General features: G+C 41.7%; 2 protein-coding genes and 2 long non-coding RNA genes across 7 annotated transcripts; 2 read left to right on the top strand and 2 right to left on the bottom strand.

Annotated features, from left to right (window-relative positions):
* The first annotated feature begins 12763 nt into the window (after positions 1–12763).
* LOC310682557 lies at positions 12764–30268 on the top strand. 2 transcript variants are annotated; one of them, XR_014513990.1, is made up of 3 exons: positions 12764–13041; positions 13394–13550; positions 25122–30268. It is a non-coding gene; the product is annotated as an uncharacterized lncRNA (long non-coding RNA). The 2 variants fall into 2 exon arrangements; XR_014513991.1 differs by lacking the exon at positions 25122–30268 and adding an exon at positions 24328–24581.
* On the bottom strand, positions 22293–23462 carry PEX2 (peroxisomal biogenesis factor 2; the record flags this gene model as incomplete). The annotated part of the gene is made up of 1 exon (XM_083451348.1): positions 22293–23462. The coding sequence occupies one exon, from the start codon at positions 23460–23462 to the stop codon at positions 22545–22547; it is 918 nt and encodes a 305-aa protein (XP_083307474.1). The 3' UTR covers positions 22293–22544.
* KIAA1586 lies at positions 23349–42221 on the bottom strand. 2 transcript variants are annotated; one of them, XM_083451060.1, is made up of 3 exons: positions 41899–42221; positions 30554–32785; positions 23349–23479 (listed from the first exon to the last, which is right to left on the bottom strand). In XM_083451060.1, the coding sequence occupies exon 2, from the start codon at positions 32694–32696 to the stop codon at positions 30564–30566; it is 2133 nt and encodes a 710-aa protein (XP_083307186.1). In that variant the 5' UTR covers positions 32697–32785; positions 41899–42221; the 3' UTR covers positions 23349–23479; positions 30554–30563. The 2 variants fall into 2 exon arrangements, with proteins under 2 accessions (XP_083307186.1, XP_083307187.1); XM_083451061.1 differs by lacking the exon at positions 41899–42221 and adding an exon at positions 32987–39297.
* A 16101-nt stretch (positions 42222–58322) lies between these two features.
* On the top strand, positions 58323–129054 carry LOC310682597. Of its 2 annotated transcripts, none has more exons than XR_014514037.1 (3): positions 58323–58352; positions 125544–125666; positions 129007–129054. It is a non-coding gene; the product is annotated as an uncharacterized lncRNA (long non-coding RNA). The 2 variants fall into 2 exon arrangements; XR_014514038.1 differs by lacking the exon at positions 58323–58352 and adding an exon at positions 124554–124647.
* The last annotated feature ends 5213 nt before the right edge of the window (positions 129055–134267 follow it).

Below are 134267 nucleotides of genomic sequence, written 5' to 3'. Positions count from 1 at the left end.
GTTTAGACCTTAGCAGAACAATCTTGTGTGTGTCTACTGAGAAATTCAATGGGACTACTCACTGGTAAGTATAGGATTGCAGCCTAAATATAATTTAAAATATAAACTGATATTAAAGGAACATCACGGATGACTCCTGTAGCCTTAATCAGTCCCTTCCAAATCATATGTGTCTGATTTGATAGAATGTAACATTAATGCAATATTAGAAAGTTAGGTTTATTTACTAACATTTGGATCCAAGTGGAAGTAAATATAGTTGTGAATTTTGCCCACATCACATAAAACACTGGGTAAGCAAGCTGGGTTTTTGTTTGTTGGTTTCTACTTCTGCTTTAAATATTGAAATTAGTGATTTGTTGTAATACGCCTTGGGGAGAATATAAGGGCACAATAGAATTCTATTCAGAGCCTTGCCTATTATTTTTGAAAGAGACAAGTCTACAAATCTGAGATGGTGTCCCTGAGGATGCAAGAACTGCATCCTTCAAAGCCAAGTGTGTGTCATGACTAGTTCAGAAAGCAGAAGTTCCATTGTCAGTAGCAGAATACTCATCCCTTAAACTATTTCTTCATTGCAGGATGTCCCCTTTCTGTTTTTATAAGCTTTTGATTTCATTGCTTATACAGTGGTGCCCCGCAAGACGAATGCCTCGCAAGACGGAAAACCTGCTAGATGAAAGGGTTTTCCGTTTTTCAATGCGCTTTGCAGGATGAATTTCCCTATGGGCTTGCTTCGCAAGACGAAAATGTCTTGCGATTCTTGAGGGTTTTTTTCGCTCCCCAACCCCTTTTTCTAAGCTGCTAAACCGCTAATAGCCTCTTAGCAGCTAATCCACTAATCCGCTAAACCTTTAATAGCCGCTAAACCGCTAAGCCACTAATAGGGTTGCTTTGCAAGACGAAAAAACCGCTAGACGAAGAGACTCGCGGAACGAATTAATTTCGTCTTGCGAGGCACCACTGTAACACATTTCCTTTACAACAACGGATCCTTACCGTGTTTACTTATATATGGTAAAACATATATATGGATACAAACATAATGTATGTGACTACAAGTAATCAAAGTAATAGTATATCAAAAGTAAATTAATAGTTACCTGACATGCATAGTTAAACTATGTTGATTTCCCTAAATTGGCCTATATTGTCCTTAATTATAATACTTAGAGGGGATGACCCTGTCAGTAGAGCATGAGACATCTCAGAATTGTGGGTTTGAGCCCCACATTGAGCAAAAGATTCCTGCATTGTGAAGGGTTGGACTAGAATCTATATAGAACAAACAGCCCTAAGACCAGAGCAACCTAAACAAATCATACAAAGGCCTGTGAGAAGAAATGTTTCTGAGCAAGGCAATGGAATCCTGTCAACATGGCCTTCTGTGCTTCCATAGTCAACACACACACACACTCCTGCCGATCTCAGCACCCAGACAGGATGGTATGGGAAGAGGTGTTCTATCAAATACCTAAGTTCCAAGTCATTCAGGACTTCATATGTTAATGCCAACGCCTTAAGTAGCATCGGCAGCCAGTAAAATTGGTGTTACATGAGATTGCACAGAAGTTCCAGACAATATTCTAGAGGCTGTATTTTGGGCCAGCCTCCGGGCCCAGACTGTTCAATGACAGTCCCATGTAAACCACCTTGCAGTAATCTAAACAGAAGGTTCCTTTAGAGTATGCAGAACTCAATCCAGGAACAACCATATTTATCAAATCAATCAGAGCAGAAAGTAGGACCTCCTGGCACAAAAGCCACAAAGCGACAATGCTGGATCAAGGAGCACCCCAGACTCTATACATCTTCTTTCACAAGCACCTTGACTCCATCTAAAACAGACCAAATGCCCAGTTCCCAAAACACAAACTGTCCACCAACACTGCCTCCGTCTTATATTCCTCCACAGTACATATAGTATTGAGTTCCCACATGCACGGAAAATGTGTAGTTTTACAGAAAGATAGGAGAAAGCAAAGCCTGCAAGCTGGATAAGGTACGGAAAGAAACCTCTCAGCTGTTCACTACCTTATTCAAGTTAGAAGCTGTCTTCCAAATAGATTTGTGTTATGAGGGGAAATGTACCCTTTTGAAATGGTACAGTGGACAGAGGTATATGCCAGCACCAGTTCCCAGATGTTTTTCCATGTAGACAAAACAGATGTCTCAAATCAGTGCTGCCCTGTCGTAAACATTGGGTCTAGACAAAAGATAACTGACTGGGGAGTCCTAGGGATTATTTTCCCCCTCCCCTCATCTCCAAAGAGCAGGAGCACAGCAAGAAGACTCTTGTGTGATGTTATCATCACAATAGGAAAGTGATGCTGTTAACTATTGGCAGTGTAACTATTGGTATAGCTGAAGTGTTATTGGCAACAATCCCTTAAGTACAGGATGAGAATGCTCAGTGAGGCTTTCCAAGGCAAGACAATTCAGGGCTATTTAGGGGAGGCAAAGAGGGACAGCCTCCTCTCCAACCCCTCCCCCCCAATTCCTGCCTATTGGACTGCATGTAGATGTTTTCTTGAGAGCAACCTATATCCCTGGTTATAAAAAGGTAAAGGACCCCTGACAGTTAAGTCCAGTCGCGAATGACTCGGGGGTTGCGGCGCTCATCTCGCTTTACAGGCTGAGGGAGCCGGCATTTGTCCGCAGACAGTTTTTCCAGGTCATGTGGCCAGCATGACTAAGCTGCTTCTGGCGATACCAGAGCAGCGCACAGAAATGCTGTTTACCTTCCCGCCGGAGCAGTACCTATTTATCTACTTGCACTTTGACGTGCTTTTGAACTGCTAGGTTGGTAGGAGCTAGGACTGAGCAATGGAAGTTCACCCCGTCACAGAGATTTGACCTTCCGATCAGCAAGCACTAGGCTCAGTGATTTACACCACAGCGCCACCCGCGTCCCTATCCCTGGTTATAGTGAGATATAAAAACGCACCTCAGCAAATGTTCTTAAATATTTTGTTGGTTTATTTTATGCATTTATCAGTGCTCTTCAGCCAGAAAGCTTCCCAGAGCAGCTTACACAACGTCAATAACGAAACAGGAGACGGGTTTTTGGGTTTTGTTTTGCAATTAAATCTTGAATATATCCAGTAGTAGCCTTGAACTTTGATATGAATGTTGCGCTTCCTGAAACCTGAAGTGACATTCCTGAACCAACGTTTAAGTCTCCCAAGTGAAACAGACAAACCATAATGTTGTCTTGCTAGATTGTCCACCATAATAATTTCATGAAAGGAGCTTTCATGGTGAGCAGGGGTGAAAGAAGACCTAATTCCATAAGCTCACAACATGCTTTCAGGTCCAAGGGAAAGGCATCTTAGAGAACCACACACTTTCCAAAATAGATGATTTAACATTTTAGGTAAACCGACACTTATTTCCAGCCTGAGAGATGGAAGCAGAAGGCCTTGAGTTCACACTGATTATAGAACGAACTGAGGCTCCCAGGCACATATTGCAAATCACCTTGTTAAAATGATTGCCACATAATTCTGCCACACATTCTCTTATTTGTATCAAGCCCATTAAGTATGTGCATTTATTATAGTTTATCCATTTGCCCACTGATAACCAGCAGGGGTAAGTAGCTCTTGTTCTGTCAATGTCTGATCATCCAAGGAATGGACGGACTTTCAAAACAGTTAAAAGCCTGTTTCATATGTATAGGCTTTCCTCAATACACTCTGGAATGTTGTCTGCAAAATGCACATGTGGGCAAAAATGTTTATCTCCGGCCTCCAATAGTCTGGCACTAAAACAGAAATTTATGTGTACATCAATCAAGGATGCTGTCACTGGAATACTCAAGGGTCATTCAATTGTTTCTTTGGCAAAAGTTTTGCCTCTATGCGTTCAAAAAACAAAATTAAGTTAAAATGCAAGTTAGTTAATTGTACATTACATTTGGGGGGGGGGGGGCAATGCCAATGGAACCATTGGTCTCTCACAGCTTTTCCTTACAGTAGTCATGTGGAAAATGAACATAGGTTCCAGTGTAATAACATCTGGGAAGTGGGCAGCAAAGACAGATTACGGAGCATTTTTCAGAAGAGAGAAGCTGAAGGTAATGCCAGCAGGTATGATTTGTGAACAAAACCAGAATCTTTCATACTATGATTGATCATCAAAAAGGAATAAAGCTTGGACAAAATGTTAATAACAAAAGCTGTTTGCGGTTATTACAAAGCAAAACTACATTTCACATTCTAATAAGCATAACGCTCCCAAAACTGAAATAAAGTTGGGATGTGCCTATTTTGGAATGTTCACCAGTTTTAAATGGATGTTATAAAATCCAAGGACTTAAGAATTCATGCCCGGTTGGGGCATGAAGACTAACATGTCCATGCCAACTTTGCTTCAACTAGCATAATAGCCACCATGATGAAATTCCTCAGGGAATAGAAACACATCCAAAATAGTCAGGAATGATGTATACTGAATATAGCAGCTAGATATATAGCATTTCCAGAATAGGAAAGGCTCTTGATAAGTAATGTTACTATATTAATATTTATTTTAATCTATTTATACATTGTAGCTTGCTTTCCTACCATTTCCTCAAAGCTGCTTGTCAGATAAATAAAATTTAAACATTAAACATTAAAATATTAAAGAATGTGAACAATGTGATCACAGGAGATCAGAATCAGAAGAGAGGCTGACAATCACTTACGGGCCAAATGTGTCCTTAAAAGGGAAAATGTTCATGGCCCTCCTGAAAAAGTTGAGTAAATCTGGTGCATTTCTGACATGAGGGTGGGTTGAGGAACCATCACAAAAAAGGCTCTTCCACCAATAGAGTCTCACCTGCCATGGTAGTGGCTCCTAACAAAAATGAAAATCTGGAGCGGTATATACAGGTATCCGTCAGATATCCCAGGACATGTAGGGCTTTAAGGGCTAATTGCAGCACCTTGTCTCAGAAACCAGCTAATAACCAATACAACTATTGCAATACTTGTAGTGGACGAAAACCATTCTGCAGCATTCTGGATTATGAAGTATCCAAACCACCTTCAAGATAACGTAAATTACGTGGTGATTATCAAATCACATTGCAGTGATGTGTAAGTTATCAGTTGCTTATGGTTAGCTTTTCTGAAGACGCTCTCAGTACTTTTGCTGCTCACTGCTAGGAATTCCCACTAGCACCATCTTCAGACAGCAGATCTAAACATTGTCATTATTTTCTATAGTCTGTTTCACCTCATATACACTCAATGCATTTACTATGGCTTTAGTAAAGACGTGAATAAAACATCCAATTAAAATCCGAGGATCATGAAAAAGGTCAAAAAATACGCAGGCTCTTACCTGACAGTCTGATGTGCCATTCACAAGCACACTTGGCAGTATGGGAGCCTGTGGCGCAGTGGGTCAGTGGGTCTGGCTGGTAATCAGAAGGTTGGTGGTTTGAGCCCACCCAAGGCAAGATTCCAGCATTGCAGAGTGTTGGAGTGGATCACCCTTGGGGTATCATCCAACTTTTTATTCTATTATTCTGCTTGTGCCATTCTACGCTGCTCAGGAGCATGTGTGAACGGAACATCACCTGAGCAAGGTAAATCATATCGCCCTCTTCTACCCAACTGTTGCCCAACTATCCAAGCTGTGTGGAATTAGGTTAGGGGGAGCCATCTGCAGCAGATATATGTAAAAGGGGCTTGAGATTCCTTCTTAGCAATTGGCTGCTCTCCTGCAATATCTCCAAGGTCTGGGCATGATAAAGCTTTGATTTATTGCAAGGAGCCTCCAATCAGCCTTTGATTGCCATGATGTCAGAATGTCCACACACAGCATAATGGTTAAGAAGTAAACTGTCAGCACACAGAAATGGCCGTGTGCTGTTGCTAAGAAGAGGCAAATAGAAGTGATGAGAGCTGAGTTTCTGGTGTGTTTTCTGCTTCCTTGGGAGCACTCACTTCTTGGTACCTGGCCTTATTAGGGAATAACCAAACAGTGTTCCATTTAGGAAAGGCTTTCAATATATATGCATTTGTGACTTAGCTGCTAAGGGTATGGAGAAGTGTGGAAGCTGAATATGAAATAAACCTTTCTGAAAAGGTTGGCTAGCTTTTGCTTCTTATTTATTACTTTCATTACATTGCACCTGGAAGTATACTTGGTACTTTACAATAACAACAATGGGGGGGGGGGGAATGTCAGCCTCTGCCCAATTTAGCTTACAGTCTACAAATAAACAAGTAAAGTAATTGGAAAAGAATTAACAACTAAGTATATACTCAAAATATGGAAATCGGAACCAATTCAACTATATTTAATTAAATTGTGGATACAGATTTCAGGTGGAGATTGTACCATCTCAGTTTTCACATGACGTGTCCACATTAAAATGGCAGCAGTCCCATGAAAATCTTAGCATGTTTGGGGGAAAGCCTTTTGCATATCGACATGCACCTACTTTTAAACAAGCAGGTCTGCATATGATAATTGAGTCCCCGTTCAAACATTTTAAACCCTATAGCATAGAAATGGCTGGACAATATTTCGGTATAACAATGTATTGCATTTGGGTTCTATAAACTTTATAGCTGCTTACTATTACTATGTGGGTTGCCCATTTGAGAGGGAAGTCTGCAAACAAGGGGTGCACATTTCTGGTCCTGAAAGTGGTGAGGTGATGCTTCAGACAATTAGACTGAAACACTAAGTAAACACTGAGTATGACTTAGTCAGATGACATCCTCTAAGCAGGCCCATCAAAAACAATGGAGTTGGTCATGATTAAGCCCATTTACTTCAATGGTTTTGCTGAGACTTAGGCCACGCTCACACCACACATTTAAAGGCATTGTGATACCACTTTAAACAGCCATGATTTCCCCTAAAGAATTTTGGGAGCTGTAGTTCATTCAGGGTTAGGAGATCCCTAGTCCCCTCCCAGAGACACAATTCCCAGAGTGGTTTAACCATCAACCACTCTTCACAGGGAACTCTGGTAAAGTGGTGAGATTTAGAATGAAAGAAGAGACACTCACAAACCTCCCACAGCCACCTCAAAAGTAAGATGATTGCATTTAAAAACAAAACAAAACAAACACACTGCACCCCTTCCATTAGAATTTTACAGAATTTTATCATTTTTTAATGAAATTTCTATTCTTATTAATTTAATGAGAATGGTGGATAAAATGCATGAGACTAATGCAGAGTTAACAAAATTCTGCTTACCAGGCTTTACATGACCTGAAGTTTCCAAAACAGGTGCTGAGTGTAGCACCGATAACCTTGTCGCTAGCTAGTGTCCTTCTTTCCACATATTCTCACTGAATGAGGATATCTACAAATAGATTCAGACACTGTAGCACTGTAGCAAAACCTTTCAACATGCTGCTTGTGACATTTGCAAGTAGCAATTGCATACAAAAACTGGATAGGCAAAATTCCATACAAAAGTATGTATATTAGGATAAATTTGCACTAAAATTGTGATAAATTTCCGAGAGGATTTCTCTCTCATACATATCTATCTATCTATCTATCTGAAATGTGCAGAACTGACATTAAGATTAGAAAACTGAGAAACTCAGAAAAAACAAAATCAACAGATTCACCCAACCCCAAGGCAGACATAGTTTGGAACACACAATTGTACCATGGATTCCAGTTTGTGACTACATGTATGTAATGGAGTCACACTGGTTTCAGTGGAAGTAGCAGGCCTGTGTGTACAAATGAGAGGCTGGCATAAGAGTCTGAATGCACATCAGAGTTCTGCACCTACAACATCGCAGGATGATGGTGCATGTTTGGGAGGCAGTCTGGATTACCTTCAGGACACCTTTGCAAGGACCACGGGTACTGCTTAAAATCCATTTTCACTTATTTATCTTCATCTACATATATCCAAAAGCAAAATGTTTTAAAAGAAAACAAACTATGGTTTGGCTATATTTATCTTTTTTACATTGCTCTCTTGATAAATGCCATTTTAAGTGGTTACAAAAAATAAATAAAATAAAATATTTATCTACTGAACGCATAAGCTTTTTGCTGCAAACTGATGAAGAAGCCATAATTAAGAGGAAAGATCAAGTACTTCTGCTCTAAGCAAAAGTAATTTGCAACAGTGAATTAATGAATTTTTTTATTGGTATTCGAAGTGAAGTTTGTTTTGTTTATTGTTTCAGGGGTGTTTATTTATTTATTCTCCCTGATTTTCTCATCCCTTGTGTCTTTTTCCACCTGCCATTTTTCCTTCTTAATAAAGCTGAAAACAAATTTGCTTAAGAGGCAGTACTGTGCTTTTGTGTGCTGCACAAATATAAGATGGGGAACACAAGGTTTGCCTGTAGTGCATGTGAAAAGGATCTAGGGGTCTTAGTAGACCAGAAGCTTAACATGAGTCAACAGGGTGATGCAGCAGCAAAAAAAGGCTCATGCTATTCTAGCCTGCATCAACAAAAGTATAGTGTCCAGATCAAGGGAAATAAGTGCCACTCTATTCTGCCTTGGTCAGGCCACACCTGGAGTCCTGTGTCCAGTTATGGGCACCACAATTTGAAAAGGATTTTGGCGAACTGGAATATATGCGGAGGAGGGCAACGAAGATGATCAAGGATCTGTAAATAAAGCCTTATTAGACAAGGCTGAGGGAACTGAGTTTGTTTAGCCTGAATATGAACAGACTGAGAAATGATAGCCATCTTTAAATATCTAAAGGGTTGTCACATGGAAGATGGAGCAAGCTTGTTTTCTCCTGCTCTGGAGGGTAGGAGCCAAACCAATAACTTCAAGTTACAAGAAAGGAGACGCCAATGAAACACCAGAAGAAGAAGAAGAGTTTGGATTGGATATCCTCCTTTATCACTACCTGAAGGAGTCTCAAAGCAGCTAGCATTCTCCTTTCCCTTCCTGCCCCACAACAAACACTCTGTGAGGTGAGTGGGGCTGAGAGACTTCAGAGAAGTGTGACTAGCCCAAGATCACCCAGCAGCTGCATGTGGAGGAGCGGGGATGCGAACCCAGTTCACCAGATTACGAGTCTACAGCTCTTAACCACTACACCACACTGGAAGAACTTTCTGACAGTAAGAGCTATTTGACAGTGGCACAGACTCCTTCATTGGAGGATTTTAAGCAGATGTTGAGTGGCCATCCGCCATGGATGCTTTAGTTGTGATTCCTGCATTGCAGGGTGTTAGGACTAAATGACCCTTGGGGTGCCTTCCAACTCTACAATCCTATGATGCTACGATTATAGGAAGCACAAAAGGATTGGGAACTAATAGAGGAAAACAATGGAAGCAGGAGCGCTTGTCTGATGGTTAGGAGACCCGGGTAGAATCAAACATTTTAGTGTGGCTGACTGAAGCAGATTTTGTAAGCCAGGATTGCTGATGCTGCATTTCAGAACCAGCACTGCTTATTTATTTTATTTATTATTAGTACTCAAGAGCCTGTCCCCTCCTCCAAATGACTGCAGGGTGTGGGTTTCAGAAACATCGCAATTAAAGTACATTGTGCATAAAACAAAACCGCAAGAACAACCCATGAGTGCCTGTTTTTGTACGTTCCTGTGTCTGCAGCGCTGTAATATGTGCTCTGCAACCTGCCTCTATGTTGCACAAGCTACACCGGCTTGGATAGTTAGATGGAAGGAAACTGATTAAAATGTAAGTTTCCTGTGCCCCTCTTCCCTTAGACCCTCCCCACCCCTGAAAAGCCTCTCTCTAGGAACATTCCTGAACAATGTGGGATGGGGACTGGGGGAGCGGAGAGGGTTACTGCTAGGGGTTGATGAAATTACCCAAATTTGGATGAAGCCCTTTTCTGTGAGTAATGACTCTGCCAGATTTCAGGCAGTTCTCTTCTCTCCCAGCAGCCCTCCAGAGCCCTATCCCACTTTGTTCAGGAGTGCCCATTGCCTCCCCCCAAAGAGAACCCCGTCAGTTTTGATCACTCTCTTAAGGATAAGCTAAGGGGGATGGGGAGGAATTTTTTTAAAAAAGTGTTTTCTTCCTATCACAGATTGCTGGCACTTCTACCACTAGAGGTTAACATATTGCCTGCCTGCTTTTAATAGAAACATTCTTCATGCATTCTAACAAATCACGTATCTCTGAATTCTGCATATAAAGTTGTAATTCCGTCAAGGGCTTGTAATGACATTGATAAATGATGTCACCAAAAACCCCTTGCTTGAAATACAGCTTTAATTATGGACACCTGGGTCCTTATTATTCCTTATATTATTTCTGTCATAGCACTATCTTGTCTTAGTAGCTGGGCCTCCATAGCAATTTGCTTTATCAGCAGCTCAAGTAATGCAGTAGAGCAGCGCAGCCCCTCTCCATGTTAATACACTGTGCTCGGGGTAATATAGATTGGTAGGATTTTTAAAATAATGCAGAACTGCAACAGTAAATATCACGTTTAAGTTATTCTAAGGGTGAAACGACACCTGATGATCCGTGGTGCTGTGCTTTCCCTTTGTGGTTTGTGCTTTGTTTTGTTTTTAAATGCAAAGCAGCCCTATAGTGGAAACAGGGAAGGGGGGCAAAGGGCTGCTTAAAATTTCCCCTTCCTGCCTTTTGCCTGCTCACAATCACTCCCCAAAGGTGCTTTACCACTGGGGCGGGGGGGGGGGGAGCTACACTGTTCCAATAGCCTTTCTTCCTTTCTTCAGAAAGCAGCTGGAGGCTGCAATCAGTTTTGTGCAAACAGAGGGCGGGAGGGAAAGGGCTAAGTAGCTTCTCCCCATGCCCTCCACTCAAGACTACAGCCTTGACCACAGCAGCTTTTCATTTAAAAATAAAATGCAACAGTCACCCAACTGGCATCGGGGGTGCCAACTTCAATAACATATTGAGGGGCCCAAGCAAGCCCCACCCCACATAATTGATCGCAAGATGTGATGCATGCATACCATTTGAATGGCAATGCCCATCAACTTGGAGGGCAACCCCTTCAAATACTTTATTGGGGGAAGTGAAGGGACCTCAGCCCTTAGGAGTTGGTGCCTCTGCTGAGCATTGTCTGCACACTGGCCCTGAATCTGAGACGGTTCAGGGTGCTGCAACAAGCTTCCATTGTGAAAGACCATAAATTACAGAAGCCTTGTGGCTAGCTGCAGCTCACCCAAGGACAGGAAACGTTCAAGTTTGCAATAGCCCTAAGTTCACTTTTCCTAATACTAAAATAAAGATATTCATTCCCCCCAGCACCACTAATCTATAAAGCAGGGAAGAGTGTAGTGGTAGGTCCAGGTTTCCTTCCAGGTAAAGAGGAGTGCGCTAGTCTTGCAAATGGACTGGGCTTGCATGAATCCACCACTTATATCAACCAGCATCTCCTTAATGTTGTGCACATCACAGCCTCCAAACAGGGGAGGGATTTCAGGGATGCCTGCGCCTATCCAGAGTTTAGTTTCCTTGGAGTGAAGGTCAATGGATACTGAGGAGTCTTTAAGATATATGATTTTATTTACACATATATACAACCTGATGGATTGGGTTGACAGTATTAACATGCCACAAATCCTGCCTCCCTATTTGGTTCCCAGAGAGACCCTCAAGCCATAGCACTGGGTTCAGGGCCAGATTTAGGTTTGATGAGGCCGCAAGCTACTGGAGGTAATGGGGCCCTTTATATGTCCAGCTGTTCTTTGTCAACAACAAATTGTCACTGCTTTTAGTGTTGAATATATGCTATATGGTAATTTATGGACCGAGGGACGCGGGTGGCACTGTGGGTAAAAGCCTCAGCGCCTAGGGCTTGCCGATCGAAAGGTCGGCGGTTCGAATCCCCGCAGCGGGGTGCGCTCCCGTTGCTCGGTCCCAGCGCCTGCCAACCTAGCAGTTTGAAAGCACGTCAAAGTACAAGTAAATAGGGACCGCTTACTAGCGGGAAGGTAAACGGCGTTTCCATGTGCGGCTCTGGCTTGCCAGAGCAGTGATGTCACGCTGGCCACGTGACCCGGAAGTGTCTCCGGACAGCGCTGGCCCCCGGCCTCTTGAGTGAGATGGGCGCACAACCCTAGAGTCTGTCAAGACTGGCCCGTATGGGCAGGGGTACCTTTACCTTTTTAATTTATGGACCTAATAGGTATCTAAAACCATTTGCACATAAAAAATAAGTATTTTATCAAAGTAATTGTTGAACTGAAATACAATTAAGGAGAAGTATATTAATATTGAAATAATTATTAAGCTCTAACTTAAAATGATTTTTTATTCATAACAAACTTAATAATGCAAACATTTGGCAATAACAAAAGTTCCTTTAGAAGTGAGCAAACCAGTGGAGCAGGCTAGCAGGCAGGGCCCATTACTTACATCACAGGTGCCTACACAACAAAGCACTGTTGCTGTGTGCAGATTTTTTATTATTATTATCTTATATTTTGGAAGTGTACATCCAGTTTTTTTCTCTTTAATTTTTTTGGGGCCCCACAAGATAATGGGGCCGTAAGCTATAGCTTGTTTAGCTTATACGTAAATGCGGCACTGACTGGGTTCAGCACAGATCAAGACAAGCCTCTATGTCTCCAGCTTCCAGGCCTATTATTCTCCTTGTTGGGATGGATGTGGCATCCAGCCAGTTGAGAAGTGGTGAGAAAATGCCTATCCCAACACCTAAAAGTATGGCAACACACCTTTGCTTAGTGTTGTCACTATGGCAACACATCTCTTCTTAGCTAACCCTTTATGATGCTGATGATAGTGACCAATGCCATTAGCTTACCAAAGGAACTGATTTGACCAGTTCACCAGGTATCCTCTTGCAGGTTCTAACTTCACAGACACAGAATCACAGGCATGGAAGGGACCCATGGAGCTAATTCAGACTGATCCCATCCCACCCCCATAACAAGATTTGTGCAGCTGCTCTGGTTTCAGGGATGGCAGCATCACATACCTGTATTGAGACTCCAGTCAAATGACTTTGATTAAACTAGAGTTGTGTGTGTGCCTGTCTCTCTGAATTCAGTAAGGTTTCCTTCCTGATACATCTGTTCAGCATTGCAGAGTAAATAATTTCTAGGTGCTATTGGAGAAAATGGTAAGAAGAGAATACAGTATTTAACTGTGTATGCAAGAACTTCTGGCTGGCCGATGATTTGCTAATGGGAAATGACAGCTTAAATAGTTTATGAAAACAGCATTCCTCTAAAAGTTGCAGGCAGTAATTTGTATATGTAACGTGAAGGACAGAGGACAGTATTTTAAAGGAACGTTTCACAGGCTTCTTAGAACTATGAGAGCTATTTATTTAAAATTGCTTCAATTTTTTCTTGAAGAAGGAAACAGTTTGGAGATCAAAGTGAGCAGGACTGTTATTTCTGTCACTAAAATTGCAGATTAGGGTCTTTGTCACTGTTGCTCTTTGGGTGGCCATGTGTCCTATTTTACAGAGGACAGCCCTCTGTGTGAAGAGGGCTTGAAGAACTCATCTACTTGAAGTGCTGCCCAGACCAAGCCCATCTCAAAGGCTAAGAACCACAAGACAGGAAAAGTTAGCACCTGAGCAGGCATCTGAATCAACCTGCTCACAGTCTCTTCCCTGCCGCGGTGAGTTGTCATTATTTCTAAATGTGAATCTATACAAGTAGCACACTTATGCAAATATACATCCTCCTTTTTGGTGGTGCAGTTCCTCTTTGGGTGATATTAAATCTTCATTCTCTAGGGCAGGGTGTGGATCTGGTGGCCTTCTAGATTTTGCTGGACTACTACAGCTCCCTGAGCAGTGGTTATTTGGGCTGTGGCTAATGTTTCTAACTCTCCTTGGTCTTAAGGGCAAGCTGTCCTGAGATTCCTCTGCATATAGCATCAGCATCTGAGGAACGTTTGCCTTGAATTAACATCATGATTAATTATTTCTGTCCCATTACCTTTGCGATTTCAAATATTTGTTGGAAGTATGGTTGGTGAGTGAGCCAGAAAGCTGACATGTTATTTGCTTATCAAACCGAGGTACAAACTCAAGGCTAAATATCAATGGGATCGTGAAGGTTCCTATAGACTGTGGATTTATGTCCTTCCTCCAAAAATAGCTTTGAGAAAGCACAATGCTTTTCTGAATACCTCACAAGTTGGGGCTGGCAGGAATGTCAGGTTTCTTCCACATGTCTAGAATGGGCAAGATGCCAGTACCAGTTTCTACACTAGAGGTTACATTGCAGAATTATGCTCCACAGTTTTGTCACCGAAGATTAAAGATCTGGGAATTTGCTTCAGTTTCTGATTTGTTTACGTGCTTAAAGGGTGGATGAGAGGTTGAAGCAAGCTGAGAAAGAACAAGAGACTCCAGCATAGAACAGGGACTCTTGGCTGACCAATCCAGGGACAACTTAAGGAATACTTGAGTTGCTATCTTGGAAGGGCAAAATGCACAGGGAAAGAGTCACTGGTGAGAGGGTGTGTGTGAGAGAGTGTCTCCATGTGAAATGCCCCAGAAATCTCTATTTATTAATTTAGATGGGTGGGTAGATTTTTGTGTGTGTGTAGAAAAACAACCCTGTGAGAACTCCTTAAATTCTATACATGGGTTTTAACCTTCTGCAAGTCTTCAAAATATGTGAAGTCAGTTTGATCAAAGGCATTGGCTGAATTTTTCAAAAAAAGGAGCATGTGTAACTTTAGGGGAGGCTGCAGACAGAAGGTGCATGTGGATCTGTTGTGTGAGGGGAGTCAGAGCGGGCCAGAAGTTGTGCACCAGAGAGTGGCTAGAAGTTGTGCACCACAGAGGTGAGCCTGAATGTGTGCAGAATACTGCTTTATAAGGACCGGGTTGGCAGCCTTGTCTGTGGGCAATTACAGCCTCCTCCAAACATCTGCAAAGCTGTTGCCTGTACACAGCTTAAGTTGTGCTAAGGATGCTCGGGTCACATTCAGGTCAAAGCTGGAATGGGAGTAGAGGAAGAGAAAGAGAGGGGAGCTTCAGAAAGATGGCTAGGCTGGATTCCCATGTGGGTAGGAGGCTTTGTGGGATGTTTGAAAGTGTGCAAGTGCAACATAACTAGAAAAAAATGGGCAGAGTGAGATCACGTGAAATGTCTCGTGATTCTTCTAAAGTTCCCTCTCGCCCCAGGTAGGAATCTGAGGGATGTCAAGCTAAAGCTTTCTTGTGCCTCCAGTAGTTCACTCAACTGCTGGTCTGAACAAATGGAGCTCAATTGCCACTTGCACGCCTGCAGAGACTAAAGGCAGACTTTTTGCCTGACATAAAAAATGGCAGAGCAAGGCCATCAGGTAATTATTCAGCACTGCAATGAATCTGAAGAGATGTTAGGGAAAGTAGATAAATGCATTTAGATAAGGGTAATTAGTAAGATGTTCCAAACTCTGATTCAAAGCAAGCCTTAAAATTACTTAGGGGTTATCCTTGCACTTCTAGGTCACCAGTTCAACTGTATGTGGGGCGGGGGGGGGGCAGGAATGGAAAAGTGCCAGCTGTCACTCTACCATCAGAATAGCTTCCATTCCACATGTTTGCAGGTATTTGCATACAACAAAAGCACATCGCAAAGAATTCAACAGGCAGTTCCTTGCTGTAAAATGTGAGCAATGGTGAAGGACAATCCACCCCCACCAATCTCAACCAGGCTGGATAAAGGGGTTCATCTTGCCAACGTTTAAGCCTCGATTCCTCTTATGCAGTAGCAGTATTTTTTTTAAAAAAAAAAGTTTATGCAATTGTCATCGGACAACGAGAATAATATGAAACAAAGTTGATAGTGAAAATGAACAGCAGTAATAACGAATAACAATCGGAAGACAACAGCCCGTTTTAATTCTGGATGAGACCACATAAAATGCCTGTTGGTAAAAATCCGTCCTTAAAAGAAGTGAGAAGTCCAGAAGCAAAGCATGATGGCAACATGAAGGCAGTTGTTTGTCTGCAAGCAATTGGTATTCAAAGATAGTCTGTTTCTGAACGTGGAAGCTCCTCTTCAGATGGCTAATGGCTAGTGATAGCTTTTTAATCTTCCATAAATTTGTCTAATCCCTTTTTACAGTTCATTGCCATCTTTAAACCTTGTGGCATGGAGTTACATAAAGATGTTACTTATAGATTTATTGAAATACTGACACACCATATACAATAGAACTCCCTTTTGTCAGTTCTGAGCCTACCACCAATACCTTTCAATGGGTCAGCCAGATCTCCAGCATTATATGAGGAGATCTCTCTGTTTCAGATTCATAATTTTATCACTCTCTGTTGTGTCCCTCCTTATTTATCCTTTTTCCATGGTGCAAAATGCACAAAGCCAACAGAAAAGACTAAAAGAGCTAAAGGGAGTAATAAAAATCAAAACATAGGGGAGGGAGGGTCTTGGACGACAACAACAGTAATAGATTAGGGGAAGTATTATGGGCGAGGAAAAGAGAACTTATTTCCAGCTAAAATGGAAACACACACAACCACTAGATTTTTTAAGGGGAGGGAATACATTGCTCTGGATTATTAGTATTATTAATCTGATTAATTAGAAGAATATTATACTATCTCTATTTTATAAAAAGTGACACGTGACCTGCCTCCTTTTCACCAGAAGTTCTGCCCCTTTCCCCAGATGTCTTGACTTTTAATATGAACTTTGTATCACTTGATGTAAAATATGATTTATTTGGGGGGGGGGAGGGAATTGTTTTAGAGTAGCATGTGACCTATGTACATGACATCATCTCATTGCTGCCAATCTGACAGAGCAGTTTTTCAGTCCCCTGACCTAAATGTTTGGGGTGTTACTCCTGTTATGTGAATGTACAGAGTGTTCCTTTGTAGGTGTAGTCCCCGTGACCTCTGGGTTACTGGTTCCACGCTCTTTCTCTGGAATAAAGCTGCGTGCAATTTTTATTTTAGCATTTTGCCAAATGTTCACATTGGTAAAAATGTGTCAGCTTTCAGTGTGTTCTTTATTTTTTATTGATCTCTGTGTGTGGCGTGTGTTTTATAAAAATTGATTTTTGAAACTTCCTGGATGAGGAGCATGGCGTAAGCAAGCAAGCAAATAAATAAAGTACTTTATATGATATGTCATTAGACGCCATATCTGCTGCCTCGTCCCCCATCTTCCTTAATCCCTTCTTGACTGGCTGCTGTTTTGAATCCTAATTGTCCTGCACCAAATTTGCACATTCAATCTCAGTTGGTCTAGTCCTCAAGGCATTCAATAAAGTCACATTTAGGCTAATGAATTTCCATTAACATCTGCAAGTAAAAATTAATGTTTTAAAGTGCAAATTAAATCCAGGCTCTTCTCATAAGGGTATGTTCAGCAGAAATGGCTGTGATCCAGCTGTGCGGACCGTGGAAGAATAAATTTACTCTCAACACACAAAGGAAGTGCAATGGATACTAAGAACAGAGCCTTCAAGGACCAAGCTCTCACTTACCTCCTTGCACACTCAGTTGCTAATTTTCTCAGGATAAGAACACCACCACCTCAACCTATCTTTCAGTTTCATTTCCCTGAATGTCACCTGCACCTTGCACCAGTATGTCAAACCTGTCAAGATGAAGGTCAACAAGGAATCTTCTCTGTGGTGGGAGAGGGATCAATGCAGTACAGTTGCACCTTGGTTTTCAAACAGCTTAGTTCCTGAACGTTTTGGCTCCCGAACACCGTAAAACTGGAAGCAACTGTACCGGTTTGTGAACTATTTTTGGAAGCCGAACTCCTGACAGGGCTTCCGATTGACTGCAGGAGCTTCCTGCAACCAATCAGAATCCACACTTTGGTTTCCGAACGTTTTGGAAGTCAAACGGACTTCCGGAATGGATTCCGTTCGACTTCCAAGGTACGACTGTATCTTTTTCATGCAGGGAAGTATGTATTTGGTCCAGCCCTTCATCATACATAGAAGATTCCTAGTTTGGCAACAATGGGGAATGGCTGTAAGAACTGGTATACACGAAAATCAATGGGTTGTATCCAACTAAGTCATAGAATCATAGAATTTTAATTGGAAAGGACCACAAGAGTAATTGGAAAGAAAACTGAAAATTTTAGTTGGAAAGGACCACAAGAGGCATTTAGTCCGACCTCCTGCAATGGAGATTCTTTTGCCCAACGTGGGGCTTGAATTTAAGAGTCTCATGCTTTACCAACTGAGCATAAGGACTTCCACCCACACAGTGAAACTTCAACTGCCTCTCCTCTCCCTGCATGCCCCTCCCTGCACCCCTCAAAACCTGTTCTGGGATTTCACCCAATCCTCTGGAGCAGACTAGTGGAGGGCATGGGGGCAGGTCCTTGGGTGTAAGAGAGGAAGTTCTGTTGCATAGGTGAAGGTCCTTTCACTTTGCTGCCTACTACCCAAGACACTCACGACACTATCCCTGTACAATTTCACACTCTAGAAAAAGGGTAGCATGTGCAAATCTTGGCAAAAGTCCCTTAGGCTATGGTATAAAAGCATCCAGATTAATATCAACTGGTTGTGTTTCGCCCACTGCACAATTAAGTCACTTTCTGGGGCAGGAGTCAGATGTGGACACAGAACCTTTGTCACCAGGCTGGCTTGGGCTGGCAAAAGCTGTTGTCCAAATCATGTGGAGACAGGGCCGTCTTACCCATTAGGGTTAGTGGTGCCCTGTGCCACGGTGCCCGCCCAACAGGGGGCACCCAGCAGTGGGAGTCCTGGACCGACCGGGAACAGCTGCAAGGGCATGCTGGGTGGTGGCGGTGGCTCTTCCTACGGACAGCCGCACTCTCTCACTTCCTGCCTGGGAGAGGAGGCAGCTGTGGCGGCACACAAAGCTACATGGCACGTTTCTCCCTCCTGCACACCAGTAGTGAGACTGCTGAGGAAGCCCACGCGGCAAGCGGGCCTCAAGCTGCCCAGTACAGGGGGCAGGGAAGGGTGCCGAGAAGGTTGCCCCCTGTCCCTTCTGTCAAGGAAAAAGGTGGAGGAGAGATTCATTCAGAAGGATGTTTTAAGCACAGTGTGTGGACCCCAATGCCTTTGCTTTTCTGCCAGTTATTAACTGCACTCTTTCAACAGGGCAGAGCACAGAGGAAAATGATAGCCTGTATCCCAAAGGAAAGAATGGCAGACTGATTACTTTATGGTTATTTTGAAAAACTGATGAGACAGCAAATGATAGTCAATCCTATTAAAAAGATTAAGCGTACACACACACACACACACACACACACACTCCTTCAAACACTCTATATAGCCTACATTGGGATTGGTTGATATGATTCTACAACTCAAGAAGAGTGGAAATTACAGAACATCTGCAATGAAATTGGTTTTCTGTGGAAAACTGATGAATCACTTACTGCCAATGACTGGAAGGAAAAATACTTGTTTATGCCCTTATGTAATGAATTTTTATGAGGTGAAGTTTGGTGTTTATTAAAGAAAAAAGAAAAAAAAACCACTTTAAACCGCCAGAGATGTAAAATAATAGAATTCCAAATTCAAAGCAATGAATTACTGCAAAGACAATCACAAGTAGAATACTATCTGCTACCAAACACCCAAACAGACCCATTACTCTTATAATGACATTAAAATTTTTCATCCATCCAGTTAAGTGGGGCGGAGGGGGGGGGGATGGCATGAAAGGGGGCAGGCAGAGCAGTTCCAGTTCAAAGCAGAAAACACATCTGCATTCCTATTTTGAGTTCCAGAATGTTTTCTTTTTTCTCCTCCTGGAAAAGGAGATGGGGGGAGGGGGAAGCGAAAGCATTTCTCAAGGATAAAATTACATTTCTCAGCGAGTCTTCAAAGAAACAAATCAAAAGGTCCAAAAGCTTCCTGCAGTCCCAGGAATACAAATTGGAGACAGACTCCTCCCCCATCCTATTTCCCAAAGTTCACACGGACTTCTTCAAAGTCTGGAACCGCATACATTGGTGCATAGGAGACGCTCTTACCCCAAACCTCCACTGAAGTCAATGGGGCTTGGCTGTAGAATAGGCATGGCTACAGGCTGGCCATGTTAGCTGAAATCTACAGATATTTCCTCCTCGTAGCTAAGAAATTGCCTCGCGGTATCAAAACTCTTTTAAGAGTTAAAACAACTGCATTCCCTCTGAAGACAACGGAACAACTTTTAAATAGGAGAGGAAATTAGCTGATGTTCTTGCTTGTGGCTAAGGTGGGGAGACCGTAGCCCTGTGCCAAACTGACTGCTAAACTAATGATTACAACAACTTAATTACCCTCAGTGTGCTTAATATCAACCCCCCATGGATTCCTGTCAGCATGCAAACTGTAACTCTAGCCCTCATTTGGCAATTGCTTTGGGGGAAATTAGCTTGGCTTCAGTTGCGAGGCGTGTGTACAAGTGCAGAGTTCTGAGGCGATAGTTATCTTTCTAATACTCCTTTTTCTTCTTGCACTTTGGAATTATGCTTTTACTTGGTTCCCCCACCCCCACACGGAAAACCACATCGGCGATAACAGCGAGGGAAAGAGCCAGGAGCAATATATCCACTTCCTAGCCTTTCTGCTCCAGTGCACAAGTATCAACCGAGTGGCCGGCAGTTAGCCACTCTCTTCAGAAATATGGCAAGCGTCACTTTGCGGGATTGGCCTGGTACAAAGGAACGCAGGGAGCTGCCTTCTACGGAGCCAAGCCATTGGCGTATCTAGCTCAGGGCATATCTAGCATCACTGCCTGGCATCAGCTCTGACACTCCCAGCCCTTTTTGGAGATGGGACAATACCAGATGCCCATGTCATGAACAGGAAGGAGGAAGAAGAATCCAGTGTGGGGTGTTGCTGTTACTGGGACACACAGCAAGCTGGGGGTGGAGGAGAGGTTTGTATAGAAAGTACTCACAGGGTGATGAAGAATGGTGGTCAGCGTGCAGGACCAGAGTAGTAGGGCCCATGACCAGTCAGAGGGTGCTGTCTCTCCCCAAATACAGAGGGCTGAGGCCTAAGGAGCAGTGGGAGGAATGTTCTAGGAGGCTGAGGCAGGTGAGGGCCCACAGCCCAGCTCGCTAGTCGGCAGGTGGTGCTTGTTAGCTGGAGGAACTGATTCCTCAGCTGGAGGAGGCTGGGAACAGGTGAGGGTCACCTGCCTCATCAAGCCCAGATGCGACAATTGGCAGGCAAACCACAGCTTGGGTGTTCCAAGGAAAGTTCAGTAAAGCCTCTGAACCTATTGGAGGCATAACAGCACTGGGGGATGCAACCACAATAAGGTTTGTGGCTTGGCCCTCAAGTATTTGCAAGTCAAGCCTAATTTGGTTGATTCAATTTATATCCTATGCCCTTTAAAAATGTTTTTTTTTGGGGGGGGGGCTATTGGGTTGTTGTTTTTTATTTTTATTAGGTATTTTGTGGTCTCTTCTTCTTCTGCAATCACTCGTAGCTGAGTAAGATTGTCTTCCATAAACACAGTTTTAACCATGAGTCTTTAAGTGACTGTGGAGGCCAGTTCTGGATCCACACGTCCTTCCACAGTGGGGACATTGGTTTCTGGGTGGGAGTTGGTCACGGTGTAGATTTGCCAAGCATGCCTTCCTCTCAGCATGTTTCTCCCTTGCGTCCTGAGTTCGAGTGTCTTCAAAGCCCATGACACCTTTGGTAAAGGCTGTTCTCCAATTGGAGCGCTTGCAGGCATGATTTTATTTTGTGAACCGTCCTGAGACCCCCGGGTATAGAGTGGTATATAAATAAAATAATAATAATAATTTGCAGGTGCAGTTTTGCCTATGCAATTAAATCATACTCTGAGTAGACTCACTGAAATTAATAAAACTGTTACGTCCTTTTTATTATTATTACTTTTATTAGTCTACTCCCATACCATCCACAGAATACAACCCAGTGTGGTTGAACTGTATATAAAACTGAATGGGTCCAGCACTACTTGAGAAACAATAGTGTAAAATAGCTTCCCACACAGTTTGTGGCAGCTTTTAAGGATGCCATCTCTTCTCTCCTTTTCTTGGCACCCATGTGGTTATATTACATGTAACCTATTACATGTGGCTGTACTTATGTTAAGGTTACCAGGTTTTTTCCAATGAATCCGGAGACACTTTTCAACTTTAATGGATTTTGTGTGGGGACTGATTTGTAAATCCAGGGACTGTCCCCGGGAAACGAGGACGTCTGGGAACCTTATGTATCATAGAATTGCAGAGCTGGAGGGACCATGAGGGTCATCTAGTCCAACCCCCTGCAATGCAGGAATCTTTTGTCCAATGTGGGGCTTCAACCAATGACCCTGAGATTAAGAGGCTCATGCTCTATCAACTGATGCAGTTACCTTAAAAAAAAGGTTTTCTTTGAATGCACTGACTTATGATGATATAAACAAAATGGACAGAGTTTAATCACTATTTTGTTCTTTATTTACAGTTCTATTGAGTTTGCAATTCTTTGAAAATCACAATCTTTTTATAGCTGTTGATCATTTTACAGTTAAGTAACAAAACCTACGAAGTAGCACAGAATAAGAGAATTCCAGTATTACAGAAAGGTTAAAATTACTGTAGGCTAAATTTAACTATCAGGATAGAATAGTCTCATAGAATCCACAAGTTATACATAATTATGGATTTGAGGAAAGCCTAAACAAGCTTAATGTGTATCTACCTCTTTCATTTCTAACTTATACTTTAATGGCTGTAGATCTTGCACCTCAGTGCCACATTTAGGACAAGTAAAATACAAATCAAATAAGTAGTTGCTTTTAATACAATAGTAACAAAAAACATGTGAACAGCCAATGGTGTGAGGCAGAGTGGGCCACTCTCCACACAGAGAACATTCCTTGCAACATGTTGCTGAATTGTTTTCATTTCTGGTACCCCCTGAAATAGGTAGTGACCAAGAAGAGACTTTGAGTTTGAGCTTTTGCATGTTAATAAGTGGTAAAAGAAAAATAAGAAATTCAGCAAACCCATGCCACAAGAGTTCCCTGTTCGTGTATTCAAATCCAATCTGACGGACACTCTGTGGCTGGCAGAACACTGACCTGATTCGTAAAATACGTTCGGTGAGTGTAGCAAACTTTCCCTTCTGAAGAAAAGCGAGGAAGTTCAGCAATTCACAAAACCTGATGAGCCCAAACACTATGTTAATAAAGTACTTTGTCTTCCGGAATGACTCCAATGGACGATTGCTAAATAAACCATAACACCTTTCTTCCAGCCATTTCCCACCGACGGTGCAAATAAGGTACCAATATTTCTGTTGTTTGCTCAACGCCTGGTATTTCTGCATCTGGGATAAGTCGTTCTTGTACTGAATGTTCAGAATAGCTTGCCCCACGGTTGCGTTCTTGGAGTAGACAGTGAATCTCCACAAAAAAAGCCACAAGGAAGCTTTAAGCTCTGGTTCAAAGCGAGCCAACAGTCCAGGTTTAAATCCCTGAAAACAGCGAGTAAACTGGGACCAAACCAGCTGTTCCAATGCTTTGTTCAGTTCGAGGGCATCAAGCTGACTTATTCTGAGCACAGGAGTCACTTTCTTGCCATTGCCATCACCAGATGCCATTGTCAACACGTGGCTTTCTATGATAAAAGAAGAGATTTAAAAATATATATTATTATGATCTACATAATAATTTATTACAATTTATTAGGCTTTAGAGGAAGTATTTCATGTTGATAACAACTTTGTGAGCTAGATCACCCAAGAATTCAAAGCTGGGAAAGTGCAACTTACCCCAAGGTCATTCAATGGCCAGCAGGGGTTTGAAACCTGTGTTTGCTACCCTCTCCTATTAGTTCTCCAAGAACAAACACTGTATATACATACTCAGCGACAGTAATGCTCATATAATTTTCACCCTATACAAACACCAATTATAAAAACACCAATTAACTTTTTTATTTTTAAATATTTTTCTCTCAACTCTCCACTCTTCCCCAGAAAGATAAGTATTTGGTTTTAGGAAAAAGGCAAAAGATTATTCAAAACTCTCTCTCTTTTTAAAAGGCTATTTCATAGATGCAAGTGTTCCCTGAGAAAATCACAGCACTTCCTATGGCTGAAGTTATTATCAAATATGAAAAAATTAAGAGGAAATTCTAAGGGGAGGAATTGTATTGCAGTTAAAATAGTTAACATGCCTTAAATGTGGAAGTTGGGTATATTAAGTAGACATATGGGTAAAATAATGAAGAAATTGTTGCCACATAAGCACTTGCCATACAAAATGATATGGAAGAATAGGAATGAAAAGCATGCATGAGAGAAGGGTAAGCGTATCAAATTAATATACATAACACTGTAGCAGAGACTGTGACAAACTTTAGGTACTTAAATAGAGAACTTTAGCTTCCTTTAAACTAAAACCAACATTCAGACGAAAGCTGCTTCCTTGCAAGCATCAGGTGTTGCTTGTGTTTTTTTGCAGGGAGCATGCAGAGCACTGGCCACCATCAGCCAGCATGACCTGTGTACACACTCCAAGATCCCCTGTAGCACTGAGAGGGACAATGGGGTCATGAAGGGAATATCCTTTTGCAAGTGAGATGGAGGAATGCTTGCTGGAGCTGTTGGGAATCCCAGGGTTTTCTGCAACATACACTGAGGACCAAGGGATCTATGGCAGAAGAATTGCTAGGTTGTATTGTGCTAAACACTGGAATAGATTCTTTGAAATCTGGACAGAGTTCTGCCCTCTACTGATTTCATGATAGTTCAAGCCTGTGTCAGTTGAGGTGGTATATTTATTTTTCATCTGGTGATGGGCAGCTGGTGACCTTGCAATACCTTGGTCTCAAGCTTTCAGCACTGTCTAGAGCAGGCGTCCCCAAACTCGGCCCACCAGATGTTTTGGAGCTACAATTACCATCATCCCTGACCACTGGTCCTGTTAGCTAGAGATGATGGGAGTTGTAGCTCCAAAACACCTGGGGGGCTGAGTTTGGGGATGCCTGGACTAGAGGCTGTACATTTTAGGCAGTTGCCTCCTATTTTTTCCATTCTATACAAGCACAACTTCCTGCTGCCAGCTGGCAATCAGTCTCATTAATTCCCTCGTGGTCTTAAATGGAACGGAACCAGTCAATTGCTTTTATGAAATGTGAAGATGCCTCAGAGATTCAAGACTTCTCCCAGAAATGGTGCTAGGTCCAGATCAGTGTGCTTAACTTATATAAATGTTTGAACTGGTATGATTAATTTTTCTGCTCCAATTATTCAAAGAGCACCATCACTATGCACAGCACGTTAAGTACCAGAGAGGAAGTCCCTGCCTTGAGGAGGTTACAGTCTAAAATCTGACAATGGGGAAACAATGAATCTATTCATGAGGAATTCCCTGGGCTCACTTCAATCTCAGATCAGCAGGCATAGCCAACACAATTTTATCTGCTTGTTTTAATTTTGGACTAGATTGCTATAGATTACTTGGAGAAGGATACAAGGGCAGGAAAAGAAGGTGGAGCTCAAGCAGGGCGAGTTATCCTTAGGCAACCCTTGTCCACTGAACATCCCATAGAGTCCATCTCACTGTAAATGATCTAAACACTGTTATGTGTGTAATACAGCACGCACAATTGAAGCCAACCTTTTTTCTGTGAGAGCATCCAAAGACAAAATCTAATACCCAACATACCAATGTTGTGTGAAGCATGATGGACTCCAAAATACAAGAGTGTATCTGCAGAAACTTACGCAAGTATGGACCCACAACTCACAACATCATGTAACATCAAGACAACTTCATTCCAGTTGCTGTGTGGATCACAAACACAGACTTTTATTTTCAGTCTTGTGATCATAAACGAACATTCTTTCATTTATTCTTTCATACATTCCTCGAGCTCTATAAAGATAGATGTATTGGAATGAAAGCATATATACAAGCGTTGCTGGAAACACAAGGGACCTTTAGCACAACTATAGAGAAGTGCAAGAAACTTGCAGATGAAGTTGATGTAAAACTTAAAACACCTAGAGAAGCAACACAACAGCAAAACTGTGCCGATCAACCCAACCAATCCACAGAAGAGTTCTACCGTTGGTCCATCTATATTCCTTACCTGGATTCGCTTATTACCTGAGATTCTGGGACACTTTTCTGTCACTAGGTTGCACTGCATAACCCATCATGATGAGCTTCACCAATAACCATGAACTAACCTGCTTAGAGTTTGCTAAAACGACTATGATCGCAGGTGTACAGCATTTGGGGGGGGGGAATACTTTAAAACTCATGTCAGTTTCCTTCAGGATCTTTACAAACTAAAACTGTTGGGGATGAATCATTGTGTGAAATATGCAACACAAGTCTTTAAACTACTGAACCATACTAAACAATTCCTTGCTATTTTAATGGCCATCCATACAGCACTTTCCCTTCCAGTTATAACATGCAGTTATGACTGATCCTTTAGCACTCTGTGCAGGGTGAAGAAATGGCGATGTACCACAATGAGTGAAGATCGATCGTCTGGCTTGTGTTTGTGGAGTGACCATGGAGAAAAGTTGAAGACCTATCCCAAGGAGAAATTTATAAAAGAAATGATTGATTGTTTTGGCCAAGACTCTCAGAGGCTCCAGTTTTTGTTTGAACGATGATCCACTTTGTATTATATTTTCCTTTATGTTATAGACAGGCAAGCATTAACAAAAAAATAAAATAAAAATTCTGACTAGTTTCAGACCTTATGTCTGTTGTTCACTACAGCCAAGGCAGATTCTGTGTAAAAGGTGTGAAATTCAGCCTTAGGGGTTTTTAATTTGGTTTAGAATCCTACAGTATTGTTGTTCAAAGGAAAATTTGAAGCTGTGTGTCTTTCTCCTGCCTTAACTCTGTTATTGTTAAATGGACAAATAAAGCAATTTGTTAGCAGTTAGTTTTGAAATGTGTAATCCCAAACAATACAGTACACCACCACAGTTTCTTGTTGCTTCTCTTCAGCACCGTATAATGATGTGTGGGGTTCAGTCATATGAAGATTGATAATATTCCATTCAACAATTCGTAGTTACAAGTCACAGACCTTGCGCCTCCACGTTTATTTCTGCCGACGCCCATGACACAATGGCCGCCAATATATGTGATAAGGCTGCAGATTATTAAAAACGGTATACAGATGTGAAAGTTGTAACGTATCTACATCCCTAATTCAAACAACACATTGCATATTTCTAACACTAACATGCCTTATGGTTACACAATTGCTTTTGCTATAAATATGCTATAGTTTTCTAGGTGTGGCTAATTTTCCATAATACAATGGAGATTCTGTGCAACCTCTCAAAGTAAAGATTATGTAATAAAATAGGTTTTAAAGAGGGAGGGGAAATATAGTAAAAGGGGAATGTGACCAGAGGAAAAAAAGCAACCCATAACTCAATTCTAAGATTTCCTAGAGGAGGCATGATGGAAACATTTTGTCTATGCAGAGATACCTCCCTGGTTCTGTTTATCAAAATTATTTATATAATCTTTAAGTGAGTTGCTACTGTGAAGTATACAAAGACTATATACAATAATCCCACAACTTGTGTGCATTCATCTTCACGTGCATGGCAATTTTCTTAAAAGAAGGGTGCAGAAAAGGGGTGGAGTTCTAGGAAAAACAATTGTGGCAATCCTACCTGCCATTAAACCCAATGAGTTGTGACTACAGTAGAACCTCTACTTACAACCGCCTCCACTTGCAGATGTTCCAAGTTGCGAACACAGCAAACCCGGAAGTAACAGGCGGGTTTGCGCCTGTGCAGAAGTGGCAATCGCCGTTCGTGCCTGCGCAAAAGCAGGCAATCGCTACCCACGCCTGCGCACAATGGTGCCTCTCCCAGCGACCCGTTTCACCATAAGAATGGTCCTCTAGAACGGATTTTGGTTGTGAGTAGAGGTTCCAATCTATACACAATGTTGGCTTTAGGTGCGATCCCTAGAATGTAACCCCCACCTATGTTGCAGGCCTACTGTACTGAATTCTGTTCAAAATGCTTCTAGAAAGGGGGTTGTCTATGTTCCAGGCATCCTCCCAGACAAGATCAGTCACGATAGACAAATTTCTCTTAAAATCAGCTGGTCAACCATCACTAGACCTTTTAACAAGCTGAAGAGTTTTAGTGGCCTTAAAAAAAACCCCACAACACTTATGTAATTGTATTTTTTTTTAACTGTCTTGGAAGCGTTTTGGATGAAAAGTGGCATAAACATGCTTTAAATAAGATAAACAAATTGGCTGGCACTCCAAAGAACGGAGCGTAAGACTTGGAACCTCCCCCCAAATCTGCCCTGTAATACATTCCTTGGCAGGAATGTACATTCCTGGATGAAGCAAGTTTAGAAACTCATTGTCCTAGAACATCTCAGGGCTTAAAGAGGAGATAGCGAAAAGTTAGATACAGTCAGTATATCTCCTCCACTGCCATGGGCTTGAGGCTAAGATAATAGAGAGGCTTGCTTAAGGTCAGCTAGTCCCAGAGAGTTTGTGGCAGAGATGAGATCTGAATCAGCAACTTCCTGACCCACCACTCACACTCTTACAAACAGCACCACACCAATTTTAATTATATTTTGCCCTATGAAGCTGAGAGATATTCTATGAAAGTACAAAGCCTCTAGAAACTCCTTTCCACTGTCTTAGTCAAATCACTGATAACTATAAGGCTCCAAATGGAAACCTTTAAAAATATTATCAGTAACAATGCTCTGTGAAGAGTGTGATCAAGCAAAGAAAATAAGAATTCTTGAGGGGGGAGAAATATTGCCAAATATCAGTGTATATACTTTAAAATAATATTTCAAAGATGACGTGGTCCAGGTTTTAAATGTATTTGAGATGTTTCTGACCAGCTTTTCCTTGTAATGTCACAAGGCTTTTCCTTTCCAAAAGTAAACCGCATGTCATGTTTCCATATCTGTCCAACAGCTCTTTTAAATAACGTAATACATTGCTCATTTTTATTTAACTAAATTCAGGAATCCCTCTTGCAAAACATGCACTGTAAGAAAACAATTTGCTGTATATCACCAATAAAATAGGTATTTCTCCTGATATACTTTAGCATTGCTTACTGAGTATTGTACAAATTATGAATGAATATATTTTATTTAGAAATGCATTATTGACAGAAATCTATCAATAGTAAAGTGGGTATTGTCAAGGGCCTGTCAATATTAATGTAATTATGATTAAGGGGATAACATGGATTTTAGCTTTAATACCAAATAACATCTCCTACATTGCTGCTATCAATATAAGCATTATTATTGACCTGTTCTGAGGCTCAGAACTAGATGTATTACCATTAGGCATATTTGTCAATGCATTCTGCCTACAAAAATTCTACATTTAAATTTACAGGCCTGTAAACTTTGGCAGCAGAAATGTATGAGTTCAAGTAATCTCTAGGGTGTCATTCCCCCCTTCGCCCACTATTCTACTGTAATAAACTAATTTATGCCAATCCAATGTCACTGCCATCTCACTCCCACTCTATCTCATTTTTTAAGCATAATTAGCAGAAAACAAACAGCATTTTCATAATGGAAGGTCACACACATTCTGTTGCTTAATGTATGCTGGCCTTGCATATCTTCAGGATCCAAAGCTTAGGCAGAAAAGGAAAATAATGGGCTAAAACTCCTATTGTAAGAAGTTTGACTACTGAAATCCCTTAATTGTGTTGGCTGTGAATGCAGCAGCTTATTAGTGAACCTCTCAGTAAGTAATATTCCAATTGATTCAAACGTCTTATTATCCAAGTGCCTTAGTTCCCAAGGCCATTTACATCAGTGAGGCATGCTGATAATCTGTTAGGCACTCATCACAGTGTAAAATGCATCTCCAGCTGCCAATCAATACCACATCTCTTGTGGGTTACATTGTCTTGCTGAAACATTTTGTGGGGTCTGGGCACAGTGCTTGGAGGGGTAAGGGAAAGGGCTGTAGTGATAGAGCATCTGCTTTGCATGCAGAAGGTCGCAGCTTCAATTCCCCAACATCTCCAGGTAGCGCTGGGAATGTTCCCTGCCAAAAACCCTGGAAGGTTGCCAGTCAGTGTAGGCAATGGTAAGTTAGATGGACCACTGATAGGACAATATAAGCTAGCTTCCTTTCTTCCTAAGGAGCACAGTTACACAGGGATAGAGAACCTCTGGTCCTCCAAATGCTGGAAGACTTCAGCCAAGCTGGCTACGACTCAGAAATCGGAGTCCACCAACTCAGGAGGTCCACAGGTTTCACATCCCTGGTTTCCATCGTGACCTATTCCTGTGTCAACTCTACTGGCATTAGTTGAAGACTTCATTTTGAAAGCTCTTTAAAAAAACAGGTTATCATAAATTTAGTATATGGAGCGTAACTCTAAAACATTTCCAAGCAAGACCCACCTCTGTAATGAACATTGCTACTGTTTCTGATGACAGAAAGACAAACAAGACTTAAATAAAAAGAGGGAGAGGAAATCTGAAGTGTCGATTTTCCAGCAGAAGTGCATTTTGTGGAATAAGTTGTAAAATGTATGAATTGTTACAGGTGATGAAATTGAACTTAATCATGTCACCAAACTAGAACAAAAGCAGGCCCAGAAAATCACTTGCACTGATGGTTTTCATCAGTGCTTTTTTTTCTTTTCTTTTTTGGAGAAAAAACGATGCCGGTACTCACCATGAAGTTGCTAGAGTAAGTGCCACACTTTTGATACATCCTCCGATGTACCCTCATCTTCTCTAGATCGCTTCCTGCTTTTTGTATCAACTGCATGATGATGTCCTTGTAGCAGCCATGATTCAACATATTTCGTAGGATTGAACTGAGTAAGAGGTGGTCCTACCATCCTGATGAACATCAGAGAAGAAACTGTCCGAATAACCAGAGATGATCTTGATGAAGTTACTGTAAGATTCATCTGAGATAATCCTCTTTCACATTCAGTCGAAGATATTGCAATTGTGCTTAAAGCGTGCATTAGAGGAAGTAATTTGTCCGGGACTTCATTTTCTTCAAGATATTCATGAAAGCCAAGAATTGTTTCCTTTTCATTTAAGCAAAACTTTTGTGCTAGTTTTCTAATTTCAGTTTCACCAAAGGTTAATTGCTTTCCAGGATTTTCTGGCCAATATTTGGAATCTAAGACCTTGGCATATTCAGGCAAATCAGCATCATCTCCTTCAAGTATACACTTTCTAACAGTTTCTTTCAGACTTTCATAGAAAGCAGGTGAACTTATTGTAGGGGTAAGTTTTTCATTTTTGTGGAGCTCACTCCCTTTGAACTTCATAGTCTTCTGACTTTCAAGAGCGATATTATAGTATGGACCAGGATTTTCAATTCGTTCTTCAAAAAGTTGAACTGTGCTCTTTATCTTCCTGTCTGCTGTAAACAAATCAATATTTCGCTCTTGTAAATCCAAGCTTAGATCACTGAGAACTTGGAGAGCATCACACATAAGACCCAAATCGAGAACAAATTCACATGATGTTATTGTCCGTAAAAGACCCTCATAAAGACAGCGATCTGTTTTGCTTCTTCTCCTGTCTTCTTTTGCCTCCTGAAAGTGATAGACCAGTGCTTCATAATCTTGCCAAACTGCGAAAACTGTGCAAAAGCTAGAAGCAACCCAGCGAGTGCTTAAAATTCTTCCAATTTTCAGAAGCTGAAGTTCTAGAGTTGCTGCACATTCCTCTAATTCCCTAGCATTCTCGGGTGAAGCGTGGTAAGTCACATAGAGTTTGTCCATAAAATTCTTAAAGTGATTAACTCCAACCACTTTGTTGACTGTATCACTGACAGACAATTCCAGACGATGGTTAGCACAACGCCAGAAGACAACACTCGGAAATTTTTCTTTTATTAACCTTTTTACACCACCATGTGCGCCAAACAACACTGCAGCACCATCACAAGTGACAGACAATAAATACTCCTTTAAATAATCTTCTGAGATTCCTAGGGACTCAAGATGACTCATTAATGAGCTTAAAATTCCTCTTGCTGTTGTATCTTGTAACTCAATCAAATCTAGGAAAAGACTTACTGGAGTCGAATGTTTGGGAAGAACTACGCGAATACTAACAATCAAAGTTATTTTGTTATTCACTGTTGTCGATTCATCAATAATTAAGGACATTTTGTTCTTAGAGTTCACTATGTTGCTTATTAATGTTTTTCTCATTTCATCTGCAATATGGTTTAAAATATTAATGCAGGCATTTGTAGAGTGAAAGGTATATCCCATGTCTAGGCCATTAAGTTCCTGTAAATTTATTTCATCTTCAAAGTTGTTAAATGCTTGATTTTTTTTTGCAACTTTGTAAGCAGTTCGAAACACTTTTGTTGTGTTTAAGACGACTTTATCTAACTTTTCATTTTTAGACTCAGATTTTATCCTTTCAGCTGCTTTGTGAGCTCCACTTTCCTTGTGTTCGAAAATCTTTTTTCTTAAAGACATTAACTGTTGTTTACGAGACTCTCCAAAATGACTAATTTTACAATTGGCCCACTCTACTGAAATTTTCATTCCCATCCGTTTTTCGACAGGAAGACTTCCGACATCTCGGCACACTTTGCAGCCCAACCTCTTATTGTTGACAAAGAGCCACTCATTTCTCTGACAGAAGTCATTTTTCTGCAATAGTGTCCAACATTCGGGCCAATCTTTGCCTGAACTTCCATCCTCTTGACCACATGTATCTTCGGTGTTAGTTTTGCAATGTTTGAAGGGATCAGAAGTTGATTCAACAATTTCTGCTACTTCTTCAGCCTTCCTTTTTTGACTCAGTGGCACAAAGTAACTACTTAAGGTACTCATTATGAAAAATGATTGCAATGATTTAACTTGGATCACAAGTACAATTGCCTCATGGTGCCTTCTGCAAAGTGGCTATACTGAGCATAGGTCTGAAAAAGAGAGAGAGGCTGGCGTTAGAGGAATTCCAGAGCAAAACTGGGAAAGACAATGGAGGGGGTCCCACAAGGAGGGCTTGCTTTGGCGCTGGCCATGGCACCAACTTCCCTGGCCACACTGCAGGGAATTGGACTAGATGACCACTAGGGTCCCTTAAAGCCAGATGGCCTCCCTCCCTCCCATTCTCATATTACCTGGGACTCTTGCCGCACTGGCTCCGATGACTTTGGCGGCTCCGGCGCCCACCCTGCCACGACCATCGTGAATGCTGCCAGTGAGGCGACCAAGCCGCACATGGCCAACAGCAGAGTGCAGTGCGTTGCAGGGGAAGCACATCACACACTGTGCTGCCTGCTCTTGCGCTCCACAGGGAGCGGGACTCATGCGCTCTGGCAAGCCACGCTGCTGCTGACAGGAAGCAGCAGCTGTTATCGGGCCCAGGAACAGCTCCCAGAGGGCGGCGGCAGCTGGGCCCTGGAGTGGCACTGCCCATGCCATGTCTCCTCATGCGGCCAAGCATCTCCAGGAAAAAGGAAGTGCCGGTATTAAGGATCATTGGGTACCGCCAGAAAAATAAGCACTGGTTTTCATCCAAAACCCAGTTTCTGGCTATAAGACCCGTTACCAACCTAGTGCTCCCCATATGTTGTTGGACTATAACTCTCACAATGTGCTGGCTGCAGCTGATGAGAGTTATAGTCCTACAACATCTGGAGCCTACCAGGTTGGCCTTGACCTTGAACGTGGCCTGAAGGTATACAATGCAACACCCCTGCAGAAGCAGCAGGTTAAATTCTGGTCAGTGGCTGGACAGCAGATTACCTGGGAACCCTGTGTGCTGCAAGTTCCATCACGGAAGAGAGATGTCAATGTAATAAAGATAAGACTATTTATCAACATGATAATTTCTTAGAGTAATTCCTACTGTGCGTGCTATTAAAAGACTTCTCAAAATCATTTGTATTGAGTCCATGCCAAGGAGCCTGAGGAGTATTGAGGAATACAGTTGCATGAGAATTCAGCTGCCAAGTAAGAAGACTTCTATCAAAGCTACAGTGTGCAAGACAAACTCATCGGTCTTTGTTTAAAAGGGACCACATTGGCTGTCTGTAGGCTGCCTCCACTCTACGGGTTTCCAACCCAAACCACAATAGAGAATCTCCTTAGAGATGCATACTGTACAATGTATTTTTCTATCTTCAGTCTCATCAAAGATAGGTACGTTACCTCAACAAAAGCCTCACTAGAAGCCCCGAGTATATTATCTCTTAATCACTGTAAAATTAGTTTGCCATTACTATGCCATTAGCTTAAATAACCTTAGAAAAGATTAATTTCATATTACATTTTAAATTTCTATACTCTTCAATTAAGTGCCTACTATCGTTTGAAAGAATAATAGAGACTTAGGTTCTCTAACCATTCTGCATAGCTAATAATACTTAACGTTTATATAACTTTCCATGTTTGAATCCCTGAAAATGTTAACTGATTATTTTCATGGTATTCCTGTGAGGCATTGAAGAATTATCTCTATTTTACATGTGGAAAAGAGGACTTCAGAACATATTGCATCAAAATTTGGGGAAAAGACTAGAAGGAGAAATCACATGATTTCCATGACTATATTCATTTTCTTAAGTCACATAATCTTTTACTTAGAATTTTAGTCATTTAATTTACGGTTCTTTACTGGATATTGTAAAAAGGATAAATAACTATGGGAAATAGAAGGGAAATATCTAGGTCTGTGAATTTTAGCTACCTTGATAATGAGGACTGGACTGATAATACCCCTTTTAATTTTTCATGAAAATGCATTATGTTGCCTGGAGATAATCAACTTTCTGTACCATGCAAGAAGTATCTTACTATGCTAGACATCATTGATGGCTATGTCCACAATAATGCTTAGGCCGGAAATGGTAGTTTGGCAAAAATACTGGATTTGTAACACATTTCATTTCAGAAGCTATTATCACTGCTACTACTACTGTTACTATTATTTTGCCCAATGGCAGTAGAATTGATACCTGTAAGATCAACAACTCAAGCAGCAAGATCCTGAGCAGGGGTCAGCAACCTTTTTCAGCCGTGGGCCGGTCCACCGTCCCTCAGACCATGTGGTGGGCCAGACTATACTTTGAAAAAAGAAAATGAACGAATTCCTATGCCCCACAAATAACTCAGAAATGCATTTTAAATAAAAGCACACATTTTACTCATGTAAAAACACGCTGATTCCCAGGCCATCTGTGGGTTGGATTTAGAAGGTGATTGGGCCGCATCCAGCCCCCAGGCCTTAGGTTGCCTGCCCCGATCTTGAGTTTTACATAACTTTTATTCTGGCTAAATGTCCTTTCCCGCCTTACCCCACACCATCCTGTTGCTCCAAGAGGAACTGGTAGCTTTGGTATATCAACTCAAATCCTCTCTACTGGGCACAAACTTACTTAAGGCAAATAATTTTTTTGAAATAGGTAACTGTAAGACAGTTGGGTGTCTGTTCTGCCTTTTACCAACAATCTTCATCTCTTCAACCCCTTCTTCTGTTTAACATCTAGCCGGGTGCACCGTTCTGGGAAACATCAAGGGCGGCTCAGTCCTAATAAGGGTATTACATTACTAATAGAAAGATGCACAGATAGTTGATCTAAACCAGGGTTCGGCAAAATTTACCAGCCATGGGCTGGATCGCTCCCACGGAGATCACCTGTGGGCCGGACTGGCATAGCGTGACACCGGATAGCGCATCTGCGCATGTCCGTGGAGCCAGAAATTGCTTCTGCAAATGCCTAGACGCCGAAAATCCCGCCTGCGCAGAAGCGATTTTCGGCATCTGGACATGTGCAGACACGATTTCCAGTATCTGCGCATGCGCAGATGCAATTTCTGGCACCACTTGGCGAGTCCCCACGCCGCGCTGGTTTAGCGCAGCACATGGGGAATTCGTCGAGCGGGCTGCTTGGTTCAGGGGCAGTTCATGGGCCGGTAAAATGGTCCTTGTGGCCCGCATCAGGCCCATGGGCCGCACGTTGCCAACCCCTTATCTAAACAGAAATGGAAAACTCTTTCCTGTACACACACACACACATATATAGTGGAACCTCAAATTTTGAACATAATCCATTCCAGAAGACTGTTCCGACTTCCGAAACGTTCAAGAACTCAATACGGAAGCCTCAATACCATAGGGAAACTCAAAACGGAAGCCGCAAGGCACGTTCAGCTTCCGAAAATTGTTTGAAAACTGGAGGTTACTTCTGGGTTTTTGGCGTTTGAAAGCCGAAACATTTCGACTTCCGTGATGATCAAAAACTGAGGTTCCACTGTATATATCATTGTAATTTATGGGTGTGTATGATACAAGTAACCATTTGACATTCTTGCTCACTGAAACCTCCTGTGTTGGTTTTAAAAAAAATCAATTTTAAGTACATTTTTCTCCCAGAGTTTTGATACACAAACACACAGACTAAACTACTGTTTTCCATGTACTTTTAAGACACAATCAGCCCTCCATTTGCGGGACGGCTGCTAACAGGAAGGTGGAGTCAGTAGTGGCAGGACACAGAGCGGCAGACACAGAAGACAGTAAGAACACACAGTGGCACCTGGGCTGAAGCTAAAGAAGGTTGCACTTCTTATTCCCATAGATCTTCACAGCACTGATCTGCTGTAGTTCTCATTTCAGAACAAAGGCCTGGCCATTTTTAAAGCATCCACCACTGAAACTAGGTTTTATGCGGGCATTTGAAATACATAGTCCAGACTGAATGATTCTAAACAAAGCACTGCTTTTGGCTCAGCTGTATCAAATGGTCGTATTCGTTTTGTTTTAAGGAGGTTTAATAACGTATCTGTGAGACCAAATTTTCATCTTGTGCTTTGGAATGAGTCTCTTAAGGGTGGTTGGAATTCACTTTTCAGATAACTGCTTTCTTCTTATTGCCAAATGTAATTAGTGTGTTATGACAGTATAATACTGACTATGGTTGGTTGTTTTGTTTTTTAAATTCCTAAACATGCCAATGAAGTACTGTTTAATTTATTTCACATTTTTCTCAGTATTCTCATAATTTCCATCTCACTGTCTCTTGGCAGTAAGATGGAGCAGTTTTCTGCTTCCTGCTTAGTTTGTTATCAATAAGAGATTATTGGGGTGGATAAAAAAATAGTTACATTACATAATATTTATTAAATTGTGTTGAATACAAACATTCATAACTTGATTCTTTTTCAAATCTCAGGTCAGACCTGTTTTCAAACATACTACACTAAATCCTGGTGTGTGTTTTTACATAAAAGAAAAAAATAGGGGAAATGTTTTGACTTCAATAGTCGAGCATTAAGAACATGATACAATAAATCATGCACTGTGTTCATACTTTCCTACAATCATAAATATTTATGACTATCAACCAAACGGCAAGGACATTTACTTTTTATCTCATAGAAAAAACACTGTTTTGCCCACTAATTGGAAGCCTGGCCTCTGAAAGTTCTAGATGCTGAGCTACAAGCTCTGCTGAGCCAACTCTACAATGGATTGTGGCCTTGTCTCCAAGTATATGATTTTGCTCCGTGTGCAAGGCAGATATAATTGTGTGGTGCAAATGGCACGTGGGTCTGCATTACCAATTATTTTATATTATGCTCCAAGGTTAGTACACAAGCTTTATTTAGTTGCAATCCAATACGCTGTAACTTGCAGTAGCTCTTGCACAGAACATATATGAATTTTTAAAACCGCATTATTTAAATTGATCCACACGGTAAACTATTTAAAACAAAATATGGGGGACAAAGTGCTTTTCTTAATTTACAACAGAAGTGATCATAACTTAGAACAGAGGGATATTTGAAAGGACTTCCACCATGTTATATACAGAAGTTCTTGAATGAATTATCATGGTATTCAATATGAAGACTTCTGAACATGAATTAACAGGATGCTGAAGTAGCTTTAGATATCTACAGCATTTCTATCTCAGGAAGTCCTGAATTATCACTGATAAATGTCTCAATAAACTTCCAAAGAAGTTCAGAACCTAGTGCACCAAAAGTTAAATCGGAGTCTTCTGCTGTGAAAATCCACACAGATCTCACCAAGCTCAAGAACAAAGGATTTTTTATATATTAAAAAATAGCATTGTGTGTTATATTCTAGTTAGCATCAATGGTAAAATCACACTGTTGTAGAAGAGAGTAACCTGATGTTCCTGGTTCCTTCTATTAGTAATCTCACAAAATTCTGAAGTCTGATTAATCCCCACATAGAAATTTGTCTGCAGAAAGCTAAATGGTAAATGCAGAAGGAATGAGCATTCATTAAACATATTTGCCCCAATCTGGGGGCCTCAGTGTGCACATTGAACTATGTGCTCATTGAGACTTCAGTGATGGAGAATGCTATATAATCCCCCATCCCTTTCTTCACCATTTAAGTTAATGGGAGAGCTCCTGCTGACAGTGAATTCCACGTCCATATCAGCAGACCTGCAACTCCCATGAAATTTACTGCCTCTGAAAACCGCTCTAATATTCCGTTTCCCATATAAACAAACAATCCTATATTCCTAAGCAATCCAAATGAAAATCAGCTTGGAAAGTAACTGATCACAGCAACAAATAATATAAATTGCTTAACCACCATCTTAAAAAAAATAAAATTATGCATGCTTAGATTTGCACAAAATGAGTCAATTTCCATCAATGACAAAATGATAAGAATGATGTGCTTCTCCCCCCAACCCAACCCACTTTTTAATAAGGATAGCAAGGCTTAGAAGGGGGCTTATACGGTGCACTTTTTAGCTCACTCAAATCTTTATCTTAAGGAAATAATTTAAGGGAGGTACCATGGGCTTTGAAAGGAAATTAAAATGTGCCTGCTAATGTAGCATTAATTTCCTTATAGCAATTTTGCTTGGATCAAGTCTGTGCACTGTGCATGCTTTGAATATGTGATTTCAAACTGATATTTCCTTTCTCGCATATGTTACCACATTTAAGAGGTCTGAGATATTCCTTCCAAGGAATACATGACATGTGTGTGTAACATACACACATACGATATGAAAATTGACTCTTTGGGTACCATCAATATTTTTTTTTTTTTAGAGCACATCTTCATAATTGTTTCCACTCCTGTGCCAACGGTTTTAACGCTGCCTTCAAAACCTTGAGTGGTAGTATTCACCACCTTGTTTTTCTCCGTGTTAGCTGAGCTGTGCAGCATGCATAGTAAATTCAGATTTTGAATAAGGTCATTGAAGGAAATAAGGTCAGCAAAGGCAATCTTGCTCCTGGTGGGACTGCTGCTCGCATGTTATTAAAAAGAAAGAAAAAATGGAATCCCACCTGAAAAATTTAATTAATCGTTTCAAAATTCCTCTAACTCTCCTGAACAAGATCCTCCAGATTCACTTTGATTTTGCTTTAGGCAAATTTCAGTGACAAGTCTATTTGAGAGCTCTTCCACAGGACTAATGAATACATGCATAGACAGACAGACAGACAGACAGACACACACACACACACACTTTTCTCTTCCTCCCAACCCCGGATTCATTTGCTGGAAGGAAGTGGGTTGTGAAAGAAGTTCCTCAGATGGCCACACCATTGTTCAACCTACTTGTAGAATATTTGCTACGGCACTCCCAAACTGAAGAGGGCCTGTAAGCAGAATTCACACACACAAGACTTTGTTACGAGGTAACTGTGATTCTGTGTCTATTTTGGTGCCACCTGTAAATGAAAGGAGTGCGAGTGTGTTTGTATGTAGGGCATTGTAATTCTCTGCAGTCTGGTACCTAAAACCTAGATACTGACTTGTATAGTTGTGCAATTTTTTATTCTTGGTATAATTATATAATTGTTAAAAGCACGTTTGTCTTAAGAGATATTATTTAGGTAACTAAACACAACACACCAGATTTGTTCAAATTAACACACCTCTTCGCAAATGATTGAGTATGAATCACTGAATGCACAATAATTTGGGATTTGCAATATGCCAGCTCTGGAATATTAGGGGTATGCAAGGAAGACACCTCAACAAGGTTACCAAAGGGTTTTTTCTCATTCTTTAATGTGTGAAGGAGGAAGCAAAGCCTCTGAAAACAATGTTCACAGGAAAGGATCAATGGCATGGATTTCTCAATGGCACTCCACTGGACTCTTGCATCTTGAACAGCTGTTCAACTTCAAATACAGGCAACAAGTGGGAAGTGCAACTAAATGTTGGGGCAGGGATTGCTCTTTCTCATGACTGGTTGGCTGCTATCCTGCATTCTTCTGGTATGCCCCATTCCATTCCTACCCTCCACCAATTACTTGGGCATACTCAGTGCTCAAGAGGGCTGTTTTGCGGTCATTCCAATGTGTGTGTGTGTGTGTGTGTGTGTTTTTACTTTTGTAGACTTTGGGATCCTTGCAATGCTGCTGCTACTTTCCAGGGCATGGGCAGTGCTGTTCCATCTATGTAAAGACCAACACAACAGATATTTATGTTCACTATTAGTACAGCAGCCCTGGTGCCCTCCAGATGTTGTTGGACTCCCATTATTTCCAACCAGCATGATCAGGAATGATGTGTGTTTCAGCCCAAGACATCTGGATGTCACCAGGCTGGGGAAAGCTGATACACTGTACAGTGGAACCTCGAGTTACAGACGCTTCAGGTTAGACTCCACTAACCCAGAAATAGTATCTCAGGTTAATAACTTTGCTTCACGATGAGAACAGAAATTGTGTGGCGGCGGCGCAAGGCTCCTTTAGCTAAAGTGGTACCTCAGGTTAAGAACGGACCTCCAGAATGAATTAAGTTCTTAACCCAAGGTACCACTGTATATGATGGCAGGTGCTGATTTCTGTGTTTTTCATTCATTTTCACTCATCATTACTTCAGGGACATGAAAAATGTAGGAGCAGAGCTTTGAAACTAACTGTAAATTAGTTTCAATTAGAGGTTTGTGGTTATTCATCAGTTGTTGTTTTAAAGCCACATGTAGCACGGCTAAGTCCCTCCCTCACCCACCCCCTAGGAATCCGTCATAGGAATGTCAGTATGGTACAGTGGTGTTAAGACTACAATTGGCTGGACCCAGGTTCAAAACATCACGCAGCTGCGAAGAAGCTCACTGGGTGACTTTGGATTAGACATTCTCTCATAGGAACATTAAGGAAAAACCTCAACTGAATCAGAACAAATCCAGCATTATGTTCCCACAAAGATGCCTCTGGGGAAGGCCACAAGTAAAACCCTAGGAACTAGCATTCAAGTCAAACCTAACTTGCATGCATGTTGCAAGGATAAAAAGTGGTGTTAGGAAGAAGGATCATCCATACAACCCTTGAAGGGCCACAGCTCAGTGGCAGAGCATCTGCACTTGCAAGCAGAAGGCCCCAAATTCAATCCCCGGCATCTCCAGGTACAGTTGGGGGAGACCCCTTGCCTGAAATCCTGCAGAGTCACTGCAAGTCAGCATGTAGACAATACTGAGCAAGATGGGCCAATCGTCTGACTCTGTATATGACATCTTCCTATGTTCCTTGAGAAAAGGGGAAGAAATGTAAACAAGCAGATTCATGGCAGGCAGAAATTCAACTGGTAACTCTTTTTACAAAGCAGGCAGGGCTATATATGTTTATATATAACAAAGAAACCTGGTTTAGGGATGCGTGCAGAGGGAGGTAACCCAACTTCCAAGGATTTTGCTCCCTTATTTATTTCATTAAGATTGTGAAGATTACAAAAATCCACAAAATTCAGTTTCAAACATACAAAAGTCAAAGCACTAAAACAGATGAAAAGTACCTCAAGTTTCTAAGCATCTGGGTTAGGCTTGCGAGAACACGAAGGCTTTCAGCAGGAGCTGGAAAAAGCGTACGGTGAGGCGGAGCCTGCTTGACGTCAATAGGCAGGGAGTTCCACAGAACAGGCCTCTTCAGGCCTCTTGTGTCCCAGAATTAAGGATGGTCCTGAGCTCGCAATAAGCCCCATTTTGGGACCCCCACCCCACCTTGACGCCACGCAGCCCCTCTCCCCTCCCTCCCCACCGATTGCTAGCCTCCCCACCCCCCTCCTCCGTCACGGACTGACCTCTCTTTTCCTGAGGGAGGGGCTACTTCGCGAGACCCCGCCGCCCCGTTTCCCGCGCCGACCGAGGGGAAGAGACCATGCAGTTCGGTGACCCGGATTTCACTTCGGGCGTCGAGTTCTCCTTCGGGGATTCCTAGAGCAGCCGAGCTTGCTTCCACCACGCCGCGCGCCTTTCCGCTCTCCTCATCTCTATGGTGCTCCTCTGTCCTATGCTTTCCTCAGCGTTGTAGCTAACGGGAGACGACAAGCGCAGAGCTTCTCCCGAGCCGAAGCAGGAAATACTAATGAGATGCCTTTTGCGTATTTCCTAGAGCGGCTCCCCTCCCCCTCCCCCCGCCGGAGCTTCGCGGTTCTTGTTCTCTGCTTTTGCCCATAGAGATAGTAAAAACAAAAAATAAATACAAGAGTGACACGTCGTCCAAACCTCTGGTTTGAAAAGACCTTTTTATTTCTCCCTAAGAGCAAAGTGAGAGCTCTCCGTAGAAAAGAACACAGGAAAGAAACACAAGATTTTGTAATACGGGTGCGACTGGGCAATAGGCACACCTCGCCCCCGCCCTCAAAGTAATATATAGGAAAGGCTGAACTCCATGCTCCAAGTAACGTATGAAGAATGTGGTCCCAGGGTTTGTTTTTCTTATTCTAAGGATTTGTTGTCACGGATCTGCATGCAAGTCAGCAGAGCACAGGACTTCTGCATACAGCTGAGTGCTAGGTTGGGACTAGAAAGGGTAGGGGTGGAAATCGGTTGACTTTTGGTTAAACCAAACCAATTCTAAAATGAAAACCAAACCAGTCAACCTCAGCCCCACCTGCAACATGAATAGCTGACTACGGTGCTATTCTCTCAGCGTCTGCCCAACCTACATCCAGAGTTCAGTGTCACTGGACTACGTTGCAGGGCTGTTGTAAACGTAAGCCTCAGGATGATCTCCAAAATGCAGTATTAACAATGTTCTGTTGTAGTCATTCTCTTTCAACTGCCTACCCGCCCCCAAGCCAAGATATGGGGGATATGAAGGCCTGGGTTAAAAAAAAAAGAGAGCATGAATTCCTGCCTTTGCTACTCCCTTTTTGGGGTGGACATTCTGATGCCCAGTCACAGATTTGGTAAAAATGTAAATAAAATATAAAACACTTTGTTTTCCCCGTTGTTTTCTCTCACTTCCGGAGAGGGAAAGGTTTAAAAAATGGCTTCCAGAGTAAACCCAGAAGATCGCTATCCAGATGGTGAGCTACTCTACATTAACTCTGTGGACTTGCCAAGCTTCTCTGCGGAGAGCTCAGCCGATTACGGCAAAGAGGACAGGCGGGTTCAGCTGCCTGATGGGCGGCCCTTGCATCCAATCACATAGAAGGAAAAGCCGCGGACGACGTGCTGCCCAATGAGAGATGATTGGAGAAATGGCTTTCGGAATCATTGCGCTGTTTAAGGAGTCGAGGGATGGGCAACTCTTAAGAATTAAGTAGCCCAGCACCCTGTTTGCAGCACAAGCAAAGATTCTGTTTTGTTTGTATTGTAGCTGGTATTCAGAGGTATACTGCTTCTGAAACTGGAAGCTCTGTTTTAACAATAATGACTAATAATCCTCTATAAACCTGTCCAATATTTAATTTTTATTTAAAAGGCATCTAAGCCAATGCAGGCAGCCCTGTTCAGAGAAGGTTTTAATGTGTGACATCTTAGTGTATTTTTGGTCTTTGTGGAAGCCGCCCAGAGTGGCTGGGGAAACCCAGCCAGATGGGCGGGGTACAAAATAGTATTATTATTAATTATTATTATTATTATTATTATTATTATTATTATTATTTATATACCACGTCCAGCAGTAAGACCCCCACACCAAGTATTTCTATTGGCATTCAATTTGTCAGAGGGTAACCTCAAATAGAATGAGAAAGGGGGAAAGGGGGGCAGTAGCCATTAATAAATTGATAAAGCTCCTGTCATATTCCCCCATCCTCTTCATAAGAGGGTAGGGGTGTGTAATTTCTCTGGAACCTTGAAATTTACCCTTAAAAAGGAAAACTGCAAATTGGAAAGGATGTTTGGAGTTTCTTGTTATGCTCTCCTCTCTGCTTTTTTTCTTCCTTACAATGAGTGTGGGTGTGGGTGGGTGTTTTAAATCACATGGTCAGGAAAAGCCCTACACCATTTGGCGCATTTCCCATTTGTTCAACTTTTTAATACCTTGGTTTTTTTATTTTCTTTTAAAAATCTGTAGCCCATTTAAAAATGCACAATTTAGCTGAGTTGGTAGAGCATGAGACTCTTGATCTCTGGGTTGTGGGTTTGAGCCCCATGTTGGGCAAAAGATTCCTGCATTGCAGGGGGTTGGACTAGATGACCCTTGTGGTTACTTCCAACTCTACAATTCTATGATTCTATGAATTTGCATGTATTATTTATCCCTGTCATTTAAAACAAATCTAAGGATACTCTCTGTCACACACACACACACACACACAGTTTGTTGTGTGGGCACTGTTGCAAGAGGGAAATGTTAATGTGTTAATGTAACAGTATTGCCAGGTTTTGCAAGTAAATATGAAATGTTTGTACTGTTTGTGTGAGCTGTTTGGTGGGTAGCCTATGACAGGAGTGTTTCCCCCAACAAGCTGTGCCCCAAACTCTGCACTGAGGTTTGATGTAGTTGTATGCCCTGCATGTTGTTATTTCATAAGCATCCACTCTCACTGGTTACTGTACTTTCTACTTGTTTCCCCATTAAATGACCCTAGTAGGGGTAAAAGCTGTATCTTGGAATTGTGGTGTTCTGTAGGGTAGCTGAAGGCACAAAAGCTCAGCCAGAAAACAACAGCCAGCCAATCACTTCTGCTCCATTCTTTTGCCTTAGGAACTTGGTTAAATCATTTTGTTTGGTGGTTACCTCAAAGAGTAAAATTAGGTTTTATTAAACAGTTCTACCTTTTCCACCCTAAAAAAGTCTAGCTGTTGAATTTGGTGCAACACATTCATTTGTAGAAGAAGAAAAGAAAAGAAGGTGTGTGTATGGGATATGTTATTTTGCATGACTCAACTTCTTCCATCCTAACATCTGAATAAGATGCAAAACCATGCTTACTACCTATCACATTCAGATCTTGCTAATTCACAGCTATTTTCTTTTTCTTCATGCCCCCCCTGCAATATTTTTATTAAGAATTTTGGCACAGCAATATCAAATACAAAGTAAAGAAACCATGACATTAAACAGGGGGAAAGGAAAATAAAAAGCCCAAGGAGAAACAAAGACAGAACATCTGGCAAGAATGAGAAGGTAAAGCAAACCACAATCAATTCTCCAACTATAAGAGGCTCGCCTTGTTTCTCTTTGTTATGTCTTTCCAGGTATGTTGAAAGGATGGCAGAAACAACCAGGCAAACAATGAGGAAATGCTGAGAAAGAGGAAAATGAAAGTCACATAATCCACAATTTCATACAGACTGGTGGCGGAGACCTTTTATGCTCTTTTAGACGGATGCAGTCGATAAAGTCAGACCACATGTTGCTACCTTCTGGACCTCTTGTGGAGGGGGCACATGAAGAAGGGCCTCAGATGATGATCACAAGCTCTGGGTTGGTTCATAAGAGGAGAGGTGGTTTGTGAGGTACTGGGGTCCTGAGCTGCATAAGACTTTACAGGACAAAACAAACCCTTTGAATTGGGCCTGGAAACTAACTGGTAGCCAGTGCAGTGGGGCCAGGATTGGCAATAGCCCTCTCCCACTGTTGTTCCCTACCACCTGGTATGCAGAGGCAGGCTGCCTCAGGTCCTGGATGAGTAGCCACATTAATACAAACATAAATGCAGTGATCACAGTTCACTTGCACAGTTTTAACAATTGCCAGACCTATTCCTGGTGCCCAAATGGCAAGTGTGCCTGAACAGTAACTCATTTTCATAAACAATTTTTGGACTACATGGCCTTGAGTATGACCCTGAAGATTAATATATGTGTTGTACTGCCTCTAATTGGCCTGTTTGCCTCTTGATACACACACAGACGATTCACATTAAAGCTAATGGGGATTACGTGTGTGCCTAAAGGTTAGGAAATACTTCGGAAGGCGCTGTTACATTGTGTGGCGTTAATGATCTCCGAATTTCAGAGGTGCTTGGGAAAAGTAAAAGAAAGTAAATTGGGGGTGGGCATCATGCTTGCATGGATAAAGCAGCATACCCACCACACAAAATGCAACAAACCAAATCTGTCAGTAGTGGAACATGTTCAAATTGAGTCCAAAAGCTTCTTTGGTGACCCGCCTCTGAAACTCTGTGGCTTTTGAGGGTGTATTCTTCTTGGGGATATCTTTACCCTGAGGAAAGGTGTTCACAACGTATCAAGCAGTCGTGTCTTATAACAAAGTACGGGATACATATGCATTTTAGATAATGTCCTATGAACATGGATTGAAAACCCAGCATTGGAAAAACAGAAAGCAGGAGTGTGATCATAACCTTCCAATTAGGCTGTGTTCACATTAGTGGCCTGAAACGTATTCCCCCCCCCCCACACCCACACACTGCTTTTCAAGCCATGTTTGCATAGAGATGTTCACATCAGAGAAGTTTTCATCCAGTTTTCTAATCAGATTGAAGCTGGCTTGAGAAGAATTGCATCAAACAACAGTATTTGGCAGGAAATGACAGGGTCAATACAGATTTTGGCTAACGTGTGAATGCAGCTTCAAAAATTAGCAGTGGGGGTGCTCTGCATGCAGAGCAAGGGGTAATGTGAACATACCCGCAGATGAGGCCAGCCAGGTTATATGGTGGGACAAACTTTTGTTGTTGCAAGTTGTGACCCCACAGACAGCCCAATGAGAACTGAGCATGCTCAGTGGTTATGGGATACTCAATGATTCCTCCTCCCAGGGTGGTGTAGAAACTGAAAACCATGCGGAGGGGAATGGAATGGAGCAGATGGAATCCTGATAAGCAACCCTCCATTGTGCAACACACAGTTATAAATCCTGCTTGTGTTTTCCTTCATTCTTATTTGGGATGAGAGGATTTCTCCTGCTGAAACTTACATGGGTTTAGGTTTAGGTTTGAAGAGGTGGAACTGAAGAAAATACTTGGGAGTTCACAGCCTCCGCATCATTTCCTCTCCGGCACCTGAAATCATATGGGGGCTGGATTCAGAAAGTCAGGGAAGAAGACCCATTGAAATCAAGATATGCATAGAGATTACACTGTATGGGAAGTTCATGGTAATTTGCCACCTGCGGTTAACAAAAGTATCATATAAATGTATCATGCAGCTCAGCTTTCCCCCTACTTCTCTTTTATGAGCTAAACTTTACATTCATGATCAGTCATTTTAGTTAATGGAAAAGCTCTGTAGCCTCTCTGCTTTATTATTATTTTAAAAAATTACTCTTGTCTTTGTGTAGTTCGAGTCCTTTTGTTAATTATACCAAACCAGATTTCCACTGAGACTCCAGCGGTAGTGCTATCAGCATGTGATCTGTCAAGGCCCCATGAAACCTTCTTCAATGGCTTTTGTAAGTTTAGTACATTTTCTGTGGACTCCCTTGTTGTACAAAAGGTGTGCTACTTGCACTGTTTTGATCAAAGTCGGGCTCATATGAGTCTTATCTTTTAATTTAGGCTAATTTCAATTCTGGGGGTTTTTTAAATAGATAATTCTCTCCTCCCTTGCCCGCAAAGGAAAGCAGTAGTTTTCCCTTGTGCTATAGCTCTGTGATCAGCCATTCAAGTTTTCATCTTTCTTTTCTTTTAAGAAATGATAAGTCAAAGTTGATAAGTTACTTTGTTCTTTGCTTAAAACGTATTTTCTTATTTATGAATTTATATGCTGCACTTAAAAAAATGTGGAATACAACATATAAAAATGAAGGCTACATTCACATGACAGTTTATTCCATTTCCCTGGTATTTCCTTGCTTTTGATTTCCACATAGTATTTGAGCTTCCCCACAAGGTAAAAGCCACTTCCAGAAAACTAATGGAATATAGAACAAGTTTAGCACTCATTTCCATTTTATTGGAAAAATCTGTTTACTCTTGCTGTTTTCCAGGTTAAGTTGGCTGCAAAAGTGACAAAATTTGGGGTGGGGTACCAGCATTTAGTTATTTCCTGTTATTTTCATGGGGGAACATCCATGCATGGAAAGAGGTTGGGAGTAACAACGTTGTCCAGTAGCAGTTGTGTCATGCCACACCCACTGATGTGAATGAAATTCAGTGCAACAGGCTGGTATATTGGTCAAAAAGCCACAGTTCCCTAACACAGCAGGTACTGCAGTATGAAAGGAACATTAGCAAACAAGACAAAAGTCATATGTGATTATCAGCAAAACTAACACAATATTCCCCATGTCTGAATGCACCCAAAATGAACACAGTAAAATAACACCCTCATGCAATCTATACTGAAGCCCTTTTTGTCTGGGAAGAATTGCTGTATTTGGTATTGCCACTTTGGGGGGGGGGGGCGGCGGCGGCAAAACACAGCATGGAATACAGTGGTGGACCTCCTTTGTCGAGGTTACCTCCACACTATGTGTGAGGGATTCAAACGCATAGAAGAAATGTACGCTTGTGCCATTAAAGTGTTCTGTTGCCTTAGTTAGCACAACAAATCCACTTAAAACCAAACCAAAAACCAGACCTTTTGTAGTTAGGAAATTGACAGGGAAACGTACTGGAAATGGTGGGATGAATGAATGATTAACGAGAAGACACATAAACACCCCCCAAGTAAATCGGAATGAATGCTCATTGCCATATAACATCCCTGCAAACAAATCAGAACGAATGTTCAGTAAAGACCAGATTTAATATAGTCTCTGTGTAAGCTTTCTTCCAGCAAAGCAGGATGAATGTTCAATAAACAGGTCAGCAGGAGGAGCCTTATAAGTGATGGGTTTTATTAGGTAGGTGAGGGAATATAATTAACTGTATTTTATCCCTCTATAGACCCACGTGTGTGGGTTAGCAGACAAAAGGATCAGCATCTCTAGACATAGCTGAGACAGGACAATCTCACCCCCCCCAGCAAGGAATCTATTGCCCCAAGGGTCCTTGATGGCGGTGGGAGGGTATATGAGGCTCTTCTTTCCCCCTATGCAAGCTAATGAAGGGATCACACTCTCAGTTTGCCCAAAGTGAAAGAAGAGGCTGCACCACCAGAAATGGCTGCCGAGTGCATGTAGCTACCACCACAATCACATTCCTTCTTGATCACCAATGTTCTGTCTCCTCAGTCCTCACCCTGTGAAAATATGCAAGGGAAAGCTCTTAAAGTTAAGCTCAGCTGTGCAGGTGTACATTGAGAAACATGTCCCTCCGTACCTCCTCAAAAACATCCACAGAGAGTACAATGAAGGATACAACTCCTCCTCTCCCCCATTCGTCTCCACCCAATAAATTGTAACCAACCGGGGGACAAGGCCTAGCCTAAAAGGGTCTGTGTTTGAGTCTTGGAGGACTCGGCTGCCTAGGGGGTGTGTGCATCTTGGCAAGTGCGGACTGGGCCCTCCCAGCTAGAGGTGATTCAAAAGGTCACGTCTCCTCAGTACATTGTTGCTGCAGCAGGAATGTGTGACACTGGTACTGGAATTAACCAAGAGCAATTCAATAATTACCATTTCTATCTGTAGTCACTGAAATGTAGAGTCCCCCAACTGGGGAATGTTACTTGGTGGTAGCCATGTAGCACTGATGTATGCATTGGGGTTTCTGTGTCTTTGTGACACAGAAGAAGAAGAAGAAGAAGAAGAGGAGGAGGAGTTTGGATTTGATATCCCGCTTTATCACTACCCGAAGGAGTGTCTCAAAGTGGCTAACAATCTCCTTTCCCTTCCTTCCCCACAACAAACACTGTGAGGTGAGTGAGTCTGAGAGACTTCAGAGAAGTGTGACTAGTCCAAAGTCACCCCGCAACTGCATGTGGAGGAGCGGAGACGCGAACCCGGTTCACCAGATTACAAGTCCACCGCTCTTAACCACTACACCACCCTGGCTCTTTCTAGGTAGACAGATTGAGCTTTGGTCTCTGTCTGTCTGTCTGTCTGTCTGACTGACACATGGAACAGTGTACTTATGGTGTTGCAGACATTCCTTTCCTCTTCCCTCCCAACTCGTATCATCCCTGTCTATGGCACTCTGCCCCAGAACTGACCATTTCTGTCACTCGAAAGGAGATGGGCCAGGGTGTGCTGGCAACATAAGGATTCTCTTCTCCCTCCATTACATGCCATATGTCTGTAACCCTACAGGTGTTCTACTAGTCTATTTATAACCTTCGCTAATGCAAAAGTATGTTTCTAATTGCAAGTAATTGATGCATGATTAAGACAAATGGTTGGAGCTATAGTGAGGGGTGGGGGAAGCTCTCTTGTTATTCTGGCTTTGGCAGCAACTTGGATCAGATTGATACCACATCAGAACAATGTTTTATAGCCTCTGCCAATTTAATAATCGAATCAGATGCTGGATCTGTACAGAACTGCATCTCTGATTGACAGAAAAGGCTGTTTTAATATGGATGTGATGTGCTATTCATATATAATAGGGTCTTTGAATGACAGTTTAACAATGGTATAATTTCTACCTTATATACTGTAAATGATTCTCATTGTGGCGCTGGTAGCTCTGCGCAAGCTGTATTATGTATAAAACACCCTTTCCCCACCAAACCGTAATGCTTTAAAAAAAAACCCTATGGGTTGTGACAATTAATCCAATATTGCTAGGCAGTGTCAAGTACCACTATTGTTGCAAATCGTAGGATAAGAGTTCTTGGGTACTTAACATCCAGCGAAGGACAGCACATCTCTTTTGAGATATGTTGCACATAAAGGCAATGGGGAGAAATGGTTCCAAGCTTGCATTTGTCTACATCGCTTCTAATGTACACCCCCAGCAAATCCTCTTCTCCCACACCCGCAGTTTTTGCTCCAGAATCCTCTTAGGGAAAAACTGTCTAATGTAATAGAGTTACTTTGTCCATTAAATCACATAAGGGGAAATTTAAGAAGCCTCAAAGACCAAATAAAAAATAGAGAATCCCCTTGCAGACTCTGCAGTCTCTCGCTATCAAATATACAGTGGTACCTCGGGTTACATACGTTTCAGGTTACATATGCTTCAGGTTACAGACTCCGCTAACCCAGAAATACTACCTCGGGTTAGGAACTTTGCTTCAGGATGAGAACAGAAATTGTGCTCCAGCAGCGCGGCAGCAGCAGGAGGCCCCATTAGCTAAAGTGGTGCTTCAGGTTAAGAACAGTTTCAGGTTAAGAACAGACCTCTGGAACGAATTAAGTACGTAACAAGAGGTACCACTGTAATTTGTAATTCTCTTTTATTGATTGTAATAGAGTCATGTGATTGTTGCCGATCAGCAAGGCTGTGTGTAGGTGTGTGAGGGTCTGGTACAGTGCTTTCTCAGTGGCAGCACCCCAACTGAGGGACTTACAGGGAGGTAAGGTTCTTCTCCCCAGTTATTATTTAGATGCCAATTTAAAACTTACTTGTCTGCTTGAGCATTTTGGCCACAAATTGGCTCTGGGATTCCAAAGTTCTGTTTCACTGCTTTGTTGTTCTGTTTTTGTTTTTGTTTTTTGTTAAATAAAACATCTAAACATTACAAGACTTATCATTTGCATTTTTTTTATGTTGTGCACCTCCCCAGACTTCAGGAGGAAAGGCAATATATAAATGAAATGAAATACAATAAACAAGAGCAATAATATTTTGCACTTGGCTCCTGCTAGTGAATCTGGGAGTTCTGGTAAAAATTCAAAGCAAGCCTGCCTTGCCTCTGTCCTAGAGCAAGGGCTCTGAGAAATGTCCTCTTAAGTGCTGATTGGTTCCTTCATCCAATCCTAAATGCTTATTTACCAGGGCAGTGACTCACAGGAATGGAACAGTAGAACGGAAAAATATTATTTAGAGTTATTCTGCCCCCCTGAGTTCTCAGTTCAGGCAAGACACTATTCTTTATGTTACTTTTTTCTGTGTTACTAATAACAGCGCTGTTAAACATAAAGCGCCTCCATACAAATATATATCTATAAGGAGTAGCCAGTGACCCACATTACAGTGGGGCTGAGAAAGATCAATGACACTGTACTCATAAGAGGCTTTTTAAGGTTGAGTGTGAATGTCGCCGCAGTCATTCATTTTGTCAGTGGACTTTCCTCCTCTTGGTCAGGACCATACATCACGGCGCCGATTTCACACAATGCCTTGGCTCCTTCTTTGAATAGATTGTAGTCCTTTGGAAAGGACCTACATTCTTTTCCATAGCTTTGATACCAGTGTATTAGGACTGTTAGCGTTTTGAAGAGTTATTTTTAAAATTCCGCTCTCCTCTTTGTGCATTTCTTAGGATATTGTGACTCAAATGTAAAAGCTCATTCACCCACAACTGTGGCGACAAGGATAACTGGTCTCAGGTCAGTTTGACTCCTCTTGAGATTTCTATGGCGGCATGTTACAAAGTGCTATTTTACCACATGAAAACCTTACATTAATTTGGATACAAAGAGAGTAAATAATATTTTTACTCCCACTCACATCTTTAAAACTATTCATTATTCTCTGCTTTGAAAGCTATATATATGCTGTTTCCAATATTTTATTGGATAACAAAGGCTGCTATCCTAAACAAGCTTTTCTGGGAATAGCTCTGTCGAACACGTAATTTTACTTCTGAGTCATGGATTATGCTGAAAGTCAGAAACAATGCAGCAGCTCTTAGAAGTGTTTTTATGTCCTCAGCCCTTTCCTATCTACTGTCAATTTATTTCATATTCTCCAACATATCACAACTGAAAACAGAGACATTTCTAGGCATGAATGGATGAGACTAGGTACAGAGTCCGGCAGCGTGGCCCAGCGAACAATGTCAGGCTAAGGAAATTCAGACTCAAACTGTACTACAAACAGAAAGCAGGAATCAACACAGGTGCAAGCAGATGACAAGTGCAACAAGTTAAGCCGCAGGCTGCACAGCAAGTCAATTACGTGTAATATGCACACACATGCATTATGTTGTTAAGGAAATATGCATGTGCATAATCTGGAGGACGCTGGTTCCATTTTATAGCTGGGGAATACTGAAGCATAGCAATAAATAAGATCAGCCTGTGCCTCTATGGTGGAAACTGCTGAAAAACAGTTAAGTTTATACTGAGTCGGACTATTGGTTCATCTAGAGCAGTACTGTATACAGAGACAGGCCATCGCTCTGCAGCATCTGAGACAGAATTTGTTCCCAGCCATACTTGGTGGCTGAACCTAGGACCTTCTACAATGTGATTGTTGTTGCTCCACCCCTGGTTACTGACTAGTTATGTTGCCATGGCATGGAGAAGATCTTATTTCTGTCTATCCCTTCATGCATTGCTGTAGTATTTCATTATTATTTCCTGGTTCTTTGTTTAGGGATATAGATTATTAATCTTTTCTAATTTCTCTCTCTCTCTCTCTTTAAAAGATTACATTGCTTTTAAGCCTGTGACTAATCTTTTTGATTTTAAGGTGTAAAATGAGTATTAGAACTGTAATGCCAGAAATATGACGATAGTTCTTTGTTTAGGGAAATGGATGGTTTATCTGTTCTAATTTCTGTGTTTTTGTTTTGTTTTGAAAAGAAGATTACATTGCTTTTAAGGTATAAGATTAATATTAGAAGTGTGATGTGAGATGTGATGTCAGAGATAGGTTTCCCACTAAATAAACAGTAAAGAAAAAGCTAAACAAATACCTCTCGATTGCCATTGTTTATTTTAACGTGAAGCTACACTTATTCTTTGCAGTGACAAAAAAAATCCCCAAAAGCAAAACCTTAAAAAGAAACAGATGAGGGTAACGGCAAAACTGAAGGTGAAAACTGTTTCCTTTACATCTTCACAGCCTGTGCCCCCAAAATCATCTCTACAGTTCTCGTTAGCCCTTGAAGTAACTTCTTCCCAGTCCTTCAGCAGAACTTACCCCTAGCTGGTTCTCTCACTATCAGCAGACAGCTTATACAACATTCATCCAACTCCCTTTCCAGTTTTTTGTGTCGGCTCCTTATCTTTCCTCTTGTAACCCTTTTGCCATCTTCTCTCAGAGGACAGGACTCTGTGACAGGACAACAGTGTCATACTACAATTTCCAGGATTCTTTGGGGCTTCACCTCCTTCTCAGAGTTTAACTGGTAGCAAAGACCACAAGAAAGGCCTTTGGCGCTTTATTGCCGCCAATTTATCTTAGAGAAGACTCATAATTTATGACTAGATTTCTGGATAGTTTAGTTCAATACAGACTCTTCAGACAACAGCTGAAAGAGAGGGCTCATCCACACTTCCGCTTAACCCGTATTTAGATTGTATTGTGTACCAATTAATTCCGCCGAGTCCAAGAGCTTTTCCACAGCTGTGCCTTGCAAAATTCTGATCTTGCCCCACTGAATTGAAAACTGGCTAAGCAAAATTTCTTCCCAGATTTTCTGCACTTCTGATAAGATCCAATTCATTGGGTAATGTCAGGGGACTGCCATCAGAACAGGGGAGGGAGGCGGGGGGGGGGGCATTGGGATACAGGGAGCCTCCGAAAATCCTGAGGAGCAGTTCCTCTTCCAGTGGTGGGGAAGAAGAAGAAGAAGAGTTTGGATTTGATATCCCGCTTTATCACTACCCGAAGGAGTCTCAAAGCGGCTAACATTCTCCTTTCCCTTCCTCCCCCACAACAAACACTCTGTGAGGTGAGTGGGGCTGAGAGTCTTCAGAGAAGTGTGACTAGCCCAAGGTCACCCAGCAGCTGCATGTGGAGGAGCAGAGACACGAACCCGGTTCACAAGATTACGAATCTACTGCTCTTAACCACTACACCACACTGGCTCTCACATCTCCAGTGGAGAAGAGAGAGAAGGGGCCAGCCAAGTGAGGAAAGGGCTTGAGGATGCTGTGGAGAGCCCCAGCGCCTCACCTGGCCAGGCTGGCCAGGAGGGATGCACGCCACTTCCGTCGCCCAGCTTGCACAGAGGGGTGAAACGAAAGGAGGGGAGGAGGAGGCTTGGGGTGCCAAAGTTCTTATGTTGGGGGAGAAGCCGGAAGGGGCCACTCCCGGATTCTGCAAGTGACTAAGATGGACATGAACTTTTTAGTTCTGCACTGTAAATAGTTTGCACAAAAAAACCTGTAAAAGACAGGTCAGAGTCCTGCCTGGTTACTCACAAGCAACCACCACCAGCATCTGACAGGTAAGATCAGATTTTTGTGATGCACAGCCACAGAATAACAAGAAAAGCTCTTGGACCCATGGGAATTAGTTCGTACACGGCACAATCAAAATATGGGTCAAGCCAAGCAAAAGTGTGGAGGAGCCCAGATACCCACATTGAGACAAGGTTTAAATGAGTCCCAACAGACTGCTCAGATTGTTGTTACTGTTTAGGTGGTTTCTTACTCTTCACCATAAGATCCCAAGGAGGGTTGCAAAAACGTAAAAACACACCATGAAAATCAGTTTAAACAATTTACAATTAAAGGAACAAGGTGGGTTCTAAAACATCTCTCTCTCTTGTGTCAATGGCCAGCTGAGGCAGCTCAAGAGGCAGACTGAAGAGTGACAAGACCTTATTCCAGACAGTGGTTGTGTTGTGTACCAGACATTTAGGTTTGCACAGTTAAAGTGGATTGAAGCACTTTGTCACTCTGGTGCGACAAATCCACTTAAAAATCATCAGACTTTCTGTGGCTAACAAAAAAAGGTAAAGGTAAAGGACCTGTGGACGGTTAAGTCCAGTCAAAGGTGGCTAGGGAGTTGTGGCACCCATCTCGCTTTCAGGCCAAACGAGCTGGCGTTTGTCCACAGACAGCTTTCTAGATCATAAGAATGACTAAACCGCTTCTGGCGCAACGGAACACAGTGATGGAAACCAGAGTGCACGGAAACGCTGTTTACCCTTACTGCCGCAGTGGTACCTATTTATCTACTTGCACTGGCATGCTTTTGAACTGCTAGGTTGGCAGGAGCTGGGACAGAGCAACAGGAGCTCACCCTGTCGCAGGGATTCAAACCGCTGACCTTCTGATCGGCAAGCCCAAGAGGCCACAGCGCCACCCACATCCCAGACTGTGGCTAGCAAAGTGATGGAGAAGTGCACTCAAAAGTTTGGGATAAATTATTGAGCAACAGGAAGATGAATAACCTCTGGGAAACAAATTGGGATGAATGTTCATTGTTGTATAATCTCCCTGCAAACAAGTCATAATGGGTGCTCAAGAAAGACTGGTCAAGTAAGATTTGTGGAAGCAAATCAGGATGAATGCTCACTGAAGAGGTTGTCTGGAGAAGTCCCCAGTTCTGCATAGAAGGTCCGGCCATGGTGATCTGTCTGCTGGGTGAGTACTGTACAGGCAGCAACCATTTTAGTCACATCCAATTGATGTGCGACTGTCGACGTGTGGGTCCTTTTGGACCCGGAAGAGAGCAGAATGGGGGCAGGGGGACAGAACAAGGTGGGGCAGTCTTTGCAATCACCCGGAACTCAACCCCCCATGCAAATTGGGGGGGGGGTTACCTATAGTTACAGATGAGACTGTCTTTCAAATATAATTGAAATGCATGCTTTAAAAGGAAGATAAAAAACTGAAACAGTAATTAATATTATTTAATAATTGCAGGGGGTTGGTAAATCTCTGAAGCATCGCATTAAGCATATGGCCCCACAAAATGGAACATGTCTTACAGCCGAATAGCCAATCCAGTTAGACCATAGTACTTTAGATAATTCTATGTGAAAACGGAACTACATTATATTTAAATATTTATTCTTTTTCTTGCTCATCCTTTCTAAGCTATCATTGCTCCCTTGCTGGGTGCTGATTTCTCCAAATAATTCCTGGAGCACAAAATGCCAGTGTGCTGTAATTGGGAATAAGTAATTTTAGAAAAGCAATATAGGAGCCCTGTTCTTTTGCTTTCCTGTGCTCTCCATAAGTGCTAATAAGAGCAAAGGTATATTAAGTCAAATCTTTGGGGATTTACATTGTATTCACTAGTAGTTTATGTGATGTTTGAATAAATGTTTACTTCTGCTATGCATCTTAGTGGATTATGGCTCTTTTGCATATTATGAAAGCTTTATAGAATTGCCTGATTTGCATTTTGTTTTAAGAGAAGCACAGGATTTGTGGTTAACAAATCTTTATCTCAGTCCTGCTGCCATTTGAAAGCAAGGTATACATGGAAGAAATAGTAGATATTCCCCTGGGAGATGTCTGTTATGCATAGCATTTGAGTCTCCAAAGTTTTAAAATATTTAGATGCTAAAATGGTGTCTGCCTTTGTCATATTTTTGAGCAGGAAAAGTATCTTTATGGCATTGCTGTACTCAGCTGCCTATGTTGTATGTTTTTTTCATTATTCCATCATGGAACCAGACATGAATGGTTAGCTAATATTTGTCCAAGTTTGATTAGTGCTGTGCCAAAATTTTCTCCTGCATTTTTTTTAGCCATTCTCTATCAATTAATGAGAAGAAGTTGCATTCAAAAATTATTAAAGGGAAAAGAAAATTTCTGTGAAATTTTGAGTACAGGGCTTTGTTTGCACTTAGCTGACTTTGTGGCTGAGGGGTGTCTGTGAGTGTCCTTTCTGTCATTCTTTAAATACCAGTAATATCTCCAGATTTCCTGAAAGTGTAGAAGGTAGATGTCAGGAGTGAGCCAGCAGTAAAGGCACTAGAAGCCTGTTTCGCCCCTGAAATATACTTGGAGTCCTGCAGTGATTTCATGCTCTTTATTGCAGCTTGGAAAACAGTGACTGAATTGCCCCCCAAACCTCAGGCTTTTATATACATTATTTACACAACGAGTCCTGTCTGATTGGCTGATTCTGCTTCCCTCCTGGAGCCTGATTGGTCTTTTCCTGCAGGCCAATCAGTTGTTGCATTCTAGACCTATTGTTCTAGGATCCAAGCTTAGTACATAACACTCCCAATATCAACTAAACCAAAACCTACACTCCCATCCTGTACCCACTTACCTGGGTAAGCCTGTTACAGTACACCTGTATACATATGTACTTGGAAGTAAGTAAGTTAACCATACAGTTACTTTTTAATGGGTGTCTGATCTCCAGTTCCTGAATAGTAGGCCTAAGCCTCTTTGCAATTTTTTCACATTCTCCATTTGGAGGAAGGGGACATACTTTAATATCCACCCACACTTAGTATTTGCAGAAAATAACTTCCAGGGACTTCCTGCTCTCAGACAAACCAACCACAGGAAAGAAACAACCTGGTTGCTAGGGAACAAGGAAAGGCAAACTGCAGCGATTCCGAAGACTACCAGGAAAAGTGCACTAAAGAAGAGAAGGAAACAGCAGCTCTTTAGGACCCAGGGTTCCTGTTGCCGGGTGTCCAAACAATTCACCCATCAATGGCAACTATGACTTGACTCACTGGTTAAAAGCATTGCCAGGTCAGTGCAGCCAGGCTGTCTCATTTTGCCTAGAATAGTACTTGCACATTTTGTTTCATAACTTTCTTTCCAGGAGAGCTAGAGGCTTAAAAAAATAAATAAACTCAGAGTGGGAGGCTGGGTCCTGCCTGAGGTTGTGTGATAGGAATTTTGAGGTCTTAGATATATGGTAATGTTCATAAGTGTACCAACCAAGCACATACATAGATCAGCACAGGAAGACCGACCTGGAACCATTTTGATTCCTAAACTGAGCAAATGTTTTCTCTGCAAGGTCAAAGTGGGAAATCTCCCATTGTCTCTTTCCTCACAAATCCTGACTTAAGGGCACATTTAAGATATGAATAGGGTGTGAGCCTGTGAGTTGGCCCACAAACTAAGTATTTATCATTACAAAAGACTAGCCAGGCTCCCCAGAAAATCCAATCAAGTAACCTGCCAGACAGGAGATAAACAATGACAGGAGAAAAACAACATTCAAATTTCTGTTTTAGACTCGCCTTTTCTGTGATGTAGGTATGGTGTATCTGGGGGTGGTCTTAGGTTACACCCCTTCTGTGATGTATACATGATGTTTCTGGGGGTGGTCTTGATCTACAGGGTAGCAATTTCAAGTGTCTTTATAAGGCCTTGTGTGCCATTTTTCTGGGTTCCTCCTCTCTCCTGGTGAGGGTGAGGGGAGCATCCTGTTGCAACAGAACAATAAAGATCAAGCTTACTAGCTGCTTTGCTTCTCAATATTCTCTGGTTGGCCTCTGTTATCTTCTCCTACCAATAGGGAACCTATGTAAGGACTCTATATAGGCTCTTGGATACTCCATTAGGGAAAAGGGCAATTTTTGTTTACAACAGTTGTCAATGAAAGCTTTCATGGGTGCTGTAGCAGCCGCAGGCACTGCACTGGCTTCGCCTGTGCAGTCGGTAGAGCATGAGACTCTCAGGGTCATGTGTTTGAGCCACACATTGGGCAAAAGAATTCCTGAATTGCTGGGGGATGGACTAGATGACCCTCATGGTTCCTTCCAACTCTACAATTCTATGATACTATGTGGGTTGGGCTGGCAGGCTATAGTAAGATTGCATGCTTTATATGGGGAAAGTCCCTGGAATCTAGTGTCCAGACTGGGTCTCCTCTGTACGTTTATGAGAAGTATTGTTTTCAGGGGCTGTTCCATATTTACCATAACATCTGCTTCCAACCTAAGATCAATGCCTGTGAGACATTTTCCTGGCCATTTAGTTGCAATCATAAAAATTTGTTTTCTAGAGAATCTTTTAGAAGTCTTGGTTCAGGTTTTCTTTGGATTGGCTTTCCATGCTTGTGGCTAAGATCTGATGTTTGTGCTTTATTCTGATTTCAGTGGTTATTTTGTTGCTGCATTATTGCCCACTTCTAAGTTCTTAGAAAGGGGAAGTTTAAAGAAATAAATATTTGTCTCATTGCAATAAAGTCAAACTTGGATGGTGGGTACATCCTCCATAATCAATTTTAAAGGCATATTAAGTTTTATTAAATAACTGAATATTACAATGCTTCAGTCCTAATAGGAATATAATAATACAAATATGTTATGTTTGGGACAGTCATGTTTGGGATTTCCACTGACTGCCAATCTGCTCGCTGCCCAAGTTTTGATATTAACATATAATGTCCTATACTGCTCAGGTCCCCGTTACCCGAGAGACTGTCTTATCCGTTATATACACAGTAGATCACTGAATTCTGCATAAGAGTTTCTCACTGAAACCTCTAAAACGTCAGAAGCCCACTCCACAGCATTTCAATGTGGCTGCCCCATTCTGTGGAACAATCTACAAAAATGCAAACGCAACACGATGGCTAATAACTGTTAGTAAATATATAAAGTGGTACCTCAGGTTACATACGCTTCAGGTTACATACACTTCAGGTTACAGACTGCTAATCCAGAAATAGTGCTCCAGGTTAAGAACTTTGCTTCAGGAAGAGAACAGAAATCGGGCTCTGGTGGCGCGGCGGCAGCGGGAGGCCCCATTAGCTAAAGTGGTGCTTCAGGTTAAGAACAGTTTCAGGTTGAGTACGGACCTCTGGAACGTATTATATACTTAACCCAAGATACCACTGTAATCGGTTATGATGTCATTCAAAATATGAGCAGCTACACTATCCAGTGAGCACTTATCCACTAGCATGATCCCCACTAGATTGAATATTTCATTGATAATTATTTGCTGATGAAGACTTTATTCCGAAACAGTTGAACTATTCCAGATATACTGTCCTTCTGAAACTTCGGAGAGACATCTTCCTTTGAAACTTTTGTGAGATGTCTTCCTCTGAGAGACGGCTTCCTCACTATTCAATGATTTCTTTGATTCTTTGTTTGATACATATAACAACTTGTAGTTACCGTACTTGTATATTTTTTGAGATGTGTTGTATGATATATGCATCATTTTGAAGTGGCTTATTCGTATATTTTGAATGACATCATAACCGATTATATATTCACTAACAGTTATTAGCCAGCTTGTTGCGTTTGCATTTTTTGTAGATTGTTACATTTTACAACACAGGGGTTTGTGTTTGTTCAGACCATTCTGTGTAACAACATTTCTGATGAGATACAGGAGGTGTCCACTGTTTGTTCTTTCTGGAAATAATTGAGAACATTTTCTGACAAACTTTCCCAGCTAAATGGATTGGTCTTTGCCATAGGCATCCATCTTGTTTAGGCTTTAAACTCGTCTCCTATTATTTTTGGTACTGTTTGTAGCTTTTAAAATTTTTATTATATTTTTACATTGCCTTGAGATAAATATTTGTCTGTGTGGTGGTGCCGGGGACATTAATAAACAACAAGAACAGCAGCAGCAGTCTCCTGCACTTAGCATGTTCTCCTTCATGGAGAGCACGTGTTGCGGTGGGGGCGGCCAGGACACTCCAAAGATGGGGGCGGGCTAATTGACTGTTGGCCACTGATGCGATTGGGCTTCCCTTGTTGTTGGGAAGAAGTTAATGTTGCCATTTGATTGACAGCCAGAAATGCTAAAACTCCTTGCATGAGGCTAGGGCTTCCTCTTTTCGCCCGTGCATTGGATTGCCCGTCCCCCCCCCCCTAGAATTAGGGTTGTTCGCTTTGACCTTGCTATGCCTATCATGGGGTTGTCTGCTCTTGGGGCAGGGGCCCGGTAGGAATTTTGTCCATCTGGCTGATTGGCTAGGGCCATTTGGTTTTTGCCTACTGCATAGCAAATTGTCACAACTTGTAAGGTTGCGGTTAGGCATTGGTTTATGGTTTGGTTGGTTGAGGGGCATGGATTGGCTGTGCTTGCCCCTCTAATGCTGCTGCTGCAAGGGATTCTGTTAAAGGAATTGGGGGCTAACTATTGCTTGTCCACCCTTTCAAGGGGGCTCGGACCACTGCAAGAGCTCCTGGCTGCATTTGGGGTGGGCTGAGGGCAGGTTCCCTGCTCCGTCGCTACCCCCAAGTGTATTCCTCTTTTCTGACTTTCGCAGGCGTGCGGAATGTCAGTCTGTCCCCCACGATGGGGGCAGATAGTCACAACCAATGCCTAAGCAACCACTCACTTGTTTGTATTTTAATAAAGTTGTGGCCAAAATTATGCCAAAAACCTTAAACAAAAATTTTGGTGTGATGTGTGAGTTATTGGGGTGGCCCTGGGGACCTTGACACACAAAAGGCTGTGCCTGGACAAGTGTTTAGGCAAGAATTTCAGCATAAGGACTGAACTCACCATATTTGCTGCCCCCTAAAAAACAGTACCACCCTCCTGTCTTCCTCTTCCCTGCTTCCCTTAGTTTAGCCAATTCTCAAATCTAGTTTGTTTTATTATTCCTAAGCAACTTACAAGCACAGTAGAAGAAAAAGTCCATATTGGTATTTTATCAGTAAAACAAAGGAGTGGGGTGCAAAAGCCAGGAAGCATTTCCCTCCCCCAAATTTGTCTGGCCCTCAAACTTGTACTGCAGCTTCACCATACACTTTGGGCTTGGGAGAAGCAGCCTATGGTAAAAGCATCTAATTTTCATTTAGCACCGAAGGCTTTTAGGAGGAAAGTTCAAAAGGAAAGAAACTGGCAAATGTTTTTGAAGAATAGATTTATGCCCATTTCTTTGCTTGCCACTTCTAATTACGGCTCTAATTTTAGAGCTACCATAACTCTTGTGGTGTTTAAAAATATAGGGCTAAATATACAACTTTAGTAGGCAGCACATTTATGATACCTACTCTGGGCTTCTGTTTTAGATGCTATTGTATGCTTGAGTGTACACAACAAAGGGAGTAAAGAGGGAGACAGACAGAAATGTAATTGTTTTTCCTGAAAACTGGAACATATTGAGGGTAGATTTTTCTCCAGGACTCTGAAATACATGGAGGGGGGGGGGAAATCTGGGAAAGGGTAAGTAGAGGGCATCTGTAAAGCTTCTTTCCAGCATCAATAGGTAAACACAGTTAGCCCCAGAGTGAGAAGGCCATTGTAGAAGTGGGTTTACAATATGCACAACTGGTTAGCTTGTAAAAAGTACCAAGCGCCACAGAACAGAGTCTGCAAAATCTTCCATTTCTGCAAAATGCCAGGAATGGAATTCTGACCAAATAATGCAGTGGTTCCATTTTGTGGCACTTTTGTGGTCTCATTTAGACCACCACTGAGGGGGAATGAGTATAAGAGAGGCTGGTAGTCATGTCCAAACAGCCATGCAGAGTGTATCTTGCCTGTCGGTTCCTAGTTTTCAGCTCCTGCACTGCAGCATGGTGGCTTCATACATTGCAAAGGTAATCTCAGAAGTCCAAGGCACATAGCATCAGTGTAGTTCCCTCACACGCCAAGCATGGCACCAATTTCCTGACCTGTGGCTTCTGGTGTTACCTTCTTAATGTGGAAAGAAATCGAACTATGGCAGTTCTTCCACTATGAAGGTAACTTTGGAAGAGACCTGTGGGACGTGGCTTGGTGGTCTGATTGAGAACAGCATAGCACAGAAGGATTGAAATCATAGCCTAGTGAAATATATAATTAATCTCTCTCATTTTTGGGGACCGACCTGGCAGTAATATCCTGATCTCCAGTATATCAGAGAAGGAGTTCCCCAAGGGACCCAAAACAAATCTCTCAGTTTTGCTTATACTGTGTAAAGAATGTACAGCTTAGAGATGTACTTTAAGCAGCTACCTGGGCTTCATTCCACACATTTGTAAAACATTAGTCTGTGGAATTAAAGCCCAAGTCCAAAACCATTATTGAGAGAACAATTTTACAGTCACTGTTTTTAACACTCAGTATGAAGAGTACTGTTTCAACAATCTTTTAGATGATTCTAAATTGGGCGAAATGTTCTTTGAAAAGTTGTACCAACCAATCTTTCCCCCCGTAGTTCAAAACTGTAATAATTAGAGGGTTATCTCCCGTGATGGACTTCTGCTTGCACAAAGGATGTTTTCTTCTCTCTTCTCTCCTGCTATACTTCCCCACTAAAAAAAATAAACGCTCCCAGAAGAGATTTGGGATGGCACTTATAGGGAGGAGACAGAGAGGCAGTTCTGTTGGGCAAGCAGAAGTCCTTGTGTTAACTGGATGATTTTGTTGGCTACAACTGAAAGCCAGTGTGGTGTAGTGGTTAAGAGCGGTAGTCACGTAATCTGGGTAACCGGGTTCGTGTCTCCACTCCTCCACATGCAGCTGCTGGGTGACCTTGGGCCAATCACACTTCTTTGAAGTCTCTCAGCCCCACTCACCTCACAGAGTGTTTGTTGTGGGGGAGGAAGGGAAAGGAGAATGTTAGCCGCTTTGAGACTCCTTAAAGGGACGCGGGTGGCGCTGTGGGTTAAAGCCTCAGTGCCTAGGGCTTGCCGATCGAAAGGTCGGCAGTTCGAATCCCCGCGGCGGGGTGCGCTCCCGCTGTTCAGTCCCAACGCCTGCCAACCTAGCAGTTCGAAAGCACTCTCGGGTGCAAGTAGATAAATAGGGACCGCTTACTAGCGGGAAGGTAAACGGCGTTTCCGTGTGCGGCTCTGGCTCGCCAGAGCAGCGATGTCACGCTGGCCACGTGACCCGGAAGTGTCTTCGGACAGCGCTGGCTCCCGGCCTATAGAGTGAGATGAGCGCACAACCCTAGAGTCTGTCAAGACTGGCCCATACGGGCAGGGGTACCTTTACCTTTACCTTTAAAGGGAGTGAAAGGCGGGATATCAAATCCAAACTCCTCCTCTTCTTCTTCTTCTTCTTCTTCTTCTGACTTTAGAATAAAGTTGTATAACTACACATCAGATAGCTTTGTATTTAGCAGAAGTGAGTATGAGAATAAGATGAGAAATCAGGGGACTGGACCCTCCAGGTTTGCTAAATTTTTGCTTCTCATTGGGGCCCACTTCTGAGAGCGTCCTGGGCAAAGTACACTCCTCAGTGGGCTTTCCTGGCAGTGGGGAGCAGCAGCATTTAATTTTTCCACAATATCATATGCACTGTGGTCAATTAAAATGGCCACATCCCATATCCCATTGGCCAGTGTAGCTCTGAGTGCCAGGCCAGAAAAGGGGGAACCAGGGCAAGCATTTGTAGGGAGCCTTTTGGGGTGCTAGGACGCAGAAGCTGCCCAGAGGTGCTGAGCGCTGATGCTCACCCTTATTTGCCTTTTTGGTTGACCATATTTTTAAGCTTTTTATTGTGTTATTTATATTAAAAAACCACAATGTTCCAGAAATCCCATACATGTCAACTATAAGTCATTCAAGCATGTGAGAAATCAGTTCCACAACCCTCATGGGGCAACCTGTCAACTTTAAGAGGGTGTGTGTGTGTGTGTGTGTGTGTGTGTGCGCCTTGCATCTTTGGATAGGAAGATTTTCAAAATAGTTCTAAAGCAGAATCTGTTTAGCTTCAATAAGAGCTTTAGCTCAGGGCCCTCATTAATAGCTCCTAATAAAGGAACTCATCAATAGCTATTGAGGTGGAAAGAACTAAGAGAGTGGTGGAAATCTTGGAAGATATTTTTTGGTAATGCAAACCAAATGGCTTTCAAATTATTCGCACTATAGAAACAATTAATTAAAACATTTTAAATTAGCTTTCTCACACTTCTAGCACAAAATGCCAAATACAAGTAGAGTCAGAAGAATAAAGCAAAGAATAGAAAATTCTTGCTTTTTAAAAATGGCTGTAGCTAGAAATATTCTAGCAGGATGGACAGATTTTTTTGGGGGGGGGGGGGAGAGACCTTTAAAATTTAGATTAGTAGGACATCTTCGTAGGAAAGTTGCCCTAGAATGTTACAGGAGAAGATAGAACTAAACATGCAATGGCCTCCTAAAAGCAGCAACCAAGTGTTGAATATAACAAATAGTTCCACTCCTAGGTAGAATGAAATAAACCATAAAATAAATTCCCATAATATGTCTGTGGGCAGGTTTGCATGCCACATTAAACCACAGTTTAAACTATGCTTTAAAGGTGCAGCATGGTGGTGCAGAGAACTAAAATTGTGAGTGCTTCTCTTCTGCCTCAGTTCTGTTGCTACTGCACTGCTGGAAGCTAAGTTGTGGGTTGGCTTAACATTACACCTGAACCTAGGCCTGGCCCTATGATCCCTTTGTCGCTTCTTCTACCTTCTGGGAAATGAAATTTGTTAGCGAGGCAATGGATAAATTTTTTTGGACCTCATATCCTTGGAAAAATTTGAGTCCCAAATATTGGGGAAGTTGAAGTCTCCCATGACTATTATATTTCTCCTTTTTGAATGTTCGGTGATCTGGTCTGGATTACCAAATGCTTCTTTATAAATAGAATGCTATTTGCTCCCACTGGGGAGTGGAGGTGTTGGGCTGCAACCTGAGAGACAGAATGTTGGGGGGGGGGGGGGTTTGCCCTTAGAAAAAGCAAGTTTATATTATCTCTGAGCTGTTATTCACATATGGTTATTAGAAAATTTTAATGCTGCCTTGAAATGCTAAAGTCTAGAGAGCAAACCCTTAAAAAGATGTGGAAAACCTCTGGGTTGTTTGCTGGGGGGTGGGGGTGAGTCTTTGCTTCTCACCACAGCAGTAGGATGACTGAGCATGTTTCCGCCTCCTGATGTCTTGGGCAGACTGCTCTGTGGGCGAAACACACCTGCCTGCCCCATGCCCTGTCAATTGACACTAAATCCACAAGCAATAAACTATGAAACTCTAAAGAAGTGTTGCAAACTTTGCCTCTCTTCATTTAGAAAGGATTTCCTTATTATAACTTTTATTTTTGTAGAGTGAATTTCTGACTTGCAGGTTTTGTTCATGAAGCAGCTGTTCTGCGTGGTGGCAGGAAAGACTCAGAGTGAATGCTGTGGAAGAGACGGTGTTGGCATTGCCCATCCTTTGGAGGAAACTGATCTAGACGTTAGCATTTCAAATTTGTTTTGCTTTATTATGGATATGCATGCCAAATTCTGTCTTTTTCAAGGATTTGTAATATACCTTTTCTGACTGGAAAGCTTTTGTACGAAACACTCCAATAAATGTTTTGTACGAAGGCTTCTTTCCTTGGCAGAAATGGCCATTACTTGAGAAATTACACTTTGTTATTTTATGTAATGTGAATTTTATGCCCGAAGTATCTGTATTCTGATTTGCTGCCTTATGTTTTTTATCAATTAAATAAAAAAAAAAAATGTGGTGGTATTATTTGTGGAGGAAAGTTTGACTTCTCAAAACACGAATGACAAAAAGTACAACACTGCAGTAACGTTGATAGTGATGATTAACAATTTAAATTTCTAAAGGGGTATTGTCTCCTCAGTCATATATGATGCTACAAGCATGCTCTCATTTGATGACTAGCAAAATGGAAGTGTGCTCTGCTCTGGGCAAAGTGCCACATTAATGCTTGTTAGTCCCTCATTATCTCCCTGCTGCTGTGAGACATTCTGTAGTTACTCATAACTCCTAATGAAGTGGTAAAATATTTGCTGCAGAGAAATTGTGAAATTGCTGTGCTTCCGAGCATTGACACAATCTGTAGCTCTGCAGAAGCACAGGCATGATGGAGCGTTAAATGGACTCCCCTGCAACAGCGCATGTCTGCTATTATATAGAGCTCCTGAGTTGCAGATCTTTACATGTGAATCTGTTAGTTGTTGTTTTTTATCTCATTACCTGTCGTTAAGGGCAGACAAAAGGAAGGACTTATTCACACAGCACTAGGGATGGGAAGGCCTGGGAAAAAGCCGGAAAAATTGGTTTCCCCCCATTTTCCTCCAAAGCCATTTTTTCCCAGAAAATTTGGGTGGGTGGGGGAAGTGTGTGGAATATGTTCTTTTCCAATGATAATATATCTGTGACATGGTATTCAAACTATATAACATGAAGACCTTAATGAAAGATTTCTGAGACTTTTTGTAAAGTCTTATATTATTGCAAGTTCTCTCAGCTGAAGACAAGCAAATCCTGGAATAGAATTCAACACTATACTTCTCAATGCTGTTCCCAAACGGGAGAAATATGCATTTGTGCCACTAGGGGCACCGCAGGGGAAAGCCTCCTGTTTAATTTCTTGTGTTCCTCAGACCTCCTACTGTTGAGTAATTGTTGGTATACAGGTGGTGATAGTTTCTGTCCTCCTCTCAGGCCTTAACTGACAGGTAATAGGGTAAATTTGTCTGACAAATTAGTTTCTCTTTTGTAACCCTTAAATGATTCCTATTAATGTTCACCATCACAGCATAATGTTTACCTTTAGTCTGATCAGTAAATTGGTTTTTCTTTTCCCCTTCTCAGTAAAATGGTGAGACCAACATCTAGAGTTTGGAAACATTTCCACAGCGCAATTTCTGCTGAGAGAGCGCAAAGCTGCAATTTGCAAATATTGTGAGAAGAAATATTCTTTTGCAAACACTACAAGAATGACAAAACACATTCTTGAATGCCACAGGGTTCTGTCTTGGGCGCGGTCTTATTCAACATCTTTATCAACGACTTGGATGATGGACTCAAGGGCATCCTGATCAAATTTGCAGATGACACCAAACTGGGAGGGGTGGCTAACACCCCAGAGGACAGGATCACACTTCAAAACGACCTTGACAGATTAGAGAACTGGGCCAAAACAAACAAGATGAATTTTAACAGGGAGAAATGTAAAGTATTGCACTTGGGCAAAAAAAAATGAGAGGCACAAATACAAGATGGGTGACACCTGGCTTGAGAGCAGTACATGTGAAAAGGATCTAGGAGTCTTGGTTGACCACAAACGTGACATGAGCCAACAGTGTGACGCGGCAGCTAAAAAAGCCAATGCAATTCTGGGCTGCATCAATAGGAGTATAGCATCTAGATCAAGGGAAGTAATAGTGCCACTGTATACTGCTCTCGTCAGACCTCACCTGGAGTACTGTGTCCAGTTCTGGGCACCACAGTTCAAGAAGGACACTGACAAACTGGAACGTGTCCAGAGGAGGGCAACCAAAATGGTCAAAGGTCTGGAAACAATGCCTTATGAGGAACGGCTAAGGGAGCTGGGCATGTTTAGCCTGGAGAAGAGGAGGTTAAGGGGTGATATGATAGCCATGTTCAAATATATAAAAGGCTGTCACATAGAGGAGGGAGAAAGGTTGTTTTCTGCTGCTCCAGACAAGCGGACACGGAGCAATGGATCCAAACTACAAGAAAGAAGATTCCACCTAAACATTAGGAAGAACTTCCTGACAGTGAGAGCTGTTCGACAGTGGAATTTGCTGCCAAAGAGTGTGGTGGAGTCTCCTTCTTTGGAGGTCTTTAAGCAGAGGCTTGACAACCATATGTCAGGAGTGCTCTGATGGTGTTTCCTGCTTGGCAGGGGGTTGGACTCGATGGCCCTTGTGGTCTCTTCCAACTCTATGATTCTATGATTCTATGAATGCCAGAAGTGCCCTAAATACATTTAAAAATACTTTGTGGAATGAAATGATGAGGACCAGAATGAAAGTGCAAGTAGCTTTTCCTTCCAGAGTTCTAATTCCAGAAACTCTATTTCTGCTTCTTCTGGATCATTACAAAGTGTTTCTTCACCACCACCAGCATCTTCACGCAAAGAAGTGTTGCAAACCACTGCCTCACAAAAATGCACCATACTTTCATTTTTAGATGACACCTGAAAATGACACCTGAAAATCAGGAGAAAATTGGTCATGCCCTTGCAAGAGCAATATATGCTTCTGGATCAGCATTGTCAATAACTGAAAATGCATATTGGCAGGAAGCTTTTAAATTATTACGACCAAGCAGACATTCCCTGAGCAAGCCTCTTTTGGAGTCAGAATATGAGTGTGTGATGGAATCTGTACAAGGAAAAATCAGTGAAGCACTATGTCTTGCAGTACTTACAGATGGATAAACAAATGTTTGGGGAGAAGGAATCATCAACTTTGTGATAACAACACCTCAACCAGTCTTTTTTAGAAGCATTGAAACTGGAGAGAACAGACATACTGCAGAGTATATCAGCAGTGAAATATGTGCAGTTTTAGAGAAAATTGAGAGTGGTAAAGTATTTGCTTTGCTGACTGACAATGCAAGTAATATGAAAGCTGCATGGGAAATCATAATGGATAGGTATCCACATATTACTGCAATAGGATGAACTAAACTTACTTAGGCTCATGGACTAAACTTACTTCTTAGTGACTTCATGAAACTGGACACCCTTCAAAGGATTTACAGAAGAGCTAAAGAAGTTATCAAATATGTAAAAGCTACTCATGTTGTCACTGCAGTCTTCAAGAAGAAGCAAGCAGGGGGTGGGGAATGTACAGAATAAAATAGTGACACTGAAGCTCTGTAGTAAAACACGTTGGTGTGGAGTGGTGATCTCCTTTGAAAGTTTAGTAAAAAAAACAAAGAAGCTATTGAAGCAACAGTAATAACTAAGGATCTTAAAATTCCCAGAAATTTGTGGGGTAAGATGTCAAAAATTAAAACGACCATGCTACCAAAGATGTTATTCCTATTTCAAACCTTACCAATAATAAGTGGTGTCAAATGCTTCAAAGATTGGCAAAAAGACCTGGCCAAATTTATCTGGCAAGGTAAAAAAACAGAGAATAAAATTTAAACTATTAACAGAGATTAGAGACAGAGGAGGATTTGCAGTCTCAGATCTCAAATTACACTACGATGCAACAAGCTTTGTACAGTTCAAAGAATGGATAACACTAAAAAAACCAAAATACTTGACATAGAGGGGTGGGATAATGTTTTTGGATGGAACGGTTACTTAGGGCATAACAAAGTGAAGAATCACAGAGGGTTCCTCAACCATACACTAAGGAAAGCCTTATACACAGTATGGGAACAATACAAAACACTACTGGAACCTAAAACTCCATGGTGGCTTTCACCAGTCAAGGCAATCTCCGTCCACGAGAAAAATATGGGAAACAATTGGCCAGTGTATAAAGATCTACTAGAAGAACAAAACAATCAATTAAAATTGAAGAAATATGATTAACTTAAAAAGACAGGCATAACCTGGCTACAATATCACCAGTTTGTACCAGGATAGCTACATAAAAACTTGGAATGAGATAAAAAAAATGGAAATTTGGAACAAACTTCACCTCTCCCTCTGGGGCAGGATTTCAGTAGTTAAAATGAACGTTCTACCAAAAATGATTTTCCTGTTTCAAACCATTCCAATACTGGGAGGAATGAAATGTTTTAAAAGCTGGAGGAAAGACATTGCTAGGGTTATATGGAATGGAAGAAAACCAAGAATCAAGCATCAAATACTTATAGACCAAAGGGAGAGGGGAGACTTTGCCCTACCAGAGTTAGAAATTTATCATGCTGCTGCCAGACTGGTATGTATAAAGGATGGGATCACTTTAAGTGATACAGATGTGCTAGACCTGGAGGGTTTTGACAATCGATACGGTTGGCACGCGTATCTAATTTATGAAAATGTGAGGGTACACCCGGAATTTTTAAATCATATTACAAGAAAATCATTATACAATATATATTTCCAGCTGGCCCATGGGGCGGGGCCCAGGCCTTCACACTCCCAGCTACAAAAGGACTCCTGTGGCAATGAGGCCTTGGGCAATCGGCTGTGGTGAGGACTGTAGGGCCTGCTCCCTTCCAAGGCCTTTTCCAGCTGGCCCAGAGGGTGGGGCCCAGGCCCTCACACTCCCAGCTACAAAACGACTCCCGTGGCAGTGCCTAGAGAGTGGGGCTGTACTCATTTGGAACAAACTCTTGGCGAAGTGCAGGGTTGTTCTACTATTGCTTCTCTGTTCCAAGTGTCTAACGTGTTTTAAAATGTCCTTAAGAAGTCGGTGGCATTTTAAGGTTTTTTTTCTTCCCCTTTTTGCTTTGTTGGGGGTGGGTGGGAGGGATGGATATCTGGTTGGAGATTAATTTTAGTATAACTGTTCTGTTTTTGTTTTTTGTTGTTTTATTGGTTGTTGTATAGTTTGTGTTTTGTTTTTAAGGGCTGACATGACCTTACAAGGGGCCGCTCGGGACTTCATGGAAAGCATGGCCTCCATGGGGATGTCCCTAAATAAGTTTGGCCCAACTCATATTCACGGACATGCCCTAGACCTGGTGTTCACCTCTAGTGACGTGGGTGATCTGACACTAAGTAAAAGTGAAACAAAAGAAGTGCCATGGTCAGATCATTTCCTGGTGCAACTGGACTTCTCTGCGACCCTTCCCCTCTGCAGGGAGGTGGGACCAATTCGGATGGTCTACCCCTGCCACTTAATGGATCCAAATAGTTTCCAGAGAGTGGTAGGGGATGCTTTATCCCATGTCGATGTCATTTCAGCTGATTCCCTGGTGGCCTGCTGGAATGCGGAGTTAACCAGGGCTATCGACTGTCTGGCTCCGAAGCTCCCTCTCCGATTGCATGGAGCCCGGACAGCCCCATGGTTTTCTTCAGAGCTGAGGGCGAGGAAATAATCGCTGAGACGGCTAGAGCGTTGGTGGCAGAAAACTCATTCTGAATCGGACCGGACACAGGTTAGAGCTCAATGTCGAGTGGCGATAGCGAAGAAGACTTTCTTCACCGCCTCTATTGCATCTGCAGAAAATAGTAGCAGGAGACTCTTTCAGGTGGTCTGCAATTTAACGGAACCACCTTTACCACCAGGGCCTTGTAAAGACCCCAAGATCTCCTGCAACGATTTTGCAAAGTTTTTTTGCTGATAAAGTCACTCATATTTGGAAGGAGGTAGACACCACCGTGGGAGCAGGGCCGGGGCAGGAGAGTGCTAGAGCCCTGTCTAGTCAAACTGCGCCTAGACTAGCGGATTATCGTTGCCCACTCCTTTTATATGCGGACGACGCAGTAATTTTATCTTTTACACGTGTTGGACTAACCAGAGCTCTGAAGATCTCTGCCACGTATTGTCAACTCAACCAATTAACCATCAACTATGCCAAATCCAAGATTCTGATTTTCTCCAGAAGTCGGAGATTATATAAATGGAAGCTTGGTGGAGCAAAAATAGAGCAAGTCTTAAAATTTCAATACCTAGGAGTTATTTTCCAATACAATCTGGGGTGGAAAGCTCAAATCCAACACCTACTTAATAAGGCCAAAACTCTGTCATATGCGCTCCTCCGATTTTTCTTTTCGGATGGAGCTTTGCATGTTCCCTCGGCCCTAAAGGTGTTCAAGGCAAAAGTGGTGGCTGTGCTCGCTTATGCTGCCCCGCTCTGGGCCGTGTTGACAGATCTTTCCCCCCTTGAGACTCTGCAAAACCAATTCCTACGTCGGCTCCTAATGCTCCCTATGTGCGTTAGCAACGCAGCCATGCGACTAGAATTGAAGATCACATCCTTAGAAACTTGCCTGTGGAAGCAAGCCTTCAATTACTGGTTATCATTGTGGCACAGATTACCAAACCATTACCTTGTCCAATGCCTATGGCGAGATGAATTCTCTAGCCTTTGGTCTAGTAGAATTCATGCCAAACTCTTGAGCTATGGAATCTCTCCCTCAGATTCCCTAAAATTAGATCAAATCACAGCTCAAAGACTGATCCGCCAAAGACTGGACGACATCGACTTACAGCGAAATTATATGCTGGGGGGAGGTGTTTGTTCGCCCCAGAGCATTGGTATCACTTTAACTTACTGCGTCCCATCATACCTTTCCTCCCTTTCGACTGTTGCCCATAGACTGGCCTTCACCAAAGCGAGGTTTAACGTTTTTCCCTCCAATGTCCTGAGACATAGATTCTCAAAGGGCCAAGTCCCCGCCATGTGCGAATGTGATAAGGTGACGCCGGAGTCGCTCCAACACATTATGTTCTCTTGCCCCTTGTTTAATGTGCTACGGGCAAATTTGCTGGGATCAATCATTCAGAAACTAGTGGGTACCCCTCCAACATTCCACCTTGCCCAAATCTTGCAGGATAAGGATACCCATACGACCCTGAAAGTGGCTAGGTTCCTGGCCGCGGTCCTTACCCAAAAGCGACGCCAAGGAGCACTACAAGCTAATTAAGGTGTAGGATGCCATTCCATCTTACAGTATTTTATTGTTATAGGGGCGTTTTAGCGGCTGTTTATTTCTATTCTTTCTTTTTTTTTTCCTTTTTCTTTTTTCTTTCCCCACGTCCACAAGCTGTTATTTATGTTTTTTCTGTATGGGCCCATGGCCGTAATAAACTTGATTGATTGATTGATTGATTGTCTAGTCAAACTGCATGGAATCAATTTCAAACGGTTACCTCCGAGGATGTGGACAGGCTGCTTGGACGTGTGAAACCAACCTCACGTTTCTTTGATCCTTGCTCATCCTGGCTAATAAAAGCAAGCCGGAAAGGGCTGGGTGGTGGGCTCTGCAGGGTGGTGAATGCTTCCCTCTGTAAAGGGGGCATTCCCAGACCTGCTGAAAGAGGCGGTCATTAAACTACTTCTTAAAAAAACATCTTTAGAACTGGCCAGTATGGTTAGCTATCGCCCAGTCTCAAATCTTCCATTCTTGGGCAAGGTGATTGAACGGGTGGTTGCTGAACAACTCCAGGCACGCCTGGAGGATGTGGACCATTTGGATCGCTTCCAATTAGGATTCAGGCCTCTTCATGGGACTGAAACTGCCTTGGGGAAGGATAGCAGCTGCCAAGATGAGTGTCTTACCTAAGATGCTTTTTTTATTCCAAGCTATCCCAATTGTTACCGGATCAGTTCGATTTAATGAGTGGCAAAAAAAGAAAAAAAAGAAAAAGATTTCTAGGTTTCTATGGCAGGGGAAGAAATCTAGAATAAAGTTTAAACTTCTGACGGATAAAAAGGAAAGAGGAGGCTTCTCGTTACCGGATCTTAAAATATATTATGAAGCCGCTTGTATAACACGGTTAAAAGAATGGCTTAGTTTGAAGAACACAGACATATTAGATCTAGAGGGGTTTGGAAATAGATATGGGTGGCATGCATACCTTTGGTATGACAAGGTTGGAGTACACCAAGACTTTCTAAATCATATCATAAAAAGATCATTGTATGAAGTTTGGAAGAGATATAAAGAATGGTTTGAAAGGAAAACACCATGGTGGCTGTCGCCCCAAGAAGCCTTCTCAGTGAAAAAATCAAACATGAAAGGAGAATGGCTAACATGCAGAGACATATTGATAGAAGAAAATAATGTAATAAAGATCGGGCCCTATGAGGAATTAAAAGATAAATTATCATGTTGGATGGAGTATCACCAAATGAATGACATATTTTCAAAAGATAAAAAAGCAAGAGGTTTTGAATGTTTGCCATCACTGGTATAGGAGCTATATATTCAGAACAGAAAGCTAGATTAATAGTGAATAATGTATTAATGGATAACTTTGAAATTACAAAAGGAACAAGATAGGGGTGTCCGTTGTCAGCATTATTGTTTATAATAGTCCTCGAAGTCCTGACAAGAAACATAAAAGCGACTGAAAATGTAAAAGGAATTAGAGTTGGATCTAAAGAATATAAATTGAAAACCTTTGCTGACAATTTAGTAATAACAGCAGAAGAACCCCTATCCAGTGTACCCAAAGCACTGGATAGGATTGAAGAATTTGGACAAGTAGCCAGACTTAGACTTAACAAAAATGAAAATGTTAGTTAAAAATTTGAATGTGCATTTGAGTGAGGAATTGCAACACAATACAGGAATAATGGTAGTCAAAAAGATAAAGTACCTAGGTATATGGTTAGCTGCAAAAAATATAACTTTGTTTAAAGACAATTACACACCTGTTTGGAAAGAGGTTAAGAGAGACTTAGAAGTGTGGGGAAGGATGAAATTATCTCTTTGGGGAAGAATATATTTTGTTAAAAAAACAGAAGCTTTTTTATTGGGTATAGTGGGTGAAGAGATACCAAGGGAAGATAAAAGACTGTTTATATATGCAACAACTGCGGCAAGAATTCTTTTAGCCCCAAAATGGAAACAACAAGAAGTACTAATGAAAGAAGAGTGGCAGATAAAGATGCTGGACTTTGCAGAACTGGTGAAACTGAACTGGTTTCAGGAAAAATCCGAAACCAGCATGATCAAGTATTCCAAAAAGACTGGAGTAAATTTATACAATATCTGAAAGATTATTGTAAGCAATTAACATCACTAGCAGGGTTGTTTGAAGACTTGTAATGAGAAATTTTCTACCTTCTATATTTATTTAAATTTTGAGTTATTGTATAATGTGTGTAATTAGATTTGGAAAATGTGCAAAAAATGAAATGATATAATTTTGAAAGCAATGAGGCGGGAGGGAAGGAAGTTGACAGGTTCTAAAGAGCCAGAGACGTAAAGTGGAGTGTTATGATGTGAACGTGTATTATAAAATGGAAAATAAATAAAAATTATTTTTTTAAAAAAACTAGAAGAAGGTTGACAAGGTGATCAAAGAAAAAGAATGAAGAGGTAACATCAGGAATTTAATGGACATATGCTTGCAATGGGAGTGGGAAACCTAATTACTTTTGAAAAAATGTATTAAATTTAATTTGGATGGATTTGTTAAAATTTGAAAACTATTTTTTTTTTAAAAAAAACAGCAACACAAGTGCGGCTGCCATAAGCAAAATACATCCTGCACCGAGCATTGCCGCTGTGAGCCCTCTGACTTGGTGAGCAACTCTTGGTTGCTGTACGCACGGGAAGCTTGATTAGTCGTCAGGTGTAAGAGAATGGAAGGGGACACCCAACACATTGTGAAAATCCATAGGGATACCCCCCCCCATCCAAGGGGTGTTCTTGTGGCCACATGAGTCACATTAAGGAGGGGAATAAACAAGCTCAGGATAGAGGGAGGTGGAGAGATTTTGTCATGGCTAAAAATTGGCCGCTGTTTCTTTAATGCTTAAAGAACTAAGTAAGCATGAGTCAGCAGCCTACAATGACTCACGCAACTTTTCACCAAATTGTACCTGTATATATAGAGTGGCCAATGTTGGTGTTGGGTGTGGGTTGGTTGGTTGGAAGAAAGCTGGTTGCGTTTGGTGTGTGTAAAAATTGTCAGTCGTGGTTGGAAATAAAGACTTTTAAGAATAAAAGCAGCAATACTCTGCAAGAATACTCTTTCTCAAAGACTTTTTTGTGCCAACTAAGGTCTGAGGACTAGGCAAAGGTGTAAAAAGGAGGTCAGAACCTTTTCTTTTTCAAACACTGAGAGATTTCACTCCTCGAGGATGAGAGAGTCTTGCTACCTCGGCTCTGGCTCCCAAATCCCTAAGTACACCCACCGGCAGCCCCGATTCAAATAAGGCAATGGTAATCACACCCCTTCAGACGATAGTGGGGAGTTGGCACTGGTCTTACTGGTTAAATGGAACAATGCCAACCCTGTACCAAAACCAGGTGACAATCTATATATTAACCTAATGGAGGAAATAGCATCCACCTTTAATTTGACCAATTGTTGGGCATGTGGGGGCCCCCAGTCTACTTCCCTCAGGAGGAGTGCCCTTCCCCAATGCCCCAAATGGATTATAAGTCCCTGTTCTATAATACATAATAGCCGTACCCCAAAACTAGCCCATGTACCAGTAGAAGTCTGGAAAAGTAAACCAATTGGCAATTGGTGGTTTAATCAGTTTGGAACTGGATGGATAGCAGGTTTAGGAAAAGGAGCAGCCATGTTCCTCCTGGCTGTCCTTGCTTTTATTTTATTTGTGCCTTGCCTTATTGACTTAATCTGACACTTGATTCCCAATATGAGTTCCACCATAGCCCACATGCAGTTACTTTTACAGCACCACCTATTACCTCAGTAGGGTCAAGTTAACGGTGATGAGTTCCTCACACCGTAAGCTTGAAGGGGAGGAATGAGGCACTGGGGGGGGGGGGCTGTTAGAGCCCCCTTTACATTGGGGTTCTGTTTGAAACCCCTTTGCTCACAAAATACACAAACAACTCAGTTGCTGGAGACACCAAAGATAAGATACAGCAGCAGTTGGGAGAGAATTAGGGAGTAAACTAGCTATGCTGGCTGAACCAAGGACAAAATGCTTTAGGAGGGCCCTCTCCCTTTAATGTTCCAAGTAGGCATGCAGGCAAGATGCAGAACTTTATGTATTAGGCGTTGCCAGTGTTTTCTAAGAAGCAAGTAAGTAGATAAGGCCCCCAAGAGGCCCTTGTAAGGTTAGCACATTAAGGTGTAAGCGTAGGCATTGTAGCAAAAATAGTATCCAATGGGCTTTCACCAAACAACACTCTGCAGATGTTTGGGGGCTTCTAATTGGATTCTGTATGTATTCTTTGTGTGTAAACCCTGTAAAAGGTCCCTGTGGACAACACCCAGTGTTCAGCTTTAGAGAATTATTCCGCTGAATCAAGTGCTCTGCGCAGACCAATAAAACATTGGACTCTCTCCTCTCATCTCCTGTGTCTGATTGGTGAGGTCCAACAAGGGCAGGGGTTTGCCTATATCACTAGCATTTGTTAAGGGCTGGAAGTTTCCTATGGACTTTTTGTGTGAAAGAGAAAATGAACTTTCAGTATCTGAAATTGAAGATTGAAAATAATAATAATAATAATGGTTTATAGAAGATAGAATGTTAAAAAATGAATATCATAAGCAGCTGCAGAGACCCAGAAGTCCTTTTATTCTACTTTCTTTAGTTTTTTCTTTCTTTCTCTTTTCTCTTTCTCCTGCTTTTGTTTTCTCTTTTTCTTGTATTTTCTTCCTTCTGACTTTGCTGTTTCTTAGATTAAGTAGCTGTTTTATCTCAGTATATTATAAAAATATATTTGCAATGGGTATTATTTCTATCTATCTTAGAATAAGTATCAATCAATCAATAAATAAAAGCATAAGAATGATTTTTACACCACAATTCTTCCCCCAATGAATAAACCCTAGCATTTCCTTACAGTACCTCTAGCCCCACACCTCACCCTGTAGCCTGCCAGCCCCACAAATATCACTCCCAGCCAAGTTCTCTATGCCCCACCTCTTCCTTCTCCTCTATAAGTACTCCAAAGCCTAATTTTCAACAGCTGTGTATTTCCTCAGTTGCTCATTATCTTGCAGATCTCCTCCACCTGCTGACTAGGGACCCAGTGCAGCATCTATGCAAGAGGGAAATGCAAGAGGCCAGACATCAGCCCTCCCCATTGTATGATTGCACAATCTATGGGAGCAGAGGGCTGAGGGCCACCAAAATTTTAAAGGAGGGGGTGGGCCCCTTTCCCTGGGACAATGAAACATCAACACTTTCTATGGTGCGCTTGTGCCATCTAGGGAGTCATGGGCCGAGGGACTCCCAATTTTTTCAACGGGGTGGGTGGACCCCCTCAAAATTCCCTGGGGCCGTGTGATGTCAGCACACCACATGTACTCCTGCCCTCTAGGGGGGCATGAGCTGAGGGCCCCCTCAAAATTCCCTGGGGGAACGCAACGTCAGCACACCCCATGGTGTACTTGTGCCATATAAAGGGCAGGGGGGCTTAGAGCCCCAAATTTTTCAAGGGGGTGTGCCCAATTTTTTTCCAAAGGGGCCCTCTCAGATTTCCCTGGGATCGGGCAACATGAGCACTCCCTGTGGTGTGCTTGCACTATCTAGGGGGTCATGGGCTGAGGGCCCCCAGAATTTAAGCCACCCTCAAAATTCCCTGGGGCCGTATGAAAGAAGCATGACCCATGGTGTGCCCCCCTTAAATGCCATTTAAGGAGCAGGAGCCAAGTGCCCCCCATATTTTCAATGAGGGGGTATTCCCCTTCAAAATTCCCTGGGGCCGTGTGACATCAGGATTCCCTGTTGTGTGCTTGTACTGTCTAGGGCAGGCACACCCAAACTCCACCCTACAGCTGTTTTGGGACTACAACTCCCATCATCCCTAGCTAACAGGACCAGTGGTCAGGGATGATGGGAACTGTAGTCCCAAAACAGCTGGAGGGCCGAGTTTGGGGATGCCTGATCTACGGGGATGGAGACCAAGTACCCCCAAAAATGTTCAAGGAGTGGATGGGCCCCCTCAAAATCCCCCAGGGTTGTGCAACATTTAATAATAATAATAATAATAATAATAATATATTTTTTACCCCACCCATCTGGCTGGGTTTCCCCAGCTACTCTGGGTGGTTCCCAACAGAATATTAAAAACACGATAAAAGATCAAACATTAAAAACTTCCCTGAACAGGACTGTTTTCAGATGTCTTCTAAAAGTCAGATAGTTTATTTCCTTGACATTTGATGTGCGGGCGTTCCACAGGGCGGGCACCACTACTGAGAAGGCCCTCTGCCTGGTTCCCTGTAACCTTAGTTCTCGTAGTGTGGGAACTGCCAGAAGGCCCTTGGAGCTGGACCTCAGTGTCTGGGCTGAACGATGGGGGTGGAGATGCTCCTTCAGGTATACTGGACCGAGGCCATTTAGGGCCTTAAGGGTCAGCACCAACACTTTGAATTGTGCTCGGAAACATACTGGGAGCCAATGTAGGTCTTTCAGGACCAGTGTTATATGGTCTTGGTGGCCACTCCCAGTCACCAGTCCACAATCTGGATTAATTGTAGTTTCTGGGTCACCTTCAAAGGTAGCCCCACATAGAGCACATTGAAGTAGTCCAAGCAGGAGATAACCAGAGCATGCACCACTCTGGCAAGATAGTCTGCAGGCAGGTAGGTTCTCAGCCTGTGTACCTGATGGAGCTGGTAGACAGCTGCCCTGGACACAGAATTGACCTTCGCCTCCATGGACAGCTGTGAGTCTAAAATGGCTGTGCACCTGGTCCTTCAGGGGCACAATTATCACATTCAGGACCAGGGAGTCCTCCCCACACCCTGTCCCCCCAAAATGGTACTTCTGTCCTGTCAGGATTCAAAATCAATCTGATAGCCGCCATCCATCCTTCAACCGCTTCCAGACACAATCACACATCGTTTTTTCCTTACCAGTGTAGCTGAGTCCATAAATGATGCACAAGTATTGCTGGCATTCTGTTCATGTATGTGAGGTATTCTTTTAAAAAATATAAATAAATAAGAGCATCAAATAAGTATGTGGAAATCTGGGGGGAGGGGGCACCTTATTTAGCACCTATTCTGCTTTTTATTTCCTGTAAGAGTTCTTCTAATGTCTAGTCTAGAAGCCTGTGACTTAATCATTAGATTTATATTTCCTGTCTGTAGAGTGTTAAGAGGTCAGTGAAATCAGAAAACATTGCCTTTGGCCATCCATTATGAGTCACGGACCTGGCCTACTTTGTTGAAAGCAAGTATCTGGCTATCTAAGAGGTATTTCTTTAAAAGCTAGGGTGCTTACTTTGCTTCCCTTATAGTCAGTGGAAGAAAATCTCCCAAGAATTTGAAGCTTCTTAGCAATTTGCTGAAACAGCAAGTGATCTGACTGACCTTGGCCTTCTATTTTGCCAACTCTTTTGAAGACAAGCCGTTTTTTGTTCCAGCAGTGAATTTCAGGATAAAATACTGTATTTTTTAAAAAATAAAATAAAATCTTCAAACCATTTTACTACTTTATCACTTTAAAGGAAGAAACGGCACCCTTAACTAAGCAGAAGAAAAGCATTCCTTAGTGATGACATCAGTTAAAAGCTCATTTTGTAACAATGGATATTAATATATTGATCGCTTTTGCCCTTAAAAATTAAGTAATCAGCCATAAAGGAATATGGTTGGGGCCTACGCCTGGTTTGACATTTCCTTACTGGCATTCTGAGAAGACATGAATGGAAGTCTACACTGAACGTCTTTAATGGCAGAACAGCTGGACACAAGGTACAAGATGTGTCATATCTCTTAAGCTTGATCCTGCCTGCTTTACCTATTGAAATTTATATATTTTGTGAGCATTTCTTCTAACCTACTTTCTTGACCTGTGAGGCAAAGTGCACTTGGTTTGCAAGCTTCATAATCTGCACTGGTTTCTTGTCTATTTCCAAACCCAGTTCAAAGTTCTGGTCTTAACCTTCAAAGCCCTTAAATGGTGTGGGACCATGATACCTGAGCTATTACCTTCTCCAGTATGTACCTTCCTACTCCTTGAGATCTTCATTGTGTGTCCTTTTCCACGTTCCCTTCCTAAGTCAAACAGGTGACCACCAGGGAAAGAGCCTTTTCAGTGGTGGTGCCCCCTATATGAAATGCCTTCCCCAGAGGGGCTCACCTGGTGCCCATGCTTAAGAGCTTTCTTCACTGAGTATGGTATTATAGGTTAGTGCTTTACAATTTATTATACTAATTGAATTCAGCAATTAAGCGGAATGCTGGAAGATTCGGGACAGACAAAAGGAAATACTTCTTCACACAGTGCATAGTTAAGCGACAGAATTTGCTAACAGAAGGTGTAGTAATTTGGATAGCTTTAAAAGTGGGTGTTTTTTTTGCCAACAAAGGTCTGTATAGTAAAAGCTATGGTTTTCCCAGTAGTGATGTATGGAAGTGAGAGCTGGACCATAAAGAAGGCTGATCGCCGAAGAATTGATGCTTTTGAATTATGGTGCTGGAGGAAACTCTTGAGAGTCCCATGGACTGCAAGAAGAACAAACCTATCCATTCTTAAGGAAATCAGCCCTGAGTGCTTACTGGAAGGACAGATCCTGAAGCTGAGGCTCCAATACTTTGGCCACCTCATGAGAAGAGAAGACTCCCTGGAAAAGACCCTGATGTTGGGAAAGATGGAGGGCACAAGGAGAAGGGGATGACAGAGGACAAGATGGTTGGACAGTGTTCTCGAAGCTACCAGCATGAGTTTGACCAAACTGCGGGAGGCAGTGGAAGACAGAAGTGCCTGGCGTGCTCTGGTCCATGGGGCCACGAAGAGTCGGACACAACTAAATGACTAAACAACAACAACAACAAAAGTGGTTTAGACAAATTCATGGGAGGTAAGACCATCAGTGGTGTCCTGCCTTCAGTATTGGAGTGGAGGTGGTATGGCTCTGGATACCAGTTGCCCAAGCAGAGTACTGTTGTGCTCATGTCCTGCTTTGAGCACCCCTTGGACATCTGGTTGGCCTCAGAATAATATGCTGGAGTAAATGGACCTTTGGTCTGAAGCAGTTGAGCTTTCTTACATGGAACTGGTGTGCTCAGCTCAGCTCTGTCTCTCCCTCATGTGATTCTAATCAAGTGGGAGATTTTAATGCAGCCCAAATGTCTGAACAGTTGCACCTAGCCCCTAGATTCCCTTAATTTTAAATGGCCTAAATATGTCAAGCTGTGCCCAATATCTTGCAAATGGTTAAAAATTTACACACTATCACCTCCCTGGGCCTTTTGTGTTCCTGCCCTTGCTTTTTGAAAATGACAAATTAATCTTGCTTTTTTAAAATAAAAAAAAGCTTTGAAATAAAGAATATGTATGTTTAAACCTCGGGATCCCAGACAGTGCCATAGAATTTAACTCTAGGGCTTAACAGCTTCCTTTTAAAATGGATATGTCTAATGAGAATTAAAGAGAGGGTAGATCTTGAAATAAAATTATCTGGATATAAAATTAGTATGCTTATGCAAATGGCCAATCCATGACTTCATAATTTGTAATGGCATTAGGCTTGGCAGTGTTTACACTTGTTAATGACTTCCTTTATGAGTGATAATTGATCTGACTCATTATCATATGAAATCCTTGATCATATGCCATTAGTTTGGAATGTAATGAATGGTCTGTTTGATTTTTGGCGTAATGAACTAATTAGACTAATTAAAATCAATATGTGTGCCAATATTAGGCTTTACATCCAAATGCTGCTGCTGTCTGTGCAAGTTAAAAATCAGCAACTCCGTAAAACAGGGGTCTAATGTTGATTTATGAGCACTTGATGAACGTGAGGCAGAATAAATTGTTTGCAGTGAAAGAGTCAGTATTAGTGAAGAACAAGATAGTAAGTGCATTGTAAGGTCAGCAACAAGGCCTTCCTTACACATGTAGTTGTGTGGTGCCTTGAACCTTTCGTAATAGATCAGGCCATTCTAAAAGAATGATTTAGCTTAAGTCTAAAGTAAAATATATTCCAATGGTTGTATGCAAATATTCTGTAAATATTTATATTCTTTAGTATGCTATTATGTGCAACTCTTAAATCATTTGGTCAGTTTATACATTTTCCAGCATGCCTTTGTTTCAGCTGCAACTTGTATAGATGCATGCTTTGTCACATATGCCCATGCAAGTGGGGCTTACAATGGAACTGTGCGGTGGAGTGCTTTTTCAGGAGTGCAGCCTAGACATTTTATTATTCCTCCTCCTCGGTTTTCCATTTTCTTTATCCAAAGGTCAGTCAGTATTCCATGACCACTGAACACGCTCAGTCCTCAGTGGGCTTCTTGTGTTTGTGTGTCTGCATGCTCTAGGTCCTCTCCCCAAATCAGTTTTGTACTTCCCCTCCAAAGCAGCTAACACATCCCTCGTGTGTGTGTGTGTGTGTGTGTGTGTGTGTGTGTGTGTGTGTTGCTGTATTGGTTATATAATGCAATGGCACTCACAACCTGAGCATTGGAAATAGAAGGAATAACAGGTAACTAGAAGATTGGTCATTTTAGCAAACTTACATTAATGTTCATCCTGTTCAATTAATTGGAGGCCAAGGAGCAAGTACTTTTTCATATCCTCAGGATTTCCTCCAGAGGTGGACTTTGTGGTCCCAAGTCAAGTCTACATTCTAAGGTAGTAGCATTCAAATGCACCTTACAGGAACTATCTAGTACCACCTTTCCTCTCCTTCCTTGATGTGGTTTTGTTTCTGATGTGTTGGTGTTCAGTTGCTGGACCCATCACTGGACATGCTTCAAATTAAGGTGTGCCACACCAGTATAGCTCTCTCTCTCTCTCTCTCTCTCTCTCTCTCTCTCTCTCTCTCTCTCTCTCTGGCTCATCCAGACTTCTGCATGTCCCACCGCTTGCCCCCAGAAAAACCTGATCTTTACTGCTGAATTGGAGCAAACGTCCACCAGCAGTTGACAATTCAGCACTAAGGCAGGTATTCCTGGGAAAAGCGGTGGGGCAAACAGAAAACTGCTGGGACCCATGCCTAGAAATTTTACGTATCTTTTTATTATTATTAAAGCAGCAGCTATAAGGTTCCAATGAAAATAAACCTCCTTGAAGCCAATGGGTGGTATTCAGCTAGCTTTAACTCAGAGTAAAAGGTAAAGGGACCCCTGACCATTAGGTCCAGTCGTGACCGACTCTGGGGTTGCGGTGCTCATCTCGCTTTATTGGCCAAGGGAGCTGGCGTACAGCTTCCGGGTCATGTGGCCAGCATGACTAAGCTGCTTCTGGCAAACCAGAGCAGCGCACGGAAACACCGTTTACCTTCCTGCCAGAGCGGTACCTATTTATCCACTTGCACTTTGATATGCGTTTGAATTTCTAGGTTGGCAGGAGCAGGGACCAAGCAATGGGAGCTCACCCCGTCGTGGGGATTCGAACCGCTGACCTTCTGATCAGCAAGTCCTAGGCTCTGGGATTTAACCCACAGTGCCACCCACATCCCTTTAACTCAGAGTAGACTCATTGAAATTAATGGATATGTTTTAGGTAGGTCCATTAATTTATATAGGTCTACTCAGAGTAAAACATCAAATCCAGAGTTTATATGATTCCATCCCTTCTCACCATTTTGTATATTTTCTGGAATTACAAGTTAAACAGCATCATTTTAAGCAGAAACATTTATATAGAATGTTTTTAAAGTGCTCAAAGTCCTTCACATACCTAATTTCAGAAATCAATGCAGCAATCTATAAATTAGGCCAGCCCATGTTATTCCTATATTGCAGGAGAGGATTTTATTCTAAAAATCCTCAAGTGTGCAGTTGACTGTTCTAGTAAATCCCTTTGATATCTTATGTTTTTCCACACATTCTGCACCAGCATCACTGTGATCCTTTTTCTTTGGTGGCCTGGCATGGGCTGGCTGGCATTGTGTTCAGATAAAACATTGGCTTTGAACATTTGCACAATTAACCACTCGATCATGATAATTAAGTGCCGCACATTGTTTTTTTAATTCAAAAAAACAGTAATTAACAGGGATTGCATGACTAATCTTCTATGACTGCTGCCACCAGGAGAATTGCACCATGTTTGAATCTGTTTCTGTACAGTAACTTCCCTATTCATATGTAGTAATCTGTCTTCATACTGCAAAGTGCACACTTTGATCAGCAGCTTCCTTTTGGTGAAAGTCATGAATGCCAGCTTAGATGTAGTGAACACACATAGCAAAAACAGACTGTACTTCAGGGAGTTTATGTAGATTGACTGCTGTCCCAGAGAAAATACCTTGCTTTTGTGCCTGGAGCAGTATGCCCTGACAACATAAATGAGATTCTTTTTGTCTAAGATATATTCAGTATGCATATAATCAGCCCTATAATCCAAGACACATAACCAGTGTCCTTGATTCATATAGATGTATTGAATGCCCCAAGGATTAATATGGTCTTGAAACATCCTGCAGTTGTTTGTGAGGTGGCACCAGTTCAAGTATCTTAATTCAGGGAAAGAAAAATTTATTTCCTGTTAAAAATCAATTTATTCGTCCTTCAAAATAGAGAGAGGAATGCTGCTGTAAAGCAAGGGGGTTGTCTAATATTTATTATGTTTTAATACTTTCCTCAAGTATTAATTGTGATTTAGAGGTGCGTGTGTTTAGTTTACACAAAGTTGTCTTTAGGGTGGGATGAAATCTGATGGATTGGCAATTGGATTATTTGTGGAGGGGCTATTTTTATTTTTGTAAACAGTGTTGAAGGAAGGATCCAGTCCCATTAAATAAATGGGCTTTAGACTGAATATATTCTTGTGATGCCCCAAATATCAAATATGATTTAGCATTGACTACATAAAATAAGAACATATCCAGGTTTCTACCAGTTTGAGGAATGTTCCATTGTCTTTGCCCACAACCCTCAAAGTTCACCATGCTAGCAGAATTTGGTTCTGTTAGAAAAATGGGAAGGGACTTATCAACAAAAACCACTAGCTGGCGAGCAGTTCTGTGAAGTTGTTATTAATAAGACGTAGCAATTATCACTGCTATATTGCAAAAGGCTTTGAAGAGTAAGCACCCAGATTCTGACAGCCTCATTCTTAGTAGGATAAATTATGGAGAACCATGAACAGATGTGCTAAGGTGAAAGTCCAAGCTGCCCAAGTCCTAAGGTCAAAAATGAGAAGGAATTGGATGTGAGGATTCCACTTTCAGAAAGAGTCTTAAATGAGCACAAGACTCTTAATTTCACAGTTGTGGGTTCAAGCCCCACACTGGGCAAAATATTCTTGCATTGCAGAAGATTAGACTAGATGACCCTTATGGTCCCTTCCAACTCTACAATTCTATGATTCTGTGCCCTCTTAGAAGTGACCCCCACTGAGTTCAGTGGGGCTTCCTCCCCTTTTATGAACTGCTGCTAGTATATTGTGTCCTCCCTAAAAGAGGGCACGTGTTGCGGTGAGACCTGGAGACTGACCTCCTGGTTGTGGGTGGGTATATTGGACAGCCACAACACCCGGTTGGTAGGTCCCTCGTTGCTGGGTTTAATCTAGCCAGTGGGGTGCAGTCTAAACGGACTGAGGGACCTATATATACACCTATGCACATGACCCAGAGCTTCCTCTTTCGGCTCGTGCATCGGAACACCCACCCACCGCTCCCTAATTTTAGGGCATTTTGCGATTGAACTTGCTATGCTGTTGTGTGTCGTCTGTTGTTGGGACAGGGGCACGGCAGGAATTTTCCCCACTTGGCTGATTGGCTGTTGCCACTTGGGTTTTGCCTGCAGCATAGCAAATCGTCACAACTTGTAAGGTTGCGGATAGGCACTGGTTTAGGTGATAGGGATGGGAGAGTGGTCTCACTATCCCTATGTGAAGGGTATTCCGTTAAAGGAATCCAGGGACTCAACTTGGTTCGGTCAACCCCTGAGAGGGGTTTGTGCCCATGCCTGAGTCCAGGGGAGCATCTGGGGAGTGGACATAGTCTGTTCCCTGGCTTTTCACCTATCTCAGGTGTTCACCCTTGGCTGACCTATGATGGAGCTCTGGGTCAGCGCTACCTGCAAGGGTGCAGGGAGCTAGTCGAACCAGAGCCTATGCAACCGCTTACTTTTCTGTAATCAATAAAGTTGTGGCCTAAATTCTGCCAAAACTAAAATTTGAGTCAATTGTGTGTTTATTTAGGGGAGAGGTCTCTGGGTCTGAACACACAACACTCATCTCTGAAGAAATCCCCTTTCTGAGTATTGAGTACTTATTGACCCAACTCAATACTCAGCCAGAATGAGCTGGCTTTTGTGATTCAGTTCTCTCAGTTCTGTAGTCTAACCGCTGCAGTCTGTCCTCAGTTGTATCCTCAGAAGTACCACCTATGTCCAGTTCTTGAGATTATTTCTCACTTGTTAGTTCTGTCGCCTCATATGCTTCTGCAGAGATTGTGGCATTGATGGTTACTCTCTCTTGCCTACCAGGTGACTGTGAAATGAGTACAGTGGTATCTCAGGTTACGTACGTAATTCGTTCTGGAGGTCCGTTCTTAACCTGAAACTGTTCTTAACCTGAAGCACCACTTTAGCTAATGGGGCCTCCTGCTGCTGCTGCCACGCCACCAGAGCACGATTTCTGTTCTCATCCTGAAGCAAAGTTCTTAACCCTAGGTACTATTTCTGGGTTAGCAGAGTCTGTAACCTGAAGCGTATGTAACCCGAGGTACCACTGTATTATCATCCTTTTAGGATTGTTACTCCAAATGTTCCAAAGTGTTGGCAATTTGGTGTTCTAGAATTGGTGGGAATGGGTAGTTTGCCTTTAAGTATATTACCAAGACTTTAGTCTAAGGTCTATAGCCCTTGGCCCCTTAAGCAGAATGGGACTGATGTGTGCAGATCTGCAGATTCAGGAAACACTGTTTGCAAATCGTACTCTGCTTTAATGCTTAGAACAGAACTGTTATGGTTCTTGAAATGGTTTTGCCTGATAACGCATTGCTTTTGAAAAGGACAGTTTCCTTGATATTAAGTACTTTCCTTGATGAAGGAAATGAGCAGATGGCTTTGAATGAACGCATAGCAAATTTCACAGTTGTTTTAATTCCTTTCCAACTGGTAGCAATATTTCCCTTTATCTCTTAAAAGCAATTCAATTCAGTTTAATAAAAGATCACTGATCTGCTCTTGAACTTTCCTTTTCAGAAGTCTGAATTCAAGTGAATTATCAAGTGATAATTATGATTCTATGTGTTCCAGAAACTGTGACAGCACTTTTTCTGTATTTCTGATGTATCTTGCTAATCTGCTTAATGTAGAATGTAATTACCAAAATGATAGGTGCCATATAAGACCACCGAACAGTTTACATTGCAAATTTTAAAAATGAGCATTTTATATCTTGGTCAGGGAACCTTGTTTTCAGACCAAAGGTGGAATTCCTTCATAGGGAACATTCTGAGGGGCACACGGTGAGGCAAAAATATGACTCCTACTTTTCTGCAATAGGCTAGAGTCACACAAAAGTCAAAAGCTTTTACCCTCCCACACACTCACACACCATAGTCCATCCTCCATTCAGGTAAGCAAGAGGCATTATTCAAGGGCACCTTGGTAACGACAAACTCAGTGGACAAATTGTTTTGTTTTCAGATGTATCTGAAACATGTGATTTAGTCTAATAGTGCAATCCTATGCATGCAATTATCATTGTCTTCAGTGGGACTTGCTTCCTGGAAAGTGTGCAGAGGATTGCAGACTAAAGATGTCACAAGTTCTTTGTTTTTGCTGAGACAGAGTAATGTGGAGGGTGGACACCCATGTGTCATCCAAAAAGAGGGAAAAAGAGGAAACATTTGCATGTGTTAATTCATATGCGTAGATGCATATCTTGAAATAATTACTAAAATATACATAAAATTACATCTCATTATAGTGGAGGAGATAGCGACCAGTTGACCTGTGTGCCTTCTCAGTCTACTGACCTGCAGCTGCTAACTTCAATGGTTCATTTATCATTAAACTGGACTTGGACAGCTTCTCAAAAGAGACAACTCATTCAAACAGAAGGGGGACACAACTTCCCCGCATAGACCCTGCTAAAGGTAAAGGTAATGGACCCCTGACAGTTAAGTTCAGTTGCAGACGATTCTGGGGTTGCTGTGCTCATCTCGCTTTACAGGCTGAGGGAGCGGGCATTTGTCCGCAGACATTTTTTCCGGGTCATGTGGCCAGCATGACTAAGCTGCTTCTGGAGAAACCAGAGCAGCGCATGGAAATGCCGTTTACCTTCCTGCTGGAGCGGTACCTATTTATTTACCTGCACTTTTTTGCATGCTTTTGAACTGCTAGGTTGGCAGGAGCTGGGACCGAGCAATGGGAGCTCACCCACTCACGGGGATTTGAACTGCTGACCTTCTGATTGGCAAGTGGTTTATACCACAGTGCCACCTGCATCCCATAGACCCTGCTAGCTAAGGTTAAAATTAACAGGACATGTGTGTATTTATTTTGTTTAAAACATTTATATGCCACCCTTTGATTTCAAGGCGCTGTACATATGGTGTGCTGTATGTACTTGCAGCGTTCTCCATTATTCGTGAAAAATGTGTGTGTATTTACTGCGTGTGTTACAGAAGCGCAAGACTAATTGCAGCTCCTTACAGCATATGCATAGATTATGGGGTGCATGTGGCATGCAGATGTTCAATGCATCAAGCTGCAATGAATTTGTGTTTGTTTTCTGCATAGTGGTCTGTCTGAATAATCAAAATAAGTATGATTCTTTTGTTAAAGATGTGCTAAGGTTTCCCACTCACAGAGATCCTGTGGAATTATGTGAGAGATGCACCATCATGGCTGGTAGATGTGCTTTTGGAACAGACATATGCAGTTTAGAATTTGAAGTTTTAAGGGAAGAAATTACATCTGCCTGTGAGCTGGAAGAAAGAATGCTTCCCTTCCCCAAAAAACAAAGGTAGAAGGAATGCAGAAAAGAGAAGAGCAATTTTTGTCAGCTGAAATCCAAAGTGGTGTTTTTAAGCAGCAGTAATTACATATATTGCATATGAGGTTTCGCGGATTCAGCTGTCTCATAGCATTTATAGTGTGCTTTGAGGACTGTATAATAAATCCAAACAAAAACTTCCTACCGTGTAGCATGCACAAATACCAAGATAGGAGTTTTTGTGTGGCAGATACGATTTTTCTCTTAAAATGGGATTGCAAATTAGCCTAAAACAGAGCATCTAGGATTAGGAGTGTTGGTTACTTTGCTGGTGTTTTGCTTCATTTGTTACACTCCAGCAGAACTGCTGGCACGGTGTGTTTGTTTCAGTTCTGATGATTAGTGTCATTCTTTTTAATTTGCATCACGCTGCTTGTTAGACCTCTGTTTGACTGATACAGTATGACAACAGGTAATAGATAACAATGGTGATAAAACAGTAATCATCACTGCTGGGACACAAGGAAGCCCTTTTCCTTTTCCTTGTCCGCCTCTGCCTCTCTCTGTTCTTTCTCCCTCTTCACCCCCTCCCAAGCTTTCCTCAGCTGGAAAGTTCTGACATCTGCTGGTTTGGGACATGGCTGAACAGCTGTCAGCAGCAGTTGGTGGGATGGCAGGGTGCCAGCTTGTACCATCTGTGCGCCTGACATTTCATTCTAATTAACAGTAGGGTTAATTGTTCTGGCAGGCTCAAACGTAGTGTCTAACATTACCCAAGGGAAGCGCGTACAACTGCAGGAGTGGCAGGGAGCTGGGGGAGCATTGCTAACAAACCTATTGAGGGAGAATGGTTAACAACAACTAATGATTTTACTAGCTGGCCACATGCAAGAAAGGCTGAGGTATTTCCCTCCCTCCTTCCCTCCCTCTGATGAATTATGCGAAGCCTGTAATGATGTAGAAGGAATCAGGCACAGAAAGGCTGAGACGGCTGCCTTGGGGCAATTGTGAGGGAACAATCTGCATGTTATTACTGCATATTCATACCTAATTGTGTTAGGCTTTGTTAATAGAGCAGAATGACAGTATGAAAAATCGAGCAACTGCTTTATAGCCAACAAAGCTAGTGTGTTCCTCCCCCCTCCCCACTATGAGTGCTGACTGATCATTTAGACATTTAGTTGCTCAATATGACAAGTCTACCATTTGTTAACTTGACATATTGTAGTTCATAAAGATGTATTCTAATTTTACTTTTAGTTTATTCTCAATTTTATACAATATTCATGATAGCAATTTGAATGGGGATATTCATGGCCATTGTTAGAAGCTATGATTCAAATGAAAGTATTTTCAGCATGAAGCATTGCCATTGTTTTATGATGTATTAATTTTAATGTTTAAATAGCTCTCTCATATGTTAATCCAACATAAACCAGGCATTGATGAGAAATCCTTATTAAAGTGAGGCCTGTGTGCACTGCTTTGGTTAATGCCTCTGCATTTTCATAATAAAACTCCTTTTCTTTTTTTAAAGAAGTATGGAATTTTGATTAAGCGAAGCAGGGTCATATTTGAGCTGTGCTGAATTTGTGCCAAAATACCAGTTCATGCTACTGAAGATCTGTTGCATTTATACATGAAAAGAAATACATTTCGAGTGTCTGTAGTTAGATCAGGGTACACTTACTTTATAAAGTTCTTCTGCACCAAAACCCTTTACAATATTTCCTTTCTTTTTAATTTGGGTTTACCCTCTCAATACTCAGCTTTGTTCATTTAATGATTCGTAGGAACTTTAAGTTCAACAGTGGTAGAACAACTACTTTACATGCAGAATTCCCCAGGTTCAGTCCCAGGCAGGTTCCTAGCAATATCTGAAACCCTGAGACCAGGTGTAGAGCAGCCTTTGCTTCCCAGATGTTTTGGACTGGGACTGATGGTAGTTGCAATCCAAAATGTCTGGAAAGCACCATGTTGGTGTAGTCCATATTGAGCTAAATGGACTGATGGCCTGACTCAATATAAGACAGATCTTAATATTCCTATGCTGCCATCACCACAGCCAGTGTGGTAGTTTACCATTACTTTTGAAGCCAATCCGTACTTAACAAATCCTTACTCTGTACTACCACTTGGCTTTCTGCATTTCTAGGTAGGGCAGCAATATATGCAATCATCTCACACATATCTTTTTCAGGTTGGTGCTACCAGAATCGCATGCTCTGACTCAAATTAACTTTGGCTCTCCTAGTTGATGATGTATTTCTAAGGTACCTCCACCCAGCACTAAACACTGTGGTCAGTCTTGATTTACAGCACATGACATATACTTTCCTTTTATACTGGATCAGCAAAAAAAAGTGTTTGTTCATTTATTTTGTTTATATGCAATTATAGCTAAAAACAAACGTGGTTGGTTAAGTAGTATACATTCTAAGCAGCTATTTTCAAACCAGTATTTAGATGTCCTATCCATGATATTATTTAAATGGTATCATTTGTGCAACTTAATTATGTAGTAAAATTCTGGAGGATTATGGTCAGAGAGCATATGATATGGCTGCAGCACTCAGTTAATTTATGAGTCCTCTAAAATTGTGGATATTTGCGGGTAATTTTATGACTTCAGGCATAGAAATATGGTGCCAAACATAAGTTTTGTTCTTTTGTGGTTTGCAAAAAAAATCAAAGTATATTTTAAAGACTTACGTTGAGCATCTGAAGTCTCAGCTTTCATCCAAGGATAACATGATTCACTTCTTTCCTCAATAACTTTAGGTCGCTCTGATTGTGGACATTTCAGTTTACACAGGGATGTGTGCTTTCAGAGACAAATGCCCTTCTCAGGAGTTTATCGTACGGAGAAGGCAAGTTGTTGAAAGCCACTAGGATGCACATTGGTCCTCCGTTGGCCCTCCTGAGATACTAACCATTTCGGGTCACCAGGGAACAGTTATCAGAGCTTGAAAGCCAACATTCCAACTCCAGGTTTGACATTCACTACCCCAAAGTTGTGCACTTTTTGTCAGTGCTGCTTTCTGGTGGTATAACTTCTGAAGTAGAGAGGCTGCTCTATGCATAAAGGCACTCTGAGCAAATTAGATACCATTGGCAGTCAGCTCTTCAAATTGCACAGGGCGCTTCCATGCAGAAGTTAACTCTCAATCTTGTAATTTGGGGGTGGGAGGAGCAGTGGCAGGAAGACCATGGGGCATTGCAGGTGGGACTAAATGTGAACCCTTCTGCCCCTTTAAACACACTTGCCCTCATACTGAGAATAATACCTGAACAATCCTATGCCAGTTTAATGGAAATCTCACTAAAATCTATGGTATTTATTCCCAGGAATGTGTGCAGAGAATTGCAGCCTTAGCCAAATTCAACCTGGACTATTTTCCAACACTCTTTCATATGCTATAGGGGAAGAAACACACATGAATTATTTTCAAAACAATATAAACAGGCCTGGAGCTAATGCAATTTCTTACGCATGAAAGATGCTAAACATATTGGCCTGAAGCAAAAACTAATAACAAATCTTGATTAGGTTTAATGTAATTATTCTAAAAGTATTCCCACTTCTCATGATTTCTATTCTTTGGTATGCTTAATTGTAGAAACTTATGTTGCTCACTTACCAGCCAGTGAAGAAACATGCTAGTAGGTAAAGGTAGGGAAATTGTTCCTTGCTGCTTGGATGTTCTTTTGCACTGTGCTTTGTGCTCTAGTTAACTAGTGTTCCTCCCCCCCCCCCCGACTCTTCATATTTTCTAGGTTAAAGAAAAAGTGAAAGCTTACCCAGATAAACCAATGACTATTTCTGCATTTGCTGATAACAATACATATCAATTTCAATAGCATTGTTAAAGCGCTGGGTAGTTTACTGTTGTGATGGCAACAGCACTGTGACTTTGTGCCCCGAGGCCCCCAAGCCCTTCCCCAAGTAAATAACTTCACACTGACATGTAATTTTGGTTTAAGTTAATGGGCAAAATTTAGGCCATAACTTTATTGATTACAGCAAAGTGAGTGGTATTGGCTGAGGCATTGGCAACAGACTATAACTGACTCTTGCCTCTCAGGCTGGTAGGTTAAAGGGTAAACACCAAACGAGGGAGCAACATCGATGAAGGTCAACCGAAGCTCACCCTGGGGTTCCTGTGGTCCTGGCCCCTCAGGACTTCGGACGAGATCTAGGACCCCCAGATTCCTTTACTGGAATACCCTTATTCATGGAGGGGCAGGTTGATAGTGGAGCGTAATTATTTCAAAGTGTGAACATACCAATTCAACTGGTTAGGAAATAGTTTACAGAAGGGGTGGGAAACTGCAGGCCTGGGTGTCAGAGTTTCTCTGGGGACTCTTCCCCAGGCCACACTCTTCATTGGCCCTGCTTTGCACCCTCCCTCAGAGCTTTTGCCTGGCTGGAATGTGCCTTTGAGCTCTGATAATGCCTCTTGCTTACCTGAATGGTGGCTAGAGAGTGAAATGTGAGTGTGTAGAAGCCAGCCTGCTGTACAATAAATGCACGTTTCTTGCTCAACCCACTATTCCCATTGGCTCCGCCTATGAATGATATGTGGCCCCCAGAAGGTTGCCTGCAAAGGAATACGGTCCTTGGGCTGGGAAAGTTTCCCCATTTCAATCAACACTGAATATGGGCTATTTCTAAACTGCCTGAATAAATGAGATCAGTTGGACTAACAGCATGAATTATGCTCATGTGGGTTCCTTACCATTTCTCCTACACACACACACACACACACACACACACACACAGCAATGCTGGGCTCGGTCTGGTGACATCACATATGCGAACAGATATCTCTAGTTGCACTCATTGTGTCAATGTGTGTAGAAACTAGCAAAGGTAGCATGAGCCCCTGGAAGTTTGCCCACTTGAGAATGTGGCCCTTAGGCTGCCAAAGATTCCCACCCAAGGTTTACACCCTTAGAAAGATAGTAAATAGACTAGAGGCTAAACTGAGTCTAGCCTGATTTGAAAGGAAACCATCCCACTTCTCCCCCCACCCCTTGAAGGCACCTCATGGGCCTCTGATGGAAAGGCATATAAATGTTTAAATAAATGAAAGAATAAGTGCCTTAATTGAACATTATGAGCCTTTTAAAAGCATAGCTAGAGCTCATCTATTTCTCTATTCTAAGCTCTCCCCAGTTTCTCACCTAGAAGAGGATACAGTTACTGTCAGTTCAATGCTCCACCAAATAAGTCAGCTCCAACCTTTGGTGAATGGCACTTTGCTCTTTTTTTGAAAAGGTTTTTGGTATTCCTCGGGCACGGTATTGAGGTACTGCCTGACTTCCTTTCTTTTTAAATCTCTCATCATTGAAAGAAGCAGTGCCAAAACTCACCATGGATCCTTGTTCTCTTAGAACGGCAATGGCGCCCACCTGAGAGGTGTCGGAACTGTGTTTTGGTGAGTTTCGGCTGAAAAAAAGCCCTGGAAAGAAGCCAACGAGAGCAAAGAAAAAACACAGGTCGGGAGTGGTAATGTAATGGTTTAAGATACGGCCTAAGAACACCCAATGGTCTCCTTCACCCAGTGCACTGAATGGTATAGTGCTGCATGAGGTGTTGTGCTACATATACACAATATGCACAGTTCCTTTGCTACCTTGTGATTTCTGCTGATTCCCTTGCAGTTACAGCCCTCCGTATCACACCCCATTCTGCATTGAGGGTCATTAAATGTAGTTGGGTCAGGAGATGGGGGAAGAGCAGCAGGAAGCTGCAGTTACAAACCAACTCATCGTAAAGGGTTCTTTTTTTGGGTGGGTGGGTGTGCGGTGGGGTATGTGAAGCACTCAAGCCCAGATAGAAGTTTGCTACCTCAATGACCCTAAATCTATGTCCGGCACCAGTAACATAACACCAAATAGTGGTAGTGAAAAAGGACTAAAACAATACATTGTGAATATGTTTATCTTCAATATCTAATGCACATATCAGACAAATCTTTTTATGATGCCACATCAACAAGTAGAACATAAGTAAAATAAGGGGATGGGGAAAAAAGAGTTGACTCCTTTTATAAGCTAAGATTTATAGATTTTTACAGATGTGAATGTTTGGCAAACTCTTTTAAACACCTCCTTATAAGCTAGAAATTGTGAAAAAAATGGTTTGGATAAGTTTTCTGAAATTGGAAAATGAAGTTGATGTTGGCTCTCTTCCCCCCCCTCCCTAATACACTTGGTCATTTGAACATAACAATTGGATGAACATTTGATATCAATAATTCTATATTTTATTGCTGTTGGATGTACATTGCAAAAATTAATATATCTTATCCAAGAACATTTATGCATTTCACTAGAAATCCTAAGAATCTTTAACTACCTTCCAAGATTATTGCCAACAAGCAGTTTTCCAGGGCTCATTGTTAAGTATGAGCCCTTAATAATGACAGACTATAGTATTTACTGTCAAAGCTGTTGCCTTCTAATTCCACAGTGTGTCCTGGCCTGGTGCCTCTTGTGCCTGTTGAGATGAAGAGCTATTGTGGTGGTTGAACAGAAACTGTAGGAAAGCGTTCTGTTTTGGTTTGGGGGTTAGGAAAGAAGGCATTTGCCCGCACTCGGTACAGGAGTTCAACCAGACCTGCAGTGAAACAGACAGCAGCTGAGAACAAGAAACAGAGATGACCCAGATATCATACAAAGTTAAAAGGTGATCTCTTTCTATTCACTGTTCTCATTTTGTTTTTAAGTGAGGCAGAGAGTACTGGTCACCGGTACATGCCCTTACTATTTAGGAGACTCTGAAAGCAAGATGACCCAGCATTTGTTCAGTTTTAATTGAATGCTCATATAGGGCATTTCCATCTGTTTGGATTGACTGTAAATGAGGCTTGGGCTTTGTTTTGCTATTTGTCATGACCCTGGAACATTTGACTTGGTATGATTACTCGAGCTATTTGTTCCACAGTTGCCATCGCTCTGCTTTGTAGCACAGTAAGTGTTTAGGTAGGATTGGGATGAAGGTGGTGATAGCTTGGGTGCCAGCCTTTCTCTGGGAGTAAGGGATGAGTTAAATTTTATACAGGTGATACAGACGCTTCAGCTTACAGACTCTGCTAACCCAGAAATATTACCATGGGTTAAGAACTTTGTTTCAGGATGAGAACAGAAATTGCATGGCAGCGGCAGCAGGAAGCCCCATTAGCTAAAGTGGTGCTTCAGGTTAAGAACAGTTTCAGGTTAAGAACGGACCCCCAGAACAAATTAAGTTCTTAACCCGAGGTACCACTGTAGTTCTGTCCCCTCAGGAAGGTTGATGCAAGAAGCTTCTGTCTAGCAGAGCTCCATGAAAACATTTTAGCTTTGCCCTTGTGGGCTCCATGATCCTGCATTGGTTTCCAGATGGCCATTTCCTTCCTTTATCTCTATACTCTGAGATCACTTTCTTAAACATACAGTCATGAAGAAGCCCCATAACCTAAAAGCCCACCACCCACTCTTCTAGTTATCTAGGTCCACTGCATGTCCTCACATTACACCATGTTAATATATTCTTACAGAACTAACTCACAAATGCTATCCAATTACTGATAGCATTTTGACCCAGATCTCGCTTTTCTTTCCCCATCTTTTCTTGAATTTCCATAGCAACCAAGGATTGGTGTTGGGTGTGTTTTTATGGAAAAGCAAACTTACCTAAGTAGGAACATTATTCGTAATGAACATTAATTATTTGAATAATTAAATATCATCACCATTAAAAAGTAGATAAGCCCCCATGTAATTTTTAGTATGTGTTAAAACAAATCACCTGAGTCTCCAGGTAGGTCTGCGAAAGATTCCCTGAAATACTGGAAACCCCTGCCAGTCAGTGTGGGCCATACTGAGCTAGATAGACTAGTGGTCTGACTCAGTATAAGGCACCTTCCTATGTTCCTGTGAACCACGCCAAGTTCATTCATTGTGTATTTTTGGCATTTATAGCACTTAATACACAAAGTGCTTCACATAGATTACCCAGGGTTGCTATACATCCAGTTATATCTGGAATACTGCAGCCGCAAGCAGTGTCCAGGCGGAAATCACCAAAATGTCTGGGAAAATTCAGACGTATGGCAGCCCATGTCTGCAGTGTCTTTTTTTGTCAGTTTTCCTCAGAAAGTTCAACAAAGCTCTGGCCAACAGTTTTGGTTTTTTTAAAAGCAAAAAAGCTCAACAACTTTTCTGTCTGGCAACCCTAAGATTACCTCAGTATTACTTCCATTACCTGTGTTAGGTAAAGCATTTTTACTCTATGTTTCATATTGTTGTGTTTTTTAGCAGGACATTCTCTGGGATAAGCTAAGGATAGAAAGCTTTCTGATTTCTTTCAAATGTATTTTAGCGACAAGAATTAGCATTTATGTGATAGTTCCCGGGTGTTCATTAAGCTCTTTGACTTCCACAGGAAATTCTTTTGAAGCAGTTTTTAAAGAGCATTAGACTATTGTCAAGATTTTAAAGCAAGAAGCTTTAAAATCTTTGACTTCATCATAAAAATAGTCTAGATTCAGCCTTAGTGGAGGGAACAAATACTTAAACTGACTGCTACTACTAGTAATAATAATAATAATAAAACGCTGTCTATACACCAACCTTGGCCAACCTGGTGCCCTCCGGACTCACCCCCCTTTACTACGATGCTCACCAACCCCAGCCAGCCAGTATGGCTAATGGCCAGGAATTATGGGAATTGTAGCCCAACCATGTTCGAAGGGCACCAGGTTGGGGCCGGCTGCTGTAATCAGTCCTTCTTACATATGTGTAACAGTTTGATTTACAACATATTTATCAGAGAAATGTTTTGGATGTATTCCGTGGCACATTGCTGCCCCCTGAACATCCAGGAGCAGTGTTTGTATATCCAAGAAAGACTTCAGAAAATGTACCTTCTGCTCTGCTGCAGTGTAACTGGAAGACAGACAATGTCCCAGATATCTGCTATCCTTGCATTTCTCCTGTTCTTGTGAGCACTGCAGGAATCCATCTTTTGGAGCAAAGGAAATGGATTGAGAAGGCAAATACCTTGATGTTACTTATGCTCTTGTTCAGCAGGGGAGCTCTGTTATAATGGTGTACCTGTATGCTCAGTAAGTTCTGAGTCTATTACTAGCAAGCTGTCCAACTTCTTTTCCAAGCAAGAATCAGGTATACAATGGCGAGAGTATAAGGCACGAGTGGTTCTTTGCAATTTGCCTTTCATAGTTCTGGTATGAAGGCCAGGCACCAATTCTCAGTAAATCCTGACAGAAGAGTGTTCTGATAGACCCCAGCAGTAGCCCTATGCTGGGAACTCTAGGGGTGCTAGCTCATTGTCATAGTGTCCAATCAATTCTAAGAAATGCTCTCAAATCTTGACACGTTTGAAATACCAATAATCCTCCACTTCAAATGCATTCTGTAGATTGAATAATTGTACCAGAACACCAACTGCAAATGCCACAGCCTGAGGTCCAAATGTGGCATTCTTTAACCCTTCCATTTACGAGAAGAAGAGCCTAGCTCATTGGCAGTTACTTGCAGCAGATAATAGATCTTTCTCAACCTGAGGGTTTTCAATTGACTCAAACCTCAGCTGTTGCGATTTTCTGGGCCTAATGAGGCTCTGCTGACTGTAACTCCACTTATGTTTTCTGATGTGGGCAGGAGTCAAAGTCAAGCTATCGCTTCATTTTTTCCTCCCAAGAAACTCAAAGCCTACCATGAAGTCTATATCTAAAAGCAACTTGACAGTCTGGTAAGTCTAGCGAATTTTAGAAAAAGAATGGAAAGACCAACAGATAATAAAAAATGAATATGATACTTTTTTATTGCTTGTCGATCTCTATACCTTTTACTAAGACCTGAAACTTAATAAATACCAAGATCCAGCTGTTCCTAATACAAGTGATTTAGACAACAATGAAATAAGTACAGGAGGAGCTTTTAAATGTCTATAAATGAGGGAATAAACAGAACTGAGTTAAAGTAGAAATTTATGGGCAGGATATCTCTCCTCTTCAATCTCAGGTAACTTAAATAATAACCAGTATTTTATCTTTCCTCATATTTTGCCTTATGGAACTTACATCAGATATATACGTAATTCTCTTCTAAATCCTTTTAACATTCTCTCTGAAGTATGGAATCCCAATCTGATCAGAGTACTGCAAATTTGAAGTTGTTGTAAAAGCTAAAATAGTGTTGGCCTGTGGGAATACTCCAGTTTGACAGCCATGATAATACCTAACTGCCTGATCCCATTGGGTTTCGGGGAGACAGATCTGAACTGCACCTGAAGAAATCTCCCTTCACCCCCCAAAATATAATCAACTATCAGTGGTGGACCTGGGGCCCTCAAATTTCAGTGGCGCTCTGAAATATATAGCTTATAATATATTCTCAGAAATATTATAAAAATTCATTGTCTGTTACATTTAATTGCATATTTCCTCCCAATACTCCCGTATTTATTTCGCAAATCCTAAGTAGAATTTTTAAACACTAACCTGTTAAGCATAACATCCTTAGCTCATGACTCATTCTTCCAACTTAAAGGTGGTAAAGATAGTATACCTTAGATACCTTCCAGTAGAATACTGACTACCGCCGAATACAATGCCACTATACAGCATTTTAAAAAGCTCTGCTTGACTCAGATGTAATAGTTTAACTGCAGAAATGTATCAATTTTAAGTATTCAAACTATGAAGCTTTTATTATGGGTTCGGGCATAAAATGAAAGAAATTAGACATTTAGGCATTTGTATGTGCCATTCAAGAAGTGCCTTCTCCTATGCTTTGTCACTAAATCCAGCTAGAAAATGCTGCTTTGGTATGCTGCATAAGATACCAAGACAACTGGCGACTGCATGAAAATTTAATCTAATTTAAGAAATTGAGATTCTTGGACATTTTGACCTACTTTGAAAAGGGCAAATTAGTGCTGGCACCTTTAGCTGCAGTTCTTAATGAGATCCATCTGCTATAAATGAGGAAAGTTGCCATAAACAGTACTGGACCGGAGAGAATGTATTGCAGCATAGCAATATATAGTAAACACTAGACCTTTCGAAAATGCAAAGATGGGAGATAATTTTCACAGACTTGTCGAAGAATAGCCTGGCGACCTGGAGCTGCGTGAGCCCCTAATGTGCACTGCATATGGAGCTGATCACAATTTTATTCCACGTTGGGCTAAAATTTTGAACACAACCTCCATCACATGCCGTCGCTCCTTCACAGGAGCTACTTGATCAGGGTGCAAGTATACCCAGTGTCAGATGTAGGTTTTGAGGGCCGTTGGGCAGGATATTTTCCAAGGATCCCCTTCCTCAGTGAATCTTCCTCAGTTCAGCAAACCCAGGGGCTCCTTGTCAGTGCCCCCCATTGGGGTGTTGCTCCTTGATAGATAGCCAACCACACGCTTGGCACCAGCCCTAAATATAACCATTTGTTCTACAGGTACTCTAGTGCTTTTTTGGTGTAGCTTATGAGATTGATGGGAAACAATTTATGAAAGTAAGGTGGCATTTGAACGGTCATGAATGAAACTGATCTGGGAGCTAGTCTGTTTACCGGTCTGTCATAATTAAGAATTAACAACCTGAGCCTGATCAGTGTTGTTATGATGCACAGAGTTGCATAGGCCAGTGTTACCATAGCAGCAAGTGGTAGACAAACTGGTCCTTCCTGCTGTGCTACTGTTGTGGAGGGTGGGTTGATTAAAAGAATAAATAAAAAATCAATCCTCCTGTCAGATGGGAATATCCCCTCACTCACCCCATTTAGGATAGTCCACCATTCTTCAACAGAGTTTCTCTCCTTTTAGCAAAGTAAGCGGCCCACGTTTATGTCAAACAGAGCTTTAATAACAAAGAAAATTGTAACACAGTAACATACTATCTGAGAGAAACCAAAGCAACATCTTGAGGCAAAAAGCAAGAATGACAGCTGGTCTCTCTAACTGAACTTAACTGAACACCTGAAGGGAGGGGCCGATTCCATAGCACAACACAAAAGCCCCGCCCACCAGATGCCAGACATTCTACAATTCAAATTAGGCCCCAGTGTTATTCTGACAGCTACTTGGTTTGCATCCAATGCAATGTGAGTGCAAGGGCCAAAGGCTTATCTAGCCCAGCATCTTGTTTCCCACAGTGGCCAACCAGATGCCTATGGGAACCCCACAGGGAGGATGCGAGAACAGTAGTTCTCTCCTAGTGTTGGTCCTCCAGTGACTGGTATTCAGAGACAGCCTGCCTCTGTTCCAAGCATAGAAGGCAGCTCCTAGGGGGTGTGCTGCCCCCCCAGTTTGATGACCATTGCCATTTGAATGATGTGTGTGTGCCACGTCATGTGATCAATTATATAGATGGGGCTTACCTGGGCCCCCTAGCGTTTTATTCAAGTTGGCACCCCTGGTTTCAAGAGTTTGTATAGCCATCATGATTAGTAGACATTGGTAGCCTTATCTGCCCTTTTAAAATGTCTAATCCACTTTCAGAGCCATCCAAGCTGGTGGCCATGGCCACATCTTGTGGCATTAATTTTTGGGTGAGCAGTGTCAGGCTGCAGGGAGAGGATGGAATTGGGGGAAATCAGAGGCAGTTTGCACAAGAAGAAGAGCCAGGGAACCATTGCTAAATAGGGCTGACTTTCGAGTAAACATTACTAAAAGATCTTATCTCTGGGGACAGGCATTGCTGGATAATATAGGAAGCTAACTTGCACGTGGAGCAACACATTTAATTCTGCTTCTAGGTGATTATGAAAAAAACAGTGCCTCATTTGTATTAAAGTGCTACAGTATGGAAACAAATGAATTCTGACTAAATCAAAGTCCAATTCATACATTACATAAGCAGTGCATACCATCCAACATTTCTCCAGTAAAAATAGGGATGGCCTATTAAGTAACAATTAGTGATGTATGGAAGTGAGAGCTGGACCATAAAGAAGGCTGATCACCGAAGAATTGATGCTTTTGAATTACGGTGCTGGAGGAGACTCTTGAGAGTCCCATGGACTGCAAGAAGATCAAAGCTATCCATTAAGGAAATCAGCCCTGAGTGCTCACTGGAAGGACAGATCCTAAAGCTGAGTCTCCAATACTTTGGACACCTCATGAGAAGAGAAGACTCCCTGGAAAAGACCCTGATGTTGGGAAAGATGGAGGGCACAAGGAGAAGGGGACAACAGAGGACGAGATGTTTGGACAGTGTTCTTGAAGCTACCAGCATGAGTTTGACCAAACTGTGGGAGGCAGTGGAAGACAGGAGTGCTCTGGTCCATGGGATCATGAAGAGTCGGACACGACTAAATGATTAAACAACAACAACAACATTAAGTAACAATAACAATAATATTATATCCCACCCATCTGACTGGGTTGCCCCAGCCATTCTGGATGACTTACAACACATATAAAAACATAATAAAAGATTAAACATTTAAAAACTTTCCAATACAGGGTTGCCTAAAGATGTCTTCTAAAGGTTGTATAGTTACTTATCTTCGTGGTTCGGGGGTTGCATAACTATATACCCTCCAACATTTCTCCGATGAAAATAGGGAAAAGTGAAACATTCTGGGATCAAATCAGAAACCAGGACACCTTCTGTAAATCCCAGTCTGTCCCTGGAGAATAGATTCAGGTAGGTAACCGTGTTGGTTTGACGCAGTCAAAATAAATAAAAAATTGTCCAGTAGCACCTTAGAGACCAGCTAAGTTTGTTTTGGGTATGAGCTTTCGTGTGCATGCACACTTCTTCAGAAACTATCTGAAGAAGTGTTGATGCACACGAAAGCTTATACCTGGAAAATAGGGACACTTGGAGGGTCTCTGTGTGGTTGTCATTTGTAAATCCAAACCCATCTACACACAGATAGTGGTAAATGATGATCAAGTGGCCTGCGTTAGTTGTAACCACACTAAGAAAGTCCTTGTCTGCTTAGAATGGACCTAAGGCACATGGTACCATTTCATAAAAGCAGCTAGTTGATTCCAGCATGTTTTCCCATGAAGACTGATCACCTATCTAGAATGAGCCTTATCTGTATGTACTTGCAGGGAGGCAGATGTATCACTGAATTTTTACCTTTCTGTTGATATGCAAATTCAATGCCAAAGCAAGCAAAGAAAAGCAATTAAAAACTACAACAGACGCAGAGGGTAGTTGGGCCCAAATAAACCATATCATGAGTACATTTTAGTACATTTTTGGTATAAATACTAAGGATACTTGAAATCCACATTGATTACTGCTTGGCCTCACAAGATTAATTCTTAGTAGCAACATTCAATGGATTTGTTCTGTTCCATGACAATTTTATTACTGGTTATAAAATGAGATGGTAGCACAATCAACTCTTTGCCGATTGCTTTCTACCAAATTGTGACTCTTGCTTCTAATATAATGTCAGTTCCTGCTGTGGGCCTCCTCTGGCATTTTTTGCACTTGCATGTCTAACAGGATTTTGAAAAAGTGGGGCAGGGGCGGGGGGCGGGGGTTTAAAATCAGCTGCCTGCTTATTTGTTTCTGAGAGACAGGCCTGTGTCAGTGAAATCCCTGTAAAAGTATGTGCCCGGATGTGTTTTGAAAGTGCCTGTCTTAAGCTAGTATGTGGTCCCACATAATCATGTGTTAGAGCATCTGAAAAATATAAGTGTTTCTTCCCCCTAATGAAGTTCATGCTTAAGACTGTTACATACAGTTCCATCCATGCTCGTACATTATAGAGGTGGTTTAATCATCCGTAAGAAATTACTAGCTTCTCTGTTCGTGAAGCATGACATTTCAATTGCACAGCCAATAAAAGAATTACACAAGGAGAGCTGAAATGATTTACTGTATAGAAAGCCACAAGACCAAGGTTACCATGGTGAGCTTACCTTTCTGTGCAAACAAGGTCAAGTGAGAGTGACCCATCAGTGGACAACCTTCAGTTCTAACATAGTAATATATTGCTCCAACAATGGTTTGTTGGCTTCCTTTTTAAATAACTCGCAACATTTAACCATTTTGGGGGAAGTAGGGGAAATCACAAGTCTGCATTTTCAAGGTTTGGGCAGCTGTAAATAGAGTACATGCACTCCATTTATATTAGCAGTATTTGTAACAAGCAACTTCAGAGAGAAACCCTCCATTTCATAGATTTCTTTATGAACCATATTGCTTATGACGTGGTTTCTTGGGATCTGTTTTATGCTAATCGTAAGAAACAATTTATAGACACTTAAAGGTGTGTGTGCAATTGAAAATGAAGAGCCTTCTGAGATTTACTTCTTGTCCTTCATGGTACATTATAAAACTTCTTTCCATTGTATCTGGGATGAAGGGATCGTTGGTAATCATTTCTGTGCAGATCTTGCCAAAGGGCAGGGGGTGGGGTGGGGTAGGGAAACACCAGATAAATTAAAATGTTTGAATAAAATAGTTCAGAAGAAACTGGAGAGTTTATCTAATGTGTCTCTGAAAAACATTTTGTTGATGCAGAAAATGAAGACTATACTAATAAATGTCTCTTGAATTTCATATGCTGTAAGAAAATGAAGCCCTTTGGGTTATGAATCTTGGATTTAAAGAGGAAGTCATCAAATATTTAAGGTGAAAATGCAGTAACACATGCTAGCTGTCATGTGTAAATTTGGTGAATGTTATGACAAGGTTTTTAAAACATTCATAGTTGGGAGTATTTTTATGAAAACATTCATTAATTCAAACCGACATTCATATTGGGCAACCTGCATTTCACACACACACACACAAATTCTGGATGAGAGATCATTGTTAAGCCACAAAAATATGGTTGAAATATATAGCAGTCGTGTTTAAATTATACATTATAAGGCATACATATCGGTATGTTGTCATATTATGCATTAAATTTAGTGCATAAATCAGGCTGTTATAATTCTGATGTTGCCAAAAGGCAGAAAATATGACAAACACAACTAGGCATGTAGATATTATCATACTCTATAATTCAATGAGCATTTGTTTTATGTAAATTAACTTCTGTTAATAAAAATTACATTCATTTATTACTCCAATTCTATGTGATAATTATAAAAGGTCTTTTCTTTCTGGAAAATATTGCAGAATGTGAATAATCCATTTGTTTAATATCTTTATAAACAACATCCTACCATAAGATTAGCCGTGGAAATGAAAGCGTTATTGATTTCTGTAATAATTTTATAATATTCCTACATTGCAATGCTGAAACAGCTAATCTAATTTTGCGGCAAACTGTGCATTTAAAGCTGTGCATGAACTTGCAAAAATGTGGAATATAAACAATATGTATTAGATGCCAGATGGCTACAGCTCATGTTCTGTCTGGGTTGAGGCAAACCATGAGCCTAGGTTCAGATGTAAGCTAAAGCCATACTATGGCTCTGAGAAGTGTGGCAGAAGCAAGACAGGAGGAGGAGTGAGGCGCACATGCGCTCTTGTCCATGCTTAACCATGGTTTGTCTTAAGTGTTGCCTGCAGACCAGGGCATACTGATACTTTAAAGCAGTAACCAGTATAAACACCAAGCAGTTGTGAAAGCAAGTATGGTATATATGTAATGCATCAAAATAAGACTTGGTCAAAGATTTCTATCCAGTGAGCATCATGCACAGGAGTGGAATATATGCACAGAAGTGCTGTTTCAGGTTGTGGTACAGAGGCAAGCAAAGTCCAGAGTAAGCTTCAGATTTCTTCTCCTGAAAATGTCAAATATTTAAATTGCAAAATACAGTGCATTTAGAGAACAACTCTTGTAACTGCTGCTCGACACCATAAGCACACCAGGGAGTTTTTCTGGACCAGGCCAAAGGCCTATCTGGTCTATCTTCCGGCCAATGGGAATCCCACTTGGAGGACCTGAGTGTGACATCACTCTTCACATTTGTGATGCATGCTGCCCCTAGCCATCCAGCCTGTTTCATCATTCACAGTTGCCCAGAGTTATCAAGGAGAAGAGCAAACTCATTAAGGCTGGAGAGGGCACTTAGGAGAGGTTGTGTCAATAGTCTACTGTAATTAATCATTCAACAGAAAGACTAGGCCTAGATAGACTCACTGGGTCTGTTCACTTGAATATAACCTAGAGCATTCATGAATTCAACAAGAAACCATAAGTCTCTATGGGTGGAGTACCTTAATAGTTCCTCCACCCCCCATGGGGATAGGAATTGCCACTGTGAGACCAAACCTCACCAGGAAATGGTCTGACCCTGACAATAGTAGTATTACCTGAACCCCTCCTCTTTTTTAGACTGTCTCCTTCATAACCTGGAGCACAAACTATTCCTTGTTTGATTATAAACTGAAACAACTCCATGGTTATCATGGGAGCCATGAGCTGGCCCACCCAAGACCATGTGAATTTTGATTCCCCAAAACCATAATTTAAGAGTTCACCTAAACTTGGTATAAGGGATGCTTCTGGACAGCAGAGGGTTAGGTACACATCAACCTGTCTCTTTAGCCTAGGAGGGGCAAATCCTCAAAGCTTGGCCCCAAGTGGAAAGGTCTCCTAGTGAGGGAGATAACATCACTATAGGCAATTGCAACCGTCTCTCCAAACCCTCCAGCGTGTGTTGATGCTGCACCAAGTACTCAGATGAACACAACTGGGCCAGTTAACCCAGTTCTACATGTCAGGTCAGCTCCCTCATGCTACCTTCTCTCTGCATACTTGTTGTGCATGACAGTAATACAAGTTGCTGCTTAACCTGAGTTGATTTCTTGTTTATCTACAAACTTCATGTAGCAGTGCCTGGAACAACAAGCTAATAAATAAGCCCACAAAAAGATGCTAACCTGCTAAAATATTTGTTAGCTTGCTTGGAACTGGCAGAGGAGTGAAAATAGTTCGATCCTTCTTGTAGCAACTCTCTCTGCTGGTTGCAGAAGTGGGGACTTCCGTCCCCCTAGCAGCCCACTTGGTTTCTTCACTGTCCTGGTTCCACTCATGGACACAGTATTCAGACCCTTGGTTTGACTGTTCAGAAAATGGCTACACTGCTTAAATATACCGATTACACCAGGCAAGTCCAAAATCCAGCTGGTTTCAAACGCCCCCCCCCCCGGCAATTTTGAAAAAGCAATCTCTTGAGGCCCCCGAGCGCCTGCCCAACAAAGCCATTTCCTTTTTGCGGGCTCGTCACGAGCTCTCCCCTCTGTGCAGGGGGCATGGCTAGCCCCCGCACCATTAGGGAGTCCTTGGCTGCATCACTCCTTGGGTCGACCAATCTCGTCAGCCAGGGGTGTGTGGCTAAATAAATACTACAGTACAAGTTTGGGAGGTTGATGCTTCAGTGATGACAGTGTCAGAGGCGTGGCTGCCACCTTGACCCAGTGCCGGATTTATGTACAGGCTAAGTAGGCTGAAGCCTAGGGCCTCTAAATCTAGGGGGCATCACCAGCCTGCCCACTCCCCAGCAGTCTGCAAACCCAAGACTTCATGCGATGGCAGGGCAACTCAGGCCTCTAAATCTAGGGGGCCTTGCCAGCATGCGTGCTCCCCAGTGCCGCAGTCTCCCATCTCCCAAAATTGTAAACCCAAGACTTCATGCAAGGGCAGGGCAACTCAGGCCCAGCAACTATGAGACTCAGGGCTAGCCAGCGGGACCTGATTTGAAGCAGTGGGAAGGCAACTTGAATTTTTTTTGTAGGGCCCCAGTTCACAGCCAAAGTCTGCAAAATCTTATAGATATAAATAAAATCCATCTAGATTGCCCTGGTGTGGGGGGCCCCTTAGGAGCGGCACGCGGGCCCCAATTTGACCAAATTGCTCCAATTGCCTTAAGGTCAGCCCTCATGAAACTGTGCAGGGGTTGGACTGACAAGCCCTGCATCTTCTAAGTCTCTGGTGTTACTATTCGGAGTACAGACTCAAGGACTTGTTATGGAAATAAAGGGGGGGCACTTATTGGAAATCAGTTTTGTCACCTCTTCCCCCCAAACCCTGAGACAATGAGCCCAGCCAGCTTTTATTCACAGTCGCATAAGCGGTACACTACAGCATGGCCATAAACCTGTATGTTCAACCACTGAAACATACACCCAAAATGTAGCAATGTAGCACCCAAAATGTTACTGCTTTATGAATGAACACTGTTTTATGAATGCACTCTTTGTTTTGTGAATTACCTAAGAGCCACCAATAGGGAGCTCTAGAATCTGACAGGTAACCAATTGGGTACTACCAAACAGCTACCCCTATTGCTGAAAGCAGGTAACCAGCAGGGAATGCTTCAGATCAGCCTTTGCACTGTTGACTAAACATCCCCTGCTGTGCAGATAATGGAGAAAGCTCATAAATTGTATTCCTTCTGTCATCCTAGCCAACTCTATTATGCTCCTGCCCTGTCATTTGATAGGGTGCCCACTTGCCCTCCTTCTTGACATGGAATGCTCTCTATTGGAGTCTCCAGGTCCAGTACAAAGACCATAAGAAGGGAGAGCAGGGACCTTGAAGTTCCCAACAGCTGTTAAGCAAGCAAGCAAGCAAGCACACAGGTCACCTTTATCACAGTCAGGGCACCTATGTCTTGGCCAGGCCTGCACCCATTCTTGTTTTTGTACAATTTTGTTTGTCCTCAGTAACCAAAATTATATTGTAAACATATACAAACAGAAAAGTTGTTCTTTTTTATTTCCTAGGAACCATACAACACAAAGTGGCACTAATAAAGAAAAGTTCCAGGGTAGCAACAGAAAGCAAACTAAAAATGCTTTTGCAGTTCATCAAAACTATCCAGCAATATCAAGTTATAGGAAAACTGGTGCTATTAACAGTAATCCTTCTAGTTGGTTAATTGGTTCGGCAACTTCCATGCACATGACATGTGATGCTAATTATTTCCCCCAAGAGTTAAATGATAACTAATCAGAGGCAGCTACCGTTGCAAATGGCAACAAAATATCTGTGAAAGGAAGAGCAGCAGGTTTGCTCAAGTGCATTGCAGGTAGAAATACTGTTTGTAATGAAGTGAGAGCAGTAGTTTACTTGCTCAAATTAACAAATAAGACAGTTATGAGAATTTAAATTCTAGATTAAAATTGATTACTTAATTGAAAAGGGGATTGTAACAAAAACACTGGGGCCTAATTTGAATAGTAGAGTGCCTGGTATCTGGTGGGCAGACCAACGCACTCGTCAGGAGAGCTATGAGATTCAGGTGAGGGTCAGATGCTTTGTCAATCCCAGCAGGTATATAACAGGAAGACCCGGCATATCTACGTTGGCAGGATGAGAGGTTGACTCAGCTGGCTTTCCTCTTCTGGGTTGTCTGGCATTGGTGGAGAAGAGATGTCTCCTGATGGACTACTTGATCCCTCTCCAGCATTAAGCTAAATACTCTCATCCCATCCCCCCCCTCCAACCAGTCCTGCCAAGAATCCTTCATAGGACTGATGACAGAAGCAGAGTGCTCTGTCACTCCACCAGCCTGCTAACTTACTTGCATGGAATTCCTTTTTGCCTATGGTAGCCATAGTATCACTTGAATACAAAGCCATGGGACAAAGTGTTCTTTAGTGGAGTTAGCAAACCATTGTCGGAGATGCTTGCATCCTAGAAACAGATGGAAAAGCATTTCCTGCTTGAACTAGTTTGTAGTGTAGCCACCTGCAATGAAGGAACCTTTTGGACCACCAATCTGCTATGCCACCATTGCTTCAAGAACTTTAACACCACCAACCTCAACTGTTGACATTACCAAAAAAGACCATAGAATCATAGAAATGTAGACTTGAAAAGGACCCTCAGGGTAATCCAGTCCCCTGCAATGCAGAACTCTCAGCTAAAGCATCCACGTCAGATGGCCATCCAGCATCTGCTTAAAAACCTCCAAGGAAGGAGAGTACACAGTTTCCAAGGGAGTCTGTTCCACTGTCAAACAGCTATTAGCACCAGAAGGTTCTTCCTGATGTCCCCAGTTGCAGTTAAAGAAAGTGGCCCTCTAGATGCTAGACCCTCAGCTCCCATCAGCCCCAGCCAGAATAGCCAGTGATCAGGTAGGTGAGATTTGTAGTCTAACAACATCTGGAAGGCCACGTTTCCCACCCCTGTTTTAGTGTGAGCCTTATCTCCCGAGCCTTGACACCTGCAAACCTAACACTGATTTATAGCAAATATGTTTCTAGTCAGCCAAAGACTTTGTGTGGCTGCATAACTGTTTTGACTACAGATATCCTTCTCTCTCTGTTAGTTTTGTTTTTTACTGAAAATATCTAGTATTGAGTTTAAAGATACTGTAGTGACTTTGGGATCATATTATTCAATTCTGCAATTCACAATCACCATATTTTTGGTGGCAACTGTGCTTTTTAAAAATCTTGACACAATCCTCTGTGGATTGTTTATCAAATTAATATTTTGAAATTGTAAATAGCACCTGGCTGCTGCAGCAGTACGCATCATGCAAATTACTAAATAATCGTGTCGGGATTCTGTTCAGTACAATTCCTTTTGGCAGTGTAATTACTTCTGCTACTTAAGTGGTTGCATGCTTGCGTAGGATGATTGAGCTAAAACAAACCACATAAACTGCCAATATTGCCTTTTCAGGTGAGAATTGACACAAATTCAGACAACTTAACACAGACCAAAAGTTTTCTAAGTCATAGTAAAGTTCCTTAAGTCAGGAAAAAAATAATACTGAACCTTACTAAAGTTTAGAAGGCAAGGTATCCTTGACTGTTGATGTTCATTTTCATTCCAGGCAGATGAAAGAAGACAACAAAAAGGCAATAAAGGCACATGGGGCACAGGGAGAGCCTTACAAAAAGGATTCTGGTCCATCAATCTCTGATAATGGTCAATCAACCCAACAACCATGGGTAACTTTTGAATTAATTCAGAGAAGATGGTGCATGTGGGTTGGTGATGCACTTTGTGGCCCAAATAAGACAAATGTGGCTGGGGGTGCTCTTACTGTTTGTGCCATGGTCCTCTCCTTCCCCCTCCATGCCTCCTTCTCCTCATCACCACCCAGCAGCTCCTCATCCCCTCATATGGCAGGAGGAGGCAGAGTCACCAGCACAAAAGGTACAGGGTGCTGAGCAGCAAAGAAAGGGGTTCTGACAGAGGGCCCCCCCCAGGGAAGCTAAGACCCTCTCCTCTCTGAGGGTTGCCAGCTCCAAGGGCACCTCATGCTTTCACCCCCCCAACCTCCAGGCCTATATTCATCCACTCCATCTGATCAGACATTGAAGGTGAACTTTCCCCAGATTAAGAAGGGAAAGACAATTCCTCCAGGCTCTTTTTGAGGAGGTTATCGGACACAGAGAGCTGTGGGTCGTCCAGGGGCTTGGAGCACCCCCACCAATGTCCAGGGGCCTCTGCTTTCTTCTCTCCATGTTCTCCCTTCTCTTACTCTTCAGTTCATACCAGGGTTTTCTTCTCTTCTATACATGGGCTACCATACAAGGGTCATTAGGGCCTCTTGGGACTAGCTTGTTTCTCCTAACAAGCTATGTTCCTCTTTCTTCCTGTTCTGTTAAGTTGATTCTTTTTTGGCTTAAGTACAAATTGAACTGGGGTGGGGTGTACCCTCTCCAAAGTTTGGCTTCCTGCCAGGGGAGAGGCGGGCAGTGACAACTAACACAGGATCCCCTTCCTTTCGCTTCTGTTGATATGATTGGAATAGCTGCATTAGGCTGCTATCCTAAAGGAGTTCACATCAGTGGGACTAATTGCTATGTTTATGATGGTTTGGCAGGACTGAAGCTTGGGAAATTGTGGGTCAAGTAACAATCTTTCATTCTGCATATGCTTTCTTTGTGTGATGATGTCCTGAATTTTGCTCTTTTGTAATGTGTGACCTTTATATTTACATTAAAAAGAACACATAATCTCCCCCCCTTACAGAAAATATAGGATAAATTAAATGCAGTTCAGACCTGCACTCTCTACTCATTTTCAATGATCTGTTGAGTTGTAGTGTAAAGCTTTCTTACACTATTTACCAGGATTCACTATGGTATATAATATTTATAGGAATTAAAAACTGTTAATAGCCAAACATTGCAATTGATTAACCTCTGTATGTTTACAGCTCACTTTAATTGCTTAAAAACGCCATTTGTCAGCTTCATGTTCTATTGACAATGCTATCGATTTATCCGATTTGGGCTTTGTCTCATCTCTCGTACATAAAACTCACATATGCAGTTCAAATGGGAAATGACTGTATTGATTTCCTTAACTTGAGCCCAAATGCTAAAGATTTTTGGATAAGCTTTCTCATTACTTAAGCCAAAATCAATAAGAGAGAGCATCTTTTAATGAAAGAGCAGTTTGAGCAACATACTTCAGAAATGGGGTCCTGTTCATCCTTTGCTTTGCGAATCGATCTCCTCGGTTCCTTAAGTGAGGTCCAATTGGTTGACATTGTGGTTTGTCTTTGTGTGTAAACTTGCAGCTTCAGAGAAGCGAAGACAAGCTATGGAGACAGCAAGAAGGAAGAGTTTTCTGCTGCAACGGAAAAAGGATGTTCTTCTTATCCAGGTCGCTCATTTTAAATGGCTGGGATTAAACTACACTAACAAGAATATTCTACATCATTCTGACCTGTGTTTTTGCAGCCACCTTTCAGGATGTGATTGCTGAAAACTGTTGGACTTCCGAATCAACATTTGTCCTAGACTTCTTCAGCATACCATGCTAAATGTCTGCAGCGCTGTTAGTTAAACGTTGTGCCATAGCAGGATATTATTTTGTTTTAAGGAATATGCATAAAAGAATGAAATGTGAGGTCAGTATTGTAGATTTTTAATTTAATTAGGCTGCCTTTTACCTTCAGCTTTGGCAGCATTTGATTTACTGGTTTCAGAATGAACAGCCCGACAAGAAGCTGTGTGTGAAAAATTAGGAGCTAAAGTCGAAGAGCAGCAGAATGGACTGGGAACATCCTGCAAGTTATATGGGCAGGCCAAACGTCAGGTACTGTACTAAGATATCATTAACTGCCCTGGACTACATAAATTAAGCTGATTACGCCTTCACTTAATTAACTGAGAATGACCTATTGATGTATAGGCAGAGTAAGATAGAGACTACATGCTGCTCTGTACTAAATTTATAGGTTTTCAATTAGTTCTACTATTGACTGCGACTCTGGTGAAAGAAAAACTTTGCTTATATGCTCAGTGACTCCTTGGAAAAAAAATAGCAATACATTTTGAGCTGCCATTTTCATATGTGTTGTGGGTTTGTTTGTTTTTTTAGTCACATAAGTTTAACACAGTGAACCCACAGTTCATTCTTATTTTGCTTTGTTTTTAATTTTGATTAATTTGCACTTGGTTTTTGCAATCTAAGGCTGCTCTCGTATGCTGTCTTGCCACTTCATTCTCATTTACTTTGATGAGATTTAAGCAGTCTAACTGTGTTCAGGGATCACCACCTACAGCATAATTGGTTGCTGTATGAACTTGGACTAATAATTTCATCAGTAGGAATGTTTGATCATGTGATCGAAATAATGCTGGGGATTAAAATTTAATTAACTGTTTTTGTGAGCAGGCAGCATTAAAGGTAAAATCCAGGAAATGTTTTGTAATATACTTTGCATAAACATTTTATTTACATCTTCCAGGAAATTCATGAATTAAGTTAGTGTCTTAATCTAATCATATAATACTATATCAGCTATTGATTTGATATAGTAAACCTTGAGCTTTTGAATGCCCTATATAAGAAGAACTTTAACCTCTACCAAAAGCCTCTTGCAGAGAAGGAATAAGGGTAATCTTTGGTGCAATTGGAAATCACCTTTTCAGGATCACCCTATGCTTCTACAACTTTTGTTTTTAAGACAATAATTAGAATCTCCAGTGAGATTCCTGGAAAGACGCTACAAAGTCACACCAGTGGTGTGATTTCAGAAGCAGCCTTATTGACAGACACTCTGACTGATTAGCTTTTGGAACTCCCAGGTCTTGGACCTCTGAACTCCATGTGATTCCAGCAGATAAGGATGAACTCAACCTGACTGCTCTGAGAGTTCTGGCTTTGAGTGCTCTTTTTCTCCACTTCCACTTACAATAGATTCCTCCTAGTAAAGCCGTATTGTGAGGGGAAACCTCTTCTCTTTTTCCTGGATACTAAAGATTCCCTTTCTGTGTTTTGTAAGTAGCATAAGCTTTCAATTCCTCCTGTAATCTGCCTCCTCTGCTTCTCATCCAGAAGCCAAAACAATCCACCATTCTGCCTCCATGTCTAGCAGTCTTCTCACTTTTCATATCTTTTTTTCTCTATTGTATCTGGGACAGCCTTCAATGGTTAACCATTCCATTGCCATAAGAGACCCCATTTGTGGAAAAGCTGTGATATTTTCACTGTTTCTGTCTGGAGTCCCCTTACAAGGGCATTCCACTACCTTCTGAAGTTAAACTGCTCTTTGTATAATTTGGAAAACATTTTAATGTCTGGGATGGGTCTACTAGCCTGTCCTCTGACAGAATAGAACCATAGGTGCATTGAGAAATAATTTCTGTTAGCGAATTTGAGTTGAATTTCCTTTCAGTAATTCATGTTTCAGAACAGCTCTTCCCCCTGAACATGATAATTAGTTGTAGATGTGTTCGAGCAAATGTGGTAACAATTGTTGTTGCTGTTGTTTAGTCGTTTAGCCATGTCTGACTCTTTGTGACCCCATGGACCAGAGCACGCCAGGCACTCCTGTCTTCCACTGCCTCCCGCAGTTTGGTCAAACTCATGCTGGTAGCTTCGAGAACACTGTCCAACCATCTTGTCCTTGTCATCCCCTTCTCCTTGTGCCCTCAATCTTTCCCAACATCAGGGTCTTTTCCAGGGAGTCTTCTCTTCTCATGAGGTGGCCAAAGTATTGGAGCCTCAGCTTCAGGATCTGTCCTTCCAGTGAGCACTCAGGGCTGATTTCCTTAAGAATGGATCGGTTTGATCTTTTTGCAGTCTATGGGACTCTCAAGAGTCTCCTCCAGCACCATAATTCAAAAAGACTCTCCTTCTGCAAAAGAGGGGAGTGGTTGTGGGCGGGAGCCGGTCTCTGCCTCAAGCAGGGGGCATTAGCCCCCTGCCTCCCACTCACCTGGCTGGCGCCCACGCCCACGGACAGACACCCAACCAGGTGCCTTCGAGGGGGCGTGAACGGCAGCATAAATCGCTGCTGCATCAGCCACTCGGCCTCACTCTTCGTCGTCCCATCACGAGTCACCCACCCTCCACTCCCTTAGAGCTCAGGGTCTCAGTTTTCTTTTGGCCTTGCTATGGACCTTAGGTTGTCCGGGGGGCCTGGTAGGAATTTTTCCATTTGGCATTAGGCTTTGTGGTTTTTTCGCCTACCTCGTAGCAATTGTCACAACTTTTGTGGTATTGGTGGGTAGGTTAGGCACTGGAATAATGTGTTGTGGTGTGTGGAAGGACTAGGTGTGGCCATCGCCTACGCCTTCAATTTTTTGGGTATTCCGTTAAAGGAATCTGGCGGTCGTGTATTTTGTCCAATGCCTGCGTGGCGGGGGGCCATGGCACGACCCTTGGTGACATAAGGGAGAGCTTATAGTTGGATTAGCATCAACAGGCTTCACCTACTGGTGAATAAGCCCCCCTTTTAGACTCACCGCTCTCTGAGTGGGTGGAGTCAACTGACGTAATCCAATGCCTAAGCCAATACCTTTTCACTTGCTGTAATCAATAAAGTTGTGGCCTTTTCTTGCCCATTAACCTTATATCACGTGTCCTTGTGTTTTCATTCCACTATGTGGGGATCGGGTCCTCGAACCACAAGCATCAATTCTTCAGTGATCAGCCACCTTTATGGTCCAGCTCTCACTTCCATACATCACTACTGGGAAAACCATAGCTTTAACTATATGGGCCTTTGTTGGCAAGGCAATGTCTCTGCTTTTTAAGATGCTGTCTATCACCTTGAAACTCTTTGCAGTAGATTGGGCATGGGTCCCAACCCTACCAGTACCTGCATTCTGCATTGTTAAATATATGTACATTAAAAAAAATATTCACCAAAGTTTGCTGTGAACCGAGCCATAACCTCTCCACCAAATGGACGAAGCTTGATTTCCAGGTGAACACATTAATCTATGTGTTTTCTTCACACTTCTTGGCTTGGCTGTCTGTCTTCTGTTTAAGGCCTTGCAATTTAATGATGCCTGATTGCTTTATGCAATAACAGAATGGAACATTAAAGCTTGAAATGTTTCTATTACACTAGCATCTTAGTTTTCACTGCATCAAACACTAATCAGCATGCCTTCTTATCATGCTGCTGCACAGGTGTTGCTGCACCAGGGCTTAGGATTCTTACGTTCAGTATCCTACCAGTACTGTTGAAAATATGTTTAGAACCAGCTGGATTTCAATGCTGAAGATTTCTTAGCCTACGAATAACTCTAGACAAGTGCATTTAGCAGTAGTTATCATGGAAGGTGCTTCTCATACAGAAGTATGAATCCAGATACTTCAAGCATAAGGAGATACAGTGGTACCTCGGGTTACATACGCTTCAGGTTACAAACACTTTGGGTTACAGACTCCGCTAACCCAGAAGTAGTACCTCGGGACTTTACCTCAGGATGAGAACAGAAATCACGTGGCGGCAGAGCGGTGGCAGCGGGAGGCCCCATTAGCTAAAGTGGTACCTCAGGTTAAGAACAGTTTCAGGTTAAGAACGGACCTCCAGAACGAATTAAGTGCATAACCAGAGGTAGCACTGTAGCAATATAGCAAGCCTATAATTTGGCTCATGCCAAAGAAATATTGGTTGGCATTCACAGAGAGTAGCTGCCAGAAGGGTTGGCATGATTATGGATCCTGGTTGCTTATTCTTTGAAAGGTTGGTGGTTTCCTCATAGCCCAGAACGATTAGCTGAAATTTCATCAAAGGGTGCAAATGACAGGAGATGATTTCCTAAGCAATGGGAATGTCTTTCCACCTTTCATATTGCAATACCCAGCAGCATTTGGAAAGGTCACAACCTCCAGCTAGCAGTGGGCAGCAGAGTAGCACTTTGGAGACAGTTTGAATTTAGAGAGAATGACTGGGTGGGGGGTTGGAAGAGAGCAAAGAGTTTAGTGAAAACTGGAGTGCAATTTTCCTCTCTGGGGAACTTCTTCAGGGTTAGCAAGTTGTGCTGTCTGCTAGTAAGAGTGCATTTGCTTCTCCTATATAGTGCTTTCATATTTGCAAAGAATCAAATATTACAGTTCTCTCCCATACAAAGAAAGTTGTGCAGCATCAGAAAGTGGGAAGTGCATAACAGTATTTACCAGCTGTGTAGTTAGTTCAACAGAAGGAACTTATTGTTATTGTTGTTTTGTAATGGCAGGGAACTGCTATGAAATATTTGTGAGTAATAAGGAGATAAAATATGCTGGAAATCAGATCTTTATTTTACAAATAAAGACTGGGTTTTTTTTTGCTGATCAAGAAAATAAAATAGCATGGGTATAAAGTGCAAAAATCCCAAGGTAGTCACTTTGGTATTGCTTCCATAAACATTGTTTCAGCACGTTCCAAGGTGCAGTAGATGTTTCCTTGTAGTCGGATTCTTAGTCTATTCAAATTCCACTTGTCCTAGACCTACTTCTGATATGTCCATTTCTCTGATAAATGATGTAGTAAAATCTGGGATATTCTAAACTGGGGCACTACATAACCTTAACTATAATACATTAAAGGCATATCACACTCTGGGGATATGATTACAGTATTTCTTGTGGTCATCTTTATGAAGCCTGGAAGAGAAGCCAGAGAATACAGCAAAATTTGGCATACATAGACTAACTTTGTCTGTCTTTCTATCTATCTATGTTGTAGGGAGCAAACATCTCAAGCTGGTTCATCTGCAGTCGTTTACCTTGTCATTCTGTTCTCAAGTGTGTTTTCACAATACTGTAGTGGCTGGATATATGTAACTATACAGGAGAATAAAACCATTCCTTCTCAGGAGCAGAACTAATGGCACGTCACACCCCCTGGGAATAATAATAATAATAATAATAATAATAATAATAATAATAATAATTTATACCCTGCCCATCTGGCCAGGCTTCCCCATCCACTCTGGGCAGCCTCCAACAAAATATCAAAATACAATAGTCTGTTAAACATTAAAAGCTTCCCTAAACAGGGCTGCCTTCTGATGTCTTCTAAAAGTAAGGTTCAAAGGCGACTTCCTCCTATGTTAGGTGATACCTTGGAAGGTTAGTCTGTTTCCTAGTTGTTGGGGCATGCATCTCCACACCATTTTGTGCTCCTGTCTCTTTTTCTGCTGTTTTACATGCGGCAATCGTTTTGCCATGGCAGCCATTTTGTGACTGGTGCCCACAGCACTTTTTCAGCCTTCCGGATATGCCCAGTGACCCCCAAAGGCTGATGGCCTTTGTACGACAGCCATCAGTAAAAATATTAAAATTAAAGTTAAAGTCTTGAACTCTATCTAGGAATAGATACTTGAACTGTAGTTGTTGGCTGTCATCCATGGTTGTGTGCGTGATCTGATGAACTAAATCTTAGGTGGTAGAAGTAATGCTGCCCGCATAGGGCTGCCTATACGCACAAAATGAAAAGTGGCCAATCATGTGTAAGGGTATAGTTGAGCATGTGCATTGCAGCCTATGCGCCTTTGGCACGTTGCCACGGCAGTCAGTTAAAACTACATTTGAGGTCAAGGAAACCCAATTGCTGGAAAAATCTAACATTGAAGAGGGAGAATATCAAAACAATTCCCTTAATGCTACAGTGTTAGGCTGAGGAATAGGATATGCCCAAACATGTGCCAGGATCTGCCTTTTCCCAGCTGAAATATTATTCTAAAATATAATTTAGAAGACTGCCAGCAAATGTCAATTGGAGGAAATTGAGGAGCGCAGTACCCAACACAGAAATGCAAACAGCAAAAGTAATTTAACACTCTATTTAACACTATTACAATGGATTAAATATTAATAGATGAGAATAACAAGTGGGAAACCATTTTAAAACTTTGTTCTGGATCTAAGCAGGCCATGAGGGCAGCATCCTTTGCCTGCCATTCTTCACAATCAATTGGTATTCAGAGTCTTGTCATAAAAGTAGCAGTGGCTAACCTGTGGCACTCAAAAATATAAATATAAACAAACAAACATATGTTTTGTGCTGACAGTTTGCTCTTTTGATTAGCCAGGCACTTTGAGGTTCTCTGTAATTTTAAATTATTATTAATTTTTAAATTATATTTTATATTTTTGGCACTGCCCTGCTAATTTATGAAATGGCAGTAAAGAAATACATTAAACAAATAAATAAAAAATTAAATGTTGCAGAGTTCAACAGTGGAACAGATTCCCAAGAGCGGTTGGAAGGCTATCTGTCATGCATGCTCTAGTTGTGATTCCTAAATTTTGCAGTGGGTTGGACTTCATGACCCTTGGGGTCCCTTTCAACTCTATCGTTCTATGATTCTACACCTGTCACCACCTCTAACCACTGGCCATCAGATGTAGGTATAAAGTAGGGGTTGCCAATGTGGTTCTCTCCAGATGTTGTTGGACTATAGCTTTTGTAATCCTTGACCATTGACCATGCTGGCTGCGATAGATGGAAGTGGCAGTAACATCTGCCAAGTACATTGTTGACTATCTATCCCCAGCCTGTATTTTGCCATTCTTGCCATTATCCATCACTTTTGTAGAGGTGCTAGGTCATCTGCATTTGTCCCAGGTTGCTTTCCTCATATGTCATAGTGACCCCTCATCTTTCAAGTAGTTTTCTGAGTAAAGTAAAATGGAGACTGTGTTCCTCTCATAATTGGTTCTTTTCCTTTTCTGGGTAAAAGGCCAGCTGTGAGACTGCATGAGGGTTTCTATGCATGGCATATATTTTACTTGGATGTTCTTTTCTGCCCCAAAGATCAATACAACATTGGCTGAAAGTGGTCTTGAAGCAACTTGAGAGAAAAGTGATCATGAAAGATTACGGGGGGGGGGGGGGATCGAAATGAGAGCAGTGCAAAATCAGCAGAACTCCAAAGAACGCCGAAGAACTCAGCAAACTTTTTCAGCAGGGGGGCCGGACCACTGTCCCTCAGACCTTGTAGGGGGCCGGACCATATTGGGGGGGGGGGAATGAACAAATTCCTATGCCCCACAAATAACCCAGAGATGCATTTTAAATAAAAGGACACATTCTACTCATGTAAAAACACACTGATTCCTGGACCATCCGTGGACCAGATTTAGAAGGCGATTGGGCCGGATCCGGCCCCCAGGCCTTAGTTTGCCTACCCATGCCAAAGAACAAATGCGCCTATAGAATTAGTTTGAAACAGCTGTACGCAAGCATTTGATTGAATTTCCATTACTTCTGAATGTGTGTGTATGTATGATTATTGCATTTGCATTTCAAGGCAGGAAATATAAGATTAACAGGTGAGATATCACTGACTTTCCTGCTTTGTATCTTAGTTCTAAAGTCCTTAGACAAACAGGGCAGGGGTTCGACCAATTAAAACAACAAATTGCTGCTGTTGCTTTTATTCTTTTATTTGAAGTGATTGCATCGCAATAACATTTTAAAGTAGTTTGCTTTCTTACCCATAATGTGGAGGAGGGGACTGTTCTTCAGTTTTTTCTTTCTTTCGCCCTGACTCTTTTTTTTCTCCCTCAAAGTTTATTGCTCTCCATTTAAACAAAAATATGTTTATGTGTGTTTCTGAATAATCTTGTGTGGAAAGCCCACCAACAGAAGTATCTTCAGAAAAGGACCCAGTCTGAATCAACATAAAGGCAGTTCTATGAATTAGGGCTGGGATGGGGGGCAGGGATGATGAAGGGGTCTCTATCTAGGGTAATGTCAGTAATTTAAGACAGCAGTGCTTTTCACTGGAGTGAACCCAGTGGAACCCAGTGGGCCCTACTTCTGAATAAGCATGCTTCCTGTTTTCTTCCATGGTGTTTAGGTGTTGTGCCCAGGGCTTTTTTTCCAGCCGAAACTCATCAGAACTCAGTTCTAGAACCTCTCAGGTGGGCACCATTGCCATTGTAAGAGAACAAGGGAGGCATTCATGGTGAGTTCTGGCACCTTTTTTTCTAGAAAAATAGCACTTCTTTCACCATACCATGTGATCGTCTCATTCCAGGCATAGGCAAACTCAGACCTCCAGATGTTTGGGACTACAATTCCCATCATACCTGACCACTGGTCCTTTTACCTAGGGATCATGGAAGTTATAGTCCCAAAAATTCTGGACGGCCGAGTTTGCCTATGCCTGTCTTATTCAGATGTTAGAAGGGTATCATGGGGTCAAGACAAGGGATCTGCCAGTTGTGCTTCTCTATTATTCTATGTTCATTTGAAAAAGACCACCAGGAAATAAATAGTTTAAACAAACAAAACAATGACAAACAAACCACCTAAGATAGTTAGGTGGAGCCTACAGTGGTTTGAACCCTAATTAGGCTTCCACCAGTAGAAAGGTCTCCCAACTGGAGTTCAGTGGAAGAGGGGAAGTGACTTCCACCAACTTCCTTTGCCTTCTGCAGCCCCTTGTGTCATCTGAAAATCTGCTCCAGAGGGATGGGGACCCCTTGAAGGAACATGATTGGTAGTGTATGGGGATCCTCTCCTAAATTTCAGTCCTATCCAAGCAGAAGTGAATTTAGGGCAGCAAGACTGGTTCCGCCTCACAATAACGATGCAGTGAATTGAGCAAAATGGAAGGCGAGAGGCAGTGGGTGGGGAGTGCCGAATTTTGGCATCACACAGTGCGCCACTGAAATCTGAAAGACCAAAGTCTGCCCCTGATCTGTGTACAGAAGGTGTCCTTCCATTCATGGGTACATAGTGAAATCCAAGCTAGCAAACTGAGGGAAACTTTGGGTAGCAAATGTGAACCTGAGAGTTGTGACTATCATGCAGTTTCTTTATGTACCCATAAATTATGCTCTGAAATAAATGGTCATATACGCTGGAGAATGATGAAGGAATTGTGACGTCTCTCAGCAGAGGAAGTTGTCCTCTAGGCTAGTCATTACTAAAAAGAGACAGTCAGCAAAATCAAAATGTTAAGTTTTGTTTTTTTTTGTTTTTAAGTAAGCTGTGGAAAAACAATGAATTATTTTCTTGAAAGCAATGCACAGATACAATTTGTGTTTGTAAAGTTTATACAGCAGTAGAGGTCTAGGAAAGTTTGTTTCTGAAGTTCTTGGCTTCAAATGGTTTGTATTGGATTATTTGGTCAGTATCTAAAAAAGCATGTGAATGCTTTACACTGTGTGTTCTTTTTCTTGCTCTTATTTCATAGAATTGTAGAGTTCTATAACCCTGAGGGTCATCTAGTCCAACCGCTGGCAATGCAGGAATCCTGTCACTTTCAGTCTCACTAGCGCTCTTGGAATATTTGAATGCATATTATTTTGTTGAAAATATGACATAGTAAAAAAGGCAATTTAAACCAGTCATTCCATAGGATTAATAATAGAGTGTACAGTACTAATTAAAGCACAATTTTACTTGTTAAAACCTTTGAATAAAAGCAGTAAGGTTTAAGCATGAGTTAGTTCTTTCTAACTTCTACTAAAAAATAAAAGAAAATGGTGCTTGTGTTTCCTCATCTAAGCATAAATTTTCTGGATTTAGAATACATTACAACATATTTTCAGATTCTGCTGTATATAATGCGATTTGGATAAATATAAAGATGTGGCTTTATTAGACAATATCTCAGCATTGATGTTACAGGCAAATTTAAAAATATAGGGCTATGAAGGACTATCTTATTAAATATTTGTCAAGTATTTCCTGGACAATAGCAAAATAAACTTATATATGTTGCAAGAAATGTGAAATGATAGTCTCTAATGTTATTATATCCCCTTTAAGCTCTCAGCCTCTGAAAATAATATATGTACTATTGAATCAAATGGCCTTAAAATGAAAACTGTGGTATGAATCAACAGTGGAATTTTAGGTAAATTATGCAAGATTTAACCATTTGTAAAAATAATGACTTACTACGTATTACTACTGCTGTTTCATTAAAGTATTTTAAAGGACCATTGTCCTAAGTGATGCTTCTCAGAGTATTTTGCCAGTATACAAGCATTTTCAAAATGCATTGATATATCTTCCTTGCCCCCCCCCCAGTTCATATTTTCCTTGCACAAAATCCGTCATTGTATCTTTTTCACTCTTCCTTGCAATATTGTCTCAAAATTTATCACTTGGTATTACTGGTTGGAGGTGTCTGCTGATGAGCAGGTTAGTCAGTCTGTCCATCAGTTAACCTATGCACTAAGCATTGGGTGGGTTATTAATTATATAATTGCAGTGCTTTAATCAACTGCTTTCTGATCAGTCATTTATTCACTGAGGTCCAGCTCCAAGGGCCTTCTGGCGGTTCCCTCACTGTGAGAAGTGAGGTTACAGGGAACCAGGCAAAAGGCCTTCTCCATAGTGGTGCCCGCCCTGTGGAACACCCTCCCATCAGATGTCAAGGAAATAAACAGCTATCTGACTTTTAGAAGACATCTGAAGGTGGCCCTGTTTAATGTTTGAGGTTTTATTGTGCTTTTACTATTCTGTTGGGCGCCGCCCAGAGTGGCTGGGGAAACCCAGCCAGATGGGCGGGGTATAAATAGTAAATTGTTGTTGTTGTTATATTTTAAAATGCATGTCACCAACGTATATTCATCTGAACCTTCTTAAGGCACCTCCAGAGCGATGGATTATAAAAATGAACAAATGTGCCTTCAAACTGCAGCTTAAACAATTAAAATTGGTTCCCATTTTCTAATTGGGGTGGAGCTATGCAAGGGAAGGCTGACAGGATTGTTTTCAAAGGCTGCATATTCTTGTCTCTCTCAGGTTAAAGAAGCTCCGGGCTTTTCCTAAGACAGGTGGATGGAGCTGACCAAGGGAGATCTAAGTCAAATAATCTGGAACTATTTCTGAAGGCTGATGTCCTTTGGTAATATGTGCACCTGAGATGTGAGTGTTTGGTGAAAGCTGAAGACTAAGAGCCATAGGTCTGACCAAACTGCGGGTGGCAGTGGAAGACAGGAGTGCCTGGCGTGCTCTGGTCCATGGGGTCACGAAGAGTCGGACACGACTGAACGACTAAACAACAACAACAACAAGAGCCATAGGGTTCTTGTCCCATGAATCTTTGGCTGTGGGCTAGATCCTGTGGCCTCCAAGATCTGCATGGCCAACAAAAGGAGAACTACATAACTGGATCCCTTTGGTAATGCTGTTCATCGTGTGATATAAAAAATACTTTTGAAGAGACACAACCACTGAATAATCAGCTAAAGTTTGAGTCGATTACTCTAATTACCCTCAATGTACTATGTCAGGTAGGTGTTTGGATCATCTGTCTGTCTTGCTAAACACCTACATATCCCATTATTTGAGACAAGTAGTGGGCAGAGTCATCTGTCTGCTAGTAGATTTACTCAGGAATATGAATACTTGCCTAAGGCTACCCAGTGAGTTAATGACACCAGTGAGATTTGGACTGAGCACTTCCAGATTGATAGAATAGGTTGTTGTCCTGTACATGCTTACCTGGATAATCCATTGCAATCAATGGGACTTACTTTTGAGTAGACGTGTATAGATTTACACTATTAGACTATTCTATGACAGCTTTTAGATTAGGCCAACCAGCCAGAATAAAAATGTGACAGGAACGGGCAAGGGATAACTAGTAACTTAGGGACTATACTTAAGAATCTGCAATAAAAATCATTTGAAAGCAGATTGCACAAAGTAAGAACATTTATTTTCATCAAAAATGTGTGCTATTTTTTATTATTATTGAGAGAGACATTAAACATTGATACAGCCAACCTCTGATTGAACCTTCAGCATTGTCACATATCAGGGCAGCTGAAGATTTATTATGCAATATAAAATTAGTGTATACAATAAACCTGATAGTAAATGACCTTTGCAGACATTGAATAGTATCTTTGTGGCTGAATAGAAAGGGATTTGAAAAATATATTGAATAAAATATTCAAACTCATCAACCATCCCCAAATTTAAAGAAAGGAAATTCTGAAGTTTTGTGTACCCTTTTTAAAAGATTCTCTCATGTGCAGAAGACACATGAAACAAGGCTAAATTTTCTTGAAAAATAATTTATTTAACTTAAAATGAAATATTGCCAGAATGCAAGATTGTAATTTTTCCTAGTGTGGGTAAATCAATTAAGAAGTTAAATTACTGAATTAAAAATATTTCAAGCAATTTAAAAAGTACCCATGACTGATAAGGCAACATATTTTTCATTGATTAGTTACGGCATAAGCCTTTGTGTACCAGAAAGCAGTCCATCAGACGCATTATTCCTGATTGGCTATTATAAATTTATGCTAAAAAGGTTCATTAATTTTTGTAGGTCTACTTTGAGCAAAACATAGTTGCATACCACCCTCAGTGCTGTTAAGTTCAGTGTGCTTAGTCCTAGATTAGTGTGTGTAGAATGCAATCTTATACATACTCGGGGATAAGCCCCCTAGTTTGTTTCTGAGTGGATATGCGTAGAACTGCACTGGAAGACTTCATAAAACCAGGCTGTAAAAAGCTGCATAAGTTTTTTTAAAAAAATGGCTACTGTCACCCGATTATTTTCAATTAAGGAAGCTTCTTTTAGTCCCATTTGGAATGAAGAAATGTTTTAACGTACAAATGATTGGAAGTCTAGTACAGTAGCAGAAGTAAATATCTATTGAAATGTGATGAGGTCCGCAGACTGATAGAAAGGTTAACGTCTTTCTACTGTATTAGATCACTGCTTTTTCTCACATATGACTTTTGTGTTGATTTAAATACTCAGCTGGAAGACCTTCTGTTGATTGTTCAGCAGGCTGGGCAGTCTTCGGTGGACAATCAAAAAGTGCCTACTGCAGAAGAATCCCACTGGCACGATGCCTTTGTGACTCTTAAATCTGATTTCACAGAACTTGAAAAGAAGTGCCCTGAAGCTTTAATGCAGCTCAGTCACAAAGTGGAAGTGACAAAAGACTGTAGCATAGAAAAATCAAAAGCAACATCCACGATATTTCAGAAATGATACTGTACATTTAGCCTTTTAAAAAAACAACCCTCTTGCTTTTATTTATGTTTAAATGTGAGAAAATCATGCTATGTGCCCCCCCCTCCCTATTTGTCTTAAATATAGTACAATCCTTACTTCTCTGAATAGCTCGAGGGAGCACAGAATTTGTATGCAGTAGAGAAAGACATAAAACAAGCTGCTACATAGTAGAGGAGGCTAGAGAAAGGAAAATAAAGCTTCTTGATAATGATCCAGATGTGAAAGGTAAAGAGGAGGAGAAGAAAGTGTGTTATCAAAATATATATTCAAACAATTGGATAAGTTTATATGCATCCAGTAATAGGGATGGGCAGATTTGTCAAATTTGGTTTCTCCCCCCCCCCCTCCGGTCAGTGTGCATTAAAAAAGAAATAAAAAATTCATGTGCAGTATTCCTAATATACATGAATTTTTGTACACTTTTTACACAATATATTTACTGCATTTTTGCATAGTATAATGCACCCCAATATGCAGTCATTTGTACACACTTTTGCATTGCAAAATTCAGAGAAGTTTGAATTTTGTAGGACAGCTGTGGTTTGGTTTGTGTATTTGTGAAGCGCAGTTAGGTAGGTTCACATTAAAATGCAAGTTAAACTAATTTCTCCCCCATTACTAACCAAAAAATGGCCACAATGAGTCAATGTTGGTACAACAATTTGGTAATAAAGGATTTTGAAGATTTTAGCTTTAGTCATATTGACCCTCTCTTGATATTCTACATATTTATTCTTCATAGAAAGATTCAGCTGCATGGGATCTTTTTCTGATTGTTACATTGAGGCTTCTGCAGCTGGTGAAAGAGTTCCCTCCACTCATTCAAGGAGTCAGTGTCTACATATGATTTCCTGTGCAGGATGACTCCCTTCTGGAAACATCTGGCCTCAACAGGAAGGATTAGGATTGAATGGCACCATGACTGGCCTTGGTTGTGTCCAAAGCCCATAAAACGCCAAATGGAATGTGGAGCACAAACATTTTCTAGATGATATATTATAGTCAAACTTTGTATTATGCCAAAGAAGCAGTGCTTCACCTCCCTGAATATTTAATGAAAATAAAAACAAATATTTGAGTGGCATAAGCCTCTCAGAGTTTAATGCGGGAATGTGAGAGAGTTTTAAGCCTGACTATAAACATGAATAATGTATACCAGTGAAAATGTGATGCTCAAAGTTGTTACAGGTACATAACAATCTGATCCTGATGTATTCCTTACAGGCTGACTGCAGAATCTGGACAGATCTGGAAGTGTCAAAGCAAACTCGAACATCTCTGCTGTATTTGGGCATGTGCTAGTGCAATGGATGGTATGGGAGACAGGCCTTTCTATTGGTGGTGCTGAGCTTGTGACAATTTCTCATAGTGTAGATATTGCCTCTTTTTTGACCATCAAAATATGGCAACCCTCAATATAACCACCTGACTCTCAGAGCCAAGAATCTGGGCTTGGGTTTTAGCAGAAATCTTTCTAGATTTTTTGCTGTGGCATTGGAAACTACTAAGAGTAAAATGAGAAAAAGTAGCAATCTTATACTACACTTACAATATTGTGCAGTGCTAGATAATCTAGTAAAAGATTCAGGGAGCAATCTCAACGCTGGCCAGGCGATAATGGGACCTATGGAACTCCTGCCACATCAACAACCTCAGTGCGGCAAAACACTGGTGGAGCCCAGCACAACTGGACAGAGGGATATTTCTACTTCATCCAAACTCCCCCCTCCTGCCTAGTAGAACAGGGCTTTGGATCACTATGTTACTAGAGCTGAAGACAGTACAAAGGGGGGGGGGGGTGAAATATGATGAGACATTTGAAATGTATGGGTCCCTCAAAAGACTTTTGCAAATGCAGTGCATTTTACAAGTTCCATTATCTACTACTCTTTCATTCCCCAGCCCAAGCTTCCAAGCTGCTCCTTAAGGTTATTTTTTTTTTTGGGGGGGGGGGAGACTCTCTAGAATAGCTTTTGGCCAAAGTGAAATTTGGGGAAGTCCCTATATGAGGATGGAAGTTCTTGTGTGCATTAGTTGCTTTAGCTCAGGCATCCCCAATGTGCGGCCCTCCAGACGTTTTGGCTTACAACTCCCATGATCCCTGGCTAACAGGAACAGTGGTCAGGGATGATGGGAATTGTAGTCCAAAACATCTGGAGGGCCAAAGGTTCGGGATGCCTGCTTTAGCCCCTCAATTTGGACATGCTGATATATGAATTTGCCACCTAGGCTGCAATGTTAAATACAATTACAAGGGAGAGTAGGCCCAATGGGACATACTTCTGACACTGTGTTAATCTCCTGTATTATTTGTGTTGCAATAATAGCAGTAGCTTTCAAATGATTATTCAAAGAAACATAAATACATATGCAATTGTACATATTGGGTGATATTAACTGAGTTTACTCAAGTAGACTCATTGTAACTAATGGACCCTACTTTGGGTCCACTGACTCTTCCATTTTCCTCTGTGATTTCAAGTCACAAGCCTAAGAGGTTTTTTATTTTGTCCTGCCACTTTCCCTGGGAAAACCCACTGTTTACTGCTGAATCAAACCAAATGTCAATCTGCAGAAAACCCAGCTGGCATTTGTTCTGATTCAGCAAGGAACAATGGGTTTTCCCTGGGAAAGTGGATGGACCCAAAAATGCCCCCTCTCAAACCCATGATTTCAAATCACAGGACAAAAGGAAATGTGTATGTGCCCTTTTGTTGTTTAGTCGTTTAGTCGTATTGGACTCTTCGTGACCCCATGGACCAGAGCACGCCAGGCACTCCTGTCTTCCACTGCCTCCTGCAGTTTGGTCAAACTCATGTTCGTAGCTTCGAGAACACTGTCCAACCATCTCATCCTCTGTCATCCCCTTCTCCCTGTCCCCTCCATCTTTCCCAACATCAGGGCCTTTTCCAGGGAGTCTTCTCTTCTCATGAGGTGGCCAAAGTATTGGAGCCTCAGCTTCAGGATCTGTCCTTCCAGTGAGCACTCAGGGCTGATTTCCTTAAGAATGATCTTCTTGCAGTCCATGGGTCTCCTCCAGCACCATAATTCAAAAGCATCAATTCTTTGGCGATCAGCCTTCTTTATGGTCCAGCTCTCACTTCCATACATCACTACTGGGAAAACCATAGCTTTAACTAATTAATTTCAATGGATCTGCTTTCAATACAATTTATTTGAATCCCAACCATTGTTCTTAAGTTCATATGTACTTGGGAGAGACATAATTCAAAATGTACAAAAAAGGAGAGGGCTAAAGATAGCAGATACTGTTTCATAGGCTATTCATACCTCTGTCATATTGAGAGCACATCTACTACATGTCCAGAGCCTTGGCAATGTTCATATTAGACACGTACTGTCAAGTGTGGATGTGTTTACACTTATTGGTTTCCCACAGCATTCAGAAGAGGCACAAATAGAAGCTAATTAATTTTGTAAGTCACTGATGACAGCCATAACAGTTGAACAAAACAGAGCAACAAGTCAATTACATGTTGTCACCTGTAACGGTGTAAAAATACCTTTTTAATTCTCCCTTATCTTTCCAGCGTCATCTTTTTATTTACAGTACAAAGGATTCTAATTTTATATATTGTACAAGTTGTGAAAATTGCATTGGATTCACTGCTTATTTTTGTTGAAAGCCTGCACCACTCTGCTGTGACTATTTGAGGGTAGGGAGACTGTTTACTCTCAAGATGGAAACAGGTAGCAAGTTTGCATTCCTTGCGAATAGCTCCCATATTAAGCATTTTTCCTAAATTTATATGGGCAATCATTTTATTTCTTTTATTTAGCTAAATATAAAGTACACACACACAAAATTCTGACTTGTATAACAGCCAGAAATGCATTGGTGCATATGTGGATATGGTATATATTTCTTTGCTCTATCAAGCTCTAGGGAGTCAGTGACATTCAAAGGCTAAGTAAGGTATAATTAAGTTTGTGATTAAACTGAGTATAATTACGTTAGTTACAGAGTGGGGACAGGAAGGTTAACTTAAGTAATGGTGCACTAGCCTTTTAACCTTTACCAACACAGTCCTATGTCTACTCAGAAGTGAGCCCCATTGAGTTTAAGGGACTTGCTCTGAGGTAACAGTGTGTATAAGATTGCAGCCTGGGTCTCCAGTATAACTATCCCATAAACTGTTTTTAAGACTGATTCCCTCCCCACACTTTGACTATGTTTCCTTAGTATCTGGTACATAAATGGTCATCTTTCATGACCATCTTTGAAACAGCAGTGGGATGAAGCTGGTGAAAAATCCACTATGTTGACAGTATGAGTAGTTTTTCTACTCTGTAAATCAGGGATGACTAACCTGCAGCCCTCCAGCAGTGGGGACCTTGGGGACTCAAAATTTCAGCAGTGAGAGTTGGGTGTGGGTGTGATCTAACAAAGACAATCTGAGTATGTGTTTATAAATTACTGCATAAAAGGAAAGGATATAATAATTGGTGTTTTGCAGCAAGTTGAGGTAAGAAGGGATGAGAAAATGAGAAAAAGAAGTGAGTAGAATATAAATTGAAATGATGTGAATAACAAAGTGAGTGTCGCGAATTCTCCACAGCGCTTTAGCAGAAATGCTCAGAGTTCCAGGTTCTTCAGTGCAGTGCAGTATATTTATTGTGAGCTATATATACAAATATCTACAGGCTATAATACATGAGCAGTTCATACAGTCAAACAGAGTACCTGGCTGCACCTTAAGGCTTATACTAAGACCTCTAACTCTTTCTCTCTGACCGCACTCCGCTATACCACCCCCTTACCGCTGGACAGGTTTCCCTTTTAAACCAATGACAGCCAATCAACTGACAGCACATTACTGCTGAGTCATTCTGACCCAGCACTTCCATAGAAAGTATTTCAGGCTGATTGCATCAGCCAGTTGCATCAGCTAGCAAACTCAAGCCGACAGACTTACTATCTCACACAGCATTCTGTCAATCCCAACGGTGAGGCCACCATGTTGATGCGGGTATGTCCTTTACATATGGACGGCATACCCACCAACATTTCTCTGATCATTCTATAATGATGATTTTACTATTTATACCCCACACATCTTACTGGTTTGCCACAGCCACTCAGCCACAGCTTCAAGCATATATAAAAACATAACGAAACATTAAACATTAAAAAAACTTCCCTATATAGGATTGCCTTCAGATGGCTCAGGGGTTAGATAAATTAATACCCCCCCCCCCAGCATTTCTCCAATGAAAATAGGGACATCCTAAGGAAAAGTGGGACATTCAGGAATCAAATCAGAAACTGGGATGGCTTCTCTAAATCAGAGATATCCCTGGGAAATAGGGACACTTGGAGGCTCTGGGATGCAGTGTTTGTGGATTTCCATATATATAGTCATCTTCTCCTCCTGTTCTCCTCCTTCACAGGACTTTAAACGTCTCCCATAAGGGTTGATGTGTTCAGCCCTACTGCTAATTCTGCGAGTTGCATGCAAACATAGAAAGAGGTGAGCCATTTAAAAACATTCTATAGAAACATTTTTATTGTAAAGGAACAGTATAGCTTTACAACAGTACAACAATACAGCTAATTCAAAACCAGCTAATTTTCCCACATTGAAAGTTGAACCTGTTGAGTTTTGATTCAAATGGACAGTATTTAAATTAATTAGGGGGGAAACCAGCAAAAGAATATTGCAGTGTAATCTCACTTCATAATATAAATCTTCCTGTTCTGGGTTTCAAGCAGCCAACCCTTTCCTCCTCCGGAAGACCATTCCATCCTGACCTCTTTTCTTCTGCTTTTCAGCCAGCATTCCAAGGCTACTCAGCATCCTGAGTCCTCATTGGGCTGAATGTGTGTGAGAATTGGGTAAGCGATGTACAGCACCTAGGGAGAATTATATGAAAATGATGGTATTTAACACCAGTTAAGCTATCAAAAATGTACAAAACAAAGGATAGTAAGTGTTGGAAGTGTAAAGAGGCAAAAGGTACATTTTATCATATGTGGTGGCAATGTAAGGTCATAAAAAGTTTTTGGGAAATGATCTATAATGAATTGGGAAAAAAAATGTTTAAAATAACCTTTGTTAAAAAACCCAGAAGTTTTCTTAATAAGTATAACTGGAATGGATATACTGAAATAATATAAAAGTTTGTTTATGTATGCAACAACAGCCGCACAGACACTGGAACACTGGAAAGAAGAATGAGTCTCAGCTAAAGAAGATTGGCAACTTAAATTAATGGAATATGCTGAAATGCCTAGATTAACTGGAAGACTAAGAAATCAAGACAACAAAGCGTGTTCTCCTTCAGGGAGAGCACGTGTTGCGGTGGGGTCTACTGAGCCACCCCTCTGTTACCAGGCAAGGTCTCTAAAGATGGCCTGGGGCAGTGATTGGTTCACTGGGTTGCTGGGGTAAAAGTTATGTTGCAATTTTGGTGGGAGGGGTAAAAAGGTTTAAATACTCTGCACGCAGCCTTGTACTTTCTCT

This window comes from Podarcis tiliguerta (assembly GCF_965153285.1).
Source record: "Podarcis tiliguerta genome assembly, chromosome: 7".
Classification (NCBI taxonomy): Eukaryota; Metazoa; Chordata; class Lepidosauria; order Squamata; family Lacertidae; genus Podarcis; species Podarcis tiliguerta.
This window is presented reverse-complemented; position numbering and strand designations above follow the sequence as displayed.

What these genes read in the sequence shown, in the direction of transcription:
- KIAA1586 (XM_083451060.1), bottom strand. Translation starts at nt 32,696, where the DNA reads ATGAGTACCTTAAGTAGTTACTTTGTGCCACTGAGTCAAAAAAGGAAG.